The 144,179-nt window shown below is 44.1% G+C and overlaps 3 protein-coding genes and 1 long non-coding RNA gene across 13 annotated transcripts; 3 read left to right on the top strand and 1 right to left on the bottom strand.

The window, feature by feature from the left end:
- Positions 1–17,417: 17,417 nt before the first annotated feature.
- aktip (akt interacting protein) lies at positions 17,418–23,129 on the top strand. Of its 3 annotated transcripts, none has more exons than XM_037452829.2 (10): positions 17,418–17,585; positions 18,385–18,509; positions 19,284–19,495; positions 19,643–19,707; positions 19,865–19,965; positions 20,347–20,435; positions 20,793–20,891; positions 21,303–21,410; positions 21,501–21,561; positions 21,752–23,129. In XM_037452829.2, exons 2-10 carry the CDS (start codon positions 18,462–18,464, stop codon positions 21,857–21,859), a joined length of 891 nt encoding a protein of 296 aa, XP_037308726.1. In that variant the 5' UTR covers positions 17,418–17,585; positions 18,385–18,461; the 3' UTR covers positions 21,860–23,129. The 3 variants fall into 3 exon arrangements, with proteins under 3 accessions (XP_037308726.1, XP_037308734.1, XP_037308742.1); XM_037452837.2 differs by having other exon boundaries at positions 17,418–17,557; XM_037452845.2 differs by having other exon boundaries at positions 17,419–17,585; positions 19,287–19,495.
- A 583-nt stretch (positions 23,130–23,712) lies between these two features.
- chd9 (chromodomain helicase DNA binding protein 9) lies at positions 23,713–78,819 on the top strand. Of its 7 annotated transcripts, none has more exons than XM_037490312.2 (39): positions 23,714–24,031; positions 27,991–29,653; positions 43,950–44,350; positions 51,966–52,071; positions 53,613–53,759; positions 54,065–54,133; positions 54,284–54,339; positions 54,721–54,838; positions 55,120–55,206; positions 55,442–55,579; positions 56,209–56,330; positions 57,447–57,690; positions 59,450–59,626; positions 59,803–59,946; positions 60,789–61,044; positions 61,338–61,548; positions 63,084–63,279; positions 63,390–63,572; positions 64,534–64,722; positions 64,897–65,007; positions 65,172–65,371; positions 65,608–65,807; positions 65,952–66,111; positions 68,965–69,054; positions 69,550–69,653; positions 70,018–70,135; positions 70,255–70,312; positions 70,406–70,454; positions 70,635–70,890; positions 71,006–71,211; positions 71,636–72,529; positions 72,705–72,874; positions 73,083–73,313; positions 74,169–74,346; positions 74,699–74,847; positions 75,013–75,243; positions 75,381–75,530; positions 75,799–75,903; positions 76,129–78,819. In XM_037490312.2, exons 2-39 carry the CDS (start codon positions 28,094–28,096, stop codon positions 77,095–77,097), a joined length of 9,033 nt encoding a protein of 3,010 aa, XP_037346209.2. In that variant the 5' UTR covers positions 23,714–24,031; positions 27,991–28,093; the 3' UTR covers positions 77,098–78,819. The 7 variants fall into 7 exon arrangements, with proteins under 7 accessions (XP_037346268.2, XP_037346209.2, XP_037346218.2 ...); XM_037490321.2 differs by having other exon boundaries at positions 74,172–74,346; XM_037490340.2 differs by having other exon boundaries at positions 73,083–73,262.
- A 1,812-nt stretch (positions 78,820–80,631) lies between these two features.
- LOC119229720 (retinoblastoma-like protein 2) lies at positions 80,632–88,739 on the top strand. 2 transcript variants are annotated; one of them, XM_037490382.2, is made up of 15 exons: positions 80,632–80,987; positions 82,402–82,487; positions 82,763–82,818; positions 83,183–83,289; positions 83,696–83,793; positions 83,935–84,072; positions 84,270–84,434; positions 84,651–84,720; positions 84,825–84,916; positions 86,535–86,711; positions 86,946–87,017; positions 87,197–87,254; positions 87,399–87,547; positions 87,632–87,796; positions 87,900–88,739. In XM_037490382.2, exons 1-15 carry the CDS (start codon positions 80,837–80,839, stop codon positions 88,158–88,160), a joined length of 1,845 nt encoding a protein of 614 aa, XP_037346279.2. In that variant the 5' UTR covers positions 80,632–80,836; the 3' UTR covers positions 88,161–88,739. The 2 variants fall into 2 exon arrangements, with proteins under 2 accessions (XP_037346279.2, XP_037346288.2); XM_037490391.2 differs by lacking the exon at positions 82,763–82,818 and having other exon boundaries at positions 80,851–80,987.
- A 14,883-nt stretch (positions 88,740–103,622) lies between these two features.
- LOC119197334 (uncharacterized) lies at positions 103,623–105,965 on the bottom strand. Its single transcript, XR_009956032.1, has 3 exons — positions 105,626–105,965; positions 104,783–105,252; positions 103,623–103,987 (listed from the first exon to the last, which is right to left on the bottom strand). It is a non-coding gene; the product is annotated as an uncharacterized LOC119197334 (long non-coding RNA).
- Between the last annotated feature and the right edge of the window lie 38,214 nt (positions 105,966–144,179).

A 144,179-nucleotide genomic window follows, 5' to 3' on the forward strand; every position in this document is an offset into this window, starting at 1 on the left:
GAGGCAGGGAAGACGATAAAAAGGGAAGCGCAGCAAGGAGCGCTGGGCAAAGCCATGTCAATGTAGCGATGGGAAGGGAAAAGGTTTGGTTAAATTTGGCCACAGAAAAGTACATTACAGCAGGTTTTAGGAAGAGCACACACAGCACACCTGTATCAGGGAGAAGGCCCGATGTAACATTGAAGCTTAGGTGGCATACCTTGTAAAGTAAAGTTTTAATAAAGCCAATAGATGGCTTTTCCTTAGTAAATCATTGAATTATTTACTTTTACAATAGTAATGTTGAGCTTAAATCAGCAACGGTGCACTACTGAATGGCCTGGGCGATGTTAAATAATTGACAGAAAAGTAGCTCGTAACATGTTCACAGCTGATCGACGTGCACTCTGACAGTCGTTCGGTGAACTGTAATTGGACTTTTTTTTTTTCAAACACCACTAGATTGTATGCTAGAATCTGAAATAATGAGCTATGTGCATAAAATAGATCTGACTCCTGGTTTGACATCCGTAGTCTGTGGCATATAGCACAGGTCATTGCACATGGTTGGGTCTAATAGCTAGTTAGCAAGGTAGCTTGTTAGCTCCGGGATGCTGCTTGAAAAAAAACAATTACTTTGTTAGAGATCCTTCCAAAAGTGCCATCAAATTTCTACCTTCACTATTTTTGATGGTGATATCCTACAGTATGTCAGCGCAAGCTAGCACGCTAGCACCGAACAAAGCACTGCTGCAGAAGTAAGGCATAATTCTGCTTGTTTTCGGACACACTTTGAATGAAATCGTTGTTAAAGCACTGTTACAGATTTTTTGTAAGGATGTTTCCTTGCATGACCCTTTTACAATTTTAAAACCAACGTATTGGTTAGACCTGCTGTTGATAAATGCGTGTCACGTGGCCAGGAAAACTACGCGTGCGTGTGTGAACTTGCTCCCCATTGCAGGAGTTTAAATCATTGCTTTATGTCAGAAGGGACACGCTCTATGCCACCGAGCATCATTATCAGCGCCTCCCGGTGCCAAAGGGGAAGCATTAAATCCAATCCACCAACCCCGGCGATTGAGACTGTCACTGTCATTAACCTGAGGTGACGTCTGTGCAGGCCGCTCAGCCTGTTAGCCGCTATCCCCGTTGACATCTGTACACCGCTGACCTGCCAGCAACAGAGACGTATGTCTGTACGACGCTACAGCCTGAAACGCGACAATTTCCGTCTCCGCCAACCTCTCGAGCAAAACTTTACTCCCTTCCTTTAAAGCCCGACTCTAAAGTATTGTTACTGGTGAGGATCCCAGTGAGGAAGTAATGGACAGGCTCAAGTATTTCCCCGTTTGGCTCCGAAATTATTTTGAAATGGTTGTCACAGTGCTAGATAAATTAATATACCTTGTATATTTGGGAATGCATTATAACAATTTGAGATGTCTATGAATTTTCAAGTCTGACATCGAGGATTACATCTTTTATTCCAACCCAAGTCCAAGTTACTATGATAAGGCCCTCCCTGTCTTTCTTGTCGTCTAATAGTATTTTCAATGATGTTCGCTCTTTAACCTAACAGCAAGGCGCTTCAAGCTTTCAATGTTTTACTTTCCATCCCATCATGCTTGTGTCGTCCCACTGGTCTGAACAGTCTCCTCAGTCACCTTCCTTCCCTGTCATGAACACCAATTGGGGGGAAAAAAAAAAAAGACGTACCGACAGCACAGCTCTGGTTAAAGTGAGTATGGCAACACCCTGCTTAACGACGGCGTGTGTACTTTGTGCTGCAAGCGTAATACGTGATTTAGAGCACTGTTTGTTTATTTCGAGGGTTTCAACTACCTTTCCGGGTGATGATGAGGTAGCAGCACGGGGATACAGGGAGTTGGCCAATCTCTTGAGGCTTTGACCGGACATGTTTCCCGCTTTCTTTAGTCCACAATTAGAAGCGATAGTCTCCCACTCCTAGCATGGCTCCCTCTCCTCGGCAGAGATATATTTATCTGAGGATAATTGGCCATTAAATCCTCACTTGACAACTGTGAAAATGCCACCCCAAGAGTAATCTGGCTGCCAGAAAATGACAACGGTTGGCAGAGCTGTCGACTGCTGGGAGCCACATCAGGAATGGATGGATCTATTCCACGCACTCACATCCTTACACATGCACACAAACAGAGCGGGCTGTGCTAATCAAATTCTGTCCTGTTCGCAGGTTTGTGACTTTTTTTTTTCTCGTTGTGATCCTTATTAAAAGACAGGTCTCAACCGCGGGGATACGGCATCATTTTAAACCCTCTGTGTCACTGAAGAAAAATACATTTTTTGCTTTATTTAGTCGTATTAACTTTGCAAGCTCCCTGCTTTCATCACTTTCATCAGGGTACTCTACATTCAATTACGGATGTCGTACTTCTTTGAAAACCCTTATGTAAAATTGGATTCTTCTCAGCGCAGCGTCTGTCTGACTCGAGCTGATCCTTATCATACGGTTCAGAGTATCTGAGCTTACCAGCTTTTTGAGGCTGTCGAAAGGCCTGGCCAAGGCAAATGAGAAGACAAGCGTTGCGCTATAAATTTCTGTCCTTTTCATCCAAGTGCCTTGGCTGCCTCTCAAGCTGCTAACATGAATCAGACTGAGCAGCAGATACAGTAAGTGTAATTATTCTCAAAGGATGAGGAACAGACCCGATCTTTGATGGGTTTTCAAATACTGGCCATAGTTAACCCCCGGGGTGTGTGCATGTGTGCGTCTTCATTCCCTCCATTTAAGACCACTTCTTGCTTGTGAAAAATTTGTATCTCAACGATAGGAAGACAAGATTCGGCGCGGTTCGATTTGCGCTCGGCAGAAGGAGGTTAGGAGTTTTTATTGTTCCTGACTTCTTGGATCAGCGTACGGCATTTGCTTGTTTTATTGCCTGGCAGGAAACCGCTGTCCATGACAGAGCGGTTGCCATCGGAATGTGAACATTATCTCTCACAGAGTAGGTCGAGGGGGTCTCTTTCTCTTAATCTGGTAAACATATGTTGGGAATGAAAGGCTGATTGAGTTACTGTACATTGGTCCAGGAAAGTACGCGGCTGTGGCAGAGCTTTAGAAAACGGCCGAAACATTCGCGTGCAAAAAGAGCCTTTCGTTGGTCCGTGTCCGCCAGCAGTGAAGGATTCCTGTACAGTCCCGTGTATCTACCCCATCTAGGCCAGCGCGTGATTTAGCCACACACACAGCACAGCACCTGTGTTTGGAGATGTTGCTGGCTTTCAGACAAAAGGTAGCGGGGAGAATGGTGTCACCTGTGTTGCAGCTTCGTGGGCTTCCTCGAATCACAGCACCCTGCCACAGCACGTTACGGGAGGACGGCCATCTCCGACCCCCATCCAGGACGCTGAGAGCTTTCTCTGATATTACTCAGATGGCACCGGACAACAGGCCAAAAATGAAAAGTAATATTACTAATAAAACAGTCGAGCTCCCAGGAAAAAAAGGGTGGATTCCACTCTAAAAGCTCCAGACTGTGTTGTTTATTAATTCAAAACAGTGTTTCAGTTTCACAATCCATGTTATCAAAAATTCCGACATTGGCTTGAGTGCAATGTCATGTTGGAGCGATAATGGGACAGAAAGTACGGACGTGAATAGGAGGTACGCAGCATAAACTATTCACCAGAGCGCATTAGATGGGAGGGGAGGGAGTGAGAGAAAGCAGTGTTTCCGTATTTACGTGCTTCAACCCACCGGTGACAACACCCGAAACAGACGCACTCTACGTTTTAACAGTTTGTCGAAGAAGCTTTTGTTTGTTCCATTGTGTTTCTTTGCCTCTGTTGTTTTTCTTTTTTTTTTTTTTTCTTCTTCTTTTACACCCGTCCCTTCACATCAGTCCTCTACTCTGGAGGCTGCCTCTCCGCTCGCAAACAACAGCAGCATCCCAGTCGGCTCTGTTTGATGACCTACATTACATTCTCTTTGCATGGAGGTACAGCGGGCTTACATGTTGTGTGGGTGCATAAAACCACGGTGTAAATGACTCGAACCAAAAAGGGGGGGAGAGGGGGGGGGGGCGGTGGGAGCAGCCGTACGGGGATGGGAATGAAAGCGCGTAGCATTGTAGGGGACACGTTGCATCAAGAGAGCTCGGTGTAGTCTAAACACCGCCGCTGAGGGTTTGTGTCACTAATGACGGCTTGCACTGGTGCGACGTGTGTGTGTGTGTGTGTGCGTGTGTGCTCATCGTGAGTTCGTCCCTCACACATGAAACAAAGCCAACGCTCCTCTGGGACGCAGCCACTTCCCTTCCCCGGGTTTGACGAGTTATGTGCAATAACAATCCACCGCCGCGCAGTGCATCTTCTTCCCTTGGTAGGTGGTTGCGGGAAGTCTCAACCCAACGTGTATCTGGAGATGTGATGCGAGGAGGATCGGCCCAAATGAGTTTCATCTGGCCGGATGCTGAGCGGCACATTGGACGCGCTTTGATCACGAGGCAAGGCCCAGTGCTCCCACATCATGGTAAAATCATGCACTCGCTTCTATTGTATGTACAGAGAGATTGCGCCTAACAAGCCAGTGTGCGCCTCTCCTTGCGAAACCACATATGTTCGGCTTGGATGAGAAGTCAACTCCCATGATGTTCATCCAACGACAGCCCCTTTGATTACTGCCTTTCCAGCACGGGCAATTTCCCTCCTCTCTGCGAGCACCCATGGCACCGGGGCAACTGGTGTAATGTGTCATGTGGACGTCTGTTCGCTTGGATGTAGAAGCTCAGTTCTGAGAGAGCCATCATACAAATTAAGCCCTTTCGTTTCCCCTTCTCCAAAAACTAAAAGTTTTGCTGTTATCCCTCAGAGCAGCACTAAAGCAGAAAGCCAGTTAAGCTCCATTAGGAGCCTGCGCGCTGTGACGATCTCATTGGAAGTGCCGGATGAAAATTGCCCGGATTAATGTGTTAATCCACCTCTTTAAAATGCTAATGTCCATTTTATGCCCATTAAATCTCAGTGTGCGTTTTCTTTGATGCGTGCAATTTCTATCAATTAAACACAGAGGAGTGAAACAGGCAGAAGGGAGATTAGTTCCTCGCTTCAAGCATGAATTTCTCCTTTTGGTTTCATATTTATCTTGAATGGGAGGGGGGGAGCTTCGGAATGGGTTTTGTGAAGTACAGAAGGAGTAATGTGATGAAATGAAGAATCCTGGGAGCCTTGAGTGCCTTTCTCAGACCTTGTAACAACCCCTCAAAAATCCACCTTCTGTATATGAACTCATGTAAACATTGAAGGGATTTTTAAATTCAAAACTATCTTTTGGAATTCTTTTGAATCTGTTTTTCTCTCACCTGATCTTGCACAATCATTTATTTACCCTGAAGTCTTTTATCATAAATGGTTCTTTTATGTTCTCACTTGAGTAAAGAGGAATAAAGTTCCCAGTTATGCTAACTATAAAACTATAATTTATTCTAATATAAAGACTGATGCATGTATCATCTATAGCTTCAATTTACACCACTATGACATTATAATCAGTATTCTACTAATGCCCTCAGTGCAAATGGTGGAACATGCAAAATAAGCTTATATCAATCATATTCTCTAAACAAACCTTTTGGCTAACACTCAAAAGATATTTAGATAATGCTCTAGATTTCCAGAATGTTTGGGAAGCAATATCCCGAAGCACTTACAGCTTTCGGTTGTAGGTCTCTGGGTTGCTCATGCCAGTTGGTTGCTGGTTGCAATCTGTAACTTTAACGCTAAGTGCCGTCCACTCATTCACGCTACACATGAGGGAACTGCTGGCTAAATAAAAAGTCTTTGGGATAATAGATAATGGGAATAGTTATTGCAGAGGTAAAGCTCGAACCTATGCCTCGGGTGGTATACTGCACGCACTCCTAGTCATTCAGAAATGACTAGCTAAAATAATAAAGTAAAGATGTAGTGAGTCTTAATACTTATGCAATACTGTAATATACACACATTACATTAATGTAATGGCATGTAACACTGACGAATCCATCTGCACATTAGTCAGTATGAAGCTCCAGAAAGCCGTGGGTATTGATCGTGGATTTAATTACCGGGCAGAATCACGTGTCGGCAACAGCCTGCAGATAGAACAAGCAGTTTGGATAGAAACGAATTGCCTGGTGAATCCTGTGGAATTTGTCTTCCCCGCAAATGACGGGACGACTCGCGGATGCCCCCGCTGTTGTGCAAATGCTTTTAAGACCAGGAGTGACATAGCTTGTCCAATCACAGAGGCCTCTGTGGCTGACCATAAAATGGTTCCAGATTTGTCACACGCAGACACACACACACACACACACACACACACACACACAGAGACTCATTGTTCAGAGTTAAAATGCTTCCAGTAAACTTGCATTCATCATGTGAGCACTATTCTTGAGGTACGCAAGGAATGATTTACGGAGGCATTCCGAGGTTCCTCGTGCTCGCCCTCCATCATGAGCAAAATATGCTGCCGTAAAAGTAAAATACACCCCGTGCTACACGGTGAAAATGTATTAACTCATATTTTATTTACTCAAGCACTGTGTGACAAGTTGCCGTGTACCAATGGACGGGCCGCTGGCTTTTTGGGAGATGAATATAGATTATTTTGATGTGTAGGTTGTGAAGTCCGTAAAGATGACTGGAGATAAAGCTAAAGCCTAATTTACTCCTGTTTACAAGAACTCCCAAAGTCAGTGAGCAACTAGGAAGTGTCTACACACTGTATTTGGGTAGGGGGGGGGGGCCCCGAGCTAATCCCACCCTCCACCTCCTTGTGTGCCACTCATCCCCATCATTTAATACACATATTAAAACAACCAGACCCCCCACTGGCAAAACGACCCCTCCCCCAGCGTAAGCATATGTGGACTATTCAGTGGGATGGGTAATTTATTAATATCGACCTAATTTTCCGTGATATTTCAAATCTCTGCCTCGGTAATCGCAAGCCCCATTTCATTGAGCGAATTAGGTGCTCACTGCTTGGTCTGATCAGAGGCCTGGAAAATGAGAGCCGGTCTGGTATTAGAGAGTGTTCACGGCCTGCTAATGATCGGGGGGATGAAATAGATTTCCACAACATTTATTACAGTTCACCGACAATGTGGAGCAGCTAAATATAAGCACACACTCAGCACCGTCATTACAGAGGCCCGTTTAAACATACATGACGAGTAATGGCTTGTGTTATGGAGGTCCTGGTTTGGTGTGCGAGGGAGAAGATTATACTGTTATATCATTGCCATGTGATCCGAGACCGGGGTTGGGTTTGATACAATTTATTACAACCGGGAGGATAAAAAAGGGAGTTTTTCAATTTGAGGCATTAATCTCAAACGGTCAGAGACAAAAAAAAAACCTTTGTTGATTAATAATGTATCACATTCAGTATTTTGAAGGAAGCCATAGTTATCGAACAACGTTATGAGGTTAATTTAATGTGTGTATGGGCGTATATAGACTGGAAACAGTTAAAAACCTCAGATGTTAGTATGTGTATGTCATTTACTTTGAAGTAAGAAGCTCAAGCTGTTATTATGAACAGCGTCTTATTAAACAGATATGAGAATGCAACCCATCTTTGATAGCATGAACAGCCATTTAACTACTAACTTGCATGATATTTGATAATTTGGTAACATAGAAGACTTGATATTATGTGATATGGAAAGCTTTTGGGTATTTATGTTGCCATTGTTCTTTTATGGATAAGAAGTTGAAATGCTTTGGAAAAGCCACTGACTGTAAGGTTTCATTTTAAGACACCGACCGCAGAGTACAAGATGAAACTGTATCATTTGATACAAGAGCATTACTCTTTAACATTATTTCCTCTTAACCTCTAATGCAGAATGACAGTAATCCATTCCCCTCAGCTTCAGTTTGTACAATGCAAAATTGTAAATGCAAAAAGGTATGAAATGTGTTTTTTTAGGTCACAAGCTTGAAAACTGTTCACAGACCAGGATTAACTTGAAAAAAAGTACAGTTCTCTTCACATCTAGCCAAACCTCAGAGGCCATTTTTGCATGGAACCAGACAAAGTCTGGCCATTGTCATGTTGTTTGGCTTGTTTTGGGGTTGAGGCTAAATTAGTTGCTGCTGAATGTGAGGTCTCAAGACGGCACGCTCCCACAATGTTTGGGCCACCAATTGTCATTATACAATTTGTCTGTGCTTTTTACAACAAACAGGAAGTCCTTTAAAACTAGCGTAGAGCCCGGCAAGATACGTGTCTTCTCCAACAGGCTCATGGGAAAGGACTGACGGGATTAGACAGCTTTGAGATGGGGCCTTTATATCTAATGGCGTCTCCTTTTCCTTCCCAATTGGACAGGCCGCCAGCCACAATAGCGCGTGAGAGATATTTTCCCACTAAAAAACATTGTCATTCTTGTTCTGCTTATGTGTCTGTTTTTTCTTCTGCAACAAAAGCCTCCTTGCGTTCCAATAACTAAAGAAGCATTTGAGTTTTTAGATTTCCGTTACTTCCCCTCCCTGGCTTCCAGTGGTTCCAGCTGGCGTTGCTGGATTGCATGTTACAGAGTGATCCTTAGGGAAGGCATTGGTATGGAAGTTGGGTCTACTGCACTAGAATCTATTCTGACTTCATTCAACAGCCTCCTCTGTCAGCAATGTCACTACATGATGAGCCGTGACACCACCAAATCTAGCAACGCTTTGTCACCCTGATACACTTAAGTGTTGGTTACAGAGCTCGGGCTCGACAAAGACACGCTGTCAAGTAAGGACAGACCATTATCTGCAATAGACACAAAAGTACAGGGGATCCCTGCAGACACAGAGATGATTAAGGGCTAAGTGTCATCCTTACTGTCTTGGTGTACTTTAAAAAAAAGTGTCCTTTTTACTATGTACCCTATGTACTTATTGCCCTATAGGTAAGTGTGAAGATATTTGAGGAATGCGCACACAGTTATAGTCTTGGTTTTGGGGGGTTATAATTAAAGGTAGGCCTCATTGACACAGGTCTAGCCATTGGTGTCTGATTTTGGTGATTCCACGAGAATGTCACTAAAACTTGCAGTCTAGGGCTTGTCATGTGCACTGCATAAGCACTCAAAGGGTTATTTTAAATATATTTGTATGTATTTTATTGACAAGGCAAGTGTATTTTTTATCTTAAGTAGCAATGGACTTCAATTTGGATTCAGTTATTCAGATAATTAAAATGGTAAATTCCAAGAACTACAGTATTACTGCAAAAGTCAAGGCCTTGCTTGCTTGTTTTTTATTTTTAGAAATAACAAATACATTTTTTCAGCCAGCAGCTGGTAAGCTTAGCCTAGCTTAGCTTAGCCTAGCTTAGCCTAGCGTAGCGCAAAGACTGAAAATAGGGGAAAAACCACTTGCAGCGCTGTGTCCGAAGGTACCAAAAGTTCACTAACAAGAAGTGTAAAACCAATCAATTACTAGGAGTAGTATTTTCCTGGAAAAACTCTTAAGATGATGAAAGAGCCATGGCTTGCAGTGTTCCCTTAATTTATAGTCTTTGCGCAAAGCTAAGCTAACCAGCTGCTTGTGGAATTTACAAACAGAAGAGTGGTATTGATCTCTTCCTAATAATAAACCTTATGCCTCAAAATATTGACCAATTTCTTAAAGGTGGATTTGTTCAATTTGAGTAAGCGACAAATGCTTCAGGAACGAGTCCGTTTCTCCAACCTCTTGGCTAACATTAGCCCATCTAGGCGTCTGAAGAGTGGCATTATTATTCACAGAGACAGACAGACAATCAGGCTCCAGTTTTATCACTCAGCATTTGTCGGAATCAGATCTGAGACACAGCGGCAGTATCAATAAAAGATCTCGTTTCCACCCGCACGCGAAAAAACTGTGCCTCCTTCAACCTACACTGTGGGTATCAATTGTGCACTGAATAATGAAAAGCAATTATGTAGCCAAACAAAGCTGCGGCGGTAATGGGCTTTTGTTTTATTTTTATCCACAAAATGAAAATAGATTCTGCGGCTCTGTGGTTTTTCCTTTTTTTTCGAGATCCTGTGGGTCACGCTCAGGACGTGCTCTTCCTAACACCAGTCTGCCCACGGAAATATTTTAACGGAGGTCCCAATTCGGACGAATTAGACAGCAAGTTCGTATGAATTGCTGGGGAACGGCGGCAGACAATCTGGCGTGAAGCGAATGGGAAACAGAAGTCGGCTGCTTAGATTGTTTCTAGATTAATTATTCAACAACCCTATTCTCTATCCAATGACCCTGGTAAAGAAGCACAAATTATTTAGCGAGCTGCCACATCAGAGCTTGGTGTGAGGACATGAAGCCCGGGCTCTCGCCGAGGTATCATAGGAGGCATGTGAACCTCCGCTCAGGCTGTTTTCCGCGTGACACGCAGCCTCGTGGGTATTGGCGGCCGTATCAGGGTACAGAGGTAAGGTTTCCTCACCGCGGTCACCCATCCAGCGGGCGGGATCTGATAAGGGGGGGAGAACGTACGCCCTTGTCCCCAACAGAAACAATATGAAGAGTGCTCTTCCAAAATCAGATAGCTGGCATGTTTGGAAAAAAAAGTGAAGCCAGCCTCTTCAGAACAACCGGTTTTACAGGGTTTTTAACAAATGGACTTGTTACAAAAAAGGGAGTGACACAACTAGTTTATGGCCAAAATAATGCACCTTTTTAAACGGTGCGGCTAAAACTAAGCCTGACTCTGCAAGGGTGACGCTTTCAACATCAGTGAATCAGTTGTGTTCATGTATAGCAATGAAATATGTGGATGTATTTCTGCCGCAGTGTCACCAAGCAAAAAAAAAAAAAGTTCCTGAACTTAATGACATACAGTGAAATGAGACAGCCACGTCTGACAGCATGATTGTCACCCAGTTATTTTTGTTGCTCTTAAAAAAAGCTATATACTTTCCACAGCCACTCAAAATGTGTTATGATTTCGGAGCGTGCCAAACAGAGAGGGCGAGTCAATGAGGGAGAGGGAGAGAGAGAGAGGGGTTCAAGAAGGAGGGGAGGGACTGGTTGCGTACCCAGGTGCAGGTGTACGTGTGTTTGTACAGTGTGCACGTGATAGGGAGTTAGCCTTTATCTTGTTAGTGGGTGATTGGGGTCTCCGTGAGACCTCACACACTGGGCCGTGGGTGTAATTGCCCCCTGGCAGGCCGGCCTGTAACCATGTGGAAGCTTAGGGAAGAGGAACAGGGAGGCGAGTAACGGGGGGGCCTTTTGTTTTGCGGCAGCCGTCCACATGTCTGCCTGTGTGGCAGTGGGCGAGCGACCGGGTGCAAGGGGTTGGCTTTGGGGAGATGATTGTTATAGCAATAGTGTTGCCTTTTAAAAATGCCTTTTTAATGGGAATGCATTTCACAAGCAAGAGCAGCGAAGGTCTGGGAAGCCAATACACAGCGGCAGGGGTGCAGGAGTTCAGCGTGTGCTTGCGTTTCGGCAGACGGTTCATTAGTGGAAACAGCCTGCCCTCTGCTGCCGGACCCAAGAACAACACACAGGCGCTTGAAACGCTCTCCAGACTAGCGTACAGATATGCAATTTCCGCACGTGTAAAAGAGAGAAAATACACGATAGAACTTCAAATTAACCCCCCAAAAATTGCACTCAAAAATTGTGTCATGCTTGTATATGTTTTGGAGGCTATTAGATTGGATCGAGGGAACTTCACCGGCTTTTCTCGTACTTACGTCTTTCCACACACTAATTCTGTATGTAAACAAACATGATGCACATGTCATCGGTCGTGTAACAGTGGTTGTAAAGTAGCTTAATTAAAGATCCATTCAATACGTGACCTTTTTCCACTTACCTCAAGCCCTTTCAGTGCTTTTTCTTAATGAACAAATGAATTATGCAGTAACCGAGGCTCAGCCAACAAAAGGCATTTGCTGCCTAAATAGCAGTGAAGAGCAGGCCTACCTTTTAAGTGGATAAGGTACCTCCGTTCGGCTTGCGGTAAGTGTCTCGTTAAATTTAATTCAATAATCCTGATAAATGAAATAAATCCCTTTTGGGACATTCATTCCTTGAGTAGTGAGATAATACAAAATGAGATTCACAGAGAAAAAATTAGAACATTACGGTTGATTGAGCTTTTACAAAAAGCAGAAATATTAATACAGAGATCTTCTTTATGTTTATAATTTTGCAATAATGAATGAAGGCATCCATGTGGAAAACAATCAGCGCTCGAAATGGATGACAGTGATTGTGAGGCTTAGTGAAAGAATGCATTAGCATTTTCTCACACTCCCAATGCAAATTGTTTCACTTCAACTTTTTAAATACCATTTTGTGTTCTGACTTAATTTTAATAAGTTTGCAGATAAGGGGAGCATACGCATTGACTTGAAAGGCAGATGGCGAGTCTCTGCAACACACTTATTCACTTTTTGATTCATGAGAGGAAAGGGTGGAAATTGAAAAGAATGAAAGAACATGATCTTCTCTGAGAAATAATACATTTTGTGCTGATTCAAGATTATTTGAATATAATAAGAATATCCATATCAAACATTAATTTGAATTCAATATAGACGATTGTATAATTAAATGCAGCACTCTGCACAAATTAAAACGGGCCTTTCCGAAGGCTGGCGCTGCTTTTATTGAAAGTGTTTTACTCCTAGCCATTCAGTTTTGCTTGCGCTGGAATCCATTTGGTAAACATGTTTTGTGCTTTATGTGTTTATCATATTAAATGGCCAAACTAACTTTGTTTGTTAATGACTCTGCAAAATCATTTTCAGCATGACCCAAGCACATGAACATAATTTAGAGGTCTTCAGAAAGTTTGCTGTAATGACAAATATTACCGTTTTTCGTATGACGACTGCAAGGCGCAAACACATTTATCTTTTAGAAGCAATAAGTAGAACGAGCTTTGAGCTGCAGATAGTTGCAGATTTGGAAACTTCAATTCATGAACCGGTCAGATATCTCCCACTAACTAAATGAACATTCTGTTATTCTAATTGTGCTGTTCTTCTGCTTCACCTGTGTGTTACCACGGTGAACTGTTTCTATTTAACCCCTTTCCCCACACGCAGACTTATCACTTGTTTCCTTGCAACCGCAGCCTCGTGTAAGTCAAATTGAATTGTCGTCCTTGAACATCTGTTGTTCTGCCGAGCCCGCAAAGGTAATCCCGCTAATGGCCCTCTAAGCTATCCACATAAACACACACATAAATAAAAAATGTTTCCAAAGAGATTTGGTCATCGACTTGCTGCTAATCAATTCTGCAGCCGCATCTGTTGATGAAGGTTCGGGAAGTACACAGCAAAGAAATATGTAGCGATCAATGCCTGGCACGACACTGGTCGGGCCATGAGTGACAGTCACAGCTCCGCCGGGAGTCAACACTTTACACGCAGATGGAGCGGGCCCGCCGGATGTCTTGGCCAAAGGCTTACTGTGCACACGCACACAATAGTGAAAGCAACAGAACGTTGTCCATCATTACGGGGCTCGCGTGAAGCCGAGTCAGTAAAGTGGCGCGCCGTAATTTGTGCTCTGGCACAGGCTGATATGACTGCTGTTGGATGAATGCCACCACAGAAAGCTGGATTCAAGATGTGTTTTCTTTTTTTAAGAGAAAAGTGGATTCTTAATCAAGCCAGGTTCATATTCTTTTATATTTGGTCATTGGGATAACTTTTACGATGTTGGGGCTTTCTCATTGTGTCCTGGATGAACACTTTCAGCTCAACGGTTGAAAGGAAAAGATTTATTTCCCCACCTGAACAACGTGCTCAACAATGGCTGAGGTCACACATGCAGTGCGGTAAGGGGGGGCATCAACCGACCCACTTTTCATTTTCACAGCCCCGGCCTGAATTTGGACTGTTATGTTTCTGATGTGTTGCCACATGAAAAAAAAAGAAAAGATAATCGCACCATGGTTTTATATTTTTTGACCAAATGCAAATAGGCCCGAAACATATCAGCTGCCTCGAGACACTCGAAAGGAAGTGGTCGGGAAAAAAAAAAAATATCTGACAGCTCAAGCTGGGGTTTTTTGGATAACTCCTGCTGCCAAGCAATATTCATAAATTTAATTTCCAATCTGCTCTCCTTTTATTAGTTTGGGTGTTATTAAATGAGATTGCTTCATCTTAATATATTTCCAGGACCTTGCGAATGTGGCTAGAAGCTGATATTCAAATTCAATAACATGGCCTGTACTTAGTGCATGGCACTAATAAATGCCAACGTATGATGCATATGAGGACGGGGCTCAGCGTGGAAGTCGTAGCGGGCAATAATAATGCCGTGCATTTCGTCGGGAGGTGAGTTATGTGTTCTGTGCTCCGCTGCTCATATGCCTGAAGAAGCCCAGGTGACCTATATACAGAGATAGGCGGGATGGGTGTGCGGGAGAGAGGCGAGGCAGCTGTACATCTCGCCATGTATTTTATTAACTAGACTAGACAAATCCCCGAAGAACGTAGACACTAGCTCTGGCAGCGCACGTCGCATAGGGGACGTGTGTACATCACAGCTTTTGGACCGACCTTTAACCTCCCTATTGGACACTGGAAGAGACCGGGCCCGGCTAGATCCATCTTCGAACAGACCCTGTGTATTGTTGGGTGTAGGGGATACATAAGCAAACGATCGAGGAGCTACAGTATGTCGTAGCAGGGCCTGGTTGCATTGTCTCACCTCCTGGCCCTGTGTGAGGTTTAAACTTGGCGTCCCAACCTTTTTCCTATTTTATCGCCGTAACCTGACAACTGCTTTTTGCAAAGATTGCAGCTTAGGAAGCTTAGCTGCGGCAGCAAGTGACCTTTACTTTTATTATGAATATTTCTATTTCCTCATTATTATCGAGTGAAATATATGCATATGATCAGCACAATGGATTTCTTTTTCATTAGTTGTGTAAAATGCCACTCAGTGAATGGAGGGGCTGCCGGGGCGGCCCCGCCAGATTGCCCCTCTCCCCCAGTGGAGGGATTTGACAATTGGAATTAATATGCGTGGAGCTTTCGTCCTCCATTTGTTGGCTGAGGTTTTCCAGGTAACTTTATCAGGGGTAACATTATCGAGAGCTTTGCCAAGAGCTTCTTCATCATGCTCATATCCGAGCTTCCCAAACACTTGTCACTGTCAATCACAAGGTGATAACACACCGATGATTCTCTCATTTGGTTTAATAAAATCTCCGGGCTTATTTGAACTGCAGTCATTACAGCAAATAATTGCTGCATTGAGGTTTTAGCAGGCCATAGCCTCGGGGATAAGGAAAGACTATTGCTATATGAAGGATTTGGCTGATGTTTTTTCTTTTGTATACTTTACTCCCCAGTTGTTCATATTTCTAAAATGAATATTACATTTTAATCTAGATTTGGCTTTCTTTATTCAAACTAACATTGTTATTACATATTATCTGGATGTGGAATCATCTTTTCTCACTTTTTTATGTCGATGCTGTGAAGACAGGCTTCACCGGGGACTGCCAATTGTAATTTTTAACTGTCATTTAAACCCAATTGTAGACCTGAGTCCGTCGGGCCTAAAAGTCTCTGAAGAATTGGACTTACAGAAGGGAACATATTTCATGTTAAATTTGAATTCCAGCTGATGGCAAGCAGGTGGAAAAAACAATATATATAAATCTTTCAGACAGGAAAAATCAGACAATAAAATATCCCATTACATCATTGATTTACATTGCAAATATAAAAAGGGATCTGATGCTGATATTATGATACTTTTCACATGTGTGGCTCATCTGCACCATAGCCCCTGTCAACTCAGTATTTTTTATATAGTCTCTACTGCTTATATTATCACTAGTATATTCTAATCCAAATAAAGCTTAATGCCCGAGAAGGGTATATTAATTGACCTCCCCCCAAATAGCAGATGCTGAAATAGTTCCAGTATTAAGGAAATCCAACTCCAACGGGTTTCATAACGGTCACATATTCAATTAGTTAATCCAATCTCCCCACTTTAATTACATTCATTAGTGTATTTGTTTGACCAAACAAGGTCACAATAGTTGATTAGATAAAGAATCAATGGCAAAGACAAAAAAACTCATTACAAAACCAATGGTGTGAATATTTGCCCCCTTGTTTGTGTCAGACAGTTTATCTCAATGTCGATGAAGGCAAACCAGGCATAAACTTATTTGTTTTGAGGTGATCTTTGATTTGTACATGTCAAAAGAGTGATGGTGACCTTGCGTTGCCGGCTGCCCCGATGAAGCAGCAGGACACTAATTACCTTTGTCAGTGAAGTGTACTTGGAACAATACACAATCAGATAACAATAATGGAGTCAATAATTTGTATTTACTCTGAAACTTGGACAATGTCATTTCTCCCAATTAATGTAATCACCCATGCATTAAATTAGATTTTTTTTTCTCACCCAGAAAAATAATTAGGGGTAATTGTTAGGAAATCAATCAATCAGCAGAATAAACTGCCAATGAAGCATGGTCATAACTAAAGAAATGTGTGACACAGATGGCTTGAATGCGTCTTATCCTCAAGGGACTAAGACTGTGCGGTGCACTGAAACATTCAAATTAAGGCAATAGATGAATTATTTGTCAGAGGACCTGCAGCAGTGTTTCTAGGGGACACTAAACAGATGATGTCATTTAAAAAGACACACAAAAAAAAGACGTCAATATCACGATCCGGAGGAAAAATGCTATGAAAAAAAGAAATACACTTGATATTCAATGTTAAATAAAAACTCCAATAACATTTACTACTGGCAACATTACATTTAAATGTTTCACAGTATTAACTATGTTTACTCAACCTCGAATTTAGCCAAATAATTTCGGAAAATATGAAATATGAACAATCCCGAAGTAAACAGCAACGTTCATTTTGTCAAAGAAAATGGGTCAATACAATTTTTGGGAAATAAATTAACTAACTATTTAATAACGGACACAACAGACGTGAATAACATCTCCACTTTTTTCATTGCACCTTGATTGACATAGTCAACGAGCAGCTGCGCAGTTACGACTAGTAGACATTAAGGTTATATTCATAGAAGACATCTCGACATGTTGTGGTAGGAAAAGGACAGGTGTCATCATCTGCAACTACTGCAGTTAATTTAGAATTGCTAAATTATAAAGTCCCTCCCATTAGGTTATCCTGTAGTTTGTCTGATAAGTAAAATGTCTGGTGTTAAAAACGCCTTTTCATTGTGGAATAAATCGCCGTATCTTTCTTTCTTTCTCGTTCCACTAAAGAAAAACACAGCAACTGTACTTACGGTTTGATTGACAGCAAACCATTGTTCCACAAACTACTTTTCCTTGTCACGTGATGAGAAAACCAGCAAATCAAATATGAGAAGTTTATCCTGTAGACCAATACATATCCGTAGCCACACGCCGAAACGCCCCCTCGGCGTTAGATTGAACTCTGGTTTCTCTGTCTGTCAAATGATTTAGCTAGCCGATGTTAGCTAGTTAGCCGGTATGACACCTAAAGGACTGACGAACAGCTGAGCCGTTCAGCGATAAATACACTAGGACACACGTTAATACCTCTCTTAAAAGGTAATTGTAAAGCTGTCTGACAAATACGGTGAGTTACATCGCAAAGTTTTTTCCTTCGCAACAGTTTAACTTAAAATAATAACGTTAGACGTTATGTGTTGGCAACGCCAAGGTAGCATTGCAAGCTAATGCTATAACTATACATTGTTAACCTTAGATAAGTAAAGCGGGCGTGACAACGTATGTGTTTGGACATGCACGGCTCTTAGGCTTTGAGGGAGAATATGGTTAGATTTTAAGCTGAAAGTTAACGTTCTGTTAAGTCTATACGCTTTGCTAACGCGACGTTAGCACCGTTGTGGCGAATGATACATAACTCGATATCCTGTCAGGAATGCTACGGTATTAATAGCAGATTTTATTGAAATTCAGACACAGCTTTCTGGTGTTGTTACCCGACGACAAACTCCAGCGGTCAACATGCTACACAACTGATTTTCCAAACGTCGATGGCAATTTAACTCCTAGCTTACTTCATGAAAACAGCTAACGTAAGTTAGCACAAAGCTAAAGCTATCCCAAACAATCCCTCACATCCCGAGTCATTATTGCGATAGTGAACGTTTCCCATGTTGTACTCCAACTGCACTTATTGATAAGACAGATTAATACTATCAAATTGCAATGAAATATCGCTGCATTTATCCTGCTAGATGACACGAGATCCGTACGAAAATACTGGCTGTGTATGTTTACAAGTTGCCTGTGTATATTTGAACTGAACTGACGCTGCAGTCACTTGTGAACTGAACTGAAGCTGCAGTCACTTGTGAACTGAACTGAAGCTGCAGTCACTTGTGTCAAGAGTCTTTCTTTTGTCATTACAGTGTCGGATGGCCAGTACAGCTCTTGTCGTCGGATCTACATAGAAAGAGGGACACCATTCTGAACCTCTGGATGCGTAATGAACTTAAACCCCTTCTGGAGCATGTCTTCCAATTCAAGTCGTAAGGTGAAGTTTAAAAACATTGAACTATATCCATTTCTACACTGGCACAGCTTGTGAGCGCAACTGTGGGTTTTAAATCCAGTTTATTTTAACCATGTAAAGTGTCTTTGTTCTTTAGTTTTTAGTTGTTGTTTTTTTAGTTTAATTTGTTAGAGGTCTTTGCCAGTAAGCCTTACTTCTGCTGATTTCAATGAGCTAGTGCCCAACTAAATTTCCACAAAGTGAAGGGAAGGTACATTTCAGCATTCTTCTTTAACCCAAGTAAAGAATGAAGGAGGCAAATGGTGTACATTGAACATGGGTGTGGCATGAGTTCTTCTTTTGCTGCCTCCAAAGGAACAGTCCAAACATTAGGTGGTCAAGTCTGACTTCAATGAATGTAGAAGCTAAATCCGTTCCATCAGCACAATATCCACTGCAAGCATTCCTAGCATACTAGTTGTAATCATCCACATTTGTTGTGGCTTCCTGATGCTGTTTGCTCTGTGACACTGTACTCTAACTATTTTGTGTCATTGTGAACATTGTTGAGCCATCATTGTATCAGTGAGATGCAATGGGCACTCAACTCTTGACGGGCTTGTTCCCATTTAGACATTGCTTGCTAAAAGCTGCGTACTAGAGTAGATGTAGAGTAGATTTACCACATTGTAAACTGATCATCTGCATAATGGCTCAAATGATATTGTTCCCTCATTCTGCCTCCTTTTCACACCACTGGAAATATTTTTCTATACAGCAATAGAGATTCTTGTTTACAATTCTCATATCAAACAGCAGAGAACTGACGGCGAGGATCAGAGCGGACACAGTGAGCAGAGAGCCAGCCCAGCCCGGCTGCCCTTTGGCAAAAAGCAGCTTCCACCCATTCCTAAAAATGCAGCCCCAGTCACCAAGCCTGCGTCAATGGGCACGCCGGCCCAGTCGTCCAACGGCACACATGCGTCGTATGGTCCCTTTTACTTGGAGTACTCTCTACTGGCTGAGTTGTAAGTGTTGCACCACTGGATTTAAAAAAACATTTTTTGTCACATTACGTTTTTGCTGTATTCCTATTTGGCGTTCCTTTTTTGAATGTTGGTAGCACCTTTTTCTCTCGCTCTGCATTGATCTGACTTGTGCCCTGTGACCCACAGCACACTAGTGATAAAGCAGAAACTCCCTGGAATCTATGTCCAGCCATCTTACAAATCTGCACTAAGTAAGGACCTTCTTTTTGAAGTTAATGCCCCCTTCATGTTTACATTAATAACATGTGGCTACTAAAAAGGATATCACTAATTCAAAAGTAAGCATTGTCTGCAATTTTCAAGCCTGGAAGTAGAGATTCTGAAATATCGTGTGTCTCTCTGTTTTAGTGTGGTTTGGGGTCATATTCATCAGACATGGCTTGTACCAGGATGGAGTCTTCAAGTTCACTGTGTATATTCCAGATAACTATCCAGATGGAGAGTGTCCTGTAAGTATATTATACTTCATATATATATACACACACATATTATGTTTTGCCCTATGTAAAGTGTCTTTGGATATCTAGAAAAGTGCTAAAGTATTATACTTTTTTCTAAAAAAAATCCTTTCTACACCAAAAATCTATTTCTTCATCAATGATCTAGTACGTGTGACGATTTCTCCAGTAAAAAAAAAAAAACATCTCAAACTACCATTTGGAAAAGTGTTCAGTCATTTTGAAACTGTTAAACTACATAAAGCTGGAACTCTTGAGTCATAACGAGTGACAATGAAAACAACGCTTTGTGTTACAGAACATTCATTGAAAATTGACAATCCAAAAGTTAAGGCTAGCCCTCAATCATCTCTTCCTTATCTTGTATTTCAGAAATTAGTATTTGACATCCCAGTCTTCCATCCTCTTGTTGACCCAGTGTCTGGAGAGCTAGATGTCAGAAGGGCTTTCACCAAATGGAGGTATGCTCCCGGCTTTTACACATTTGCAATTAACTCTTTCTTTTTCTAACGATTATTCATATGACTAAATTTTGGGTACTAAATTCCACCAACAAACTAATCTTTTGCACCAAACAGAATAACTGAAAGATGTGTACTTTCTTTTTAAGTTAGGGAAAAACATTTGAGAGTGGTGTTCAGTTAAAGAAAATCTAAATAGGCCCCTTATTTAACTGAATGTAAGTACAATTCCATGATGGTACAGTGTTGACGTTTGAAATGGGGCGTACATTTTCTCACACTAAAGATGGGATCATAAAGCGATGTCGTGCATCCGTATTAATGCTGTGGTCAACTCCTCGTATTGTGTGCTTGCAGACGGAATCACAACCACATTTGGCAAGTCTTGATGTATGCACGTACAATTTTCTACAAGATCAATACCACGGAACCACTCAACCCAGAGGCGGCTGTGCTGTGAGTTTCCCCGCCTCCTTGCACTTGCTTTTAACCCAATTTGAGAAATCAACTTTTCTTTTTTTTTTTTACTCAATCTCAAACTGTTTCACGGAGGTTTTGATGTAACTGTACAGACATTTCAGAGACTTCAGTTTGTGACGCTGTTACACTGCGACTGTATTGTAAAGACATGTTTGTTGTTTAGCTTAGCCTTAAACCAGATAGCTCTTGAATATTGTGCACAGGCATTTGGCATGAAATAAAAACACCTCTTTCCCTAATAAAGAGGGACCAAGAACTGGAAAGTCTTCCTGTTGCAGCTCTGCACATGTCGCTCTGCTTTTTCTTGGCAGTTCATGTTGCAGAGCAAAATGTTTGGGTTAGCTATCTGCTTTGGTTATGAAGCATTACTTTCTTCTTTCATTTCAGATATGAAAAGGATGTGCAGCTGTTCAAAAGCAAAGTGTTGGACAGTGTGAAATTATGCAACAGTCATCTTTTTGACCAGCCCAAGATAGATGATGCGTACGCAATAAGGTTGGTCCATTGTCCCCATTTTTCACATTCCACAACAAGAAAAACAAACTCCAGTAAAGCTCACATTGTGACGCTTAATCCGTTTGACAGTTTTTCCCCATGGAACCCAGCCGTTCACGAGGAAGCAAAGGAGCGGATGTTCACGCACAAAGTACGTTTCTTTAAAAAAAAAAAAAATTACATTTATTTTCATTCTATATTAGCAACAGAATGCAGTCTGCTTCTCCTCGCAGAATCCGATCCCAAATGTTTTGGGTTCGGTTGCAATGCGAGCTATTTCTTTATTTGTTCGAGCAGTTCCCTTTTGTGTAGCCTCTAAACTGCCCGGTTTGTTTCCTAAGAGACGGCCCGAGGACGCCCACAAGGGACCGCAGGTGTCCGGGCTGTCCTGGGTGAAGCCCGGATCGACCCAGCCCTTCAGCAAAGACGACAGTCCTCCCCAGAGCTGAGCCTGCACCGCCGATGCAGCAGCGGCCACAGGGAGGCCCCTGCATCGGCCCTCAGCTGCTTGTTCACGTGAACTGGATCCTTGAAACAGTTGGGAGAACTTTGGGTTTAAATCTCCATGTCGTTGCTTGGCTTTAAAAGCTTTTGTAGGCATCACCTGGAACAGCTTTATAATAAGGAATCAAAGTTCATTTTTATATGTAAATCAACGATGACAAATGGATGTCCCAGCAACCTCATTTAGGCTGTGATGCAATCAAAGAGCTTTGTCAAGTTAGATTTTCAGAATCTGTCCCAAAAAGGAGCTGTAAAGAATGATTAAAGCATTCATGCGGTAAGTATAGAGGACTACACCATCTCTACCGCTTCTTGAGTTTGGCTCAGGACTGTTTTATTTGTCAGACTAGGAATGTTTTCAGTCACTTCTGTGTGAATGAATCCTCATGAACACCACCCCCACCGTGACCATTTAGATTGACATTATTGGACAATGATTTATTCTTAATCCTACTGTGTAAACTTTCTTGTGTAGTTGCAAATAAAACTCTACGAATAAATAAAAAGCCAGAGGAGGTAAGGAGGTTTTAAATGAGATGCTAAATATCTGAATTTTTATTTTATTTTCAATGTTTTCTGTACCTTTTTGGCCGTTGGTTATTAAAGGTCTGCGTTGTAAATAATGGATGCTGTGCTTAGATTTGACTTAAACTGTGTGAATTGCCGCTTAGGTTGATTTATTGTTTTTTTTCGTTTTGGCAAATGTTATTGTTTGTCACAGGTTACAGTTATTGCAGGTTTCCTGCATAAGTCAGATTGGATTTTAAATAAGGTTTAGTTTTAAGTAGTCAAAGTACCACCAAATTGCTTTTTGTCCGGTTACAATCATAAACCTTTTCCATTGGGATATATGTTGTGTTTTATGTCATGTCTTAATCTGTAAAGGGCTTAATTGTTAGTAATAATGCCCAGTCACTTTCAATATGCAAATATTTTAAAGCTAAGAGTGTGGGAATAGGATGGTATTTTTAAAGTGTGGGGGAACCCCAGGGGGGAAAGACTGTATCAGAATAGCAGATGTGGTGCTGAAACGGTTAAATCTATTTATAACTGCTGTGAATGGCCCTGAACATTTTGGTGGGACATTTGGGCTTTTTACCTCTTCAAACAGAGTTTCAATGACGGACCCATCGTCCCGCTTTGTCAGGCAGGAATGCAAAAAATGGCATGTGGTTGAAATGCTTTTCTTTGAAATCAATAAACTGATAAAATGATTGAATTTGTCTTTGCACTTTGTACACACTGCAAGTAATTTGAAATGCCCGATGGAGTGTAAACATTATACACTGAGTTCTGGGGGGGGGGGGAATTGTTTTAAAGTCACATTAGTACATGATTTACATGAGGGATGTTTCAATTCGTCCCCAATATCCAACTCCATGGAACCCAACACAAAGTATTGTAGCGATATCCACTAGAATATATCCTGTTCTGCTATTTATATATTTAAAAAAATGAATATTTTATTATTTTATTGAGCACGTGGCGTCACTGGCAACATCAAGACTTATTTCTATTAAAGGATAAAGTGTCTAATTGTATAACGTCATTACGCACACACTAACATGAACTAGTGCAACAGGCCCATGTGGAATTATTTATTATCCATGGCGGCATGTTGCCCAGTCAGCCACCAGAGGTCAACATGTCCCCACAGTGGAGCGCAGCGCTCCCACCCATGTCCTCTCCGGCCTTGCGGAGGGACTCCGCTTGCATGTGCGAAAGTGAAACCTCTCCCGATTGGCTCTGGCTCGCGCGCGGCCATCTTATGCACTCTGTCAACACGGGGACCTTACGCACGAAACCGCGATCAAACCATCCGCTTACCGGAGCCGGTTGGGTGCGGTCCCGTAACCCAAAGCGCTTGCTCCTCCGGGACCGGTTTTTTATTCCACGCGTAAAGGTGAATTCGAGGGAAACGATCGGCTCTCCAATCAGAGAAGAGCTTACTAATATGCAAATGCGGCGTTATCGGAGTCACGTCAGCAGCAGCAGCAGCAGAGCCGCTGCGCCGTGGTCGCCAGCAGGAGTGCAACTAACAACACAGTCACAAGTTCGCCCGAAAAAAACACACCGCGCGTCGACGTCTGGAGTTTCACTTTAGGCGTTCGTTCCAGGTAAGGAGTCACACTTCTTGGCGTGAGTGTGTGTTTTGTTTTATTTTATTTTTTTAAATTTCTTTCAATCTCCCTCCCGGGGATGTTTCGGGGCTCGAGAGAGAGAGAGAGAGGGTTCCGTTTCATTCAGGCAGGGAGCTGTCAAATCGCGTCCAGCCAGTGAGGCTCGCCTCAGCTGTGTGATGACACGCCACCTCGCGCGCCGCGCGTCTCTCTTCGCCGGTGGAAAACGAGAAACGCGAGGAGCCCAACTTCTTCCGCCGGTAGTTCCCCCCCCCCCCCCCGTGTGTTTGCGTTAATTTCGGCGGAAGTCGGTGTACTTCGTTTACACAGTCTAACGCGGCGTAAGGGGGGGGCAAAGTGAAACGTTTGGGCTCATGGTGGTCCTGAACTGACAGCGACCTGCCGGGCTCAGCCAGCAGCGCACTTAAACACGTACAATACATGTATACTTTATATTAACTATATTAATATGTGTTGACCCGCTACAAGTCGACATTTCTATTGGAAATTAAAACATTTAAAATAAAAAAAAAGTGGTGTAGACTGGGTGGGGGCGGGTGTGTTCCACACTTGGTTGTGTTATCACGGACACCATCCCTGTCGACCTCTTCATCCATCTCCGGTCTCCCCCCCCCCCCCCCCACCCTCCTCCGTCGCTCCGCGTTGAAGCGTCACGACACCTTTTCTTTTTTCTTTTTTTTTTTCAACCCTGGGGTTCTTGGAGCACGTGTGACCAACTCAACGGGGCTCTATCAATATCACCCCCCCCCCCCCCCCCCTCCATCCCATCAGTCCAGTTCGCTTTCGCTCGGCCGGAGCAGCATTTGTGACCCCCCCCCCTCCCCCCCCCTTCCTTTGACACATTGTCGCCTCGCCGGCTTATCAAACAAGCCGCGTTGAAGGGAGCTGGAGCCATTTGCTTGGGCTGAGGAGGGATGCTGACTGAGAGACTACCGAGGTGAGCCCCGGAGTCTTTGTTTTTGACGGAAGCGAAAGACTTCTCCGCGAAACTTCTCACCGCTTTCGGAGCACGCGTCGCCCGCCGTTAACTTTAACGTCATTGAAACATTTACCGCGCGTAGATTAGATAGATGGATTACGTCACGGCTACATTCTTACGTCAGGGGCTACTTTTGTTTCCCAACGCGTCGGTATACCTTCGGCCTATGCCTGTGTTTTTAGGTGTTTCTGCAACAGGTTGTTGTGGTGTTTTTTTGTTGTTTTTGTTGGTACTTCGACCTCGGAGAAGTTTAGTACGCGCAGTTCTTGTTGATGTTAGGCAAGAGGTGCACGTGCGTGAATGGTGTTTACGACGTCACGATTATGGAGGAAACAGCTGGAGGGCGATTTAGACGCAGGGGATTGGTTTCTGTCTCGTGGCCAGATTGGGGTTGAAGGTTAGCAGTGGCTCGGCCAGCAGGATGACGGATATATGCTCCATGAGAAAGATGATATTAGAGTGTAGTTTAACTTACCTTTAACTTCTTCTCCCAGATTTCTGTTGTATAACCTTACTTTAGATGTCTACAACAAGCTAATACACTGTGTTGGAAAAAAAATCTTTGGGACACAAACACACTTCTATTACACTACATTGTCTTGTTTTTTGGCTGAGACTCTTTTGTGTCGTCACAGATTATTAGTGCACGTTTCAAATAAGTATCTTTATCATGAGAAAACCAAATAAACAGAGAAAATAAACCTTTTGAACCTTTCAAACCTCTTAAATGAGGGTGTGCGTAACGGTGTAAGTAACTATCCCCTTTTTGTGATCACAAACTGCTGAGAAGTGGTAGTAAAGCACATTTTCCTGATTCAGTATGGTCTGAGGCAGTACTTTCACATGCCCCGTGTTTTGCTTAATGTGAGACATCGAGCATGCCATTAAGAGTTGGGCGTCCAAAGATGCTTAAAAAAAAAAAAATGAACCACTAGGAATGTTGCACATCGGGTCCATCACGTGATCTCCCCAAATTAACAGGATTGTAAACCACTGGAGTGAAATTTGAAGGTTGGGGACACAAGTCCAAAGGACAGGAATGACTTCGAGCTTATGTGGACAGATTTGAACTGGGACCTCTTGGTGTTGGGAAAGTGCTAATATTACTACCTGGTGATATGCCAATTCCCTTTTGGCATCACAGCTTTAGTCATTTGATTTACTTTAACCAAATTCTGACTGCACCACTGCAAGTAAAAATTGGTGTATCATATTTGATTAACTCAAGTAAAGGTGTGAAATCATACCTAAACCAAATCACCTTTTGTCAGCATAGTCTGGATTTTGAAAGATGGCCAATTAGCCTCGCAATTAGTGTGCATGTCGATTATGTTTTGTCAATCCCGACTATTTGTTTCAAGCAACATCGCAGGCGGTAGAACTACCTTTCTGTTTTCTGTTGCTTAGAGATATGCTTTAGGACTCACAAAGTTTAGCCACTTATTTACGAATTCGCCACTGCAGGCCCAATGTCCAACATCGCGTTGTAATATACAGATTTCTGCTTTCAGAGTCCCATTATTAGTGATTTATTTGACCCTTTTGATACATGTCATGCGTGTGGTAGTTGAGCCTTACACACCTAGGTCTTAGTTAACGGCCTGTGCATTTTAAAATAATGCAGCACTGAAAACCACATTTCATTCACCACTTTTTGAAATTTGACATCTACGTCCACAAATTAAATAAGTATCTCCACGAGTGAGACTGACCTACAGGAGACATGGCTCTGCCTGTTTGTGCGTTTTTCTGTGCCTGTCTGTGTGCATAGTCAGCATATAATGACCGACCTGGGTAAGCTTCTGTCATCTTCCGCCGGCCTGTGGTTGCAAAACACTCCAACACGCACTCACAGACACACACACACACACACACACACGCCCTAAGAACCTCATCTGCCTCTGTCCCTAGCTGTTGAAATTCTATCAGCTGTTTGTACCTCCCACACATTCTGCAGTAGCAGGACAGGCGGCTTCATTGGTTTGTGGGGGAGGGGGGTTGAGGTGTGTGTGTGTGTGTGTGTGTGTGTGATAGGTGAGGGGTTACAGGAAGAGGCACCTGGTGTTGGCTGGCAGCTTGGTTAGCACCAGCTGCTTTGCTACACACAAGATAGGCGTCCCCCCCACCTGTCTTTTTGAAAGGCTTTTTTGACACTAAGTGGGCATTCATCCAATTCTACTTGCCTCCAAGCATGTCGTAGTGATGATGAAATGGATGATAGGAGGAGATCTGGTGGTGAAAAATACGGATATTATCATGTGATCTCAGCCTGAAAAATGATTTGTGTGTGGGTGGGGGGTGGAGGGGGGGTCTGCTGGATTATTGTAAGGAGTAGCTTGTAGTTTGTTTGCAAATTGTGGTCTAATTATCTAGACTAGGGGTTTCCAACAAGTAGCTCATAAGCTACCAGTAGCTTGCTGCCCCTTTTCAGCTGTGGCACTGAGCCTGAATCAGTGAGGCTGCATGGTGATGTTAGCAAGCGCTCACTGGATTTGACAATGATTTTGAAATACTTGTGAAAAACACCGTTTTAACTTAGTTATTTTTCCCATTTGGCTTATGTTTTGTGGCTGGAAGCAGCAAAAGGAGAAAGTAAAAGAGCTGGGGAAAAAAAGCTTTACAAAAACCGTGTCTGCTTAGTAAAAGAACCCGAAATGTTGAAGGCCAATGCAGAATAAGAGGCTTGGCATAGTGGCACTTTCACAAAAAAAAACAGCAATGGAAAAGAGGTGACAGCCTTGGAGGTTGAAATGTTAATTTAGGACCATAGAAGTAAGAAAGTCAATCTTCTATTGACAACATGCGATGAGTCGCTTTCTGCCACTTTCATCGGGACAAATAAGCTCTCAGAAGGAAAAAGGTTGGAGATATATTACTTAGTAAACACACACAGTCTTCATCTTTGCATTCTAATGTTTTATTATATATATTTTTCTCTCCTCTTGTTTTTGGAAAGGCACACAATATTATGGACCTGCTTTAGCTACCAGTGAGGCTGATTTGGACCAGCTCGGATCCAGTGGAGTTCCACAGGTTCCAGTCACGCTGCGGGCTCTGCCATGGACTTCTTCAATGACCCGAACCTCTTCGTGGGAGGGCTGGATGGGCTGGACGAGGATGGCTTCCCCTCAGCACCGTCACTTGTGGATGAGCTGAACCTCACTGCTGATTTTGAGCCGCTCCAAGTGGAGCCTCTGGACCCAGGAAAGCACCCGGACATGATGCCGCCAGTTGCCACCCAACAAGACATGCCGGCATACAGTCAGCAGATGGGTCACTACATTGGCATTAAGGCGCAGACCCCTATGGGGCAGCCGTTTTCCGTTCCTGCGGGCACGGGGGGTGGAGGTGGTGGTGGCGGCATGATTGCAGATCAGCGTGGCCAATTCCATAATGCTGCCATGAGCCAAGTACCTCAATCCAACGGGCTGTTCTGTAACAGTAGCAGTCCGATGTGGGGCAACCAAGACCAGAACGGGAATAGGTACCACCCCTTAACTCAACAGCAACAAAGGCTTTGTCATCAGCAGCGGCAACTGCACAACCAGCAACTTCATGAAAGACAACAACAAGCACAACAACAGCAGCAGCAACACCACCACCCGTGTCACCAACAGCAGGAGCAGCAGCACAGAATGCGGCAGCTGCAACAACAACAACAACAACAACAACTAAGACATCAGCAACAGCTGTTAAACCAGCGCCAGCACCAACAAATTAGCACACCAACCATGTCCCTGCAGCAGCAGCAGCTTCACAGTTTCTCCTTCCACCAGGGAGGTCAGTCCCAGAGCCAACAGCAGGTTCACCATGCTCAGCAGCAGTTTCAGCACCAACTAACTGTAGGAGGACCACGGTTCCATTCAAGTAAGTCGTATTTGGATAGTCCAAATGCTACACTGGGCGGGGCTTGCTTGCAGCCACAGCCGCAGCAGGCTACCTACCGGCTGGCGAGCGCAGGTCCAGGCTTCTCCGGATCGGGCTCGGATGACCCGAACATGCCGTTCCCCATGCATTCGCCGTCTATGATTCACTCCCTGCCCACGTGCGGGGTCGGTTCTGCTGCCGCCTACCAAGTTGCTCAGTACCCCGCCTATCCCGGAGAGCCGGAGATGCCCAGTCTCGGTCAGCAGCCCATAGCCTCAGTGTCCATGCCCAACGCCACCTCTGCACCCCTCGCTTCTGCAGTGCCTGAGCTGCCCGGGGCAGTATGTCAGTTTCCATCCGCGGTAGTTATGAGGAACCCGGTGGACGAATGTGCTTTCCGGGCCCTACGTTGCTCCGGGGAAACCCAGGGAAACGAGTCGTCCGAGATGTTTGGCGAGTCAATGAACTGCTTCCCCAGCATTGCTAGCCAGCTGCCCTCTGAGCGGCCTCAGAGCTGCGGGGCCATAAACACTAATGGATACCGAGCGTTGGGCGAGAGTCTCCTGCCATCAAAGGCTCAGGTTGGAGACTTAGAGGGCCTGGAGCCTCCCGACCTCCTGCCTGACCTTTTGCCCCAGCTGGCAGCTGCCCTCAGCCAACAGGATGAATCCAACAGTTCCTGGGTCGATTCTAGCCAAGAGAGGGGACTTGAGCATGGCAGACCACCACCTGTTGAATACAAGCAAGAAAAGGTAACACAATGTCACAGACCTTAAGTATTTGACTTGACCCATTGATAGAGATAGATAGATTGAAATAGATATAGCTGTTACATGTGCACTTGTCAAACTGCAAACTTTTGCAAAAATGAGACATTTTTCCTTCACAATGCATGAGGCAGAATCCAGCCAGTGTGATGTTTAACTAACCATCCCAGATAGAACATGCGCCTGTCTTGTAGAAAAGCTGCAATCAGTGGTGGGGAAGGTTGCGAGGAGCTAGCTGGTGCCTTGTGAACATGATAATGGTCTGGCCCGGCATGGGCCGTCTATCTGCCTAGCGTGCTGACAGCAGGTCAGGCCTGATTAGGCTAAGAGTGGCAGGAGTGTCTTCAGGACTTAGCTGTAAGCATACTTAGGGCTATATCAAGATGTGGGTCAGGGCGAGTCAGAGGCACTTGCACACTGCCTCCATGGAGTGTGGGGGAGGTTGCACGCTGTTGTGGTGGCTGCCACAGTGTGTGTGTGTGTGTGTGTGTGTGTTTGTGTGCGTGTGTGTGTGTGTTTGTGAGTGCGCGCACGAGAGCGAGAGAAAGACTAGGCGGCAAGAGAGAAAAGTGTGGAGGAGAGTGGTTAGCACTTGAGGGAGGGGGAGGGGGCTTGCGAGATGGAGAGAGCACCAGCTCATGGAAAAAAGGACAGCGTAGGAAAAGAAAGAGACGAGAGAGGAAGAGCACGAGAGGGAGGAGAGAGGCGGTGGGGGAGGCTGGGAGAATGCATTAGCTGGCTGTAACAGGCTTCAGGCGGTTCCTGGACCTCAGTTGGCTAGTAACTCTTAGCAGCATCCCCGCCACCTCTTGGCCAGCGGGTGACGCATGACCAGCAGCAAAAGCAACAGCTGTTTCGTGAGGATCTGCACGGCGAAAAAAAAAAACAGTTTCAGCAACATCCTTGTATTCCTTTTTTGATCCTGTTTTTTTTTTTTGTGGATTTCGGTTATTACAAAATCATTAAATCTTAGGTCTTGTCCAGTGTAAACTAACAACACCAGTGGGGGGACATTTACAAGAGCACACGACAAAACATTTCTTCCTCGTTGCCACAGACAACACACAAAAAATGTTGTTTCGCATCATGACATCTCCTCTCATCATCTCCCCTGCCATCTCATCAGCGGCGTGCCCTTTCTGTATTTCTGCATTTCCTCTAAACGCACTGATAATGACCTTTTTTTTTTTTTTTTTTTTAATAATTTTTTTTTCTCTGACTCATTTTTTGAACCATGTCCCGTTAGTGACACCCCCACGCCCAGGACTCTTGTGTGGTTGAGTACTGCCTCTTACTATCTCCCCTCAAACACCCCCCCCGCCCCCCCCCGACAGACAACGGTTGACAAAACAAAACGGGTGGCCTGTGCGCGAGCGAGCCCTTGTTTCGGCCAGACCATTTGCCCATCTGCGGAGGCCCTTGATTAAAATGAGGCCATGAACCGCGGCCACACGCATGAGCCTCTCCCCGTCTGTGTCAACACGCAGGCCCGCGCTGATGCTCACGGGCTGACTGTGCTATTCATGTGCACCGATGTGTGAAGAGCCTGCTGATGGTGTGTTTGCTGAGCAGGCAGGGCATCGGGGGCTAGCTGCCACCGCTCTCAACCCCTCCCCCTCCCCCCCCCCCCCCCCCCCGCGCAGTCAACGGGGCTAATTAGGATTTGCAGTGGTTGTAATTGTCAGCTGCAGCTGTGTTTGGCACCTGGGGATTCGAGACGGGAGTCCCAGGTCGCCAAATTCTAAAGTTTATATAGAGTTTGAGAAAAACAAATTGCTTTCGCCCCCCCCCCCCCCTGTCGCATTGGATCTAAATCCAAATGAACAGATGTGTGTAGAACTCTAGCCTGTCCCATGAATCATTTCAACATGCACTGCAAGGGGGCTTTGTTTAAGCTGCGGGAGTCCTGCTCGTGCTGCGCCGCACAATCACAAGTTTCTGCGCCGCCGCTTGAAACGCGGTGGCCCCCGCAATCTTGTTTGCGCGATCACAGCAAATTAGCGGCACGTGGGTGTCTCCCGGGAGCCTTCCTTGTACACCTTGTGATGGCTAAATGGCTTCACACGGACCTTGAAGATGCAGAAATGATCATTCTTACTTTTGCATGCCGCATCCCTTTTAGTGAGAACCTGGGTCACCAATCAGAGACTTGGACCTCCTTTGTGGCCGTATTGGATTAACAGCACTTACACAAGTATCTTCACTATTCTAGTTGCTGTTATTTGGTTGATAACTTCAATAATAGAATTGTCAAATAAAATCATTTTTCTTCCTGGTCATTTCTGGGTGAAACAAAGCCGCAATCCGACCGAAGATGGTGTGGTTTTGTTTCTATAAGTAACCCAGAAGTCTGTAGAATTCTGGATGAATTCATGGCACATGCAAGTTCTTGGTTGTGTTATGTTATTTCCATTATTATCCACTTGATTATAAAATGTTTAGGATGTCATTGTGCTTGAGAAGCCACTGCGGGGATAAAGCCTCGTGCTCGCTATGTGCCCAGAGTGTAGGAAAGTAACAATGTGCTTGCCAAAGGCTTTTGGCAACAAAAGCCAATGTGATTCTGTCTGGGGGTTGATTGCCTGTTGCCCCACTGTGATTTCCCTGGCTAGTTGCCATGAAGTGTTTGTTCATTTTTCAGTCATTGGCTGATAGATAAAAAAAAAAAATACATACATCAACTGACAAATTTGAAAGGCTGTCGTTTGTAGAGAAACTTTGGATTAAACACAACCTTGGCCACCAGCCGCGGAATATAGATGTCAACCATAACGCTGCTAAAAATGATATATGATATATATATATATAGGAGGTATTTGTATTTATGTGTGGTGCTCCAGAAAAAGCTCAGTCACAACCAGCTACGTTACAGCTGACCAGTCTTGTGTTCAAGGGGCGGAACTTTGTGCAGGGTCATTTGAGTTGACAGATTTTGATTATCGTAGTAAAGTATTACACACAGCACAGTAGGAAGAACATCGCCTTCAATTGTTTAATTTTGTACGTGTTGGATGTCCAAATGATGCCTTTCTTAATGGGATTTCCACTTAATAATGTTCTTGATCACAATCCTAATGTGTGTTGATTTTTATTTGATGCCGGTATATACGGTTACTTTTTTAAAATAATCCCTAAAGACACATTTTTTGGGGGGGCAACAGCAGAACATTTAAATCAACATTCCCTGGGGGCCGTTCTCCACCCTGGTACCAGTCACGCTCTTTGGTACCTAAGGGACCGTAGGACGTGCACAAAGAGGACCAGTTTCCTCGCGAGAAACCAGCAAATTTTTTTGAAGGACACTGCTTATTCCAGAATGCGTCTAATATGACAGAAAAAGGCATTGGCATATTTGAAGTGAATCGTTAAATGAGAAAAAAACCTGTAAGAAGAGCCACGTGTTTCCTGTGATGTCAGCACACAGCACAGGTACATTTGGACCACTATTTCATTTTCACCATACACAGAATTTTACAGATTTTAATTTACAATTTGTTTTTCACCATGCTTTTACACTTTTAAGTTTGAATCATCAGACCCAGCCCCCCCCGAGCAGGTGCATGCTCACGGCCTGCCTGCATTGCTGATTTAGATTCATCATCTGACTGGGTCCCCCCCACGAGCAGCAACCTCAGATATGTGTGCGATTGTGAGTGGGGTTTAGCACGTTTCTGTGTGTGCAGCAGCGCTAGCTCTGCGGCTTCCTGATACCACTGAGGTTTATATAACTCGGAGCCGACCAGACTGTACAGGGAATGCCATAATCAGTCCTGAGACTTGACACCGTGCGTCACTCCGGCCCTCACCCCTCATGCGCCACACACGCGCACACACACTTTGCACACGCACACACACACACACACACACACACACACCACTGGGAAACCTGCTGCTTCTGTGGCCACATGGTGAATCGGTGATAGGCTGTGTCATTCACACACTCTCCCTGATCACCTCCCCCAACAGCCATCCACACAGAATTCTCTCTCTCTCTCTCTCTCTCTCTCTGTCTCTCTCTCTCTCTGTCTCTCTGTCTCTGTGCGTGTGTGTCTCTCGCTCGCTGTCACACCAGCATCCGGTCTCATCCGCCTGGCTGTCTGGAGGCCTGCCAGAGAAGGGCGGGGATAGAGAAGGGGCGGTGATAACCGAGGGGTCAGAGGTAAAGAGGAAGTGAGGCGCTCTTTGCGGAAGGGGAGGGGCCCAGTGGAGGAGGTGGTGGGGGAGGAGCTTGGAGCAGAGGGGAGTGGGGGGGGGGGTAGTTGTACTTAGATCGAGTGTGTCAGGAGCATGTGGGAACGTTGCCAGCCCAAACTGTCAGTAGGTCTGAATTCTTACACTACCACGATAACTAAGAAATTGGAAGAAGAATTCACCATGAAATAATTTGTGATTCAACCTCGGTGTAATGTGCAGCAGGGGAAATTAGTGAAGGCACGAAGGAGTAGTGACCCCTTTGCCCTTGTGTTTACAACTGAAACGGTGCTTGTCGTCTTGCGGGAGAAAGGGGGCGATTGTTTGAGGAAACGGTTATTAATCATTAAACGTAACGCAAAACTATTTCAAGTGGAGAGTTGGCGGGGCTGCAGTCGGTTTGTTCCACTTGATACGCGAGGGTTCTCTTTTAACACATTTATGACTTGCAGGACTTTATGTCGGTCACGTTGTTCTCAACAAGCCGTTTGCTTAACTCACAAATGAGTAACCAGGGAGCCAAACTGGTTTTTGTCAGGAAGTAGTTAGCCGGTTGCCATGGAGCCTTGTGTTGTAAGTACAGGTTTTTGTTTTACAACACTCGGAAAGCGAGTTCGCCGTCGCAACGTATGTCACAGTCTCTCATCTTTCGCCGTGTTGTGAGTCAAGCTCCTGTCCCTCTCCAAAAGGTCAACTTTAAATAACAGTTGTAGGGGTTTTAAAGGTCAATTGAAGCTTGTAGTTATACCCTCTCTAATGGTTTTTAAGACATGTTGCCGTTTTGCTCCTGTTTTTGAATGATGAGACATTAATACGTGTCATACAGCGGTCCTTTCATTGTGGAGCCCTTCTTGGTATTCATCATGTTACTCTGCATTTGTCCTTGACTTAGTGGAGAACATGTTGCTGGTCTTCCTAAACACAGCATTGATGTTTCCACATACCAACATCTACCATTTACTGATCTGTGTGTTCATATAGATCCTTCCCAAAATGATTATATGGAAATCTCACGTACAATAATCCAAAACATCCTCAAAATGTGCTTTTTGCATCGATACCCATTTTTGAAGGATATTACCCATTTTTGAAGGATATTACCTGTTAAATGTTTGTATCTGCCACTAAAAAAAAAACACTTTTTACTAATTTACTAATGTATTCATGTACTTGTTAAGGTTCTCTCAAGGCTTCTTGTTTTGTATCCTTCTGCTAATGTCAGTGGAGCGCACGTGATCCTGCTCCGTGTATTTCAGCCGCACGCCTTTGTGCAGCCCTCTGCCGTTCCTGTGGAGATTCCCTCCACGGATAGCGGCTGCCCGCTCTCTGGTCTGTTAGACCTGTGAGCAGATGTATGCAGCTGTGTGTGGGGTGTGCGTTCCTCCTGGCGCGGGCAGAGGCCCTGCTCTCTCTTTGCACTGCTTCAATAATGAAGGAGTTGTAAAGGTCTGGCTTTAGGCCCCTTCCTGGATTCTCCCTCTCTCTTTTATATATCTATATATAGATATATATATATATATGAATGTAACTCCTAAGGGACCTTCGCTGTACTCGGCTTGCATCGATGTTCCCATTAATGAGTGGCATCATCCGGCTTGCTGGTTGTGCACAGTTCAGCATCACCTCACTGCGTGGTGTCTGACCCGCCGTGCCGTCTCGCTGATTCAGAGAGCACCGCGTCATTACTCAGAGCGGCTACAGTTTAGCCCAAAAGGAAGAACGGCCTTAAAGGGGACGATTCCCAATTGAGTCGGTGACGCATCATTTAAAGTATAGAAAGGGTTTTCGACATGCAAAAGAGATTTAATTCCTCTGGGGTGACTCATGTAGCATCTGCAGACATGTCACTACTTGTGAGGCCACCTGTGCTGCTTTCAAGCCCATGTCACTGGTAATTGGGAGAAGGTGTCATTTCTAAGAATGCATTCTGAGGAGACTGCATAAGTAGTTCAAAGTTTTATTCAATTTGTTTTGCAACATCAGCCATATTAACCGTAAGTTTGAGTGTTGTTTGATTTAATTGCTGAGATCTGGGAAGCAAAAGCCCTCCATCAGTTCATGTGCTGCTTCCTTGGCTCACCTTTGACCTGCCGAATGTACTGTATGCTGAACTTTTGACTGCTTAAATTAATTGAAAAGGAGCCACTAAGGAGCCACTATGGCAGTTCTGGCATGTATAATTCTTCTTGCCAAAGCTCACGCTTTGTAGCGCGTGCACACACAGTGCTATCGGTTTTTAAAATAGAGACTTGTAGGTACAGGAACTGGCTGAAGCTCCGGTTTGAATTCCCTGCCGGCACTTCTCCCACATTGTGCCAGATGGCACAGTCGGGCCTTGGCTGTGTTCTGTATCAGACGTCAAACGTCCTCTTTCCGCACATTAAAAAAAAAAATCCATCCTTGTATTTTCCCTGACAGATTCGGAAATAAGGGGCATCAAGAGCTGATGCTAGACGTCTTCTGTCTTTGCTCAGCATTCCTCTACAATCTCCTTCCAGTCCCCCCCCCCTAGTGTTGACTTCTGTCCTAGCAGGATGAATATTTCCAACAGGCTGCACTTGAAACACTTCACACGGAACGTTTCCATTAGCCGCACAGGAATGGCTGTCTGTGCCGAACTTGATTAAATAACGGTGTCAATTAGAGGACTGCATAACCGCTAGCTAATAGGTTGTCTTTGTTAAAGCCTGTTGGATTGGAGTTGATTGGGAGCGTAGCGGGGCTGTGGTGGTGAGACGCGTCGCTTGATCGCCCGGTTAATTGTATCTAGCTGGCTAATTGCTTTATTTGCACAGAATTAACTTGTGTGTGTGCGTGTTGAAGGAATGAGGGAAGTAAACACGGTGTTTTGCATCACATCTGTCGAGGTACAAAATACAAAACGCTGCACACGACTGTGATCTTTCTAATGACGCTCCTTTTGAGCTTTGTGTGTGTGTGTGTGTTTGTCTCAGATGGACCCACACTTGCAGTGTTGTATCCTCTGAAATAATTACAGTTATCAGCCATGTGCTTTGCTTGATTCTTCTTTTTACATTTTTTGCCTTATTCTCTAATTTTGATATATCGCGCTGTATACTTGTTGAATATGAGCGTGTGTAGTTCGCAATCAATAGTCTGTTTTTTAACTTGTTTTTGTAGGAAAGAAAGTACACAACTGCATCACTGGTATGTGTTCATGTCCCCCTCATCAGTGAAGACTCATTTTCTTGCTCGGCAAGGCTCTTGTGACAGTGTAGCCAACCGGACTGTAGTGATAAAAATACTCCGTCGGACCTTCAGCAGCTTCTTTGGAGGGCACAACGCTCGTCCCAGCTACTGTTACTCTTGGACCTAAATAACGGATCATGTATGCATTGTGCTTTATTCAACTGCTTAAGGAAGCATTGCTGTGCATCACGTGTGTTTTTTCTCATCAGCCCCGCCGGTGTCTCTCTCTCACACACACACACACACACACACACACACACACACACACACGCGTGCCTGAGAAGTGGCTCGTGGCCTTCTACCTAATTACCAGGGCCTAATCGTTTTGCACGTAAACATGGCGGTGCCATCCATTTCTCATTAGCCAAGGTGTAGGTTTGAGATGTGGTGACGGGGCAGATGAGGACTTCCCAGTAAACGGGCAGCAGCACCGAGCGACGTCTTCAAGAGGGTGTGGAAAGGCAGCCAATCCAGTTTTTTTTAAATTTATATTATTTATTATGGGATTTTGTGGTAAAAATGTAGAAGAGGCCCCGGATTGGTTTGACATCCAACACGTAGTGTTCTCTAAATATCTCTGATTCTTTAAAATTCGTCTGTATAGCTGCATAAAGGCTGCATCCTGGGAGCTAAACAATATATTATGTTTCCCAGTAATAAATACTAAACTATACGCGGACACAAACCCCTTTGGGGAAGTCTCCACTCTTCTTGTCATGAAAACTGATCAGAATGACTCCCAGGATGCAGCGTTTATGTGCAATCCTCCAGACAAGGAGAATGTCTTCGCTTAATAGGCTGATACTTTGTGAGCGCTGCAGCACACTTAAGTTCTGGAAGTCAAAGCGCCATCACGCCTGTCTGATGGACGAGAGCAATCCAGAGCAACCATGCGTCACTATTGTGTTGGCCAGGACTGTTTTTGTTTCAGTTGTTAATTAATTAATTGAATTGATCGATGATCATTGTGATTTTTATACATGAAGGATTATTGGGCTTCCGTGGTGGGCCGTCAGGGCCAGCTAAGTCTTCTCGGCTGGCTTAAACAGAATCAAAAAGTTAGAGCGATTTAAAAAAAAAAAAAAAAAATAGACTATTTTCCCCATTAGCTTATTTTGTCATTATTAAGCTCCTGACTTCCTTTGTTGCTCCGCTTCAAGTGAGGCTTGTTTTAAAAGAAGCTTTTATCCAATCAGATTCTGCCCAAAGTTAGTCAGTATTGTTATTTTTATATTTGAAGGCCCTGTCATGCTTCGTTGTAAATATACGTGACGGGTTCTTGTTGGTTTGCTTTTGTCATTGAGTTAATTAAATTGATAAATTATGCATTGTCCGTTAATTACACAGCATCCTGCCATGAAGCATTTGTGTCTGCAGTTAGTGTATTTGTAGTTGTTGAGCTTCGTGTAACATTTTATTTCACTTTACACAGTGTTATGTGAATATGAAGTGTCTTCCTAAAACAAACAATAACCTGTAACTGTTGCATCATAATGAGGTTATTAGGTTATTCAACTGTAGTAAGCTGGCACAGAAGGCCCAGCTAGGCCCGCCACTGTTGGCCATAGATCAAAGACAATAAGCGACCGTTGGCGCAACTTCTGGCAGCTTTTTTTTAAATAATGTTTTGCATATGCTTAACGTGCAGATAATCGAAAATGAGAGGTGTTGGCGAGACACTCTGAGCTCATGTTATCAACGTAAAAGAAAATAATCGTAACAAGGTCAGCTCCAGAACAGTATGCGTGATTTTGTGTGGATTAGATGGCTTGCTCAAGGACACTTAGCATTATGCAAGTTGTGTCTGACAAAACCCCTTAATTGCTCCCGCTTTTATAACCGATATAAGCACCGGACCATTGCAGAAGTGGATCAAAAGGCCTTATTTGCGGTGCGCCATGGATGTTGTTTCCATTAACGACATGTTTCCAGCTGGCGACGCTTTTCAGTGTGTGTGCGTGCGCGCGTCGGTGTCGGCAGCAGCTGGCTGTAGACCCTGAGGCACCAGTGGGTGCTCGCCGTCGTGTCATCTTCAGACCGCTGCGAGCTCTGGGCCCTCATTTCCCTAATGGTGCGTTAGGTTAGTGGAGACTCTGAAGGTGGCGGGGCCCGAGAAATGAGCGACGCGGCGCACTAATACATGCTCTTTGATGAGGAAGTAATGGAGTTTTCAGAGACGCACACCTGTGCCTCGGCAGCCACCCTACCGCTCTCTCTTTATACACACGCACACTCCCCACCCCCTGCTGCCTTTCACCAGCTCAGCTGCTCCCCTTCCTCTACTCCCCCTCCTCTTCCGTCCTTCATCCGTACTAAAGTAAGCCAATCACCCTCGCGCACAGAGCTTAACTGTTTAGTGGCCGTGGAGCAGTGGCTACGTGGCTGTTGAAGCGTGTGTGGAGGGTTATTTCTCCTTTCTTTGCCGTCTTGACACACGTACACCGGCAGACCGTTTCATTAACAGCCACGTACTTTTTTCTTTTGTAAAGGTTATGTGAATCAGGCGCCACGTCCGTCATTTGTCCGCCTTTGCAGTGGAAATACAGGCCGTATGGTTGCGTAGGCAGTAGCCACAACGCAGGCCATTTGAGTTAAGGCCCATTGCACCGTCTGTGTTTGTAGTCCTCGCTAACCCCCGAGGGGCTGTACCCTGGTGAGCCTTATCCGACAGTGGATTTGTTTAGCTTGGCTGGGACACCATTGCTGAGCTTCTCGGCGCCTGCGTGCTCTTCTTTAGAGTCCAAACTCCGAAGCACGGCGGCCGGATTTGATGGCTGCTGAAAATGCTTGTAAATGACTGATGTTACGTTATGCACACTGCCGTCGAGTCTGTCTCTAAAGGAGATATAAAGCTGTAAAATGTAAAACACTGCCTCCCCCTCCTGTACCTGCGCGCGCGCACACACACACACACACACACACATCACGCATTTTGAATAAAGCTGTCCACACATTTCCAGTTGGTCAGTTGCATATGACTTTATTTAGGTTATCGGTTCAACATCCAATGTAAAGCCATATTGTAGCACACAAACGCTCGCCCCCGTAATTCACACCACTTGGATAAACTCACAAAAAAGTAGTGTGGTTTGCTATTGGCTGAGAGCATACAAACACACCCTGCATCTGTATATCAGACATTATGGCAGCTTTGACTTGATGCTCTACTGTGTTTTTTGTAACCTTAGCCTAGTCATCTTTAACAAATTAGGATTTTATTTTTGTGTTTTAACGGACGTGGTGTCAAAAGGCAGAACCCCCTGCTTGCTCCAGGTATGGGAGACATGGGGTGGGGATAGTCGCTGCATGAAAATGAACGGGGCGTTGCCTGGGAAAAGACGCCGATCGGCTTATTTTGCGCCGTAAATAAAGAAATAACAGCCGACGGGGTATCTGTCAGGAACCAACGCCTGGCCCGGTAGTGCCAGTGGAGCCTCGGGCCAGCGGCGCTATCGGGGAATTATGCCCCGATAGCATGTGCCTGCCGGTGGGCACATGGCCCCCCGAAAGGCTGTCGTGCTGATCCTAGATGTGTTCTGGCGGCTCGGGAAGCGTCGCTTGAGTTGCACACATTTTTTTGTTTTAATTCCTGCATGGGATAGGCTCGTAGCAGGGTGACCCGGCCTTGACCTAAGCCAGTGCTTGAACTCACCAGTGGAGACGCAGCAGAGCGCCGGCTGCATGGTCCTGGTCAGGTTTGGGGGACATCATGTCACAGAGCTCATTTCTCCATGATGGACATTGTGTGTGCAGTTTGTTGTTGGGAATGCATTTTTCATTCTTTTTTTGAGGATTTAGTCCTTGTGCTTGTTCATCCACATTTTACTCATTGGCAGTAACCTACGTGGGGACAAAATAAAAGACAATTTGTGTATGTAATCCAGTACTTTGGGGGTTAAGTTGTGAAAGTTAATGTAATAACTGCTAGCACCATCTGCTGGCCTACTTCCTTACAAAGAGAGAGAGAGAGAGAGAGGGGGGGACCTTGTGAGTGAGCGAGCAAGAGAGAGAGAGCGGAAAACGAGTCTGGGTTTTAACGACATCTCTAATATTCATGCTCATGCATTTCGCTGCTTTGTGCTCTCATTTTCCGCCGCTCTGCCTGCCAGACTCCCGAGCCCAGCGTACGCTCCCCGGCCAGGGAGAGGGTGAGGGCAGCGGGGGGAGAACGAGCAAAGAGACGAGCAGGAGGTGTGTGGGGGGGGAGAGAAAAAGGAGGAAAAAAACAAACAACCGCCCAAACAAGCACGCGAGCTGACACAAAAGCCCCTTTTGTGGTAAATAAAAGGAGTAACCTACCTTATCCTGGCTGCTGAAGGACACCGTAGGCGCGAGAAAAAGGGGAAACGGCACAGCGGAAAGAGCAAGAAACCGAAACGAGGGACGGCGAGCGCGTACGAGAGGCAGGCGGAAAAGAGGAATCAATGAGAGGGGAGGAGAGAGGAGCCGGGGGAAGGCAACTCTGACACACACACACACACACACACACACACACAAACACACACACGCTCCCTGGGAAAGAGAGCAAGGGAGACTCTGGTGAAGCCGGACGGCGGCGAAGCAGCACGCAGCAGCAGAATGAGAGCTTCCTGGACTGCCACGCACCTCCTCTACCGCCCACAGCGCTGCTCCCGCATCACCCTGTGAAGAGACAAACGAGGGTGAGAGGGGGGGAGAGAGAGAGCTCCCATGCGCTCCTCTTGAGCACTGCCCGCTGGAGGAGGAGGAGGAGCGGGGGGGGGACGAAGGTCTCCGGCACGCTCACACTGCCTCAGGAGGAAGAAGAGCTGACCGGGAGGAGGAGAAGGAGAAGGAGGAGGAGGGGAGGCCGACTAGGAGAGAGGTAGGGGAGGGGAGGGGGAGGACGGGGACGGGGGGGGTGGGTGGGGGGACTTGCCGCTCAAGGAAGAGTGAAAGAAAAAAAAGGACTGTTGAAAGGGGAAGGGAGAGAGCGTGTGTGTTTAGTAAGAGAAAGCGCCAGCGAGCCACGGCGAGAGTAAAGAACCCGGCGAAAGGCTTTTGTCAGCCGGTCGGAGAGGGGGAGGAAAGAGGAAGGAAAAAGAGAAACTCCACCATGTCTACAGTGAAGAGGCCTAGAGGAAGGGTAAGTGAGCTGCTGGGAGGGAGGAGGAGGGACGAGGGGGGGAGGAGGAGGAGGAGGAGGAGGAGGAGGGGGAGGGGCCCGGCAGGAACTGAGCAACCGCCTCTGCTACTGGCTCCTGCTGCACTGCCGCCATCTTGATCTCATTGCTGCTTTATTTTTCTCCCCCCCCCATGCTCATTTGCTTCACTGTGCTGGACTCGCTTCAAGGCACCCCCCACACACACACTTTCTATTCATTCCATACGTCTCTTTCCCACGCTGGTGTACAGTGTGTGTAGCGCGCGGTGTGTGTGTGTGTGTGTGTGTGTGTGTGTGTGTGTGTGTGTGTGTGTGTGTGTGTGTGTGTGTGTGTGTGTGTAGTCCGTGAGTTGAGCCTGTCACTCGTCAGAAAGCACACCACACGTGGAAACGAGGGGGGGTGAGAGTGACGGAACGCAGGGCCGAGCCCAAATGGGCTGTAAAAGGTCCCCGCCGTTTCCAGGGGACGACGTGCTGCTGCGAGAGGGGTTGAAATCACTGCAGTGCTGGCAGGCCGTAATTTTAAGTTATTTATAGATGTATTGCACAGCTGCAGTGCTCGCAGTTTTTGGTGCATTTCTATCTGTTCTCTTTCTTCCTCTCTCTGATGGAAGCCTGTTTTCCTTCCCTTCATGTGCCCTCATGTTCTTCCGCTCTTGAGCGTTACTTTCAACCCCTCCCCCCTTTTTTTTTTCTTTCTTTTTCTTAATAACATGAACTTGAATGAGAACATTCCAGCATGATCCAGTACATTTCCACCTAATAGCCTCAGCAGTGTTGCACACGTGAGAATCATAATGCAGCTTGTGTGTGTGTGTGTGTCCCCCTTCCCCAAATGGAACGGTAGTTATTCAACTCCCTCCCCCCACTTTGTTTGGCGAGGTTCAAGCTATTTCTCTTTATTTAGCTCGCAGTGAGAGGAGAGAAAAGAAAAGAAAAGCGCAACCACGCCGCGCCGGGGCCATGTAGACATCCGCACATTTTTAGATTAGGTCATCCATTTCTGGGTTTTCCTCTGCGCTGAGCTCAAGGCCCAGCAGAAGACACTTGTGTGTCAGCATAACCGCAGTCACACCATCTAATATATTTACATATTGTCATGCTTAAGCCCGGGCTGGAGGATGCGTGTCTGTGACGCTCGCCGTAGCCCCTGCCACGCTGAGCCAGTGTTTACCCGGACCTCCTTTTCGACACCACGCGGCACCTAAAAAACGATTCCACTGGTATCGGGGCTCCTGGAGTTTTCCAACTGCTCTGAAGGAATCCTCAGGCGGGAAGGTGTGCCGGTAGGACGGCAAAGGAGGCTGAGAGTTGAAGTGAGGCTCATGTAGAGCGAGGCAGGTCCACCCCACTCCCCCCCCCCCCCCCCCCCCCCAAAACACTGAGACGTGTTCCCTTTATCAGGAAAATAAATGTTTTTTGTGCCACTGTATCGCACATCATTGAATTGACTTGTTTCCTCTCATGTGTGGAGAAATGCACAATTATGTGGTTGAAGCGCCTGATTTGGTGTTTTGTTTGTGAACTTAACAAAATCTTGTTGTTGCGCGACATCAGCTTTAGTCACTCAGCCCTTCTTCAAAGGTCAGTTGCCAACTTCATAACCACTTCTTTGTGCCACTTGTTCCTTCTACAGCACATACACCTCGGCAGCTTCGGTTGTTTTCATCTAGAATAGATGACATCATGCTTGTAAATGTTTGAAAATTATTTGAAAACCCTTTTTTAAAAAACTTCTACTTCTCCCTCTTTTCTCAGCCTCGAAAGAACACAAATGGCCCCGTTAGCCAAGTTCGGGTCCTCAGCCCCCCAGTGAAGAGCACCTCCTCGTCGTCCTCTTCCTCGCCGTCCTCGTCCAGCTCCTCGTCGGAGAAAAGGACGCCGCGGAGGACGCACCATCAGATGGAGCTGGCTACGCAGGACAAGCAGGAGAAGGCTAATCGGATAATATCGGAGGCCATCGCCAAGGCCCGGCAGCGCGGGGAAAAGAACATCCCCAGGGTCATGAGTCCGGAGAGCTTCCCCAGCTCTTCGTCGCAGCACAAGCACCGCAAGCGCGAGCACAAGAGGGGAAGCGGCAAGGCCCGGCCGAAGGAAAAGGCCAGTAGGAAGGCCTGCATCGTGCCCTCCTCCAAGCCCAACCGGAAGGCAAAGATTGGGTACGTAGTCAGTGAAATGCACCGTCACTTGTTGTTTGTGTGTGTGTGTGTGTGTGTGTGTGTATGTATCAACAAAACAAGCGATTCGATATCGTACTTTGGGGAGAATAAGTCTGTTTGTTAACGGTATTCATTCAGATCCTTTTACCAAATGCAGACTGATTGTAACAAAGTACTGGCAAGACGAGCTATTAAATGCCAACACCGTGTTTTCACTTTTGGGCGAAATACTAAGAAAACAAAACCTGATCGTAAAGGCCTGAGGGGGACATTTGAGACTTTTGGTGACATAAGATGTTGGTGTTATGAAATGTTCAACCCGAGAGGACGCATTTGCTGCTGTTCATTTTCATCCGGGCGAGCTGCTGGATCTCAAGGACGTCGCTCTCTCCGCGAGATCTATATAGGGCACCATGAATACAATCTGAACTTACTATAAATACAAAATCAATCTCTTTATAGAGGACAAGTTGGGGTCTGTTGGGATTGAGCTGACGATCCAAGCATTTTTACTTCAGTAATTAAATTGCATTGTTAAGCGTGTGGCCATGTTAAACGATGCATACGTTTCACTCCGTCTAATCGCTCACATTCGCCTGCTGCCTGCACCCGTATTGGCTGTTGACTCGTTCTGCCTGCTCACGTACCGACTGGTTTCGTGCATGGTTGCCAAGATGGAAGCTCAAAGTCCAACAAAATTTACAGCACGCCATAACAATAAACCCCGGCTCCGTCAGCAGCGCAGACATGGGGGGAGCAAACAAAGGCTTGCATTTCCATGTGAGACGGCGCATGAAGAAAGTAGCGCTGATGTATAGCGTGATAGCGTGATCTGCCTCCCATCCCCCTGGTTAACCGCCATAAGCCACACCCAGCATAATCTATTGGAATATTAGCTGGTGCAGATGTGAGGGGGGAGGGCGTGCGGAGGTGTACGGGGGTGGGGGGGGTGGGGAGGGGGGCAGCAGGCTGAAGGAAAAGGGGGACTAACAGGAGACTGAAATGTCAGATTGTGCCACTGACCATGGTCTACAGTGATATCTGGCTGGCAGCGATGTTGATCAATGATTACAGGAGCTGCAGCGGAGGGAGAAGGGCTGTTTCAGGCGATGAATGTTGCTCGGTGTGTGTGTGTGTGTGTGTGCTAATGAGCAAGATGTCAGTGCTAATGTTTTTTTTTTTTTTACAAAAGACTGGGAGATGACTGAGGAAGAGATCATGGCGATGTGAGAGTACCACCAACTTTTTAGCTCAGGTTGGCCGTGCGTTTGTGGTGTCGCTGCCGGTGACTCTGACCTCCTGAGTTATTTGGGTAACCAAACGGACTGTTGATCTGCCGGCGCCACTGAGCACGCTCAGTTTTGATCATAAAATAAAGCTCTGTTTGATCATTTAAATGAACTTTGAGACGGAACGCTTTTGGAGTTCGCGTGGCTTAGCCGTGCACGCCCACGTCGTTGTTTCCCTGCCCGGCCGCCTCGCAGCCATGGCGACGGAGCGCAGCTTTTAATCCGATGCAAACTGCCTCCTGTCATTCAAAATTGTCACAGTAAATGTCCTTTTGTGTTCCAAAGTAACGAGTTGTGTGACCTGCTTTTATTCAGTGTACCCAGACTTGGCCGACATGCAGGAAAAGGCATCAGATTAGGGAGCATGTAACGTAACCTTCTTATGGAGCCAAATATTGCCTCAACCTTTTAAATAGCAATCATTACGTCATGCATTTCAGCCATTTTGAAATGTCAAATTCCTATTCTTATTTCTTGTTGTGCTCAATCAGTCCGGTCAGACGACAGACTGGCTCCATATCTTTGTTTCTAAATTTACGTTTTTAAGACACGGTTAGATTGTTTCTCTCCTGGTTTGTATTCATCCGACTGTGCTGCATTCTATCAAGCATAATAAAATCTAAAAGGGTGCAGTTTATTCATACAGTATTTAGTTTGTCCCGCTTCATGAGATCTGAATTCTCTGACGCTGTGAATCCTTTCACGGCCCTTTTTAGGATGTGGCTGCCCACGGTCTTTTTTCGGTTGTAGCGCAGAGCCTGTGTGCTTTTCCCTTTTTATCGTTTTTAATTGAGAAAAGTAATTCCGTATGTATCTCTCCTTGGTGGAAATGTGACGTGTAATTCTGTCTGAGAGGCTTGTGCGTGACTATTTTATCCGAGGTATAAAGACTTTACCGTAGCTGGTAAATACTCATAGTAAAGCTTTTGTGAGAGGCCGCACTTAATGATGTAGTTTGAAGATTCGTACGAAAAAAATCCCTGTCAATCATAACCTACGAGCAACTAGACGCGTCCGCCCCCCCTTTTTATTTTTTTTATTTCTTGGTTTGATGTACAGAGACCGGTGTTTGCACGGGTCAGGTAGGGGACGTAGGTTGGAAGGTTGGAGTCGATTAGAGAGACTGGTACTGGGAGGAGAGTCCCGATCACATGCGTTGTCTTCCTCCACCATCCGCTTGGCAAGCAGGTTGGGGAGGGGAGGGGGGGGGGGGGTCACATTGTCACATGGTAAATCAGTCTGCCTGATGAGAAAGCAGCTGAATAAAATATGGACTCACCAGCCGCCGTGGCAGGTGTACTAGCAGCATGCCACGTACCCAGGAAAAGGGGGGGGGGGGGGGGGGATTGAAGTGCTTTAATCCAGAGGGGGCCCTGATCTGAGATCTGGCGAATTACTAATCACGTGTGAAAAAAAATAAAAATGTTTATATTCGTTTCTACTTAAAAGCAGTAATTGTAGATGGTGGCACCTTTTTATATTGCAGCTTAAGGTCTTCCATGTATCATTTGACTAACTGAATGGCCTCGTTAATTTGAAGAGTTGAAATTCATCATGTTGCTCGTCTGTCTTATCTATGGTAGTTGATCACAGGGTATTCTCTGTATAACTAACGCATGGACTGAGAGGAGCGATCCATTTTTATTTGAGATATTGCTGTACATTTTTTGAATTTTAGCATTGCAGCATTTTTTTTTCATTTTTCTCAAGCAAAGCCACTGATAGATCTTCTAATGGTTAAATGCGAGTATCGAACTATTTCCCAAATCTAACCTTGGGTGAGGCGCGTGTTATCTAACAGTCCAGGGTTGACTGATCACAGCTCTGCCTGTGCTGGAATCTGCTTTTTTAGGCGGCCTACCTGCTGAAAAATAAGCTCCCATAATCATCAGATGAAAGCACTTTGTGCCGCTCATTCCCTTTTTGCTTCCTCCCTCCCTCCCCCTCCTCCTTTACCTTTTTTTTTTTTTTTTCCTTCTTTTTTTCCTTATATAAATTTGCTTCTTCCTCAGAGCCGTGCACACGGTGTTGCCTGTGAGCATGTTCCGAATATGCTGATACAACAAAGCAGCAGGATAGCAGGAAAATATCAAACAAAATGGTGCTCGTGAGATCAATTACATGATAGAAAATGGAGGTTTAAGTCTAGCGTATATGCAGCAGCGTATAGCCGTTCATATTTCACAGCCTGCCTGCAAGCCTCCTAATCTCTCTCCCCTCACTTTTTCATTAGGAAGCGTTAAAGCTGTTTTTTTTTTGTTTTTTTAATTGAGTGATTTCCCGCTTAATCCCTCGCAGGGTGCATACGTGTGCATGTTCACGTGTGCTTGTGTGGGATGTGGAGACACATTAGTGGCGTCTGTGTGGTTGGTCTTTGAGTTAGCCGTCATTAGTAAACACGTTCCGGTTGGGGTTTGTGTGTCTCTCTCTGTGTGTCTGTGTTTATGTGGGTTGCACATTTTTTTTCTGATGTTTGCAGATTAAAGCAGAAATCCCCTGTGTGTCCATGTGCACTGTGCTGATACAGTGTTTGTCTTTTGAGAGGCTTGCTGGTGCTGTTACTACTGTTTCCAGTTGTGTGCTCCAACGCACTGAGATTATAGCCCTCCATTCATAAGAAGGGAGGGATTTCCTGTAGAGGACTAGCACTACCGTCTCAATAAGCCCCTCAGGATGAGACACACACACACACACACCATACTTAACAGCAGTTTTAAAGAATTCCCTGTCAAACACCATCATAAATTCCCTGGGAGACGCTCTTAAAGGCGAGGAGGGTCCCTGAAATGCCGCCACATTGCAGTCCTGGTTCTGCACAGCGCTCTCACACTTTGGTTGTATTAAAATGAAATCCACACACACACACACACACTCTCCCAGTGGCGGTATGCCAAGTAGGGCAGGACAACACTGGGGGAGGCATGGAGGTTATTTGGCACATCAGGATGGGAGCTAAGCAAGCCTCAAACAGAAACTAGCCCATCACTCTGAGAGACAAGCTAGGGGTAGCTTAGCATCACGGATCACTCTGTGATGTCACATCGGGGGCAGCTGTAGGATAATTTCAGATGCACGATTATGTCTGGAGGACGGCCTCTCTAAATCCTGGTGGGGAGGCGAAAACTTCCCGCTCCCCTCCATCCGTAAACAAACATTAGGAGCAGCCGGCACCATCCAAGGGGAATTGCATGTTTACAAAAGGAGGTGGTGTGAATAGTGACACGAGAGGAGGTGTCCTCGCGTCCGCCTTCTCAAACAAACGCTCACCTGGTGACAAATCCATTCCTCCTTGTGTTGTCATTCGTTTGCACAAGAAACATGTCTGTTTTCACAAAGCCCCCTAATGTTTCGGTAGTTCCTCACGTGCAGGTCATGCATGCATGTGGAAAAACCGACGTGCATTCTTAGTCAAAGTACACTGCGAAACCGGTGAGGCCTTAAATGGGCTCCTCTAGAATCCGCCTCGGGTGTATGCTGTACTTAAATGTGTGGGCCTGGTTTTTCAGTGTGATTACCGTTAGGGTAAAGCTGGTCTGACAACGAGGTTTCATGTGTTCCTTTGGTTGACCACAGGTTGGGCCTGAACTCCATGGTTCGGGGCAGGTTGGCTCCTGCTTCAGGATTGTGAGAGGAGACGCCTTCCGCAAATAAACTTCAAATAACTAAAACAAACTTCTCGGAATCGGACTCTTGAGTTCATTTTCAGTGTGTCGTGCAGGCAGCATTCTGCAGGTGGTGCGAACTATTGTGAAGCAAACAGAGGTTATCGTGTCAACTTCTTATCAGTTGCATTTCTTAAGCTCGTCGGAGTGTTTTTTTCGCCTTCCAACCATGTCTTTGCGATCCCTCTCATATGATTCAAGGTCAGCCGATTCGGGTTCCTTTGCAGTGTTCACTGCCTGAGCGAAAGCTCCTTGGCTCCTCAGTTGTTGGCATTGAGACTTGACCCAGGAGAGGACAACTAAATGCTTTCACGCCTCGCTTTCTTTGTAAGGGGTTAAGTCCTCCCTGTCACTCGAGAAAATCTATTTCACCTTGTGGCGAGGCTGCCAAGGCGAAGGGAGGCTTTGCATTAGCATTGGCGCTAGTGAACTCCCGGGTGGTCTTGTGTATCAGCCACAGCGGGAGCTGAGCGGGCTGTAACCATCACTAAGATGTGACGTATGTGTAAGGAATATACACTCATTACTTATGTCTTATGTCAAAGAATATGCAACCAATGTTGCTGATAAAGGGATCTGTTTTGAGTAATGTTTCAAGAATAGTAAAAAAAAAAAAACGGATCTGATGGCAATTTGCAGCCCTAGCTTACGTACTGTACAGTATAATACAGTATTCATGAGCCACCTCACCATCGACGTGCCCGGCCTGTTCTGGCTCACTCCATGATTTCACAGCCCTCAAGAATCAAATTTCACACTCCAGGTTTTTCTATATGAGGATCAGAGAGCTGCTTATCCCTGTTAGATGCTTTCAGCTGCTTAACTGCTGCCAGTTGATGGGACACTGGTATTCTGCTTCGCCCTTATCCCAGTCAGCATTTATTGGGTGGACAAAAAGCTTGTTTTGTTTTTATTTTCTGCAATTCTTCTATTTTGCACAGCTAGTTGGTTTTTCACATTTGTGTCACTGTGACTCTGCACATATCCTGACCATTCATAGTGTCAGTGGACATGTGCTGGTGTTGTTTTTCACAGGAAGTGACATCACCATTACCATTGCCGCCCACATGGCCAAATTACTCTCAAGGGCATGTTGCATGGCAACCATAAAGTGTCATTGTCAAGAGGATTTATGAAATGTAATATCATCTAGAAGGGGCAGGGACGGCTATTCAGCAGCGTTGCTGGAAGGATCTGTTTTCTACGTTCCACACATAAGAATAGGTGTGTGTTCGTGTGTGTGTCTCTGTTCTACTTGCAGACTATGATTACATTATTTAGTAGATGGGTCTGGCACAGCTACTGCAAACTTTAAACTGCCCTGAAGTCACCCTTTCTTAAAAGAGATGTGTTTTTTTTTTCTTCTTTTTCTTTGTAGCTCATGTTGTTTGGTATTACTCAGAAGGCACTTTAGTGGATGACTGTTGTGTTATTACGGTGATTACTTTGTGGTATGAGGGAATGTAAAAGCTGTCCAGTGGAGTCTGTGATGGAGGTAAACCATGATGCTGCTGCTGCTGCTAGAAACACGACCAGACGCCCAAATTAGGAAGTCTAAACACATCTAAATACATTAATTTGATTAGAAACCAAGACAGTCTTTCGTTCAAATGGTCAACTATCTGATTTGCTGTCTTAACAGGCTGTCTCGCTGATGTCCTTTCCAGTGTCTAAAGCACCGACTCGCTGTCTAACAGAAGTAGGGGTTTGCTAACAATAGAAGATATTGGCAAGCGTGGGAATCTTTGGTTCACACTCGCTACGAGTCTCCGTGTGATCTCGCGTGAAGGAGCCCCAACGGGACGTCCTCCTCACCGGAGACGTACCCGCTCCTGCAACAGATTCTCATGTGTGGAGGACGGAGCGCCGCGTGTGCCTGCGCTGTGAGGCTTTGCGTTTTTTTTGGGTTTTTTTATGTTTATGAAAACGCGCTCGCGAGAGTGAAGATGTCCTTGCGTGCCCCCCCCCCCCCCCCGTTTGATAGCAGCGCTAACGAGCCCCGGTTCGGGCATCCTGTGGTGGCTTCCAAGAGATAATGTGTGGAGAGGCGCGCGATAGGAAGTGTGTGGATGTGTGGTGAGAATGTATACGGAAGGGTTGCGGAAATGATACGCGACTTGGTGCGAAAAGAGAGAGTTTGCACTGGCAAACAAAACAAAAAAAAAAGAAGAAAGTTGAATTGTTGTGTAATCTGCTGCAATCCGAGCTCCTGATATTATCACATCGCAGCAGTCTGTGTTGGTGCTACAATGGTGCATTAGGCCATGGTGATCATTTCAACACCCACAAGCTAGCCATGGTAGCTTAAAGGGAAACATCTTGGCCTAATTATGATGTGCAGCATATAATGGCATGAAAAAACATGTCTGTAACCCGCTGCTTATTAGTTTGACCACTGTCACTTATTTCTCTTATAGTCCATTAGAGTCAGTCTGTTGCTCAAGCAGTGGAGGCTATTTTTCACCATTGTCACATTCATTTTTTACTATTCCCTTCTACAGTCTCCATTTTCAGACATTCCTAAACCTGGAGTTGATGTCGTTACACGGTTCAAATGCCTGAAGACTGTCCGCAATACGTTGCTTTTGTCCTTACTGTGATGAATTCACTCAGCAGCTCTTGTCTCATCATTCATATTCATGGTGTGCTTCTCCCTCCCCGCAGGAAAATAGTCATCAAGATAGGGAAGAGGAAGAAGCGAAAGCCGGAGTCTTCGGAGGATTCAGACGATGCCCCCCACCCTCGACACGCCGCTAAAGATGACGACTCCGTAAGATCCGGCATTTACACGCGCGCCAACTGACACATACACCTACAATTCAAGTCGTTGTTATTCTAATTCGGGCGGTAATGCTTGGGAATACGTACAGTGTATCTCATCTCACTTAATCGTATTAGAATATTAACCCTAAACCGTGAGACAGCTCTTCGGTGAGTTTTACTTCCTTCGCCTCCTTTTTAGATGAGGTTGTGATGATGAAACGTGAAGCTTCACACCACTGGGGGGAAAAAAAGGAAAACTTTCGCACATTCTTGATCTTTGTCTGTTGACCTTATGAAACAAGGCCTTGAGCGAGGTGAGGTTCCTCCGTGAGCCAACAGGGAGGCTTCACAGATTTAGCTAAAGTCCTGTTGGACTGACTCTGTGGGTCATCCAGTGGGTGGCTGTCGCAAGTACACACACGCTTATCTGAGTTGATGACGGAGACATCGGAGACAACTCGGCATTATTTAGGTCAGAGCACCAACAGTGGTCTGCCCCGCACACACCTAAATTCAACAAGGAAATGGTTGCCACAGCAGCCAGAGAAATAAAAAATCTCCCACGTAGGGCCTACTCAGAGACGCACAACCAGTCACGCTCACGTGCACACCCATTTAGAGTCATCGCTTTACCTAATGGGCGTGTCTTTGGGGGGAGCCGGAGCACCCGGAGAAAACCCCGCTGCTATCTGCATGATGTGCAAACTCCACACAGAAGGGCAGCCTTGGATTTATCAGTTTTTTTTTACCCTTTTGGTTTCTGCTGAGTCCCAGTAGATATTTTCCACGTCTGAATGATTGGGGATGAGAAGTGACTTTGCAGTCCCCTCGGCTCCCCCTCCCCCCCCCCCCCCCCCCCCTTTTCCCTCCCATTCACTAGGCTGGTCATTGCCTTGATGGATGCAGTCCGTGAGGACTCATTTGGGACGATCCTGGGAAGTCAGAGCACCATGTCTGGCAGCTAGAAACAACAACAACAAAAAAAGGAAGCATGTCCACCTCGGGCTCAGCACTACGTCAGAGATTTGGCTGTGCTGAGCTTCTGGTCACCATCGGGTTTGGGGATCTGAGGGTATATCTCCACGGAGATATTGTACTCCATACTTAATTAACTTTGGCTCAGTGGCATTTGTTCCTAATTAACTACATTATATCATCAGAAGGGGCTTGTGTATTGTTGAAGGATACAGCAGCCCACACATATGATAATTATAAAGGCTTGACAGGAAGGAGTAGAAATAAGGCCGATATGAAAGCACTCGTGTTGCAGAAAGGGTGGGGGGGTGTTTCAGAAAAGATTTTTAAAGAAATGTTGTAAATGTATCAACAGATAGAGCTACTTGTTGAATCGAAATGATGGATTACACCAATATATGATGAGTCAGAGCGGTGTGGTGCTTCATTGGTATAATATACATGTAAAATAAGGAAATCTTATTTACTGACCATGCATAAACTTTTTTTTCCAGTATTGACGTCGAGGTATGAAGATCAACTGAATGTGTCGTAAATTTGTTTCCTCACACTTTTCCCCTCGGCCTTTCCCAGAAGAGGCGATCCAATCGCCAGGTGAAGAGAAAGAAATACGCCGAAGAGCTGGAGGCCAGGTTGTCCGATGACGAGGTCAAGGTCATCGTCAAAGCCAAGAAAACCAACGCTGCAGCCGCATCCAAGTCTGCGGTTCAACTCTTTGTAGTAAGTAGTTCTGCCTACAACTCCCACGTTGCTTAGAAGTAGCGTTTAAATGTGTCTGAGGAGACATGAGTAATGGAGCGCAGAGAGACTCACCACTTCCGTCGCTGATGAATCATTAATGTTATTTCAATAATGGTCTGTGCTTACGAAGAATCCGCGCGAAGAATATTCGTTTTCTAACAATGACGCACGTGAATATTGTCGAAAGAGGACTTGCTTTTGCGTAGTGGCGCAAATATTAGCCGCTCGAGGAAACTAGGGAGCGGCACTTGTCGTTAAATGTTTGGTGTCCGCTGCATTCGCAGGAGAATCCCAGTGAAGAGGATGCGGCCGTTGTTGACAAAATCATGTCCTCTCGCATCATTAAGAACGAGGTGGGAGCCGTTTCTATACCTGCTTTTTCTTCATTGTTTTGTTTTTAATCAAAGTTCAAAGTGTACTTAATGAAATGGCATAAAACCGCTAATAACTAGCTCAAAGATGAACTGGAAGTTGGTCTGTAATCATTTTTAAACGCTCCACAGGTCTCTCCAGGAGTGGTGGTCGAAGGGGAGGAGTTTTTCGTCAAGTACAAAAACTAGTAAGTTCACTTGCAGTTTGTTTTAAATCAGAAACTGTTGTTATGAATAACCTTATGAACCATGACGGAAGTATTCCAAAATAATAATACTCTAACACTAAGGAATAAGGCGATCTGTCATCCACCAACATAGCGTTCAGTCAGTTTTCACCCAAACGATGAAAAGGATTTTACAGACTGTCGCACAAGCTGTACCAAATGTGTGACTTTTTACACAGCGTTTCAGATAAGAATCCCTATGACCACATCTGCTGCCTCAGATCGCACCTGGGGACTTCGGCAGATTCACCAGATGCTTTTCAGAACGTGTTTTTTTTCAGGGTTTCTCACCATAGTCTGAATGTGTGTGTGTTTGTGTGTGTGTGTGTGTGTCGCTATCAGCTCCTACCTGCACTGCGAGTGGGCCACCGAGCAGCAGTTGGTGAAGGACAAGAGGATTCAGCAGAAGATCAAACGTTTCAAGTTGAAACAAGCGCAGAGGGCGCTCTTCTTTGCAGATGTAAGGCTGTGTATTTTTTCCCGTGCACGTCCTGTGTAGCGTGCACCGTCTTTATTACGCGGAACAAATGTATTTTAGCATTTGTGCGTTTGTTTAATTTACTGCCTGTGTTTGGTCTACGTGGGCAGACACATCTGCGAGCGTATATATATATATATATTTGAATACCTCGGCTCGGCTCGCTGCGGTAGTGATAGCCGTCTCGAATTCCAGATGGCGAGTGGGCAGTGAGGTTCATTCTCTCCCTTTATTTCCTGTCTTTCTTTGTGTGTCTCTCTCAGATGGAAGAGGACCCCTTTAACCCGGACTACGTGGAGGTGGACAGAGTGCTGGAGGTGTCGTATTGTGAGGACAAAGACACGGGAGAGGTAAAGCATATTCCCTCGCTATCCGTGGCGTGCGTGTGTTTTATCCGTCTACGTGGCGGCACCTGTTTTACTATGTGTTTTTTTTTTTTTTTCATTATATTTTTCACTCCAGCGATGCCTTTGTATGTCAGAAGGGCCCGAGGCCGTCCTAGCGGGCTTCCCTGCAGCCTTTGTTAATATTGTAAAAGCAGAGCTTGGCCTCGCTCTAGTCTAATTCTCGCCCTGGCTTCTGCAGGAGGTGGTTTACTACCTGGTGAAGTGGTGCTCTCTACCTTATGAGGACAGCACCTGGGAGCTGAGGGACGACGTCGAGCAGAGCAAGATCGAGGAGTTTGAGCAGCTGCAGGCAGTGAAACCAGACTTGCGCAGGACGGTAAGCCCAGGCCCACCGGCGTTCCGCGGTCATCACCGCGTTTATTTCCGTTCGATACACGTTTTTATTGTGTTGATGGGTGTTTTTGAAGTGGTAGGAAGATAAGTGTTGAAAACACTCATACAGAAGAGTGCACAAAATGGGTACTCCACAATACACTTCAAGAGCAGTGAATGATGTTTCCGCTGTAAAATAGAAAATACAAACATCACATTTGTCTTTACCAGGAAACATTCATGATTTAAGATTAGAGCTAAGAGGAAGAAAGAAACCACCTTTTTAGCCAAACCCTTTTTAGAACCAAACTTCCCCCCCATTTGTCTTGTGATTTTTGATTCTAATTCATCAGTCTCTTCAGGATTGTTATGCTGGTTATATTTACTCAAGGAGTCACCTCCTTGAAAAGGTCACACTGTTTTACCAGAATTGATACAAATGCGAACCTCGCACATACAATGAAACCCGCCTGACCTTTAGGAAACGTCAGCACTCGCTCGCCGGCTTCACCTCTCTAAACCGCCCCTGAGATCCCCCCCCTTGACTCAAAATGTAAATGTTGAAATGTTTTTTTTTGTTGTTGTTTTTTTAAATGCAGATTTTTAACTTGTCATTTGAAATCTGTCACTCAGGAGCGTCCCCCGGCCAATCTGTGGAAGAAGAGGGAACAGTCGAGGGAATACAGAAACGGCAACAGCCTCAGGGACTACCAGCTAGAAGGTGTCAACTGGCTCCTCTTCAACTGGTACAACAGGTCAGTTTCACGTACTTGCACACACCTACAAGCTGGGAGCGCTGCAAGGAATTCATGGGACTCTACTGGAACCAGGTGGAAACACGGTGATCTGCTCAGTTTGCAGAGAGAAGGAAACATTTGTTGACATATTTCAAACTGACATAATTCATTAATTTCCCATATGAATCCATTTATTTGTAATTATGTGTTAATCACTTCCAGGAGAAGATTATTTTTATTTCAACCTATTCAACCCTATTTTTTACAATGTAGAATAGAAAAATAGACTTAAATGCAACTCCATTAGCACTCAATCAAGCTATATCCCACATGTAAAAAGTCAAATTCACTTGGCTACAATCTGCTTCTGACTGCATAATTATTAATGAATCCTTCTCCTGTTTGTTGACCACGGTGTGACTGTATTCACATTCATCGGTTGGACCTGGAAGGAGAGTCAGATTTCCGGCTGCAACAGCAATTGCTTTTCTTTGCATACAACTGCAAAAGAAGTGCTGCACATTTCATCTGGAGTACGAAATGTGTGTGTGTGTGTGTGTGTCTGCATTAACCCTGGGAATTGGCTTCATGTGTGAGCATGCAGGACTGTATGCCTACGCAGAGAGATTCATCAAAAGTAGAGAGCTGCTTAAGAGGCCAGTGGGAATATCTGCAAGTTGCAATTAGCATCAAGACATAATACCCCCACCCACTGGACAGCTGAATAAATGGTTTGCTGGAGTACACCACGCAGCGGAGGCAGTTGCATTTGCCATTATTTTGGATCTTGTCTCTTCGGGTCTGTAATTATCGCTGATTATGTCGTTTTCTCCTCCATTGTTTCTTTTTATATTTTTAGTATCTTGGGATTTTTGCTTTCTTTTTTTTTTTACCCCACTTTTTTTATTTTGGAACATTCAAAGAAATTAACACACTGGGAATACAACGCATCATTCAGATTCATAGTCAGACTTAAGAATAATGCACATCCCCCACACATGCTGTAAGGAGTCCACACATGTGGTACAGTTTTCACAAAAGTGTTGATTTGTAAATGGTTCATCACCTTTTGTCACACCCCTGCCTTCGCTCTCCTTTTTCTTTGCTAACCCTTTGTCATTTCCACACCGTCAGACGGAACTGCATCCTGGCCGACGAGATGGGCCTCGGGAAGACCATCCAGTCCATCACATTCCTGGAGGAGATCCTTCGCGTGGGCATTAAAGGGCCATTCCTCATCATTGCCCCGCTCTCCACTATTGCCAACTGGGAGCGCGAGTTCCGTACTTGGACCTACGTCAATGTCATCGTCTACCACGGAAGCATGGTCAGCAGGCAGATGCTCCAACAATACGAGATGTATTTCAGGGATGCACAGGTAAACATGCTCGGATTGTACATTTTTATTATGGCCCTGTTCTTACTACATCTATATATACAATCTGAGACCCTACAAAAAGAACTTAAAAAAAACATAAACGTCTGGTTGAATACCAACTTCTTGTAGACATTACATACATTTTAGATTTACGGTTATAGGTGTTGCTGTTGTCTTAACAAAGATGAACGCTCTCGGTCATCTAGTCTGTGTGTTTTGTCAACACAGTAATTGTTTTGGGCTGAGAGAAGCGATGAGGAGCAGGGCAAGAATCCTTCGGAGATACCCAGCCTGGCATTCAGCCGGCCCTCACATACCTGACACAATTGGAATTGTGAGGATTGAAAGGCTTTTTAGTTCATCCGGACATACCTGATGGTCCTCCTTTTAAAAAAAAACAAAAAAACCCGGATGAGCAGAAAGCAGCCTCGCTGTGTTTACCTTCAGCCTGGAAAGCAGCAATTTACTTTGATTAAAATAATCGCTGTGCTGCTTTTTTAGAGAACAGCAGCACTGTGTCATCAACATGAAGTCCTGGGAGTAATCGAATAATATGTTTGAAAACAAGATGCCTGCCCTGAATACGGCGACAGGAGCTGTGTATTGAAAATCCAGGCAGAACGTGATCGCCATGTTTAACGCGGGAGGCTGAAAGCACGCAGAGAAGGCAGGAACAGAGGAGAGCGGGCAGCAAAGGAACAACAGCAAACGTCTTTTTCCGTGCCATTGTTGATTCTGCCGTTTGGTCGTGTCAAAACATTGCGAGTCTACCATCCGTTACACACGAATAGCGGCAGAGGTTTGACATCATTTTTTATGAAAGCCAGAATCTTGTGGTTCACAGTACTAACGTTGCGTATAAGAGGATTCATAGGAGCGGGCACGTGCCCAACGGTAAGTGGGCTGCTGGGTAGTTAGTGAGCCTTGGGAAGAGGCTTTCTGTGGTTGGCAGGCCATGTGATGTGTCACAACAGGCAGTTAGAGGCTCTTAGTGTTCAGACGAACCGTAGGAGGAATTAAGGCGAGCGAGAGCCGCCACCAGGCTGTCTCCGAGGCTGTGATGTCACAGCAGCCCCCCGAGGGGAGCGCGCTCTGTCAGCGCCGCTCAGGCATATCAGAGAGAGAGGCTCCTGTACAGCAGTCTGCCGGCTGTGTGTGTGTGTGGGGGGGGGGTTTATCGGATAACTCGGTGTCCCTCGAGGACTGTTGTCAAGGCGATGGATACAAATGGAGAGGCGGGGTAAAGAGAAGCCTACCCCGGGCCGAAAAACCCAACAAATAAACAAACCGCGTAAACACCTACTCGCAGGTGTCCGCATGAGGAGAAGCTGCAAAGTGCCATGTATTGTTACAATATTGTGATGACAATAAGGCCTGCGTGTGCATACTCGCTAAAAAGGACGGGTCCTTTTGTCTCAGCCAGCAGCTCCGTTTACAAAAATCTGGCAGATTTTAAGATGAATGGCTAACAAAGCTAAACTGTTAGACTACACACAGACAGCTTTTTTTTTTTTTTGCTTTGTTTTACACTGCAATGTGTTAGTGTTCTCATCACAACTATGTTGTTCATGGGTTATCGACCAAGGTTGCAAATTACTCGTTTTCTGTTACGTCCTCATTATATTCTCTCAGAAAACCTCCACAGACGTGATCTCCCATGCACAGACACAGAAATGTCGCCTGTTCTAAAATAATGAATATTTGTTTTGTACATAAACCAACGGTTTGCCTGACACCCCCTCGCCTTCCTTGTCTGAAGGGCCGTGTGCTGCGTGGGGGCTACAGGTTCCAGGCCGTTATCACCACGTTTGAGATGATCCTGGGAGGCTGTCCCGAACTCAACGCCATCGAGTGGCGCTGTGTCATCATCGATGAGGCCCACCGCCTCAAGAACAAGAACTGCAAGCTGCTCGAGGGCTTCAAGCTCATGAACCTGGTACAAAAACCATCTAATTGCGTGTAGATGAAACTAAAAACACTTCTTTTTTTTCCATGTGTGCATTGTTAAACCCTGACTTTCTAGTATAATTTAAGTGTCGAGACTCCTTCCCTACAGCGTGTTGTTACATGATCAAACTAAAACATTCTCCTCCTGTGCATGCTCCCTTCCAGGAGCATAAGGTCCTGCTGACCGGCACTCCTCTCCAGAACACGGTGGAGGAGCTCTTCAGCCTGCTACACTTCCTGGAACCAGCTCGCTTCCCCTCAGAAAACACCTTCATGCAGGAATTCGGAGACCTCAAAACCGAGGAGCAGGTGAGCCGGCGAATAGAACAAATGACAGTATTCATAGATTCGGTTTTGTCAGAAATCTCCATGTCGCAGGATCATTTCAGACAATGTTGTCAAAGCCTTTCGTGCTGTTTTGGTCACCTTAAGAATGATGTATGTAAAAATAAAAAATACATTTCTAGTATTAAATATTTTTACTTCAGAGATTCGCAATAAACATTGTTTCTTAGATGCGGTATGAAGGACTTATTGGTACAGATGAGAGGGGCTTTTTCTATCTAGGCCACAGCAACTTTTTGTAAAATACACACACACACGCAGCATATGGTGGATAACGATGACTGAGTATTATAACACTCATTGTTGGACTATGTATCGACACAGTTTCTCACAAGAAAGGGGCATTGAACCTTTCCGTTTACATGTTGCTTTTTGGCTTTTTGTTTCTAGTGATGTTCATTTCATAGTAAAAGTTTTACATATCATAACTGACGTTTAGACGAGGGACCGTATGTGTAATGTGGTAGTTTTGAGAAAGCTGTGATGCTTCATCTGGGAATTACGTTTCAGTATCATTGTTTTAAAGCTTAAATTTTAATATGAAAAAAAGATGAGGACTTGCGTGACGTGAAATTAGAAATTCACAGAGAAATATTCGTCAGATTTATGCATTGAAATCAAATGCATATTGATTGAATAAAATAGATAATTCTCAATTTGGAAAAACTCCCTGAAGCAAACATTTCCTGTAATGTGTACGGCATTGCTGTTTCGGTTTGAATCAGAACCAGCGCAAAGACAGCATGTGTAACAAGCCACAGTTACTGAATATAACTACAATAATCTTCTCATCTCTTGGCCCACAGGTACAGAAGCTTCAGGGTATCCTGAAGCCCATGATGCTGCGTCGCCTGAAGGAGGATGTGGAGAAGAAGTTGGCTCCTAAAGAGGAAACCATCATCGAGGTTGAGCTAACCAACATTCAAAAGAAATATTACCGTGCCATCCTCGAGAAGAACTTCACCTTCCTGGCTAAAGGAGCTGGCCAGGCAAATATGCCCAACCTGGTCAACACCATGATGGAGCTGAGAAAGTGCTGCAACCATCCCTACCTCATTAAAGGCAAGTTGGCGACTTTTTAAGGGTATAGTTTCATACCTCGAGTCAGACGTCAGACTCTGCATGCGGGTAATGTTTCTTTAGGACCTGAACAGATATTGCATATGCAGTGAATCTGTTTTTTTTGGTTTTTTTTGGTTCCCTGCTCCCCTGTATACTCCGAATATGATATGATACTCAAAAGACAAATAGGCATTTAGACATAGAAAAGTAATTTCTTCTGAATTTTATTTTTCCATGTACTTCAGAGAAAGCATTAAATACTCGCTGATGTAGCCATGTCTTTGCCATCGCAGGAGCAGAGGAGAAGATCCTAGAGGACTTCAGGGAGGTGTATAGCCCAACTGCAATGGACTTTCACCTGCAAGCTATGGTGCAGTCTGCCGGGAAGCTGGTCCTCATTGACAAACTGCTGCCCAAGATGAAGGCCGGAGGGCACAGGGTGCTCATCTTCTCCCAGATGGTGCGCTGCCTTGACATCTTGGAAGACTACCTCATTCAGAGAAGGTAATGGTGACGGATGAGAACAGGTTTATTGTCTTTGAGATGAAAAAAGCACTCTCGCTATCCTCTTGACCTTATTAAACTTTGACTTTGCTGCTGCTGTTCCAACTTGTAAAGTCAGACACGTGTTATAAAGCACGATCTTTCTCCTATCACTGCAAATGATTAGGGTCAGTATGCCCATGGTGGCGTGTCCCAGCACGAAATACACGACAGCCAACTGCCATTGAGAGTAGTCTGCAGCACAGGCATTAGAGACATGGAGCCTGGGATTTCAACACATCAAATGAATCAACACATCCATCCGTCCATTTCTGCATCCATTAATCCGGTCTGGGCCTGAAAGGTGCTGTAAGGTTTCATAAGCATGCACTAGACAATAGGTAGTGTAGTCGCATGCAACATGCAAACACGCATTACCCACAGGAATGAGTGTGAGTAATAAAGTCTCCACTTCACTTAACCTGTTTGTCGAGCCTGGAAATTGACTTGAGCAGTTGCTCCTATGGGGACTTTTGGAATTAGTTTTTATTTTTCTCTTTCAAAAAAATGTATGATTTGTATGTCTGTAATTAGAGTGAGTATTGCTATGATAATAAGGGGGTTCTCACTTTGCTTCCCTCTCTGCATGTCTGCTTCTGTCTGTGTCAAGAGTGTCACAAATAATCCCCAAAAGTCCCATGAGAAGCTGGAAAAAGGAGTCAGTGATCAGGAACATTTAGGACTATAATGGCCAAAGGCTAACAGCTAGCCGTGAGCGTCTGAACCTGACACCCGGCATGGTTTTCCATCGATAATATCGTTGCTCTGGTGTCCAACCCAACCCACCCCCCACCCTACCCCCACCCCCCTTCCTGTCTCCCCACAAGCAGCTGCAGTAAAACGTCAACATGTGGGGTGGTGCTCAGTACAGACCTCAGACAGGGTTCAGCAGCAGGTTACAGAAGCCCCCAGGGCGGCACTATATTTAGACCAGTTGGGTTTTCTGTGAGGTTTCTCCTGACTGGAAGTGGTTCGCCCTGGGGGGGGGGGGGGGGGGGGGGGGTCATGGGGTCGGATTGTGGGAGGGGATGGGAAGGAACACAAGGATGAAAGAGGATATCGCCACTCCTTGTAGAAACCGTTTGATCTATTAATTTGGGATACAGTTTACAGGTGGGGAAGTGGAAGCAAAATGAAAACGAGGTTTCGGGTCAATTTAAAACACACTCCATGAGACCTGTGGTAAAAATGTGTTGCTAGACGGTTAATTAACTAAATCAAACTTAAAAGGAAAACACAAACGATCAGCATTTTGATCATGTTTAGAATCAAAATCAGAACAGACGTATTGCCGTTTTCAGGCATTCGTAACAAAATGATGCATCCAAAACGATACAATAAATATTTATAATATAACTGGTTTATACAGTTTTGTGAAGAAAGTGCGAAACTATTGTCAGTGCATGTGCAAAAGTTCACAGTGCAGATGTGCCAAATAGGTATTCAATCAGTTAAATATCGCACATGCATCACGGGGTCACGTTTCTGCGTTGCAGGTACCTGTACGAGCGGATAGACGGACGTGTTCGCGGGAACATGCGCCAGGCCGCTATCGACCGCTTCAGCAAGCCTGACTCGGAACGCTTCGTATTCCTCCTGTGCACAAGAGCAGGTGGCCTGGGAATCAACCTCACGGCCGCAGACACCTGCATCATCTTCGACTCGGACTGGAACCCGCAGAACGACCTGCAGGTACGACAGAAGAGACTCTCTCGTGGGGGAAAAAAACGCCTACTAACAATTCCAATGGTGCAAATTTAAGACCGTCATTTTACATCAGTGTTTCTTGTGTTCTTTCGCAGGCCCAGGCGCGCTGCCATCGCATCGGTCAGAACAAAGCAGTGAAGGTGTACCGCCTGATCACCAGGAACTCCTACGAGCGAGAAATGTTTGATCGCGCCAGCCTCAAGCTGGGCCTGGACAAGGCCGTGCTGCAGAGCATGAGCGGCCGCGACAACAGCCTGGGTGGAGGCGCCGGGGGAGCCGTAAGTTTGAGGAATTGTCCAAATGCTGTGGAATCAAAATGGTGAATTAAATCACTTAGTAATGTCAAATTATGTTCACTTAATTTTCAGAGAGGCGCTTGTTTTTTAGATGCTGCGTGTGCTTCAGTTCAAGTGTCTCGTCATCCATTTAATACCAAAATGAGCAGGAACGGGCTGTGTGGCCCCGCTCTAGTCATGCAGCCTTTGTTCACATACTTCATTGCCATTTATTTTGTTACCTATGACATCTTCTTAATGTCTTCTACCGTACCTACTCAACTTATGTTTTATTAATTGTTTGTTTACTCTCCACAGCTTCTTCATTAAGTCTCATTCATCTCAATATCACTTTGAGATGAAATTTGGGAGTGGGTGGGTGGGTTTCTTATTACTTTCACTAACTGAGAAATGACTGTGAACCATCATGTGAGAATGAGGGCTGCAAAAAAAATGAAGGACTAATTATTTCATTATAGTCAGTCATTTCAGTCAACAATCTCTGATAGCGGTCTTGAAAGAAATCAGAGGAACACTGTAACGAATACGCACAACAAGTAGATGTGAAGCAAAGAAAATAGAAATATTCACAAACTCTGGGAGCTCATTCTTGAAATTTAGTGAGTGTAACCGATCCTATTAGAGTCTAATCTCGTCGTGAGGGAGGAAGTCAAAAGTGTTTTGAAGTGTGTAGGTGGATGTTTTGCTGGTGTGTGTGAGAATTAGCAGAAGGAATGGAAGGTTGAGACAGCAGGTCCACACATCTGGTTTGACTGAATCTATTTGCATAATAGAAATCTGCATGGGTTTGATACAAAACTGCTGATATTGAATTTATAACAATGTTTTTTTCGTTTCTATTGTAATAGAAAATGTATAATGTTCCATTCAGTCTCCATTTTATATTATTGTCCTGCATAGTTTCTCATCCCTAAATGTCTATCTCCTCCTGCGTGCCTCTCAGGCACCTCCGCAGCAGCAGCTGTCTAAGAAGGAGATCGAGGATCTGTTGCGACGTGGTGCATACGGGGCCATCATGGACGAGGAGGACGAAGGGGCCAAATTCTGCGAGGAGGACATCGATCAGATCCTGCAGCGCAGGACAAAGACCATCACCATCGAGTCTGAGGGACGAGGATCCACCTTTGCTAAGGTGAATGAAAGGGGACAACATGGCCTCGGCCATGGAATTGGGGAAGGCTACATTTAACCTTTTACAGGTCAACAGGTGCTGTTGTTTGTGCTGTTGATTCATGACCAAGAGCAGCTTTCGAAAAACACGAAAATGTCAACGTGGTCATGAGACGGTATTCGTGTCTGCTTTCAGGCCAGTTTTGTGGCGTCCGGAAACCGCACCGACATCTCTCTGGATGACCCCAACTTCTGGGACAAATGGGCCCAAAAGGCCGACATCGATGCGGATGAGGCAAACGGCAGAGTATGTACTTCGCAAAAAAATAAGAATAACTGGGATCTTTCTTACAAATATGTGTTGAATCTATCACGCACATAATGGCTGGACACCTGGTGGTGCTGCAGCCTTTCCTTCCTCCTGTTTTATAGACCTTAAAAAGCCCTTTGCTGACTTTTTTGCCGCTACAGAACAGCTTGGTGATCGACACGCCCCGCGTCAGGAAGCAGACGAGGCCGTTCAGCGCCACCAAGGACGAGCTGGCAGAGCTTTCAGAGGGCAACAGCGACAGCGATGACACCAAACCCAAGCTCAGGCGAAACCACGACCGCACCAACAGCTACGGACGCACGGAGTGCTTCAGAGTCGAGAAGAACCTGCTCGTTTATGGGTAAGACCATTTCAATACTTCAAGCAGTTATAGCAACTGTTCTGCCTTTGTTCGTTGACACCATTGAACCTTTCTGTGTTTTTTTGACCCATTGTCCTTGACTAAATGTAACTAATGCCGTTCATAAAGACAGTCAGGTTCAAATGGAACTCGTGTCCTCAGAGTAGCGTGGCGCGTCACGTGATTTTACCCCGAGCCCACCTCTTTTAACTTTTTGTCCTTCTCGTTTTCCCCAGGTGGGGTCGTTGGAAGGATATTCTCAACCACGGGCGTTTTAAGAAACAGCTGACTGAGAGGGACGTGGAGTCCATTTGCAGAGCCCTCCTGTCTTACTGCCTCGTCCACTACCGTGGAGATGACAAAATCAAAAGCTTCATGTGGGACCTGATCGCCCCTACGGAGGACGGACGCACCAAGGAGCTGCAGAATCACCTGGGTGAGTCTCAGAACTCCCATCGCTCAGCTCACCAGAACACAGTGGGGCGCGGAGATGTTGGACCGAGTGAGACTCGGGGGGGCGGGGGGGGTGGACTATTTCACAAACCCGTGTGACTGAACCGCCTCCTTTTTCCCGATCCAGGTTTGTCTGCTCCGGTCCCTCGTGGCAGAAAGGGCAAGAAGATGAAGATCCAGTCCAGCTCCTTTGACATCCACAAAGCCGAGTGGCTGAGGAAGCACAACCCGGAGCACATGCTTCAGGACGACGGCTACAAAAAACACCTCAAACATCACTGCAACAAGTAGGTGTTCGCTTAAAGATGACTGAATTTCATTGAAGTGACAGCTTTCATCGTAACAAACTAAATTGGATCGTGGCCCGACATCACTCGAGAAAGCTGAATTAGTAAGAGCAAAAGATGGACATCCTTGACCATGTACACTAGTGTCACTAGTTGGAAGAGATGGCTGAAGTCATGTATTTAGCTCATGGTGACTAATGGTCTACGGTTGCTTCATTTTGTGTCCTATGGGTTGAGGGTGGGTGTGTGTGTGTGTTGTTGCGTCTGTGGGAAAACTTTCAAGCTGTTATAGCAACCGGCAGGTGGTCATTATTCTCTTCTAGCACAGATTTGATCCGATAATTTTTTTTTTTAATATAGTAAAGCCCTTGTGTTTCAAAACACAGTTTACACATGGCTCAAATTTTAACTGGGGCACCTCAAAGCCACAGTAATTAGGAGGCAGTAAAATGTCTATTGGAGCTGACAGAAGACTGATTCATTAACGGACGAGCAGCTCAGCGCGACCAGTTGACTGATACCATCTTTAATGAGACTTCATCCCAGCTAATGGCCATCATAGATCTCTCTTATTTACAGACGTGGGGGGGAAGATGGCTGCTATCAAAACAGGGCCGCTGAGATATAGAGCCAAATAGATGGCTGCTTGGTATTTAAAGAGAGGGGGTGGGGGGCTTTGGACGCCGAGCGCTGCAGCCTCCATAGAAAGTTCTCCATTGTTTCCTTGTCCGGTTGTGCTGAATCCAGGGATTGTCTGATATGTGACAAGCCAGGCAAATGGGGACGCGCAGTCAGCAGGGTTTGCTGACTTCAGCATTTTCCCTTGGAGGACGTGGTATGCGAGTGGTGGGGGGGTTGGGGGTGTTCACTGCCTTCCTCAACGGGGCCGCGCGTATGTACGACTTAGACGCAGGAATGGCAGCGACAAGAAGCAGTCGGATTCTTGCAATCGATACGTGCGCTAGGTCATCATCGTCCGACCTAGCGCACTCGGCTCATCGCGGCGTGAATGTCTCGCTCCTCAAGCGGTTCGCTGAATGAATATGAAATATCATTAACGGCACGACGTCGCGAAACTGTGAAGATTAAATCTGCTTTCACGTGGAGGACACAGTTTTGAGAAAGCACATAAAAATGTCATGGTGTTTCTGTGTTGTTGTTTTTTTGGTGTTTTCTGTGACTCAGTAATCTACTCGTTACGCTGCTTTACGATGGATTGCTTTCCATGAACAGACCATAAGGGATTCCTTTCATGCCACTCATATCACGCACACTTGGCTTATTTGCTTCTGAAAAGACTGTGTATGACCGTGCTGAGATCCTCTGCTGCCTCTCTGAGGGAACCACATCACACACACACACACACACACAAAGACGAATGGCTTGGAAGGAGAGTGATGAAAGGGTGTGCTGACAGGCAGAGGAAGAAGAAGAAGAAGCCGCTGCTCCTGGGCGCATCCAGTCAAACAAGAGGAAGGAGGGTGGAGGAGGAGAAGGGAGGAAGTTGAAGACTTTGATTTACCAGAGCTACAAGTACAGAAGGGTCACCACAGACATCCATCACTCCGGCAGACAGACCAGCGAGCCTTTTTTTTTCTTCCTCTCGGTGTGTAAGGGAGGGATCTGTGGCTCATTCATAACGATAGTTAGCTGGATTACAGCCTAAAAAATGGTGGAATGCCTGGCACGCTGTATTTCAGAGAGGCATTCCTCACCGTGCTCTCTGGAAAAAAAAAAAAAAAAAAGAGCAGCGCATTCGGAAAGAGGCTTTGGTATGAGAAGAGGCCAACGGTTCAGATGATGTGATGGGGACTTTTTCCATTGGAGTGGCTGCAAATAAATAGTAGTATAAAATGTTAATCTAGAGACTTTACTTTCCATCTTCATATTTAGGTAATTCTCAGTGTTTTCTCGTCTCCGAGCAAGTCAGGCAACAAGTTTCTGGCTGGATGTGCCAATTTAGCTTCCCTGCTCATTAAGTAATGGCCGTGGAGAACACAGAATCCTCTGAGATGTCATTTTAGGGCAGCTAATAACACCTCATTGATGGCAATGCCCCACGGAGAATATTTCCCTCATGCCAGAAATCCTCAAACCCTCCGTGCCACTCTTTTTTTTTTTTTTTTTTTTTACCGGACGGGATATCAAATAACTTTGTGTTTGGACAAAAAAAAAAAAAAAAAAAACCATCATTACAGAGCACGCTTTCTACGCTGGGGGGAATGTCAAGGCATACGAGCCGTTAGCGCCTGGCACCCCGGCGCACCACAGTTGCCGCCACTTCACCGCGTCTTCGCTCCAAGCCCGCCGGCTCTGGTGTGTGATCGTGCATCACGGAGCTAATGTCTCCCCTGTGAGTCGGCCTGCCTCCCGCTACCTTGTCAGCCTCGACTTCCCAGCCTTCATCTGCCGCCAGAGCGCGACCACGTGACGACTGGAGAGAGGGCTGTTGTCTGTTCGCCCATTCCTCGGGGGGGGCCGAGTCGCCCATGACTCCCTACGTGGTCCCTAGACCACCGTCGACCTCAGTCGAACCGGAAAAAAAAACGGTGTGCAGAGATTCCCCGACTATTGATGAGGGGCCTATTGTGCTCGGTGTGGCTAATTATTTATCTCTTTAAAATAAAAAAATACACTGCAGTTGTATGTGGTACACAAAAAAAATTCAGTAGACTGCGTTCTGTTTGTGCGACAGGACGAGGACCGTGCCGGGGGGGGGTAATTTTAGGATTAAACTGTCGCACATTTCGCTCATTTGCATTTGTGTTGAACAGGTTGCTGCGGCTCTACTCGCTCAGCATTTGTGCGTGGCCAGGGGCTTTGTTGTGACCGCCGGGGGTTTTCTCTGTGCAGGGTGCTGCTCAGGGTCAGAATGCTCTACTATCTGAAACAAGAGGTGATAGGAAGCCAGGCCCAGAGGGTGCTGGACGGCGTGGACTCCAGGTGAGCTGCACTTAGCTCGCCGTACATTCACTTGCTGCCATATGCTTTCATCCTCGTTTGCTGAGAACTCCTTTTGAAGCCCATTCACTCTATTTAACAAACGTAATTCAGTAGATGTTACCCGACACTCCGGTGTGGGGTTTTATAACTCCAGACCTGCTCAGATAATGGAATAGTTTGGTAGGATGGATTCATGGTCATTAGGATATGGTATCAACCTGTTGAAGGAAGAAACCGCCTAACAGCTAAATGAATTAGACGGTTGCAGAGCTCCATCTGCTGGTGAAATATGGGCAGTTTTTTTGTTTGGTTTTATACAGATTTTTTTAAATGTCAAAGGAGGAACCAAGGAAATGTACATAATTGGTACATTTGATTTGTTGTTTCACAATCACTTCACGTTAGTTCTGTTTAGAGAATAAATCAGTAAATTGATGTGATCAATAAAGTTCACCCACATGATATCTGTCTAAATGGCTCTGTCTTCCTCTTTAGTGAGATTAAGATCTGGGTGCCAGACCCAGACCATTCGGAGCTGCCAGTCTTGTGGTGGGACGCCATATGTGACAAGTGTCTGCTGCTGGGTGTCTATAAGCATGGTGAGAAACTTCAGCCTCTGCTACGACTCTATTATGTTTTCCAAAAGCTAGTCCTAATTACAAATGTTAGCTCCTGAGTTAAAATGAAACTATAAAACTATTCTGGATTATAATCCTCAAAACCTATTTGGTCCCTTTACAGAAGAGGCACTTATAAAACAAGTTACCATATAACAAGCAAATGATTCTAAATAGGATTATTGTTTTTACGTTAGAATTTTGGGCTTCACTGTCCATATGTTTTCCTTTGATAGCATTTGATTGTGTGAATATCCTGCAGCTTGTGCATATTGCCTGGCAACTATCTTAAGAGTTTCCCCGTGCTAACTGGTTTGTATTTGCTTCCCGTCCTGTGCCCTCCAAGGTTATGAGAAGTACAACACGGTGCGTGCAGACCCCACCCTGTGCTTTCTAGATCGCGCGGGGCGACCGGACGAGAAGGCCATCGCCGCCGAGCAGAGGGGCAACGATTTCATGGATGGGTCAGTACAGGCTTCATGTGGACCTTTTTTGTTCTTGTGCCTGACTTGAGAGAAAGAAAGACACGTCTCAGCTTGGTTATTAATTGTAAAGCTTTATACGTGTGTGTGTGTGTGTGCAGGGATGTGGACGACCCAGAGTACAAGCCTGCTCCAGCTCTGCTGAAGGACGATATGGAGGTGAGAATAGTTGAAGGAACTATTCATCTCTGCTCATATGTGACTTATGATGAAATCTATCACTGTCTAACAAACACTTTCTTCTTGATGCAGGATGATGCCTCTTCTCCTGGAGACCTGGTTATCACGGACAACGCCGGAGGTGAGAATTAGATGCTTGTAATCCACAGTGGATTATCTTTACTGTGCTCATTTTAAATATAAGCTTCCCACAGATGGCGGAAAGCTGAAAAGTTGTACATTTAGAAGTTAGGAGGTATGAAAAACTGACATTCTTGGAGTTTGAATGTTATTTTTTTGCTGTGCATTGTTGCGATTTCAGACGCAGTTCCAGTGACAGGAGGTGAAACGTCCTATTGGCCTTCCCCCTCGGTGCTGACAGCCAGGCTGAGGCGACTGATCACGGCCTCACAGCGCTACACCAAGAGCCGGCAGATCCTCCAGATCCACCAGATCCACCAGACTCAGACTCCGTCTCCGTCGACCGCGATGCTGTCCGCGCCACTCTGCCCGCTGCCCCCCTCGCTCAACGACACCCTGAACCCCAAGATGGTGGCCAAGATCGAACGGCAGCAAAGGTCAGAACGCAGAGATGATGACGTCGGAGAGATAAAAACGCATGTTAAAGATTAAGCGCTAAAGCTCAAAGATGGAAGTTGTTTCTACCGGGTGCTTCTTCCTCATCTTCCGCAGATGGACGAGGCGAGAAGAGGCTGACTTCTACCGCGTGGTCTCCACTTTTGGCGTCGTCTTCGACCCTAACCTTGCCCGGTTCGACTGGACCAAGTTCAGGGCCATGGCTCGGCTGCACAAAAAGACCGACGAGAGCCTGCAGAAATACCTGTGCGCTTTTACCGCCATGTGCCGACGGGTGTGTCGCCTACCACCCAAAGAGGGAGGTCAGAAAGCAACTTTTTTTCAGTCTTTATCTATAAACGTTATACTACTCCACACTAAGTGAGGCAGTGTGGATCGCTGTCGTATTTCGCTTTAAGCAGTCGCCACAAATGAATAGACGAACGAAATGCAGATACGGAGCAAGGGTCGTGTGTCAGTCAACCAATAGCTGGTTGGTAAATGAGGATTTATTATATATTTGAGCAACCAACGTTGTAAATGGTCTGATTTTTGAAGAGAGAGGTCAGTAGCACCTTGATAAACAAGCTCGCTCAGCATTTTCTGAGGCAGGTAGGCTGATAAGGTTAATGATTTGCAGAAAGACAAACAGTGCAAGGGTGTTTGGCCTGTAACAGTAGAGCAGCGTATCTCTCCTCTCACTCACTCACTCGCTCGCTCGCTCGCTCGCACCTGTTTTTTCTCCAGACTCCTCGGTGGATCCATCTCTGACCATCCAGCCCATCACGGAGGAGCGAGCGTCTCGCACCCTCTACAGAGTGGAGCTGCTCCGCCAGGTGAGGGAGCAGGTCCTCTGCCACCAGTTACTCTACGAGCGCCTGCCGCTGTGCCAGATGAGCTCGGACCTGCCCGTGTGGTGGGAGGCCGGCACCCACGACCGAGACCTGCTGATCGGAGCCGCCAAGCACGGCGTCAGCCGCACAGACTACCACATCCTGAGAGACCCCGAGCTCAGCTTCATGGCTGCCCAACGCAACTACAGCCAGACCAAGGCGGCGCAGCAGCAGTCGCGCACGTCCACCCCGCTTCTACACCCTCAGTGCCCGGCCCCCAGCTCGGTGCCGACGGCCTCTCCGCTGCCGCCGCTGCCGCCACCGCCGTCGTCGTCTGCCCAGAGGGAGGCGGAGCCCAGCGGGGTTGTGCCCAAGGTGGAGCCAGCCTCGGAGGGGGAGGAGGGCAGGGAGAAGCAGGGGGAGAGCTGGAGCCCTCCTCCTCCGGCGCCGGCTACTCCCACGGGGCTGGAGGAGAAGCCGCTGACCGACGCTAGTGACAAGGAGAGGCAGATGGTGGCGGCCCGGACGAAGCCGCTCACACCCAACTCCTCTGAGAGGAAACCCAAGAAGGCCAGAAAGAGGAGCCGCAGAGAGGCCAAGCGGGGCTCGGAGTCCGACTCGGGGGGCTCCTCCTCGAGCTCCTCGTCGCGCTCCTCTTCCTCTTCGTCGTCCTCCTCTTCTTCCTCGTCGCATTCCGGGTCCAGCTCCTCCTCCTCTTCGTCGTCTTGCTCCTCTGGCTCCTCCTCGTCGTCGTCATCCTCCTCATCTTCTGACAGCGAAAGTGAGGGAGAGGAAGGGAAGAAGAAAGGTGAGTGCCTCGAACCCGAAGATATATTTCAATAATTTACTGACCACTTAAATGGTGTAAATAAAATATTCCATCTGCATAATTAACGACCAGACAGGAAGAAAATGTGTCCGCAAAAAGTCCTCTTCCTCAGCTGGCAGCGTGATTCTAATGTCCGTCTCTGTGTCGCTCCCAGTGCCTGCAGCAACCATCGTTAAGGGCTACGACGAGGACAGCGTGGCGTCTCTGAGCACCACGCAGGATGAGGCCCCAGACACCCATGTGGCCGAGAACGGCATCACCAACAGCTCCTCGCATCCTTTCCAGGGGGGAGGATACATGCTCGCTGCGTCCTACTGGCCAAAGGTGAACCTGCTGCTCGTGTTTTGTGTCCAGCCACTGTGGTGAGGCAGAGATGCAAATGCGACATGGGATCAGGTGTTTGGCTAAGAGGGGGAATATTAGTCATAAAGTCTGTGCTAAAACTGAATACGTCACGGCGTGTGTTTTAATAAGGAAGGGGGGTTTTTCACGGAGTCTCCAGCGCGCTGACTGTCTGTGCTGTCCGTCTTAGGATCGCGTGATCATCAACCGCCTGGACAGCATCTGCCAGGTAGTGCTGAAGGGCAAGTGGCCCGGAACACGTCGGGTCTACGAGCCTGGCGGCGCAGTGGCCTCCTTCTACACCACCAAGCTGCTGGACCACGCCAACAGCCTGTGCGAGGACCCCTCTGCCTCACCACAGGGGTCAAAGGTGACCAAGCATGTTGCAGAAAACAAGGAGTTCTCAGTAAAACTCAACGATGTATGTTGATTTCTCCCTTCCTCCCCTCCTCCCTCTGCTTCGCCCTAATCGTAGGACCCTACCACTCCCGCTGCCATGACCGGTGCTAGCTGCCGTGTTCAGCATGTTTTGCTGGTTTTCTTTCTTCTTTCCTTTGGGTATGATTAGTGGTTTTTGACTGCCTGGCAGGAGGAGAGATTAACTAAATGGCATCCTTCCGCTCTTTTCCCACACACTCAGTCTGAATTGGGCTCCGAGGCTGTGATTACATGAGCACAAATCGCTGTCACGAGAATATGATACGGTTCAGTTTGAAGCCTCCCTAGACTGAAGGGGTCTTGCTTATAATCTGATTGAAATGGAGACCTTGGCTGTGGGTGTTCTCTAATATTCTTCAAGGCTATTAACACTGCAGCCTTCTGACTTGCTTCCATTCATATTCCTCACTTTTCCGTTGCTTTCTGTGAAGGATTATTTCCCCAAATTATCTGTTTTGTGCCATCGCAGAATTGCCGTTGGTTACCCATTAGTCTTTAAATGCTGAGAGCAGCTATTTCTTTGGCATGGCTTCCTACTGCAGTTCAAACTGTGGATACCCTCTGTGGATACCCACTAGTCCCATTAGCCACTACCCACTGTATTTATGTTTCCCAAACCTACTCACCAGGAAATACATGGAAACATTTTCTTTAGTTGCAAGACATGTTCACTTCAATTATTACACAAATTAAAAATGTAAATACCCACCAGTAGAGAGATATAAATAAGACTAATTTACTTAATCATCCTTAAAACACTGAGCAGACGAGAGAAAACAGAAGACTGACCATCAATCTTCTGAGGTGAATCCAGCACTTTGTTTGTCTGTGTGTACAGCAGGAAGGAGGTCTGAAGTTGACCTTCCAGAAACAAGGTCTACCTCTGAAGAGGCCCCTGGAGGTGGAGGAGGGACCCCAGGCCCAGCAGCAGTACCTGGCGCGGCTACATGAGCTGCAGAGCGCCTCGGACACGGGCCTGGCTGACATCACCAAGCCTCAGTGCAGCTTCCAGACGGGTGCGTTTATTTGAAATACAGCCATTCCCATTAAGACCTGTGCATATAGCGCGTGTTGAGAGGCCTGGTCCATCCTGTTTTACTTTTTGCTACCACTAGATGGCGACAAATTCTAGTTTCTGTGACTTTGAAGGCTGCTCAGACACTCTCCATCTTCTTAAGGCCTGCAGGCTTTGAGTACAAAATTATGTTTGGTCCAAATGATATTATCTGCCTTCTTCATAACTGTATCTAGAGATGAAAGGTGCCTTATGTTTAAGGCCAATGCCTCTTAATGCTTCATCATTTCCCTAGTTTAATTAGGTTAAGCTTGACGCAGTAGCTCACGGCTAACAAGGTGCTTCCTATGCAGTGCCTCCGGGTCTTACTGGTCAGATGAGGCTGAACGGAGTGCTTGATGGTCAGCCAGCGGTGAAGAGGCGGAGGGGAAGGAGGAAGAATGTTGAGGGGATGGACCTGCTCTCCATGAACAGGAGTACAGCCCCTTCTGCTCCTGAACAGGTAAGCGGTTATCTCCGTAGCTTGTGTGCCGTTCTACAGCATGGTACCACACAGCAAAGTGATTTGCCAAATCTTGTTAAAATGCATGAATAATTATACATTCATTGTATGCCCCTGTGTGCTGTACATGTTGAACTTAAAAAAAACCCACTGTTTTGTGGTCAGGTGCCTCCGGGGTGGGGCGGTATTGGCCAGGTGGGCGCGGCCTCTGCTTCTGTGCCAGGCTTCAGCCAGAGCTCCGCTCAGGCCCCCTCGGACACCGACAGCAGGGTCCCCGTCATCAACCTCAAAGACGGCACCAGGCTCGCCGGCGATGACGCTCCCAGGAGGAAAGACCTTGAACAGTGGCTGACCGAGCACCCTGGCTTTGTGGCGGACACGGGAGCTTTCATCCCTGTGAGTTATTGTTTTCCCCCGTGGCATAGTTGTACGATATGGAAACATAAAAACGCGTTCGAAGAAGGTTAAAATGTAAGATTTCATGGAACATATGCGATTGCTCTGTTTGACATTTTCACCGTTTTTATGTCCAGGATGTAAATAAGATGCAAATGCAGTTCCACTTCCAGGACGGGCGCCCTAAGCAAAAGAGGCACCGCTGCAGGAACCCAAACAAGATTGATGTGAACAGTCTGACCGGAGAAGAAAGGGTTCAGATCATCAACCGTCGAAACGCCCGCAAGGTGTGTTATGTGTGGTTATTGTACGAGAGCGTACTGAAACAAACTAAAGCACTTGATGTCATAATCACTATGCATGTCATTAATGGCCAATAATTACATGTTACATTGCTGTAGTGGTATTTAGATGCCTTTTTTAAACTATAGTCTCTTTTTTTTTTTAAAGAAAGTGATGTTTGAGTGTTTGGTCAGGGTGCCCTTTACTAATTGTAAAACGTGTATCTGGCCTCTTGTTCACTTTGGGTCATGTTGTCTGCATTCCTGCTTGTAGGTTGGTGGAGCCTTTGCTCCTCCTCTGAAGGAACTGTGTCGGTTCCTTCAGGAGAACCCCGAGTACGGCGTCCCACCCGAATGGGCCGACGTGGTCAAACAGTCGGTGAGTCGCGGCATCAAAACGTTCACCAGAACCGTTTGCATCAAGCAACGTTTTGGCCGTTTATCAGTGACTCCTAGCCGGAGGTAACACAACTTGCACCGCAACAGCGGCTGTTTCAGGGAGGGGGATTTTGAAGTCGTGGCGTAGCTAATCACAAACCACCAGCGAATATGTGTGCGTTAACCCCACTGCTGACCATGCGTGTACCTCCCATGTTGTCTCCAGGGTTACCTTCCAGAGAGCATGTTTGACAGAATCCTGACGGGACCCATCGTTCCCGAGGAGGTGAGCCGGCGTGGGCGTCGACCTAAGAACCCGCTGGCCAAGGCCGGGACGGCTGCAGCGGCAGCCGCCGCGGCCGCTCCCAGCCAGGCGGCCTCCGCCCTCGGCCTGAACCCGCTGCTGAGCAACGGCCTCCTCTCTGGAATGGACCTGAGCAGCCTGCAGGCCTTCCAGCAGAACCTCCAGAGCTTACAGTCCCTGCAGCTCACCGCGGGCCTGATGGGGCTGCCGTCCGACGCCAGCAACCTGGCCGCCAGTAACCTGGCCGCCATGTTTCCCATGATGCTGTCCGGCATGGCCGGCTTGCCCAACCTGCTCGGCATGAGCAGCTTGCATGGGAAGCCGGCGCAGGAGGGCACGGGAAGCTCCGAGGAGAAGGCGAAGGGAACCGCCAGCGGCGCACCGGCGGAGCCGTCTGCCTCTAAGGCCCCCGCTCACACCTCAGACACCAAAGGAGAAAGGACAGAGGGGTCCAACACGACCCCTTCCTCCACTTCCAGCTCCTCTTCCTCTACCACCGCCCCACAAAGTGCTTCAGCCGCCTCCGCGGCCTCCAGTCAGCCGCTGTCCCTTAACCCCTTGTTACTCTCCAGTATGCTTTACCCAGGGATGCTTCTCACTCCAGGCCTTAACCCTCCCGCGTCCGCCGCGCGGCCACAGAGCTCAAACAGTGACCCCGACCTCGCTCCTGCACGCCCGCCTCCGCCCGCAGCCTCCCGGTCATCGACGCAGGGGATGGAGCGGCTAGCGGCAGAGAGGGAAGAGGAGGAGGAGGAGGACGACGACGACGAAGAAGAGGACTCGGTAGAACAAAAGGAGAACAGTGGTCCTGAGTGTTCGGGTAAAGCGGAGTCATCTTCATCAGAGTCTGGGGGCTCTTCTTCATCAGATGATTCAGACTCTAGTGATTAGGAGTGAACCTATAAATATATTATTATAAATTTATTTATGTATCGCCTAGAAATGTAAACATATATTCACATATATATGGATTTTCCAGCACTTATGTTACGATTTCTTTACATGTAAATACAAGAACTAACTAAAATGTTGTGTAATAAAGACTACAAAAACCTTACAAAAACAAGAAAAACTGACTAAAAAATAACTGAAATAAAATTTCAGTGTTTGTTCACAAGGTACAGTCTTGTTTTGAGACATTTTGCATGTCAGACTTTAGTAGATTTCTGAACTCTGTGAACCACGATTATGTACAATTGCAACAAAAAACGGCATTATTGTAATTATGTCAGGATTTAATTTTATTAAAAAAGTGAAACTACATCAACGTGCTCGCTGAGCTGTACTATTAATATATATATATTTTGATCGTTGGGGGCCGAGGGAGGGATTCTCTTGTAAATAGGCGGTACTTCGTACAGGTGCGTTGACACTTATGCTTTGCAGATCATACGTCGGATATGTCAGCAATAACTTGGGCAGCTAATGAATGTCACTGAAGCTGTAGATTCACTGTCTGCCGCGTTCCACGCCAGTGCACGCCGCATGCTTTGCAGATCATACGTCGGATATGTCAGCAATAACTTGGGCAGCTAATGAATGTCACTGAAGCTGTAGATTCACTGTCTGCCGCGTTCCACGCCAGTGCACGCCGCCTCCCTGACCGCGCACATCACATCTCGTCCAGGTCCTTTCTGCATCAGGAATTCTCTCTAAAGCTCCCACTTTACCACCGCTTTGATTCACGGGGAGTGTGAGTTATTTTAAATTCTTCATTGAAACACACACAAACTTAAATCCGTCAAAATGGATTTCAAAGAAGTTTTCTCCAGTTTTTTCTTTCTTTTAAAGGTTAAGTTGTTCACATCGATTTCTAAGAAAAACTCACCATAACCTTACAAACATGTCCCAACATGTCCAAGGCGCACTTTAGCTGTTCTCAGTCGCTCGTACTGCTCATCTGTTGGTTTGGACGGCATAGGAAGAAAATAACTTTTTACTGTGTGCCAAAAACTGCCCTTTGACCCTTTTTATGAGGTTCCGGACTCAGTTTTGTGGTTTCCGTGTGGACGAGTAAATTCAGGATCAGCGATGAGGTGGATATTATTTCGACAACAATATTATTAAACTGCGTCTTACCTCAAATGTTTTGGGTGGGCTGGCTTCATTGTTCAGATGTACCCGTGTATTCTGGCTGTCCATGTGTGTGTAACGTCCTCGTCTCTGCTGTCAGAAGCCTCTTTTTTTTTATTTTCACTTTACTGAGAGCTTCCACTGTGTTTTTTCTGGCTGCCCCCCCACCCCCCCCTCCTCCCCCCTCTCTGTCTCACCTGGCGTCTCCTGCTTCCATAGCATTCCAGTCTGAATGTTGTGTATTTATGAAGGGGGGAGAGGGGGGGGGGGGAGCCTTGCAAAACTATGACCAGTAGAAAGCTACTACTACCACCACCAAGTGTTGTCCACCTTCAAGCATTTCTTTGGATTCTGTGCTGCACGAGCGCCTGTCGACCAAAGTCTTACACAACACACATGGCACAAGCACAGAAATGGTTGAAACCCCTTCGCCAAGATTGTAGTCATCGTTGTATTATTACATAGTATTATGTTTTTTTTTACACAGTGCCAGGCGGGTTTGCTTCAGAAAGGGCTAAAAAAAAAAAAAAAAAAAGAAATAGCAGTCTGTGTTGCTGGGAGTTTGCAGCGTGGTTGTGTGCGTTTCGCTTTGTCTCTCGACTCTTATTCTGCTGATGAGTGGAGCTTCAGAAGTGCCCTTATCCTGTCCCTCGCGCTCTCGTCCAACCGCTGTCCCGACAGACGGAGCTTTGTGTTGTGTCGTCTCCTCTCTGGCGTCGGCTCTAACCGGGATGCACGTAAACACTGGAGTTCGCTCAAGCTGAAGTACCTTTTTTCTTTTTTCCTTCTTCTCTCCAGCTCAAACAGTGCTTGCTTTTTTAGGACTGCTTCTTCCACAGTGCGCTGTTGCACCCAGGCGGTTTTGAGACGATTGGTCTGGACCCGGTAGGACGGGGGGGCTCCCCGCTGGATGAACGCGGCGGCCCTCTTTTAGTTCAGTATCGCTTGTAGCATTGCTCTGTAGTGGCACCAGAGGCCTCGCAGTCTGACCACGAGGACTGAAGACCCTTACTGATTTCAAGCGTTGCTTTGAAGTGATTTCCTTGTACGCCTGTCGTTTATGTGTATATAGGTACGTAGATATCTATATATATCACGTCATGGGTTTTGCTTGCAATGCAATCACTTTTCTTTCTTTCTTTTTGGACCGTACGAGTATTTTTCTACGTCCGAGCAATGAACGTAAAACATGCCGTCGTTTTTGTACAGCTGCACCTGCGCTGACTTCTAACTCGTAGTGCCCTTACGCGAACTCCTGCTGTGGGGGGGGGGCGGTTTGATCCAACGACTTTCGCTACTCTTTGTTGCGGTGGTGGGGGGGACTGATGACCCCCCCCCCCCCCAACCCTGCTGAGCCTCTTTAGCACAAAAGTGGAGGGGCTGGGGTTTAACTGGTAGACATACGGCCCGGCCTCGTTGGATTTTTATTTTGCCTGTCCTGTCTTTTGGGTTTGTTTCTAGGTCGTACCGCACAAGGACTCCCAAAGCGCCGCCGGTGCTCCAGAGGCAGCGTTGCATCCGCGTTAAACACGAGTAAACAATGACCAATATGCAAGAGGAACGACAAAACACACTACTGCTGCACAGGGAGGGGGTTCTTTTCCTTTGTGTTCATACATGTAATCACCGAGATGACAAAACTAGCATCATTGGATCTGTATTTTTGATTTAAGCTTGATAATACCCTAATATCCTGGTCAGTTGTGTTTTTTTTTGTGTGTGTTTTTTTTCATTGGACAGTTGTAATATTTGAAGTTGTGGTCTGTGAAGTCAAAATAATTCTTTATGTAGTGCAGGAAAATGCGTCTTAAAAGTCATTTGTAATTTATTGGATTACTTTCTATGAAGTTCTATAGAGGAGATTTGAGGTTTAATTATTTTTTATTAAACATATTCTTCTGACTATCAATTGGGTGTGCCTTTGCCTGTTGCTTTGTCTGGGGCCTTACTCAACAAATCATCAGTGTCAGGGACTTCATCGCACTTATTATCACACGCTGTCACTGTGTTTTACTTCCATTTGCTTTCCACGCTGTTACTCGGAGGCAGATTAGGTGGAGGCGTTCAGAACAACACCTTTTCTCGTGAGCCTGGATGAAAGCACTTGTTCGATTTTCCGCGCAGACAACGCTCCGGTGACAGAAATCCAAATGGAGCTTGCTTATGTCGAGGTAGTTTAAAACGTATTTAGTATGTTTAGTTTAAATCCTCTTAGCAAAGTGCTACTCTTCCTAATCAGGAAAGCAAAAAGGAGCGCCGAGTTATCTCTGTGCCGAATATAGATAAATCCGGTTATTGCTTGATTTTTCCCAACATGACATTACATTTGGTGGTCAAATGTTTTTTTTTCCAAATTCTCTTAACCAACCCCACATGCTTTTGTTGCATCATCTTCGCTGCAGCAAAGTGTTGGCAGGACTCCCCCTGCGCAGTGAGTCCTCCTGTCCTCCTCTCGGTGGCGCTCAGCGGCCTTGAATCGGTCTCTTCTACAACCGTTCATTGCTCATCATAGCAACCAGACCCCAATGACAAGTCGAGGCAGGTCTGAGGGAAGCCAATGATCTCAACTTCCTCAAACCTCCTTTCAGCAGTAGTTTGTCTGCTGTGGACCACGCTGCGACCCACTCTTCCACCGGCAGCCGGACGCAGGAGGAGTAAAAGGGGACATTTCTACTGGCTTCAACCGGAACAACTTACAGGAGGGACTGGTAAGTGACCTTCATTGGCACGGCTGGCGCGTGGCATTGAAACTGACAAGTAATATGTAACTCATTATTACCTTCGGTAAGAGTTGTAAGTAAATACGACAGCACGGACTGACCATCTGCACTAAGTGACTACTTTTAAATATAAGATAAACTGCAGGCAGGACATAATGCACCAAGATTAAGGTTGTAATCATAATAGCAAAACGTTGTTAGCGTGTGTCTAAAGTGAAAGTAAGGCCTGTCAGTGAAGAAAACAGGAAATGGGTGTAACCCATAAAACAAGGCTACAGATTGTGCATTCCTCGGAGCGTAAATTAATTCCTATTTTATTACATAGTTCCCGGGGAAATAAAAACACCAAACGAACACAAAGTGTTGTCTGACATGATCGGGAATGCTAGTTGTTCTACATACTATAACAATCGTTAACAATAAAAAAGAATCCTACATTCAACTGCTCACAATAAGGCATGTGGATTATTTTGAGAAACCGGATTATTATTTTGAAGTGGATTTTGTAGGCCCTTTAACCAGACGTATCTACAGCCAATATCTCCCAAACTAGGCCCCTCGTAGCCAAACAATGTAGATTATTAAATAGCAGTAGAGGTGAGATCAAATTTAAATTATTAAGTTTTTTTTTAGTAAGGGTGAATCTTTTCTTTAAAACGTGATGAAGAATAGCAACAAAATGGTCCGTGTGACTTTAGAAAACAGGTATTTTCTGTGTTTGAGTTCAGTTTTATCCCAAATATTTCTTTACTAATCAGGACATCAGTAATAAGACAGGCTGTAACATTGTACTGTTGTGAGTATCTATGTGTATGAGTAGTCGTACCGCTTTCAAATGTCTTCTACATCTTTCATTTTTGCCATTCATAATCTGGTGAATGGATTGCTGAGTCGTTAGCATAAGTTAGCTTCTAGCTAGCTATCAAAAGACAGTGGATATTTTGTGTCGCTCCTGTCTCTCCCTTTACATTTACATCTCACTCGTCCCCTTTGAAGCAGGCCCATACAGAGTTAGACACATGACAAATTTTACAAAAAATTTTTTTAAACTTGTATAAAAGTCTTGCGTGAAGTGATCCTCCATTAAAAACCACATGTTGGTTAAAACAAATTAGTCACCCGAATAATAAACCGAATATGTGGGAGTGATGAGAGTCTCCGGCCGGACAGAGGATGGTAAGAAGAAAACACCGTTGAACTGCAATAGGATTGTTAAAATGAGGTCTTTTAGGAGAGGAGAAGGTTGAGTTCAATTTAAAAGTATACCAACAGGCCTAAAACACAGTCAAAGCTAAGCGGCGGTGTTGGAGATATCACCTCTGATACAGCCCAGAACAACAGTTTCCTAAACTGGATGCTGAACCAGTCAGTTCACCCTAAAATGCTCTTTTTTGCTCTCCAGACGGCTGTCACCATGGCAACCGGGCTTCAGGGTACCCGAATATCGCCACGGTTTGGCCCCAGGGAGAACCAGATTGCTATGTTCAGGTTAGCACCACAGTTCCACAGTATTACTCTCACTTGTGCTCCAATTCTAATGTTATCTGCGTTTTTTTGTTGGTATAGAGCCACTAGTTTATCAAATTAAAAACGATTTATGCTATCTTTGATCATCTAAGTTACAATACAAAATAAAAACAGACCTTAAATAATTCATCAGTGTGATTGAGGGAAAAGCTACATTTTTCTTGATGAGATGCCCATTCCTGCTCTGACTCTTACCCGGCGTATGTGCGGATGTCACCATGGCAACCGGGCCTCAGGGTAAACACAGATGGCCAAGGTTTGGCCCCAGGGAGAACCTGATTGCTATGTTCAGGTTAGCACCACAGTTTCACAGTATTACTCTCACTTGTGCTCCAATTCTAATGTTATCTGCGTTTTTATGTTGCTATAGAGCCACTAGTTTATCAAATTGAAAACGATTTATGCTATCTTTGATCATCTAAGTTACAATACAAAATAAAAACAGACCTTAAATAATTCATCAATGTGATAGAGGGAAAAGCTGTCTGTTTAATAATGCTGCAATATCACTCCACATATGTCTTAAATGCTCTATGCATGTTACCTTTTGTTACCTTTTGACAATTACCATTAATACCTGTTTTTTACATGTGTATTGGTAAAAAAATTCATCTAACATTAATCTAACCACTATGTTACTATACTATCTGATTTAGGGCCTGCTCCAGTAATCCAACCGAGGCGATCAAAAGAAGACTGGAAAGCTTGCTGCACAGATTTCTGCAACACTACAGGGACAATGCAGGAAATGCGAACCGCAAGGGTATACTAACACACTTAAGAATCCTAAAATAATGGGAGAGGGGATGTGATAGTGACTCTAAGTTTGGGTATGAATGCAAGATGAAGGCTTTCATGTTGATTTCCATAGTTTCAATTATTCTGAAGGACAGAAGATCATGGCCTCCACAGATTTTATGATGAGAAATGGCAACAGCGCCCAGTCGGAGACAAAGCATACACCATCTTAAATGTTATTTCTATCAAAAGAAGTATCTCCTTCAGCACAGCAGGGATCCACTATCAGCTCACCCACAGTATTTTAAATCCCCACACGATGAGAGCGCTGGCTGCGTTTAAATGCTAGCTATCCCATTTTGGAATTAAGCTTTTGTTGTTGTTGATACATGTCATACATCACAGATTTTTTTTTCTTCTATTCTCCACAGATTTGGCAGAAAAGTGCTGTGATCAAGCACTGGTCTGGTTTTCCAGGATCCTGAAGAAGGTCATCATGCGAGAAAGGAACAGAATCAGTGACGTCTCGGTGAGTCTACTGCCCCCTTGTGGCCTGCAGCGGGTACCCGCTGCCTGGGGAACGGGTTCAGTGCTCACAGGGGGCCACAGTCACAGAATATTTCCTTTCAGCTTTCAACGTACAAAAGCTTGTGCTTGTATTTTGTGGCAGGTCATCTGCGAGAACGAGTGCCTCCAGTCCAACCTGATGGCCTGTTGTCTGGAGATTACCACATCGTCCAACCGCCTGCCGTGTGACTTCCCTCTGCTCCTTCGGATACTGAACCTGCCACCATACAACTTCCTGAATGTGTGTTTCCACATCCATGGATATTCAATGTAAAATGCTTGTGCTCTGATCATTTCCAGGATTTGTGATTGGTGTTGTCGTGGGTTGCAAGCGGCCGTTCTTTCCAACACCACATGGTGCATAGAGAATGTTTCAAAGTATCATCTCCTCCACATAACTCTGTTTACAAATCTGTTTGGTTCCCCTTAATCTGACAGGCGATTGAGCTGGTCTTGCGGGCTGAGCCGGACCTGCCTGGTGCTCTGTTCAGACACCTCACTCAGGTGGAGGTGAAAGTTCTGGTTATATTTGCCTGGACCGGCGACTCATGGCTGTGGGGAAAAATCCAGGCCAATGGGGGCGGCCTGCCTTCCTGCCAACAGGTTGGAAATAACACGCTAAAACGTTATCCAGGGTCAAATGCTAATGCTTCTCCCAAGGTGATGCTGGGAACGAAATCTGAGTAGAATGAAATTAGAGATGAGGTTGAGACGTTTCTTTCTGCTGGTCGAACGATGGACCTTTCATCACATCCTCAGAAGCACAACAGAGGTTTCTTCTCACGTACTGTAATGAGGGGGGGGGATGTGTCATCGCAGGTGTTGCTTCCCACACAACTTGAAGATCCCAGGGGAGCCGACTTTCACCCTGACAGAACGCACCCAGGAGGTAGAGCTCCTCTTTTGTCCACGTTATTGTATTTCTGTTGCATCCAACGCATTCCTCAATTTGATTCACTTTGATGAACTTGCTACGTTGTACTCACTGTGTAGGGACATTAGAAGCCGAACCGTCAGTCAGCGGCTCGCCATCAGCTGCAAACGGGCCTCTCAGGAGCAACTCCCTCCATCGGTTTGCTCGCAAGGTCAGTTTGTCTACAACACGGTAGCATTGTCCGGGACCACGGCGACGATTACAACCGTTGTCCATCGAGAGATGAGAGTAAGATGATCTTTGTGTTTTTATTAGGGCTGTCAAATGATTAAAAATTTTAATCAAATTAATCAGAATTTTCAGTGGATTAATCATGATTAATCACCTGAATCCTAACAATTTTTTCTTTCTGAAATGCATAATAAAGATAAATAACAGGACACAGATACATAATTATCATTATTATTATCATAATTATTATTTTTTACATAAATACATGTTATTGATATTTGATTTTTTAATTCATTCCAGAAAATAATCAAATCAATGTTATTTGATAAGTTACAGACTGATTTCCCTGCATGGCTCTAGAAGGGTCTCGAGCCTCTGCAGTTTATCCCACTCTGCTGTGAGTTTGTGCTCCTGCGGGCTGCAATGACCAGACATGACCAGACATGTCAACCCTCCCGATGTTTCAAAGCCCCTCCCGAAAATCTCCCGGACCGACCTTTCTCCCGATTTCCACCCGAACAACAATATTGCTGCACCACCCGTCACTGGGTGCGCCGTTTCAGACCGAACAATAATAAAGGTTACACCTTAAAGTCAAGCGCGGCGATTAGAACGACTGGCGCTGCAAAGAAATCCGCCAGCACCCCCCATTTCAGTGTGAAATATCCCCATACCTGGGAGGAATTAGATCGCATTGGCTTCTCTTCCTCCGCATGTTTCAGAACAGTATTACGGGTCTCTCCGATGGTCTTTCCTCTATCTCAGCGCTGCTCTTTATTTATTTTTCTTAGCAAAGCTCTGCTGGGCGGAGCTTTTCTTCTTCTCTGTTCCGCTGCGCGAGAACCGGGGGGAGGGGGAGGGGGAGGGGGGGGGGGGGGGGGGGGGGGGGTTAGGGTCTCTGGCGCAAACGACTTGCTGAACCTGACGGCCTGACGTATGCCTGCAGGTGGCAGTAATGTGTTGTAAAGGATGAAGCGCATTCCCTAGAAGAAGAGGTTCTTTCCGGACCTGAATAATTTGTCACACTGCGCATGCGTGAAATGCGTCAAAAAAATTGACGTAATTAACAACAAACAGCTAATTAACGCCGTTAACGCGCTATTTTTGACAGCCCTAGTTTTTATTCATCTATTTCATTTCATGAAAAATGATTGAAAGGATGCACGAATTAGTGACGGACTGCGTCGAATCCTCTGCTGTGATCCGGATCAAATGGCCAAACTATACTTTAACACTTGGGGGGTGTCGTTAGGCCCGACGCGCAGCATTATTGAAGATGAAGTATTGCCTCAAGTACCTTATTGCTTTTATAAAACGGTTACCAGCAAAATTATGAATAGTAAGTGAATAGCTGTCTTTCAGGACAAAATAATTCCAGTAGCCTAGAGAAAAAATAGTACCTGTACGTGAACAGCATTGGGTCCCCTTGCAAGGTCTCGCACCATCTCACTCATTCCCATCGCTCATGACTCACCCACAACCAATCAGAACGCTGAATTTCATCTACCCATATTGTAATATCTATTGTAGTCCATAGAGCATATTACATTTGTCCACAGCGTAAAACAGGAATGTACGTTCACCCTTGGTTGGTTTAGGTCTACAGTTTGATGGGCAAGCGCCTCAGAGAGCTGTGTTCCCCACTGAACATTTCTGATGAGCTGCGGGTGAAGATCTGGACCGTTTTCGAGCACTCTCTGACCCACTGGGTGACCCTAATGGTGGACCGTCACCTGGACCAGCTTCTCATGTGTGCCATCTACATCACAGCTAAGGTGGGCTTTGATTGTCCCAGCACTCTGAATGAAAATGTGGTAATTTGATAAACAAGGATGTCTTTGTCAAGGGGATATTAATATTTAGTCAAGGAATTAACATTTCTAAGTGCTGCTTTTACACTTTAAATGTGTCTGTCGTCATCCTCTATCATCTCGCTATCAAGTCTGCATTTTTTGTTTCCAGGAAACGCACTTTCAATCCATTATTAAGTTATGGCATTGCTTTTACAGGTTACCAAAATGGAAATAACCTTCAAACTCATAATGAGGTGCTACAAGTCGCAGCCACTTGTCGACAAAAGTGTAAGTAAATAAATGTGGTTAAATACTTGGTTCTGAAATCACAGTCTCTGTTATCTCAGGAAGCATAAAATCAAAGACGTGTAACTCAACATGTTACTGAATATCAAACCTGTGTCTCAAAATGATCAGATTACACAGGCATCAATTAGGTTATGAAAAAATATATTTTCTGTTCTCAGGTCTGCAATAACGTGCTGATTTCCAGAAGAGACGAAGATTATCTTACTGGAACAAACAGTAAGAAACTATTCATCAAACATGTATGTGAAATGTGTAAGATCCACTCGACACACGGGGAGGATTGAGTGGGAATGGTTGATATGGGATTGATTGATGAAGTGTACCGTGGAACACGCTGTTTATGACATTGTTGATTTACAGATCAAGGGGACAACAACGTCGGTCTGCCGACACCCGACTCCCCATCGGCACATCATCCCCAAGAGAGGGGAAATCTCATCGACTTTTACAACCAAATCTACTCGACAGCGATGGAGCAGTTTGCCAAACAGTTTGCCCCAACATCTGGAGTAAGTCAACCATTTCAACTCCCTTCATGTTAACCCCCTTTTCCTTTTTTCTTTTCTAACACGCGCCGTGTAACCCTGGTACAGGAGGACACGCCTCCTTTGTCCCCGTTCCCCCGACCGCCACAGGCCTCTCCTCGCAGACGCCGGCTGTCCAGCAACCCCCAGATCTACGTCTCGCTGCTCGCCACCGACACCGCTTCCCCCGGCACACCCGGACTCTGCTACTTTTTCAACTCGAGCCCCCCAGAGGTCTGTGGACATAATGATTGACAGCTTTTTTTTTAATGCTGAAATTACTCAAAAAAACGATTCAGTTCAAATATTGCTTCAAATAGTCTTTCTGCTTCCGCAGTGTCTGCGTGAGATCAACAACATGTTGAGGACGGGCCGCTCGCCCAGCAGGCGGGGCTACAGGGTGTCTTTGGATAGAGAGGAGGAAGAGGAAGAGGAAGATGGTCCTTCCGCGAAGAGGCTCCGCTTGGATGGCCAGTCGGCCTGGCAGAGGCGGCTAAGGAATGTGGTGAATGATCGCGTGTCCAGAAGGGACCGAGACCGGGACCAGGACCAGGACCAGGACCAGTCATCTCCAGTAACCAGGCCTGTCTTGCACTAGAGCGGAGGCCAGAGGAATTCTTAATTTAATTCTTCGATTCTGATTGAGTGAGAGGCGGTACGGAGAGATCGGTGCACGGCACTTTAAAGAAATTTGTAATTTTCTAGATTTTATTCAAACCCCCCCCCCCCCCCCCTTTTTTTTTAAAAACACATTTAAGTAAGATAAGCTACATTGAGATTGTTGAAAACATGCTTTTTTAAATTATTGCAATGAAGTAAAGTGACAACATGAAGCTTTTATCGGTACATGAATTGAGGAGACCGGTTGTAGAAAACCAACACCATGAATATTAATAATGCTTTAATTAACTACATTGCTGATTACAACATTAATATCATGAATAATAGCATTTCATCAAAACCTGACCCACACTTTAACTTATTGTGATACCAACCAAATATTTGGCCTTTGCCGTGAAGGATGTCACCCAAATTAAACTTGTTCAGGATTTTTGTCCCACCAGAACTAGTTTGTCAGGAGATCGTATTTTACCAGCACAAGTATGATGAAGGAAACAGAGTAAAGTATTAGACATCTGCCAAGCTGTCAGACAAATAAAGTTTAAATGATGTCTCATATTTGCTCCTCTTCATAACATTGTTCCTCTTCAAATGAATCCTTCTCTATATTCTTTGATAACATTATCACAGACATTAACAGATTATGTATTTACACACTCTGCGTAATGACCTCACTGATGTGCTTTCTATATAGTGATAGTGAATAGTGATACTTAATGACGAAAATAGCAAGGGGCTCACTAACTAGTACTCTACTACTAATCTCACACTCCACCTTCCTATAAAGCCACGCATTGGGTAAACTGAAGCTCTATAGTAAAGTCTAAGTGAATAAGACCACTAAGGACCAGTAGATAACCTGTAAATAAAGATTAGCAGTCTGGTGATGAACTAAATTTATAAATACCTCTGACTGAATTCAGAATCTCCATTACACATCCGTTGACGGTAACCATGGTTACCCAGCCTATATGACACGCGTCCCCTTCAGTGTTTATGTGTTACCATGTCATTTCACGCTACAGAGTTAAATCTCAACCAGCGTTGCTTAGGAGGTTACAACAAAAAGCAGACAACGGCTCAGCCAATAAAAACCAGCACACAGGTGCCCCAAACCCAAAAGGAAGTCTCGACACAGCACTCACACAGGTCTCACGCTTATGACCGGTGTTTTAATACCCTCTGAACCCCCGGACTCCTCAGCTGAAGAGCTCACGGTAGACGCTCGGGTCGTTGCCAAATCATGGGTTGCAACACGAGCCGGGGCGGCGCGGCGATTGACCCTCCTGTAGAGCCGGAGGAGAGGGACGCGGACACCAAGGAGGCTCCGACAGAGGAACCCAACGGGAGAACTGACAAAGTAGAGGAGGAAAATCCTCATAGAAACTCAACTTGAGCTCTTCTCAAAGTAAGAAATATGCTAAATCCTCTGATAGTGTTCTTTCCCCCACTGCTTCCCTTTTGTAAAAATCCCATTTTCTTATCTGCTGACTATGACCTTTCATTGTTTTCTCAATTTTATCAATGGAACAAGATAATAGCACCTCACCATCAAGCCAGCGATTTACGACCATCGCAATCGGGGTCACTTTGATACAATCACCTCTATAACTTGACCGCTGTGTCTCTCTGAGGCCATTTGACATGACAAATGGCCAGTGTGGTGACTGAGATGGGCCTCTGTGTGTCTGTGACGCAGTGTGTGCAGATTGGCCTGTCCGGGGGTGAAGGAGGGCTTGGCGGCTGGAGGAGGAGGAGGCGGCGACGATGCACCTTCCATCAACCCGTGTGTCGTCTGGGCCTGTCTCACACACACACACACACACACAAACGCAGCCTTCAGAAAAGATGCAGCTCTAATGTTCCCATTCCAGAAACCTTATTTGTGATAAAAAAAATACTCATTCAAATACAGCGTTGTGTTGTTGAGTACCTGTGTTGCCTTTATGTTCTTTCCCGGCCTTTGTTTAGATCTTTTTTTTTTTTTAGAGGCCCCCACTGTGGCTTAGTCCCTATATGTTCATTCTCCTCTCCTCCTCCAATGCAGGGCTCACACACCTCTGGTCAGGGCTGATAGTTACAACGCACTCTTATAAACGCTTCCAATTGCGCTGCAGGCTAAAGCAGGAGCCCTTTAAGATTGTCAGCTTAGGTTTCAGCTGCGGATACCTGGCAGCTCCCCCCCCCCGACCAGATAGTACGCTGTGCATATCAGAGGCACAGAGTGCTTTGCACAGCAAAATAATGAAACGCTGCCAAGAGTTGGGGGTAAACAAAATGTTCAAGTGCCTCTCGGGTCCACCAGGGGGCACGGGCGAACAACGATGCAGTTCCCTCGGCCGCCACCAGGGAGCAGAAGCGATCTTTCCGTATCGCTAGGAGACGAGGACATTTAATCTGAAATATAGGTTGTAAGTTTATTACCAGCTAGTGAATGGAGCTGGAATGGAATAGCCATTTTACAAAGCCATATCAAAAATACCAATCTCAGAGGCAGCGGGAAATTACATGAAAATATTACCATTATACAAATGGAAAGTATGATTGAATAATGTGCTGCAGAAGATAAATGAAAAGCACTTCGTTCAAAAAAAATGTGGTGCTAAATAGGTTTTTAATTCCAGTGGAGGGATAAAAGAAGCACATTTTTACCCCATTTCATTGCCAATTGATTAGTGGTTCCACATCTGCAAATATAGAGGGGGCCTTATCGACTCATTATCAGTTAATTAATATGCATGCACACGTACCAATTATCTTTCCTCTGCCATTTATCAGAAATGAGACATTGATGTTTTAATGGTGCCGGAATGGATAACTCCTGTTTTACTTCAAAGACCAGGCCGGCCACATTGATTGACATAGCTGGGAAACGTTAGAAGGGACAATTGAATTAAGAGCAACCTGAAACACTTGATTATTATATTAATGTTTGGTTGGACCCTCTACAAAAAGGTATTGGTGATGTTGTGCAGTTCTATCTATTGATCTATCTTTATATGTGTGTTTGCATAATCCTTTATGGAAACATTTCATTTGAAGGACATGCAGAATAGCAAGCTGTTACATTTTCCCACTGTGTGACTATTAAAAAGAACCCAAGGCCACGCCAAGCGAAGCAAACCTAAGATGAAAGGTATATTAATCATTATTCGGTTTTACTGTGTGCACTGAATTTATGTTTATGAGTCACAGGCCAGTGTTTTGTGCCAGTGAAATAAACAATATTACAGAAGGAGGCACTACTGACATTTTTCATGTCTGCATAAATGCTCATGGCTGCACATTATGCCGAAGGCTGTTTTTCTTTTATCAGTGCTTTGAGTTCAAATATTGCGATGTTGTTGAGGTTGATTATTGGTAATAAGAAAAGGAAAGTGCTCTTCTTGGCTTTAACCAAACGTAGGATCCATGATGTTTGCAAACACAAGGCATCACGGATGACAAACTGGTGGCAGCTGCTCACAGGACTGTGCCAAAAAAAAAGGAGAGCAAACAGAAAATGAGCAGGGTAACTAAAAAAAACTCTCTGGGGTGTAATCTCCTTACTTAGTAATGGACCCTTTATATGATATCTATAATGGCCTGCCACAAATATTCACAAGCACTGGTCTTATTTCCTGCCAGCCTTCTTTAAAGATGTGTTCTTCACAGGGTATCTTTTGTGAATTTATGATCAGAGGCGCGACAGCGCCGGTCTTTAATCTTACACTGGCCTTGAAGAATGTCACTGATTCCACCCACCCCACCCTCCTCCTCCTCCTCATCCACTACCCCCACAACTGCAGGCTACAGACCCCATGCTATTCACGCTGCGGTGCAGAAACACATCTCTGACTGTTAAGAGGGGAATGGGTTTCTTTTATTTTGAGTTAAAAAAAACAACAACATTAGCGTGTCATAGAGCGCTGTCGTCTGAGGCTGCAGAGCCACTGAGGGCCTCCGAAGGGCCGCTTCACCAGCGGTTGATTGAACACAAATAGCGGAGGTTCTTCTCAGCGAGCTACCAGCTTTGAAATGTTGTGTTATGGTGACCTCTCTGCGTCTGCTGTTCAATATCTGGGCAATTTGTGCATAGACATCTCTGTTGATCACAATGATGATCTGCAGGCTGAGTGATGTTGTTGTTGTAGTAGCCGAATAATATGATTTTGGTTTCCTCGATGTCGGGAACGGAATCATTTTGCATGACATACATTTGTTGACCTTTCGATTCTCCGTTCTCTGCAGGATTAATTATGCTCTTCAGCCAAGAAACAAGGTAAGGCTTATCAGAGCCTTAACGGATCCACATACAATCATGTTCACCAAGAAATGATGCAAGACGTTTATTTAAAAAGGAAATGAATGTAGACAAAACCCTGAGGTCATCCCAATTTACCTCAAGTGTTATCATTATTGTTGCTTATTATTTTTCACATTCTCACATTGTCCATTCAATTAACTGCTGTACATTATTTGTAGTTTTAATTGGATGTGGAAACACATTTGAATATAATGCATTCTGGTAATACAGACGTGCATTTTAATCCACAACTAAAGAAATCCTAAACATGATAGGCATCACAAAGAGACACCTTATGACAGAACTCTTGTATTCACACTGTACACATCCTACGGCTTTCCCTTAAGATAGCAATTATCGATCATACACTCGACCAAGAGTTGACGTGTGTGGGTGGGACCCACCTATAGGCTATATGCACACTCTCTATCCACTCGGGTTTTTGATGGTCCACTGGTAAACTACTCTGTGGAACCTCCAATGCATTCAACCCCATCGGTGTGTTACGTAGTCTATTAGACTCTCTTTTTGGTGGACTGTAAACAAAAGCAACTCGACAAAGTTTAGTGAGTACTTGTCTGTTTTGATGGGCTGGATTTAATGGAGGACACATCCAAGTAGGTAATCTTCTTGAACTATGGGGGGAAATGTTCCTGGAGCCAAACTGCCCACAATCCATCCACCCCTTGCTTTCCCGAAATGATTCACTCAAAGCCACCGGCAAATGAATAGCGGGACTAAAATATATTACCATTACGTTTTTTTGTCAAATGTCACAGCAATAAAAATTCTGTATAACACTGCAAATAGACTATGAATAAGTGGGAAACTCTATAAAGTCCAGAAGGCAAATAAGATTTAGCTGAAGACAAAGGTCAGGGTGCAGGAGGAGAGATACAGGGAGGCATGTGGACAAGGATGACTTAATTATCCTGGAAGGGAGCACAAAGAGACGTGTCCTTTTGCAACAGGGTTAGAAGAAATGTCATCCTCTAATAACAGAGGCTAAAGGGCCTGTTGTAAATGGTCGAAAAGTGAAAAGTCATAAATGATGCTGTGTTTGAGCGGCACTCCTATGGAAACATACTCACCTTAAAGAAATGTCTCTTTAAAGTACAGATGCACAGCTGAGGAGTCAATCCAGTTTGCCAAAGAGAAATGAGTCATTACTGTGTGTAGAACTCATTGCAGTAAAACGCAAGAGCTTAATGACTGCTGAAAGCCTTCAGTTGGAGTGTGTGTGTGTGTGTGCGCGTGCTTGTGTGTGTGTGTTAATGTGCGTGGGTGTGTGCTTGCGTACATGTAGAGTAACCTGTTTCAAAGAAAATGGGGAAAAAATAGAAAATTGTACTCTAAATGTCATTCATTCAGCTCAGATGTCGGGGTGACCTTCAGCAGAATCATCTCCTCCTATTGTGAACGTGGCCGAGTGGGCTCTGGGAAATATCAAATTTGATAAGAAAAATAGTTTTTGTGCGAGCAAACGTGTGATGGTGGCACCGTATGGTCAGTTAGGGTCCAGATCCGACTGTTATTGACATGGAATCTTACTGTTGTGAATTATAGCTGTGTATTTCTTTAGATAACCTTTGTGTCCACATCTCATTTTTAAATGTGCTCTTTAAATAGATTAACCTGATATTGCTATGAATTTTGATTGATTTTGCTGCCATTGTCATAATTGCCGTAGCCCGATGGGCATAAAAAGAGTGACTAACGGGGGGGTTGAAGCTTTGCGAACGGGTCACATGGTTCCTGTTAATTGTTTTGGAGACACACCGAATGTCCTTCAACTATAGAGCCCTCATCTCCGGGGCTCATGTTTGTCTACTGAAATGTCTTTGAGCAGCAGTAATTCCATCAATATTTCTAGGATCTTTGAGGATACACAAAGAATAATATCCAGTACGTTATGTGTGGCGGACATAAAATATGAACATGAATGCACTTGTGATTATGGTTTTGTTTTTTTAAATTGTTGTGCTCAGCTCTGGGGAAAAAAAAAGTAATAATTTAAATGAGAAAGCCTTATTATCACAACAATTTCCCCCAACCAAGGCTTTGTGTTCACCATGACGACAGGCCTAATACCCCTGAACATTACCGAGCCATCTGTACAAGGGTTGCTTAACGCACATCAAATAACAATAATAGTCTGCTAATGGCATTATTGCCCGCTGTGTCATCACGCCACAGTCATGCGTGCCTCAAGGGAAAACAGACAATTCTGTTTCTATTGTTCCAAGTTAAAACTCCCAAGGCAGAAAATATCATGGATGTTTTAAAAAAAAAAAAAATTACATTTATTCACCTTTACTGTGTTTCTACGTTTGTTAGTTTGAACGTGACCCTTGTGACTGAACGGCTGCCTTCTAGCCAGCATGTTTGTTTGTCTGCAGATTGTTGATAGCAAGCGCTCCCCAATCAATTATTGGCCCATGAGGAATGTGACCTCATTCCTTGGGGAAAAAAGAAAAAAAAAAAACCCCAAACAAACAAACAATTATCCCCGAAAGCCTTCGGTCCGTCAGAAGCAACTGTGCACAAAGACGGTCCTCTGTTGGGGACGCTAGCTCTGCCTTGTTATTTCCATCTCGGCTCTGGTTAAACAATCTGATGCAGGTGCTAAATACCGCAGAGCCAGGTTCGTGGCACGTGAAAGGAAATGTGTGTGTCGTTGCTGCAGGGAGGATATCCGTGTCCAACCATGAATAAATACGACAAGCTGTTGTGCGACACGTCGCGCGCAGAATAAAAACTAAGGTCAGGAGAACGTTTGCTTTAAATTTCCAATGCTATTATAGATGGCTACACGAGCAAAGACATCCATCATTAAACCGCAGATATCATTAATGGGTAATGATGAGATACGTGCCGCTGATGTTTTTCATCTAGTGCCATTATGTCACATAATTGCTGCCTGCGCTGTGGCTCCTTTAGGCCTATTTTAGTTATTAAATATTTACATGAAAACAAACCCTTGCGGAAAACAGCCTATTACTAAAAAAAAAAATCAAAAAATCTTTGATGTGTTTGTGCAGTGGAACAATTTGCTAAATAGGACATGCTTTCTGTCACGACAAATGATTGGCACACAGAAAGGGCACATTTGATGTTTGCCTGCTTTCATCTTGCTCTCGTTCCACGATGAGATATATACATCTCTTGGCCTTTTTTTTTTCTTCTCTTTTTTTTTCTCTCCAGAGAAGCCAAATGAATCTAAATGGTCATTTGGAAGCTAGGTTAGTCTTTTAATTAGCTGGAAAGCCGTTAGCCAAACTACTCTCATCCTTTAACCATCCTCCAATCTCCACACGCAGGCACATCCTGCTGTAAATGGTCTGACTGGCAAGGTTCTCACATCCATCCTCTGTGGTGCCGCCACACCGAAGTACATTGCACTCTACGCCAGTATAGCTACAGATAAGATCATCTTTTTTTTCATCCGCGTTAACACCTTTATGTATGGAAGCACTTGTATGTCAACATTTGTGCTCCTAACACACGCAGCGGTGACTGTTATAATTAGTTTAATGTCCAATGAGCAGTTTAACGATCTAATCGGGCCTTTGGGCAGACTCGGGCCTCTGTATGGATTCGCTCAGGTTTCTGGATGCACACCAATCGTTCTCTCCACATACAAAGTCTTTGTGTGTTTTGCAGCCATTGATGTGGCCCCCGTGCGCGTGTGCATGTACGGTCCCTCTCTGCGTGCACGTGTGTGTATATGCAGCATCTGCTCAGCGTCGGCTCAACGGCGCGGTGTGTCAGCGCTCAGGTGCAGCCGCTCTTGTCTCCTGTTGCTGTGATCTTTGAGCTGAGAGGCATTATTAGCAGCCCGCAGCTCTCGTAGCATTTTCCACTCTAATTACATACCCGTCATTAAAATGCTAATTCGTACTGTTAAAGGGGGCAATTAGGAGGGTAATTAAAAAGGCTTTGTTCCACCAGTCTACCTGCGCGAACAGTCTGACCATTGCTGGTCCTCTTCTGATCTTCACTATTTCCATAATGCCTGAGGTCTAATCCTCTTATCCAGGTTCAACTGGGTGTCACTGGCTACTGGTGCAGGCTAACAGATTACAATGTGAAGGACTCAAAATCCAAAGCATTTGATCTGAAGAGTTACTGAAATAAGAAAAGAGCATCGACTGACTGCACACTCAATGACATTTATGTACAGACTAAAATACACAAAATGCCAGTACATACTATCTTCTAATCTCAATCATGTCTGAGTCAATTATTTCAAGCCAGATTTAGAGTAACCTTTCCCATTCTCAGAGGTAAATAAATGGACGACCAGCATCATATACCATCTTTACATTTTTTAAATTCTTTCTCTCTTTTTTGATCACATTTCTACAACTAAACTAAACCTGAAATATAAATATCAAACCAAAAACTATTTTTTGGATCATGTTATGAAGAGCAACAAATCATTTCTGGGACGTGGGCTTATTGAAAGAAAAAAAAAAAAAAGTAAATCATTTCATCCATCTGTGCCATTCAGTGCCAAAAATATCTGATTTCAAACTGGAGCACAAACATTTTGGACAGAGTTTTTTTTTTTTTGTTTCTGGCGAGAGAGAGTGAAACTAACTGTCACACACCAATGTAAATAAATACCGCTGCGTTGTATACAAAGAAATCACACAACGATAGCTTTAAACCCACACGGGATCACACACACACACACACACTGTGTACGTTGTCGTGTGATATCAAACAAAGGACCCCGGTGAATAAGTGCTCCCGTGTTTATCTGTCACCAAGCAGTTCAGTGCAGCCGGTACAGCCAGCGTTAATGGAAGCCAGCGCAGATGGAATCCTCTAAAAATGAGAGATGATGGATTCGCTCCAGCTTGCTGATGCTGCGAGCTCTATTTGCTTTCAGGGCCGGCGAAGTGTCAGTGGTTTAATTTTATAGTGCGTAGTTTTCCCTGATTTCCCTCCGGGAGCAGAGCGCTGCCGGAGAAAGCGAAACATCTGCCGCCACTCAGAAAGCGATATGTATAAAAAAAAAACCCATCATTTCTATCAGTACTAGTTGCAACTGAGTCATGAAAGGGAGCCAAGCGCGCATTAGACTAGCTGCCTTTTACTCCTGTCTCATGTTGGCTCCTGGGGATTGGCAGTCAGAAACCTATTAAAGGATCCTGTGTTTCTGCAGGATTTGTAGCATTTCAAATATGAGCCCTGTGGCAAAAGGTACGATATCAAACCCCACCAAGAATGCCTGCAGACTGTAGCACGATGCTACCATTACAGATAAAGCGGTGCTTTTATCTCACGTCAATGTTTTATTGCATTGAAATAGCCCCCCCGTCTTAGTGGGAGCTTTCAATTGTTTAAATATTATATGACATGGTTAACATTGTTAAATTTAACCTCCTCAAGATGACAAGAGTCAAAACTATATCCGTAGCCTAGAAAAATAAACCCCTCATAGATTGTTGATTCTTATTGTGTAATATAATGTGATGGTTAAATGCAAGAGGTCTGAAATGTTGAATACTTCCACGGTTGATTTGAATCCAATTCAATAAAAAACAATCGTGTAGGACGAGCCCCCGTTATGCATCGCGTCTTCACATTTGCTTTGACCATGCTCTGTCTTAAGTTACCACCGTTGTTTGGATCAGCTTCAGTCAGTTTGTTTCCTCTTGAAGTCAAACTGAGGGGAAAAAATAAGCAGTAGACGTCGTTCAATATGAAGGTCAAACATTCATTTTTTGGAGATAAAATTGCGCAGAGAAAAACTCATCTACGGTCCTCGAAGAAACGTAGCAACCGCTTCCACCTTGATTCCATAAACATCTCAAATCATGTATCTCCTCCTGCTCTGCAGCGTGATTGTGTTTCTCAAAGAGGCCCGTGTGCTTCACCCGTCACCTTTCTGCTGTCTTTCACCCAGGGTTTGCGCGCCGGAGCAGAACTCAAATCACTTAGTCTGTCACGTCTGCCGTCACTTCAGCCAAATCGGACGGAGGGGCCTGCGAGTCATTAGATGGGAATGAAGCAATAGACTGTGAAATGTAATGTGTACAGAGAGCCAGCAAACCAGCGGAGGACCTTCACAGTCAGAACGGAACGGAAAAGGACTGTGTGGAACACGTTTAGTGGTAAACACGTCATGATGAGCCACGTATCATATTGTGTGGTGGCTGTACTCCTGCTTCTGCTTTTCTTCAGCTTCAAGCACTTGAGGGAATACACTTTAAAAGGCACTCGTTTTAAAAAAGCAGGATGATAATCACAGGACTAGTAATCGTCGCTCTCATCCCGGCAACCAGGTGTTTTCCGTCTAAATCGAGCGACCCGACGGCAGAAAGCGCCGTAATAGTAACCGCGGGTGAGTACGTGTTTGAAGTGGCTTAAAGGCTTTCGATGTTCTGTTTGTGTTTCTAACAGAGTCACCGGTGGACTGAATGAACCGTAACACCAGAGGCGAATTGCACCCGCTCGCCGACGCCATTGCTCAGGCTGCTTTTGGCAAGCCCTTTGGTTCCTGAGGCCCCGCCGCGGCCCGACAACTGACAAACCAGGTGTGCACACGTCCACGCGTCATCGTTAGTCTGTCCTTTTAATGGACGATGGCATGTCTTGGTTAATAACAAACCAATGTAAACTAGATTAAAGCTGCAGAACAATAAACGCAGTGCGTAAAAACCCCTCGTGCTCCTTTTTTTTGCCCCGAGAGCAGCTGCTTCTGGGAAATGTTTGCATAAATAATACTCCCATCTCAAGTCTGTCAGGCTCCTCTTTCATTTTCTTGTTTTCCTCTGCACTGTACGGTTTCTTTTTAGTTTTTTTAGTAACCTTTATATCTCCCTTCGAGCATGCCCATGAGCTTGTCTGTTTGTCTCATCATCAATTTCAGGGTCTGTTGTTTGGCTCGTTGTGCAGCTGGACCTCATGACTGACTCGTACCTTGCCAAACCTTGTGCCCTGTGGCATCATGGGGTATTTGAGACAAGGTTGCCATACTTGATAGTGACCCCCGCCTCTCCCCCCTTCTCTCTCTCTGGCTCTTGATTCTGGATGAATGTTATCTGGACCAAATCTTTCCCGCTTGTTAAAAAAAAAAAAATCGCCTCTATTGGAGAATCCAAGAGATGCTGTTTATTTTTTATTTTTTTGTTGCAGATCTCAAGTCGGTCACGGCTCAGATTGGGAGAGGCAAAGATGAAACAAATAAGACAGCTGGTTCCAATTATGGTTTTACTAGGCGCTGATGGGCCAGTAATTACAGGATTAGAAACGTGTAACTGCACACAGCTTTGGGTGCTGCTCTCCAAGTCCAAGAGAGAGAGAGAGAATAGTGCGGGCCGGAGCCAGAACCACTCAAACTGTAATGTTTGCACATTACAGCAGCGGAGGCCTCGCTGGCCAGAGATCTGCGGCTGTGACATTTTGAGAGTTTTGGGCTGTGGTCGTAGGACTCAAAGTCTTCCCCATTCGTGGGCCGATGCAGCGGAAAACCCTTGAAGCTGCTTTCGGGATTTGGACCTGGATTTCTTAAAGCTAGAAACATCAGGACTCCGGTGGAAATCGAATGAATGGATGGTTATCGAGTTGTTCATGAAAAAATGATTCGAATCAACGGCACTACGAATAATAATACATCGGAGGGCCGACTCCTTCACACTATGGATGTGAATTGATGAATTTCAGTAAATCAGAATTTACATATTGAACACTTACATATATAAACTCTGGGTCAGGTTTAAAATTAAGATAATGGCTAATTAATGTCCTATTGTACAAATGTGTATAGCCACTGAGTTAACACTGTACATCACATACTGTATGTGACAAGGAGGAATTACTTTAACATCTGAGAGGCAGTAATAGGCATTGCTTAAATGTATTTCCCTTTGAGCAAAAACCTGCAGGCTGCACAGTAAACAGACATCAGTGGTAACAATCCTCCCAAACTCTCAGCCAAAACTGTATATTTGTATATCTGATGATGTTTGAAGTATTCTTAGTGAACCTAAATAGTGTGACCCTTTATCCTCCGTTTCCCCCCACCTTTCTCTCCATCACCTCCTTTACTTTACTTTACCGCTGCGTGATAAAGACGGAAAACACACAACATGACGATTGCGTAAATAAACAAAAAAACAAACAAAATGGCATTAGATCCAAGAAAGCCAAATCAGAGCGGTGGCGACAGGGAGGACATCATAATGCAGACTGGGAGCTCTAAACCTGACACAGGTTTTCCCCGAGGTCCTAATGGAGAAGAGGAATGGCTGCAGGGGTGGACGAATCAGCCTGACGTCTCTTAATACGTTGTAGACATAAGGGCTGGATGTCTGTGGGGCTCTTTTCTTAAAATGGGGGGCTGCGGACGCTGGTCTGTATTAACGTTGTTTTTTCCTGCCCAGTGTCTTTGGGTTTTGATTTACAGGTTTAACAGTATATGTCAGCTCAATCGATAATAGAAATGGTCATTATTTGCACGCAGGTGCAGAAAAACGTGCATGAGTGCTTGTCTATGTGTGGCGGTAAGCATTTTTCTAACATGCTCGCGTGTGCCTTTGCATTACGCTTGTGTCGTGTGTAGGTATGAAAATCACAATTCAGTTATACATTTCATTACGTGCACACCGGAGCGCATTTTTGTCCAAACGTGCGGCGCAGTTGTGTATGTGTGGTGCAGTCCGTCTCCCTGCTCACACGGGCCGTGAGCAGACACGACACCGCGAGTGAAGACACAAACGGACCTCCGTCCTTCCCGAAAGCCCAAGGCCGATGTCCGCGGCCCCCCCGGGATCCTTCTCCATGTTGTCCCCATGCATCACGTCAGTGAAAGTCCTTCCTCTTCGCCACAGCTCAGCCTCCCTCCGAATAAAGAGCTGCTGGGGAGCATATGTTGTACATGTGACACGTGGTCGGCACTGACACACTTGCGCATGGCCATGCATTCATGCAAACAGAAAGCCCTTTCCTCCATAACCACACACACACACACACACCTTTTCCTCTCTGGCAATCACTACCTGGAAATAACTGCACACACTCGAATAGACCTGAGAAAAGCTATCTAGATCTCAAGTTTAACAAATCACGGTTTCCCCAGAGGCGCATATGATCCCAGCCACCCTCCAGCGCAGAGGCAACAACACCATAGCAACCGGTTGGACTGCATCCAGCATAACATGCATTAGATTCGATGGAGTCAAAGCGCTGGCCACAATCTAATTAAATCTAATGTGTTTGTGTTGTGCGCAGCTGATCAGAGTCTCGGTGGACCGGAGGGAGGGCCGACGCCGAAGGCCAGCGTTTTTTTTGGCCGCTCAGGCGCTCCCTGTAATTGAGGCCGATGAGTTAGCGCGCTCTGACTGGTTGGCTTTCGGTTCTTCTCCAGAAAAAAAAAAAACAGATGTACAAACACAAAGGACAGTGTCCAGCAGGCGTGTTTTGGATCGGGTCTTTTCGACGGTGCATATGTCGGAGCCCGACACGGGGTCATTTTGTGCAGCTGCTCTGTGTGTCCACCGAGCGCGGATGTGGCGTGACAGCCAGACTGGAGCCTCGCGGGCGATCCGTGGTTCTTTCGTCCGGTTCTTGTTCAGCTCTTCTCTGGGTACACATGTGACTGCTGTGTGCGTTAAAGTATGTACAGTAAATATTGACCTGGACGAACGTTTTATGGTCATTGGCGTGGGCAATTGACAGATCAATGATCACTTATGCAAATACAGTCATTTCTTTTTTCTCTCTCTTTCACTCTCTGCTAAACTGCATTGTTGTGGCCTATCAGAAAATAAACGATAAGCCTGATGCCATGTTTTAATTCATAGTAATAATATCAATGTTTATAATGGTTCCGTCAGGTTGAGGCTAGTCTGTTATCACGTGCTCTTTCCTTAGCGTAACCCTTTCAGCAGAGAACTTCAGTTTAATCGTGAGATTACAGTTTCAGCATCTCAAATACTACATTGACAAGGCGGTCTGGACAAAATGACAAGTTGTTTCATATCTTGGTGAATAAAAATATATATCGCACAATATTGCAGGTTTACTGGCAAGACAATAAACAAATGTATATGAAATATCCATAAGCTTTTGTATACTGTTGGGTTGTCATTTAATTAATGAACCAATTATAGATTAAAATTGGGCTGAATATGCTCAGTGACTTTAGACTTTGATGACAGTACTAATATTTCAAAATGAACTTTCATAGCGGGGAAATTGGGATGTTTCTGACATTTTTTGAGTAATATGAATCCATTGAGAAAACAATTTGCATATCATCAGGATTGTCCTTCAGCAGCCACAAATTAATTCATAGAGAGATCTAATCGATGTATTATTTGCATTGTGTCCTGATTGAAGCCAATAACTGAATACAATTATTTGTTTTATGGATGACTTATGAATATGTATGTATCATATATATATATATATATATATATATATTTATAGAACCATTTATATGTGTGTTTGAAGACATACTCCAATTAATTTTTTTGAAAAATGTGCATCCCCACACGGTGAATCACGTCCACCGTGTAAACATGACAACTCATGCTGTGACACTGAGCTTTTCATGCCATGATGAAGCAGAGCCAATCTGCAGCAGAGTGCAGTATTGGACAGAGTGACACACTCCTCTCAGCCTTGTAAAGTACGCAGTGGCTCTCGCAAGGTAACCCGTCTTTCTTGGCCGTCCGTCTCATTCACTTGTAAAACATAGCTATACTTTATAGGCTTGTTACTGCCACAGGGTTACTCTTTTATTTATTAGCCTGTCCACAGCGAATGGATGTGTTTCTGTCTGCGATGTGAACCTCTCGGAGTGAGCCTGACTGCTGTGTTGCTTCCATCAGGGTTGGACAGGAATGCTAATGCTATCAGACAATCAGAACCCTGCCTGTGGCTGGAGGAAACCTGTCTGTTTCTCTGTGTGTGTGTGTGTGTGTGTGTTTCTTTACAATGTAAAAGGAATTTGATTAGGACCATCTCTGACATGTAAATTGTTCCCTTATGCATTCTTGCCTTCAGTAGTCACTTAACAGAAAAGAAAGCACAGGTTACAGATGATATTCCATCTTTACACTTAACAGTTCCAACTGATTGAACTATTTTAATATTGAGGCTGTATCCTTCCAGAGGGCGTTTTGTTTTGGAGGGGGGGGGGGGGGGGCGTACGGGCCACTGCCTGCCACGTATGTTGACTTGATGCATCTTGGCCCGCTCTGAAATAAATGGTAAAAGGGGGGAGCTAATCTTCAACGGCACGCCATCAAAGCTCATTTCCATGGCAGCGCCTCTCTCTCTCTCTCTCTCTCTCTCATATATTGTGCCAGGATCAAACCTGTGCTGGCACAGAACAGTTGCTTCCATTTGACATGCCCCCCCTCTGCTCACCGCAGCGCAATGGCCGCACTGCACTGAGGATTCAGTGCTTTTTTTTTTTCTTCCCCCCCCCCTCCCGACGGTGAGTCCGCAGACCGCTCTGTTCCTGCAGTCGGGTCCATCTCCATTCGGACAGGGAGGCACTGGAGGTGGAGGGAAGAAGGAAAAAGGGGAGAGATTTTAGTGCACTCTCTGTTCTCCGCGATAATGAATGCTTTGTCAGGGAGAATCCATCAACGGTCACTGTGAGGGGAGGAAATGTCAGGGAAAGTTATGGTTTGTTGCCTTTTAACCCACGTGGCTCAGCCCCGCAAAGTAATTGAAGTACAGAAAATGTCATGTTGTTGCACTTCATCTATTTGTGTAGCTGTCTCACAAGATAAATAGAAATATGGCTGTGGCAACACCACAAACAACAAGCGCAGCGTCTGTTGGGAGCCGCGAAGGGTGGGTGGAAGGGTTGGTGTACCGCACAACACAACACAACACAACACACCACAGCGCACATCCCCAATGGTGCAAAGAGAGAATCTCTTCTCTTCTGCTTTTACTGTGCAGTTGCTTTTCATCCTTGCGCCTCTAAATAGCTTATTCGTATTTAGACCCGAGTGAAGATTCGGGGCTTAATGGCTGCAGTGGTTTTGAACGCAGTTGGTTTCTGTGTGATACGGACAGGAAGGGGATGAGGTAAAGAACGGGGAGAAATCTGTGTACGCCGTGAGCGCACACCCTCTCCGAGCTGTTCCCCTGTGACAAAGGATCGACGTGATGCTCGAAAAGAGTTGCAATTACTCGATTTCAGAAACACTGTCCGAACCGAGTGCTATTTTTAAGCATCTTTTGAAACAGCCACATATAAATAAACCACCAAGCATTTAACTCCTAGTAAAATAGCTATAAGACTATTAAACTAAATTTACCCGTTTAAATACACTCACCTTCATCTTCGCCCAACAGTGTACCCGTTCGTGTCGGACCGAGAGGCCGGTGGAAGATGGCGCGGACGCATTGCAGCCAGTTATAATTGGAGAGGGCCTGTCCGTCTCTGTTGTTTAGTGATCCATGGATGGACCCTCTCCTCCAGTTGGAGGTAGCAGGGCTTGAATGACACCTCCACGTTAGTGAAAGCTGCACAGCCTCAGACTGATCAGCCTCTTTAACTGCTGAAGCCTTCCCTTCTTCCAGCCCGCCTCATTCCAGATCCAGAGCCAGAAATAGCTGTCGGTGTCGACCCAACTAGGCTCCTGGAATCCATCGTCGGGGGAGCAGGGGGGGTCGACATTCTTTCTGTGAGTAATGGGAGAATGTGTGTGGCTTCATCTCCCATCCATCCCGGGTATTGTTTGACTAGCTTGCCTCAACAACGTAAACGCTCCGAGTCAGAGTTCACCGAGGTCATGTTCGGTGTCTGTTGACGCGGAGAAAAGAGGGAAAAAAAATATTATTTTAGTGGTTTTCAAATTGATGAAGACTGAATCAAACAAGTGCTGTTCCTCCCGAGGAATGGGGCATCATCACATGATCACAGCTGTGAGCAACCGATGTGTTTTGATTCTGGCACTGGGTTTTAAGCAACGCACAATGATTTGACTCAAATGTTATGATTGGAAGGATGAAAAAAAAAAAAAAAAAAAGAAATCTGCAATCATCAGTAATTGTTACCCGGAATGAAATTGATTCACACTCATCCGAGCATGAAATAACATTGGCAGATGACACTGCCGTTACTGTGCCTGAAACACAACACAATTTGTGCAGAGCAGAGACACGTGCATTCATACCTCCGGATGATTAGTCGATGCAAACTGTCAAACCAGGTGAGGCTGTTCAAATATGAATTATCCCCAAATGGAGCTGAAAGAAAAATGTATAATCTCTACCACAGCTTTTCTCAAGGGTGAGTAAGACTTTGAGGGCTCTCATCGGTATATACATATAGTATATTTTTATTATGACAAAGCTATTGTATATAGACAGCGTTGTCAAATACACAACAATAGTATTATAACACCTTAGAATTCCAAAATGGTCACAATGGATAAGACTCAAATCTTCTAAAAGAAACATAACTTTATATATTTAAAAGCAAAACATCGTAAGACAATATTTACACACCCATATGTAGTGGGAACTGTTATTGGTTGCTGCTGTTGTCATTTCCCCATTTCCATAGGGGCTCTAAAGACATGATGAGAAAATCTTCAATCCTTGTTTTGAGCAAAAAGGCATTCTAAAGTTCAACTGGAGATACTATTCGGCTTCAGCAATCTCATTTAGCCAGATCAAGTGGGTTTCTTATGAAGTTACAGTCTTTTTATTACCCAATTCCCAATGTGTCTCCCTTGCTAACCCAAAGAAAGATAGTGGGAATTGTGTAATAAAAACTGCAATATTGGAAAATACCCTGTCGATTTGGCCAACTCGGACCATCTAAGACTCATATTAGCTTTGGCTGAAGTGTAAAACGACTTTGAGGATGAGTGAACGAGGACTTTCTCCCCCCATTTCAAATGAATCCAGTTAGACAGGGAACCCTTCATGGTCAGGATGGAAAGTAGGAACAACAGCAGATGAATAGTCTACATACAGTATATATCCGTGAGTATCCTTTTAAAGCTTAAAACAATTGACTGAATCATCGTCACATTGTGTGACACTTGATGTGTGTTTTACGTGTAATTGATGTGAGCAGCAGCCAGGCCGTCCACACGCAACGTCTTCCTGCGTTCGTACTGAACAATGTGCCAGTAATGTGAACAAACTTGTTCAGACAATGAATGAATGGATGGATGGGGTGGTATTTTAAAGCCTACGCCCCGAAGCAAGGAGAAAGACTCGCAGCGTGAACACTTTTATCGACGCATATGAACTTTTTCCGATACGTGGCCCGCTGCATGGAGAAATGGCGCTGCGGCGGAGGGTTGTTGGGTGCCTGCAGGACATGAGTTCTAGCCCTCTCAGCCCAGTGGCTCTCTGGTGTCAACAGACTGACCTGATTCTGACGTCCTGCCTCCAGCCATCCAGTCTAGAATCATTGAGCACAGCTCCTCTCATGTACAGGCGGGAATTGCGCAGACTTTGAACTTCGCTGGCCACTCCCCCCTCCGTTTTCTCTTGAGCCAGGCATTAAACAGGCAGACCCACAGAAACCCATTCGACTACATGGTTTTGTTCTGATTAACCAAAGGGAAGGTGCACCCTTTCAGTATTCATTGGACATTGGAGAATGACAGTGAGAAGAGAGTTGATGATCTACAACAAATATATGAGCGGGAATCCAACAGCAAAATAAGTACAATAAATGTAACTCATTAAATACTTAAATAGGGACTGTGGTAAAGGGAAATCAGGACCCTCTTCCACTGAAACAAAGAGACTCCACTTAAGCAGAGAGTTTCAAATGACAAGACAAATTCAAAATGACATATCTTTGAGATTTTACTTGATAGAATTAATAAAAATAATAATACATTTTATTTATATAGCGCTTTTCAAAATACTCACAGACGAGTTGTATGAACAGTTGACTATTTACTATATGTTTACAGCAGGAACTTATATAGTGACAACAAAATAGGCCATTTATCAGTGTCTCCATATCAATATCTATTAGGACCTCTACAAACTCAATGTTACTGCCCTGCTGTTGGAAACTGTGGCATAAAAACATTTACATGAGTGTTACCATCTCTGTCGTTATAAGGGAGAGAGCAGGGTACGTTTCAGATGATTAGACACCCTTGCATGAGGGTACAAAGAAATTGCAAGTGGGAAAAGATGATGCCATCTTCGTGACATCAATCATTCAGACAAAAGTCAGCAGCAACGAGTCAGTGAGATATAAGAAGCCATCATCGCTGTTAGCTCTCTCCACTAAATGTGGAGCTCAGCGTGGAGGCAATCACTCATTCATTGATTTGTTCACATTGTGTTAGGCAGTTTTGAATAAACCAATTACACAACATGCATTACAACCAAAATGAACAAAGGGGCTTCCAACTGTTTGGTTTTAGCTGCCTTCAACTACTCAGAATACGTTAAAAAAGCAGAAGTAGTTAATTTAGACTATTTAAAGGCTGGCAGTGGGTGTAACCCCCGAGAATAATGTAACTGAAGCTTTTCCTGTCATTTCTATTCTTGCCCTTCATGGTTATTGAAACTAAAGAGAGCGTTCTGGTAGGAGACGGGACGTAATGCCACAGATTAACAATGTCATGCTACTTCAAGTGGGTAAAGCAGTTTTTACATTTTTACCAACATTGAATGTGTTCAAGTGCAGTCTCCATACAGCACACACTAAGACTGCAGTAGTAGTAATCTTGTGACAGGATATTGTAATAAATACCCTAAATCCAGATATTAATGAACCGATTACCGATTAATCTTCAGAGTCAAATGATGCACTCGCATTCAGTCAAATTAATAATTCAAAGATCTCCTCCATTTGAATGGTATTGACTTGGTTAATGTGTACACGGTGAGATACACCGTATCTCGATCACCCTGTCAACAGAATGGGCTCAATCCCACGAGTCTCCATTGTCTCTCCTGGAAATTAGTGGGGGAGGGAATTAAAGTACAAGGTTAATTAAGAGAGAGCTTAAATCACAGCTGCTAATCACTGCAACTCACATACTGAGAGCTGCGCTATCTCAAGTCTTTTTTTTTTTTTTTTTGTTGGGAGCGAGGATCGTAGATGTGGATCCACAGAGCAGTGCTGGCAACAATAGGTGAGAGGCTCATTAAACTGCTGACATTACATTAATTCGCTCTCTATAAACACGACGCAGCGGCAATGAAGTCAGGGAGACGTTTCCCACTCAAAGTTACTCTTCATAGTTAAATTAGAGGTCACAATGTGGGATAATTATGCATCGGCACTGGTGAGTTGAGCAGGATGTGTGTGTGTAATGGATTTAGCCGTTATACGAGTTCAAGTGCGTGGAAGGATTTCACTGTCCGTAAATACCCGTGTTTGTGCTACTTTTTGTTTTTGTTTTTTTTGTGAAAACTCCCTGACCTCTTGTTAGGAGGGAAAACATTAATGGATTTGGTATGTCGTGTTTACAGTGAGGCCAAATGACCTTTGCAGGCACAATGAAAGCAAGTCACATGAGATAAAACATGTGACTTGCAAGTGGTTAAATGCCACCCATTACATTTCTCCTCAGAATATAAAACACTAATAGTTATCTTAACTAAATCCGCTTATGTTACTAGTCCACGATTGATGTCTACTCGCGCTTAGTGTGTTTGTGCAAGACACCTGACTTTCTCTCTGGCTGAGCAACTCTCGCCTCATCTGGATCTCGTTGTTGCCAGGTTTTTCTAAAAGTTGTTGCCATGTGCAGGTGGGAAACATGAAATACCAGGGAAACAAAACCTGACGCTTCATTCCCCTCCCGTTCATGGGGGCCGGTCGGGGTTGCGCCGCACCAGCTGCTCGAGGAGCCCCCAGTGTGGGAAAGTCTGTCCTCGGCTAATGGAAGACAAACACCTCGGAGAGCGGTAGAGATAGCATGAAAACGATTAAAGCGTGACCCAGATTCTGTTGTGTCTCTGGCCTTTCACTGCAGTTGACATACAGGAGGGGACCTTGCTTATGGAAACACTGAAGAAACAGCGGATGCTAATGAAGACAAACAACCTCGTCCCAAGGTGCAGCTGGCTCAGGCTTGACATGATGGGAGAAGGAAAGTGCTCCTCAATAGACCCATTGTTTTTTTTCCAATAAAAAGCAATCCCAAAAACTCTTTAAAAAGTCCTCTTATATACTGAACCGAACATGCAGCCTGAAAGATGCCTTTTTTCTATTATGAATGCGATGGGTGGGAAGCCCATGACAACATTATACAGTTCAATTTCTTTAAAAGGCTTTTATGGAACTTCTGTGTATGCATTAGTCTCTTAAAATGACACGGCCTCTAATAGGACACACTCCAGATACCAGAACCGTATTTAATTGTGTGTTTTAACCTATTTGCCACACTGCTTTGTTGGCGGAATCTGATCCTATTTATGTCTTCAGCAATTACAGCACCGTGCCTGCAGAGCTCTTTTTGTCTCTGTCAGTATCCATTGGTCTTTTGGAGGGATACATAGCTAAAAAATATATATATACATATATATATTTTTAACTCTCTGATCACCAAGCGTTTACTCCAGCTGAGCTCTCAGCAGTTGAAATCTGCCAATTGACATTTAGTTTAGTACAAATAGACCAATCAGGTAGTGCTCATTGTATTTTGTGCACCCTTTTGCATCTCAGATTTTCACTGTTGAGAGAGGTGAAATGGAGAGAGAGAGAGAGAGAGAGAGAGAGAGAGAGAGAGAGAGAGAGAGAGAGAGAGAGAGAGAGAGAGAGAGAGAGAGAGAGAGAGAGAGAGAGAGAGAGAGAGAGAGAGAGAGAGAGAGAGAGAGAGAGAGAGAGAGAGAGAGAGAGAGAGAGAGAGAGAGAGAGAGAGAGAGATTTTGATTTTGAAAAAACCTTTATTTTTACATTAACTAATAACAATATGTATACAAATTAGACAGGTATATAATATAAAATTTATCTAGTAATCAGTTTGGACGATCTGGACTCCGCCGCACTCCTCCAGCATCTATTTGTCCGCGGGTCGCCCCGCACACGATCCTCCTCAGCCAGGCTGACGCCTCACTCTGTCCCGGTTGTGCTCCCCCCTTCTCTGTTGAGCTTGAGGAGGAGCTTCCTCAGCCTGAAGACCTCCTGTTGGGTGAAGTCTCCTGCGCCTTTCTTCGTACTGCCGTGTCGGGCGGAGCGAGCAAACTTTTCCAGATCGGAGAAGTACTCCTCCAGCTTCACTCCCCTCTCGTTCTTGGTGAGATGCAGGAACTCCTTCACCTGCCCCACCCCGTACCTCCTGGAGACCGTCCCACCTGAGGAGACACTGATGGAGGAGCCCCACCCCGAAGAGGAGTCGGACTCCCCACCCCCCGCCTCCCCTCTGCTCGACACCCCTCCCCTCTTTGCCTGAGAGCCTCCTCTACTGGCCCTCGTCTTTCTCTTCAGGTGGGGGACCTTAAAGCCCACCCCCCCTTCTTCCATCTCCTCCTCGCTGTCGGAGACCCCCCTCTCACGAACGGGCGACCCCCGAACTCCTTCACCATGGTTCTCCCGACTCACCCCACTCATCCCCTCTTTCATACGGTCACACACGAGACTCGCCCACTGGGCTGCATTCACCTCCCCATTCACACCTACATTCACCCCCTCCCTCCCGTGATCGATCAGCTGGGCTTCGCCCATCCCCTCCCCCACCTGACTGACCGGTTGGGCCCCACTCACCCCTTCACCTGACTCCCCGCCGGCCTTCTGAGCCCCACTCACCCCTTCACCTGACTCCCCACCGACCTTCTGAGTCCCACTCACCCCTTCACCTGACTCCCCACCGACCTTCTGAGCCCCACTCACCCCTTCACCTGACTCCCCACCGACCTTCTGAGTCCCACTCACCTCTTCACCTGACTCCCCGCCGGCCTTCTGAGCCCCACTCACCCCTTCACCTGACTCCCCGCCGGCCTTCTGAGCCCCACTCACCCCTTCACCTGACTCCCCACCGACCTGCTGGGCCTCACCAGCCCCCCCTTCCTCCCTAGCACCCCCGGCACCCTCCCGGTTCTGGTTCTGAGAGGAGGGAGTCTTCACTGGGCAAGACCTCGCCAGGTGTCCCTCTCCACCACACCGGAAACACCTCCCATCGTCCGATGTGGCGAACATGACATAGTCGAACCCGTCGATCCTCACCTTGATCACCAGGTTGAGAGCCTGGGTCTTGGTGAGGACCATGTGGAGCTGTCTCCTGTGAGACACCACATGTCTCAGCAGAGGAGACCTACACCCTGAGGACACCTTCCTCATTTGGGACACCACCGTCCCGTGCTTCACCAACTCGCCGAGCAGCGCATCGTCCGGTACGAACGGCGGAACGTTCGACACCGTGACTCTGACCGCCGGCTCGGCGAGAGGCAGCACGGGAACGAGGGTGCCGCGCACCACCACGCCGCTCGCCACCACCTTACGCGCCTTCTCCACGCTGTCCACGAAAATAACCACCGCGTGGTTCATCCGTGCAGCGGACTTCACGCTACCGTGACCCACCAACCCCCCCACGGCCAAGCCACAGTCCTCCACGGAACACGCGAAGCACGGCGCGAGCTTCACGCCGTGCTTCCGCGTTAGCCCCGCGAGGTTCATCTGTGCGTGCTGCACGCCGACCGGCCACAAGCACGCACAAACTAAGACCGACAGAAAACAAAAATCACACACACACAATCACACCATAAAAACTCGTAAATAAACGAAATTCCAGCTCAAACGGTCACAATCAAACAATTCACCTCACGCTCCGCTCACTCCGCACTCCTTCCACTCAGAGAGAGAGAGAGAGAGAGAGAGAGAAGGAGAGTAAAACATAAAAAGAGCAGAAGCCCCTTGATGTTTGCTAGTGTTGTAGCAGTGTGTGATGGGAGTCTAGGGAGAGACGCTCACATCCCAGCGGGGGTTCAACCCCCGCCTTTAGTCGCAAACCTGCCCCGGTACTCTGGTGGGTTGACATCAATAAAAGGCATGGATGATACACGGCTGATCAGGCTTTCTGCTGAATGGACGCTTGAGCCTTAAGCCCTGCTGCTAACAGCATACAATGTAGCATGTAGCATTTAGCATCAAAACAGAGATAAGGAGTACTTACCCCTTTATTGTTATCCCTATGCAATCCTCCTCCTCTGGAACATATTCCTCTGTGGGGGGGGGCTGTCTTTTAAAAAAATACTCATCTCTCCAAAGATGTCAATCCCTCCCCTTTGATTCATATCTCGGCCATAACTGCTACTTCTATTTGATTTCATTTTTTCAACCCTTTCTGTTTTGCAGGGTCATAGAAATACTACAAAAGCCTTTTGGCTTTGCGAAAGAACATTTGATACATGCAAATGCATGTGATGCTTGATTCATTTTAAGTTCCTCTAGAAAACTTTGTAATCTAAATATTGATAATGCAGAGGTTAGTGAGCCTCATTTGCATACACAAGCAGTACACTGCCAGAGTAATCCTTGTTACAAGGAATTTAATTAGCAAATATTCCAGCAAGAATATAGAATCCCATTCCAAAGAGTTTCTAGCAGCAAGTGATGCCATACGTGCCTGGAATGAACAATAGTGTATTTCTGCGGATTGCCAGTAGGGGGCACTGATATAATACAGGAGCCTGCAAATCTGTTATGCCTGGCTGGCCCACAGAGATGTTTGCAGTAATTTAGTTCCACTGCCAATATATAAATAGGAATTCTGCTGTTAGCACAAAGGAGCTGGGGGGGAAACATACTGCAGAATAAATGCGAATTGCTCCCCTGCTCCCATTTCAACATCAAAGTAATCAAGGAAAACAAGCTTTTTTAATCGAAAGTATGCAATTAGAATAAAGCAGAACTGTCCTGGCTGTGCACATTGCCAGAATGAAGAGATTAAATGGGTGAAGAGAGAGGGGAAGTACAATCAGTGTAGCGGCAGCCTTCGGACTGCAGTCGGAACAGATAATGTAACACCTTTCATTTGTGTCCCGTACTGCCACGCCAAAGACCAGGTCGATTCTGAAAGATCCGAGCGCAGAGAAAATGGCAATCATTAGACAGCAGAGTGAACACTTTGTAGAAAAAGGCCACCGATAGAAGGATGCTTTTTTCATACTTGGTTACGGCACTGTGATACCTGAGATTTTAAAAAGACCTCATTGTCCTGCCTGCTTACTGAGTGACCAATGCACTTCTACTCCTTCCCCAAGAGGAATTGCACAGAATAAATAACAATGTGTGTTTCAAGGAATTGTCAAGAGAGCATGGAAAATTGTCGGTTAGTATATATATATATATATATATATAGCACAAATTTGTTTCTGGTGCATTTTGCCATGTACAACCTGCCCCCACCTTCCCCCCCTCTCAACCTCACACAAACTCAACGTAGCTATCTATAGGCACACCCCATGCTGTCCTATCCTATGCAGTGGCAAAACAATGATAAACATTTGGCTGCTATAGAAGGTCTCTGGAAACCAGCCAAGCTGAATGGGCTGTTTTGTCTCACTGAACAATAGCTCTGCTAAAAGTCCTTAACAGCTGTGCTATGCTCTGGGTTCCCCGCGGAGCAAAAACAACATACTGGGAAGTGTATCTTTGTGCAGTTGTTCATTTCTTATTCATCTGGGTGCTGCAGCGTGATCGAAGACTTTTAAAATGTAGTCATCTGTTTGGTTTTTTTTCTCCTTAACGAAGAGGGAAAAACAATTCATTTCAAGTCTGTGCTGGATCTTTTGTGACAAGACTATCAAGTAGCATTTGCAATTACTACCACTTTGTACGACGTCTGCTGGTGGAACAGTCGCAGTAATACCTGTGTCGGCTTGAATAGTATTTAGGAATCAAGTCCTTTTTTTTTTTTTTTTTTCCCGGTGCTTGATAATCTCAGAACTAGATCTTTCCATCTCAGCCAGGATGTGATGGCTTTGCACACCAAGAGAATTGTTTCACTTTGGATCTCCGTTCCTGTGTCTCTACCTGTTAGCATTATCTTAGAACTCCATCTGTTTTTATCTCTGTCTCTCTGTCAGGATATGCATCCCACCCAGGAAAATGGAATTATATAGAATGCAGAATAAAAGTAAAAGTAACAATGAAGTTGGCGTTGGGTGGTCTTGCTAACGTCACAGCTTAGCTTGCGCCTTTTAATTGAAATAAATGTAATACCGGGTACCGACAGAAATACAAATAAATAGCAAACTTGATTTGCAATACTAGCCCTGTGAGTTGCATGGACATAAATACAATGAATAGAGCATACGCGTCGACGTTGCATTGGTTTACACCTGCCTTCTGTCCTCACGCTGCACGTTGACGTCAGGTGGACCGGTCACCGAGGCCTCGCTGTGTACAGGTCAACTTTCGCTCTTCACGGGCGTGGACCTACCGGCTGTCATCTCACATCGATTTCTCCCCGAAGCCCAGTGTAATAAACACTTGAGAGAGTCTCAGGTTTGGTGATGTGTGAGTGTAATGAGGCTCCGTCGCATGACTGACAAGTAACGCCCCGGCCTCTTCTCCTGTGATTCAGATGATCCCTGTGGAAACCACGTCCGTCTTCTGGTCCGCTATGGCAGTCATTACTGTGAGAGTCCGCTCTCGATGCAGCCAAAAAAGCGCGTCCCTCTCGGAATGAAAAAGTATTATTGCATTTCATGAGGCAATACCAGGGTTTTCTATTTTTACCTCATCTAATGCAATTCATATTGTGTCCAGAAGTAGTAGATAGGTCTCCGCTTACTTGGGAACTGCCCATTAAACATCTTTTTATTTTAAGTGTCTATTTTTGGGGTTATGTGTCTTTTTCGTCGTCTTTTCTTTGTGGCTGAGTTTTTGTGTTTTCATCTCGGCGGGCACATTATTTTATGCTGTGTTAACTGTCAATCACCACGGGGGAAAAAAATGGAAGTCTGTGCCAGAAAATAATAACTCAAACAAAAACAATAATACAACTTCAACATGTCACCTTGCAAACTTGTCACTTCCGTGTCTTCTTATTTAGACCGTTATGTTCAGCGAGACAGCACTTAATTTCCAGCTATGGTTTCACAGAGTACAGTTTGTCTTTAAAAGTACTTCAAAAAAATAACAAATGGGCGGTGCATTGCAAAATGGGAACTACATAAAGGCAACTTAGCAAATAGAACTAGAATAGAACTATATATTACTACTGTTAAATATACCTTAAAAGTGAAAGTATAGCAAAGACAATGCTTGGAGCTGTATGTCATCATGTCATTTGTTTACACATATTTTGCGTATCTGGATCTGGGGCCTGTTTCAGAAAGGAGGTTAAGTGAAAACTCTGAGTATGTTAACCCTGAAATGAGGGAAACTCTGAGTTTTCTGTTTCAGAATGGGAGGTATGTTAAACCTGAGAAAGCAGAGTAAGTCAAGCCTGTTTCAGAAAGAGAGGTAACTTATACTCAGAGTCAGTTACCATGGCAACTTACTCTGTGAACCTAACCTGGTCGGGAGCAGGTTTTCTTCGGGAAACCCAGAGTTTATTTCGTCTCCTCCCCTTTTTTAAAGAGGAAGTGGTATTTAATCACCTCATTCATTCTTTCGGTATTCATTCATTGCGCACATTTCAGTCACGCAGAGCGCATCAAATCAAGTGAATGAAATGGCATGTCCTTTTATGGACGATCCTGTGGATGAAGAGGCTGCATTAATCCGTAGGGAGTTGCATTTACGTCGGGAGAGGATTTTGAGACCCAGAGTGGATTTTTTGTCATATCCATATTCATTTTTATTTGAGCGGTACCGTTTTTCTTTACAGTCAATAAGATACATCCATAATCTCATCCATCCTTACATCAGAAACATCAGCCATCGCGGCCGTGCTCTAACATCCGAGCAGATGCTTTGCGTTGCATTACGTTTCTTTGCAAATGGTAGTTTTCTGTATAACATTGGGGATGCAGAACATATCAGTAAGGCTACTGTTTGCAGAGTTGTAAGGAAAGTGTGCCTCGCTCTTAAGCGCTTTCTCCGAATTTTTGTGCTGTTTCCTGGGCACAAAGCCGTGAAAGCCATCAAAGAGGAGTTTCACAGGATTGCAGGTCAGTGATGTATAAATCGGTTTAAATGAGGCTAACCTGATAAATGACGTTCAGTTAAGAGCATATTGCTGCGACCCCTGGAAGTAAACTAATAATAGAATTCCTTTTAGGATTTCCGAATGTGGTTGGATGCATTGATGGCACACATATTCCCATCATTGCACCTTCCGAAAATGAAGCGGACTATGTCAACAGGAGGTCCATCCACAGTATTAATGTGCAGGATTGCACCTACATGAAAATTAAAATTAGGTTGAATAACACACTGTTCTTCCAGTTTCACTTCTGATATTATAACAGTTGGGCAAGTCACTTATATTACTAACTACAACTGGCTTCTTCAACAGTGTAATTAGATTAATGTAATAATGACTATCTCTAGAAAGTATTGGTCTACTTATTACTAATTACTTTCTAAATCCCATATCAACTTCAACCACTTGAACAATACAAGGAGAGACAAGAAACTGCACTTTTAATGCTTTCAAATAAACATTATACAATTGCATGAACTATTCTTGAAAAAATATATCTTTTAAATTTGATGTTAAATCCACTATTGTTTTATACAGAATTGCTTTATAGTTTATGCAGCATTAAATGCAATTACATCAGATTTTACTTTAAATTACGGAATTAAATTAGTTTTTAGATTACATAGAAATTAATTACACACAACACTGTATAACAGTAATTCAAATGTAAACTTACGCATTGACTCGAGCAGCTATTTTCTCCCAAGCTAACTCTCTGTCCTTCGCCGCTGCAGCCGTGTTGCTTTTTTTTAAAAATATATGTTCGTACTCTCCATATGCTTGCATAAGCACATCCAGTTCTGCTGGTGAAAAATATGAAGACCTCTTTTTGTCTGGCGCTGTTGCCATGGTGACTCGTAATATCTGCGCTCCATTGATAATGGCTTTTTATAGTTGTGGTGCACGCGCTTAACTCAGAGTAGGTCAACTCAGAGTTGATTGAACTAACTCATTTCAGCTGTTCTGTAACCGAAAACTCAGAGTTTCCCATCTCAGGGTAAGTCAACTCAGAGTTCAAGTTTTAACTCAGAGTTGGTTGAACCTCCTTATTGAAACAGGCCCCTGGTCCAGGACTTTTTCGCCCTCCTTGCTATTGTAAAAACCCTCCCATCCCCACATTTAGAGATCTTAGACAAGAATCGACACTATTGTAAGTCATTTGACTGGATCAATGAGCTGTAGAGCTCTGTCTACGTAAAACACTACTTTACCTCGCGTGTTGTTTCCGTTGATTAACAACTTGTAATTTGAAGGTCAAATATACTGACTATCTTCTACACTGGACACCTGCATGTGATTTAGACACATGCATTCATTATTTTGTTGCACTTGAAAGAAATACAAAGTGCTGACAAAGCTGTTGTGGAGCAGTAAGAGGAACGTTTTGAATTAAGCTGTTGCTCTTAACGGGAGAAACTGTGGCTCTGATTAGTGTCTTTAAGCTGGAATTACTACCATTTTTTGAATGCTTGAAGTGTAAGTCAATTTCGACAGATCTGCTCATCGGCTACATTTTGCTAGCTTTATGGTCATTAAATGCTTTCAACACAGTTTATTTGAAATCTAAACTTGAATATGTGCAGTATTCAATCTGGATCACTATACTCGTATTAGACTGGTCCCCTGCAATAGCTGGTTGAAAGCAGGTTGAAGGCTTTGCTGTTTAGTAGAAGGACCCATGATGTAAATTCACCCATTTTCATCAGTACCTGAGGTCAAACGTTGGGACGATTTATGTCTTACAAATATGTTTTTAATGGATCCCTCTTGTCCCTGTGCATCTACTCATGTGTTGTTTATGTTTTGGATACAACACGACTGATCGAAGTGGCGTGATGCATTCCTTTTAAACGTTTTCCCTGCTCCTATTGTACCACATTTCATGCAAACTCGAATCCGGGCCCCTTTTTGCTGTGATTCAACAGTGCTGGCAACCGCACCACCCCCGCCTTTAAACAACCCCTTTTGACGTCATTTAAATATGGAGAAATGATATGGAGTCGGTCCCTGGGCCCAGGTGCATGATGATCTTTGGTTTATGGTAATGTAAATGTTTATTACACTTCTTAATATGCACATTATCGCGAGGTTCTCTGTTGACGTGCGGTGCTGCAGTCCGTGTGTAGAACTTTACCGGTGTGCATGCGCATGAAAAACAGCACGCAGGTGCAGTCACAACAAAGAAATAATAAAAACAACTCAGTCGACCCAATTATTCTTTTTTTCTACACAACAATCATTTTAGAGTTGAACTTTTTTATTCCCTCAATGCCCGAGCTCACTGGTAAGCAGCTGAAACACAGCGGCCACACACGGCACTGCGCGCGCCCTGCAGCCTCGGCCCCCTGCTCCCCCCCCTTTATCATATGCACCAATCGTACCTTTCACTCCCAGAGCGAGGGGACCTCATTAAGGCAGGTTAAGACAAGCCACTAATGGTTCCTCTCAGCGCTAATAACACGGGGTCACCAAATATTACACACTGCTTTGTTCCATCCATCCAGCTATTTATCATGTATTATTACCGGCGAGGTATCGTGATACCACTGCTATAGTCCATAACGATGTACCCATGGAAAAAAACGGCGCGTTAGCAGGTGACTTATTACGGGATGGGATCCCACCACCTGATGAATATTTCACTGAAAACTGAGTTACGTGGAGTAGCAAATCAGTGTCAAGCTGTGTTGGGATTTTTGCTTCTGAATTAAACATATTATCGTGTATGTTACAAGAAAAGGGATGCAGCAGTGATCACCTTCACGAATAATTGTATGAATACCTTTGATGATAATTGTACACTAAATATATCCACATAATATTAATCCAGTTAATAAGTGGGGCCTCCACTATTTGCTTTGAAGCCAGTTTATGTCTTTCATTGTTATTTTCCAAACCATGTGTGCTATCTTTATTTCATTAAAGCAAAGGTCTGTTTCCGAAATGCGCAAAATTCAGGGTTTTCATATTAATCAGTGTTCCTAATATTCAGAGGCAAAGGGCCAATACTCAGTAGCTTTTCAACATCTGCTTGGAATTTGAAGCTTGTTGTGATATCACATGCAGACCTTCTCCAAACTTCGGAATGTTTGCCTCAATAATGCCTCGTCCACGTTGCATCGCCAAGCAGGCAGGCCGATGTGATTTAGCATAATTTGAATAATGCCATTCATGGAAATGTGCACGTGTGATGAAAAATGTAATGGATCCGGATAACAACTGGTCTTCAATTACAACAGCTACCTCCACGACTCTGAGGCCTCAATCGTGACATGGCTAAAATCATTACTGTACTAACGTTTTTATTGGACTGAATGAATTACTATGGATATATCTATTGTGGGCTACGTTTCCCCTCATTGAGACCAAGTTCTTCCAACTCAAAATGGTTGCTGACATGGAACGAGGGATGTCTAATTTGACAATATTTACGGTGGCTTATTTAACATCAGAGTTTGATCATGACATTTTTTAAGAGAATACATTGAAATTGCATATTGAGGCATCCTTCCATTGGTCACTGAAGGATGCTTTGTCTTATACTGCAGTTTGTCAAACCTGGAAAGAATCTGGTGGTGTTGTGCTGATATAAGAAATGTAGAAATCATTCCTACAAGGATTCAGGCCAGGCCCACAAGAGCCAGGGCACTTCAAAAAAGCTGCTCTAAATTTACCATCAATCTCAGTTTTCTCATGAATGTGGCAACAAATTACATAACGTTTTCAAAATTACAAGCTCTCAAATCCCCCGAGCTGAAAACGGGCTGATCCATTTACAAAAAAATATTCCACCATCAACCATGTTTAAGAAATGTATGACTTTGTATAGAAGTGATTTTCTTGCAGGCTGCGCCTGCACCACTTATTGCAGATGTGGGATTAGAGTTGATTTACATAACTTTCAGCCAGCGGTGCAGTTGATACCCATAAAGCAGGACAAGCCGTTCTTTATTATAATGTATGTTGTTGAAACCGGGGAACTCGTCAATAATGTTTTCATATTTTTGCTTTTTCAGATGTTATGGGTGTGTGTGTGGGCGGGGGGGGGGGGGGGGGGGTAGTAATGCAAACTGATAGCTCTTTAAAAGTTCTCCTTATCTATCAAAGCAGTGCATTTACACTGACACCGCATTCCAGTTTAGAGTTTAAACTGCAGTCTCACTCGTTATTAGCGTAGGTCCTCTCCCCAACAACTATGAACACCAGAAGCCTTTGGTTGATTCAGGGCTCACATGTCCTATTTGACTCCTGCAATCCCCTTCACATCATCTGTAGCTCTCCAACCTTGCCTCTGGGTGTGTGCCAGTGAACGTGTGATAAATGTTTGGTGTTTCGCCCCAAAAATAATTTAACCCGATCATATGTCCAATCAAGCATTGCAGGCCGAGGAGTCTCGTTTTTCCCTTTGCCCTCACGTCCTTGGAGATTACAAGACCAATTAGACTGCTGTTTCCTGACATTCTCCCATCAAAGCTGCGAAGCGATTGATTTTATTTTTCACATCAAAAGGATATTATTTTTCTTGTTTCTCCTTTCAAATCAACATCTCCACTGAGGGTGTGTGAGTTTTTTCTCTTTCATTTTGCTTTTCATACCCAGAGTCAAAATCTTCTTTGAATCCAGCCATAATGGAAATGGCAAAGCAGACCAAAGACAACAAGGAGAGTAGCACTCCAGAGATAGCAAATTGTTTCTTTCTATCATCTTTTTTCCTTTTGCGTGTCATTGCTTATTATTTCAACACAATGTGTGAGAAAAGCAAAACCTGAAGGCAGCACCTAGTATTTTTTTATGGGGGGCACCTCGCTACACAACACCAGTAGAGGCGAGTAGAGGTTTAAAAAATGTAGGATCCGTGTGCATTATAGATAATAATGTTTTAAATATAAGATCTCCGTTACTCCTTTGAGACTTCTGTCGGTCTGGTTCTGATTTATCAGAAGTGATTGATCTCAGCCGGATTCGGAATTTTAAAAAAAAAAGGGGGAGAGATTAATCCCAGGTTGACATAAACAAGACAGCTGTGATGAGTATACGCACACTGCTGAATTATACAACTGTATGTCAATATATTCTGAAAATAACAGAACACTATGGCAAAGAAGGATCTATTTGTGTAGGATATTAAAAAGAATTCTGCCACAGCTGGGAACTGTAAAGCTCCTCCGGCTATTTTAATTTGATTTGATACAAAATGTAACAAGTATCTCTTTAGAACCAAGCCGTTTTTAATGCCCCTGCTCGAAAATAGCACACCCATGATGAAAAAGGTTATATCTCTGCAACCACATGGTCTATTTGAATAATATGGGTGTCATAATAAAGGGAACACTTGGGTATACACGTGTTTATCCACATTTGTAAATATCAGTCTATGTGTTGCAGTTTAAAAACAACTCAAGATGGCACACTGCACAAATGATACTGTTTCAGGTTTTCCATAGATAAAAAGCACTTTCAGGATGATTTTATCTTTGGAATTAAGACTCCAGACCTCTACCAGAACAATATATCAACATTTCCTGTTGTGTGTTTGTGTATGTATTTCACCATTATAAAGAAATGATTAACAGATCAAACATAGACAAAATGGACTAGTCAGTATTAGTCAGGTCGGTTTATCGGCTAAGGATTGGCCTGCTAAGGTAAGGGACATTTTACAACTATCTTGTATGGTGATGTGCAATATCACTATATTCTTTCGTTATTAAAGACACTGTTAACTTTAAACATTTTTCAGAGGGCTAAAGAGGCTTATCCTGTTGTATGTGTGTAGGCGTGTGCGAACATGAATGTGTGTGTATCTCATGCATATCATATGCACATATATATGTGATTCAATGGAACTCAAAGTACTCTATTTGTCTATTTGGATGTAAAAAGCTTTTCACCTGTGTTGTCACTTTGTTACTCTGTCTTGTTGTTAAACTGTGGCCATAGTGGTGTTTCTGCCTCCTGAAATCTCTTAAATGGATTCAGTGACAAAAATGCCTTAATATTAAGAAAGAATGACAGCTAAGAGTACATAAACAAGACTCAGGTTGATTAAAATACATTTCCCAGTAGTACAAAGTTTTGAAAGGGCCAATTGCCTTTTGAAGCTGCCTTTGAGTCAATCTAATTAAGTATTGGAAAACTTTTTTTTTTAAATGGTAGGTTACAAACAGTGTTGAAGCAATTACCCTGAGTCCTTTTCAAAGTGCTCAATTATGACATGGATGAAACTTCTAGTTTTCACACTGATTATTCCCAACAAAGCAGATCCCTCTGTTCACAAAATATCATGTTTTAAAGCTGTAAAATGGTAAGTCATTGCCATAGTGTATTTATCAAAGGCTCAACCACAACATGATGACATGATTCTTAAAATAACCAAAACCAACATGGAGGCAATTTCACTGCTAACGGATGCTTTGAATTTTCATCCATCAACGTCACCTTTCAAAGAATGTCGCATCATCATAATTTTCAGATGTTTAAACAAACCAGGGTAAAATATTCATTTTACTGGGTTCTTAGTGATATAATTCCATTTTCAGCCCAACTCGACAGTATCTGTAAGATAGATCCAACATGCTTCATCCCATTGACCCAACATGGGAAGTAAAAGTAAAACTAGGCTAAATGAAGAGGCTGGCCGGGCTGTATCATCCATCCTTGACACCCAACTAGTAGAGGGCGTCACTGTTGACGGCTCCCATACAACATGACAGAATGACGAGCCAGTGGTGCAGAGGGGAAAAACTGAGTAGAGCGAGCGCTGTGCTGCTATATGACCTTGGGGACGAAAAGACTGCATCACCCTGAAAATGATTTCTTTCTTTGTATCAGCTACATGTCTGTACTGTAAATGTAAGTACACAAAACAACAATCTGAAATGTAGTTTGAATGTTGCTTATACTTTAATGGAAATATATCAGCTTGAGGTTCTGCTGGTTTGAATCGCTATTTTTGCAAGTGCAAAGAGCGGCTTATATTTTCTAGTTTTCTTGTGCATCCTGTCCCTGAACAATCAATCAGGCAACAATCTACTATCTATTTAAAAATATGCAAGTTGGCGGAAGCAAAGGTTATTACAAGCATTATATCAGTGGCCAGAACCTGAACAGGGGCCAACATGCACAAATGACCCCACAATGGCTGATTTTAAAGTTACACCCCATGACTCACACTCAACCAATCAGAATACTGGATTTCATCTACCTGTATTATAATGAAAAATAAATTACAGAATAGAAATAATCTTAAAATAAAAGTACTTTATTTTGCAACTGAATTGCCCTGTAGCTTTAATTTCAACTAATTCAGCTGTTGTAATTTCACCTAAGAAAACCATAATATTGTATTTCCATCAACTTCTAATGTTAATTTCTAGGGCAGGGAATTTACTTGTGGTTAATGAAACAACTTGTTTGTTCCTCGTCTCTTAGTAGCACTTTATATTCTCACTTTTAATAATAGCTGCCCGTAGAAGACGCATTGGTTTTAAACTGCCCGTGGGAAGAGTTACAATTACAGGCTCTGGTCTCGCTGTCCACTTTTGTCTTTTTAGAAAACAACTTTGTGAAAGAACTTCTCTAACTTTTAACGAAACAATTAACTAAAACATGCAGGTCTCTGAAAATAGAGTATATTATATTACTTTTTCAACAAATACAAATACATATAAATAGAAATCGGATTCAAAATCACATTTCTAAAGAAACGTTAAGAGTGCCTAAGTTGATTTGTTATGAAAGTGGACATTTTTGACCTTTTGAACATTTTTCCCTCAATCAAACTGTAAATTGATAATCATTCTCTCATTTTCTGAGTCTTGAAATAAAAAAGAAAGTGCTCCTTGAAATAAATTACATGCTGCTCCAAAAAATTCCAATAAGCAAATCATTCAGTCAACCCTTGTGCCCTGAAGCATCTGTTTTCATTCAACTTATTAACTGAGGTTTTTGCCTTCTGTATGCATTTCAGGGTAAGTTGGTCATGTGTCATCATGTCAGGGTTTTGTATGATTTTTTACATTTTATCAAGAGTAAACCATTATTCCAGCAGCTGAGGCTGACTTTCAGTTATCTTCCTTCATTCCAAAATATCTATTTTTGGGGGAAATTATACCTTCAAATTACATTACAGCTGTTTCCTGCTGCTTTGGCAATTATTGCAAAGTGGATCTCTAAATCTATGGGATTTAACAATTCCTATTGACATATTGGCACTTTATCAGAGATTGTTTTTTCAATGAGAAGCTGATTTTCTTTGAAAGACAAAAACATTTTATGAAAGCAAATGATATCAATAATGAACAAAATGCTGATTTTGTCTTCTTTACCATAAAAGTTCAAAGGACTGCGATATCTATGGTGCGCAGGGTTTCCGATTATACATCCAACTAGATTGCATCATTAACAATGATGATAACCGTTGCTGCAGCTCTATAAAATGATGTCGATTTTTTTTTCCCACTGCTCAACCAATTAGTCAGTAGTTAGTAGCATTCAACTGGAAATACTTCCGCCGCTATCAGTTGTGAAAAAAAGGGACGCTCCGGGGATGTTTGGCACACAGTGGAGGGCTTGAGTCCTTCTCCCTGCTAAAAGAAAGTCTCCCTTGTTAAGTAAATGGAAAGGTCCTGGGTCCCTCTCCCTAATGGTATGGCGTCGCTACTGGGAGCAGCAGAGCTGCACCCTGAATACCAATGCGAGGCTTCTGGGTCCTTGAAGGAAACACAACTAGCGGCAGACAAACACTGCCAATTAGCAGAGGGCCCCTACTCATCAGCCATGTGTTCACATCTGATTAACAGAACGCATTCACTGCACCGGTCCAGGCAAACACAAAACATTTCCCCTGGGCACTTGGTTTTCTCCTCATATCCTTATTTATGTCCAATAAAAAGGCTTTATTAAGATGCTAACGGTGAGACCACTCAGAGGAGTGTTGTGGACAGGGGGAAGAGAAAAGGAGCAAACCGGTTACTGTATTGCCCCTTTGTTTCCCTCAATAAAAGATCTCTACCAAAGGCCTGGACAAAAATGGTTTTGCCTTCTTGAACACATTCTGAAGAAGGCAGGAACTGACAATCAACCCGGTTTTAACGGGTGCATACTTTTTTTTCTTTTTTTTTTTTGCATGTCTTGAGTGGCTTGTGTAAAGTGCGTGGATGAATAAAAGACTCTTGTCCTCCCCAAAGGTGCGGCATTGTACTCCTGGCGGTGCAGCTGCCTCTCAAAACTCAGGAAAAATCACCTGGCAAGCGGGTTTGTGACACACAATCCTTCTTCAACCTCCTCTTTCAAATATAATTCATGTAATATAAAACTAGTTTAATTCAGATCATGCTCCTGTAGATCTGTCTGTATATATATATGTATATGTCTGAACACCTCTCTATCTCTCTATGTCGTGAATATGTCTCTCTCTCTCTCCCTCTCTCTCTCTCTTCTGACCCCACCCCTAAGCGACTCATAATCATATAAAAGCCATATTTCTAAATATCAAACATACACGTCATTTATGACCATTGCGGGTGTTTCTCAATGTCAAGGACAGATCCCTTGACGGCTTATTTTCAAGAATGCTAAGTCATCGAAATCAACCAAAGGACTATTCTGAACCGCCAACCGAATCCTTCGTTCAGCAGATTTTGATTGACGCCGTCCCACAATCCTGTTATTTTTTCACTGTCCTGACTCTCAGACCCAGAAGCCTGAATAAAGTATATATGAGAGCAAACATTTTCTCTTCAAATACATAACTGGTTGAAACATTATGGCTGTTTTTACATACGTTACGGGGTTTCAAACAACAAAAGGAAGATCCACTTGATGGCAGGACAGTAATACCAGATCAGCTGGACTTTCTCAGAGTTCACACTTGAATGCACCATGAGCATGAAGCACGGATCTGTAAAGGAAATGCTTGTTGTTTACTCAATTCACAAGGTGGAATATTGCCATAGAGGTGACTTCCCCCAGGATTTTCCAGGTTTGTTGTTTTTCCATCATCTCTTACTCCGTCAGTGGCCACGGCGTCTCCAAAAGGGTACAACTTGGCTTTTTTTCCCCAAGGGGACTGCCTAAATTATTGTAGTAGCTTCAATTACTAAACGATTTTAAAAAGAGAGGAGCTGAGTACTCATCGTACTTTATTAATTAAACTCATGTACCTGACAGAAGGCGAAGCTGTCCATGCTAAGCAAGGACCTTCTATACCTATAGGAGACATATTTTCAGCATGTTTGAATTTGCACAAGTTACTATTTTTCATTATGCGGGTTTCTCCTTTTTCTCCTGTTTTATTTTCCTCTCGTGTCGGTGGGTTAACTTCACTTCCCTCTCCGAGGTCTTTTTCCCCTCCCTTGTAATTGTCTGCCTTGTCTCTAATTGTTCCCACCTGTGTCCAATCAGCTGCACCTTTCCAGTGCATCTAAGTTGAGTGTGTCCCTTGTCCCTTTGTGTGATCCTCCGTGATACCCTGTTCCTGCTATGCCCTGTGCTCGTCTGTGTACCTGTGATTCCCTGTGAGATTTTTAACCTGCCGTTGTCTCTGTTAAATTTGTTTCATTTAAACGTTGGTTCTGCCCCTACTTCTGCTAAACAAAAACCTGACAGCAACTATGTGTTGTTGTGTGTTTCAATTTATGATGTATTTACATATACAAATGCTACTCTGGAAAAAAAAGATTTTTAAAATACATTATTAAAACATATTACAGCAAAGCACTGGCATGTTTCGTGATTATGCTTCTTAATATCATCCTTGCCATAGTAAATCAATTCTTAAACCATTTAGCTGTGGTCATAATTATCCATTTGTGTGGAAGTAAGAGATGATGTTGTGGGAGCGGGGTGAGGGTGGTACTCAAAGACTGTTGCATTTTATAAAGAGCAATTAGCCCATTCTGACTTGGTAATTAACGAAGAAGAATGATGACAAGAGAGAAAAACACGAGGATATTCTATATGGTGGTGTGAAGATACATGCAGTATGAAAGCATTTAATTAATATACTGTTATGAAGCCATTGTGCAAGTGCATGATGTGTTTGTTGTTGTTAATTCTTGAAAGGAGCAAAATGCAACATTAGATTATTCATTTAGCAGCAAAAGGCTATTTGCTATTCAGCAGCGTGAGTGTGAACGCCCACCCTCCAACACTTCAGCACTTTTGCTGTTGGCATCCTTAGCACAGAATCCCCATTTTTAGAGCTGGTGAGTCACTAGAGAGGCCCCCAATTATTATTCATCTTTAAATCAATATTAATAACCATGGCTGTCAAAATCAACCTATGCGCAACTTTGTTCCCTTCCGGTCTTAAACAAAGTGCCCCCATAATTTCTTGTAATAATAATAATAATGATAACTTGGATAACTTGTCAAAAACATCGTAGCCTTTGTGACCCGGTCCAGTTGCCGTAGAATGTTTTTGTTTCTCGCCTTGACGTTGCGTCTGAAGGAATCGAACGTTCAAAAAAAATAAAAAAGAGCGCTTCTTAATCAGACCTGTGAGTGCGCGGTGACCACGTGAGGTTCAAAAGAAAACATCCCCGCACCCATTGACCATCGAAAAATGGAAGGTACCTTAGAGTGGAGGAAGACAACAAGAGAACCACCTGCATCTTTTTTGACAACAAATGGCCAACGTCGTTGTCAACCGATTTTTTTTTTATCAAGAGGAGAAAAAACATTTAGAAAATACGCGTCCTTTCGTCACCAGGCAACCGAACAACATACCATCACCTAGGTGAGTTATGACTAAGTTTAGTATTAATTATTTTTTTATTATTATCATTTAACGGTAGTTAGCTAACGTTGGCTCGCTCTGACTAGCTGTTGGCTACCGGCTTGCTAGCTGGCTAACGTTAGCTAACGTTAGCTAACAGAGTGCAGACAGTGAGAGATGTTTCCCCTTTGCTCATAAGTCACTGCCATCTTGTGGCTAACAGCCAATCCACTATTTGGGTAAAATACAATTAGCTGAGACTGCAGTAGACTGGGGGTTTGAAAGTTTACGTTAAATGTTTTGTTTTTTAGAGAAGCATGGAGTAATCAGCTCAAGAGAAAGACGTGGATTTATCTCACGCAGCATATTGATATATCACTTTTCTACATGTTCACGTGTTAATGCGGGTTGAACAATGTATTATTGCCCTCATGATAAAGCACGTAGGTGCTGAAGTGGTCTTCCACTGAGTCACTTAAGTTGGCCTTTCTGATCTACACATTACTGTTTGAGTTCATGCAGTAGGATGAGCTCAGCTTCCAAAGTACCAATGATGTCAGAGATTATCAATACTAGATATCTAATAATTTAGCTCAAATGCCAGTTTGATAACAGGTTTCAGAACCCAGTCAGATCTGATAGCAGTGTGTGTATATTTATTTAAAAAAAAAAAAAACTAATTGTTAGGGTACAATTCCCTTCCATCAATTTTGTTTTGCTAATAAAAAAAGATTACATTTCAGGAAATCATATAACGTTCTAATTGACCGTACCCTGATACAAATTTGATCAGAAAAGATCTCAAACTCATCAGAATGTAACAGTGTTACTTCGGTACATTAGCTTTAGCTCCATTTAGCCCAGCAGGAATGTGCTTCTACCTGCTGGCACACCTGCAGTGAGTTTTCAGATTTCCTTTTTCAGAAATCAACTCAAAATTGTTGTTTATAATGCAGCAATATCAGGGAAAAGAACAAGAAAAGTGCACGAGAATGTGCTGGTTGGCACTTGTGCAGTAATAATAAGGTAGGATATACAGATTAGGTGGCAAGTATCAGGACAATTAGCTGATTAATGCTTAATGTTTAATACGTTAGTGTGCATTTCAGCCCGTATTGGGGTATTCATTTTAAACGTTATACTCAAAAGAACTCTAGTACTACATTTTCTTCCATGGCCGCCTCTACTCTACATCCAATATAAACTGTTAATTACCAACGAGTCTTTTTCATTACAGGATCACGGCACAGTTGTGGTTACATAGTGGTAATATCTCCTTATCAGTTTGATTATGTTTTCCTCTTGTGTTCTGAGATGTTACATACAGGGATCACTGGCAGTCTTATTTTTAATGATCTTGATGCCTGCAGCACATGATGCAAATCTGTTGTCACATAATGAGCTTTGTGGCTCACTTGACCCCAGCGTTGGGTATTAAAAGATGTTCTGGCTGCATTGGACTATTTTGACAAAATGTGTTTAATAGTATTTGTACCTTTTTACAAAGATAGTGGCTTTATTGCAGGCAAAGCCAACAGACGGCATGGCATACGATTGCTGACAAGAATATTAAGTGAGGCTGGCTGAGCAATATAGAATATAAATGAGGTTATTTTACACTGCAGAGCTCTGCAAACCGACGCACAGACCTCTCTCTTTGTAATAAATCATTCCCATTCAGACAGCCTCTACTCTTAGGGCATTGTTTAATACTATCTGCAACAGAGAGGAAAAATAAATTGGTTTACATTGCAAAAAAAAAGGTGCTGCGCTTGGAATGCATGATATGATGATGAAAGATAGAATATACTTGACTTATTGATGATAATGAACTTGCAGATAGGAGAATATTGCATGCATGGTGCCGTGTGGGAGTAATATTAAGAGGGGGAACTGGAGAGAAATCCCAAGTAAGCAGTAAATGTAGCAGAGAAAGATTTTCTGAAATAGCATTTTAGTCCCTACCCACTCCTTTCAATAGAATAACATAAAAATGCAATTTACGTCTATACCCCAGCCTCTCCTTGTGCTACGGTGAGATAAATATTTTGTCAGAGATACGGAGGGCTAAAGATGAAGTGACAATTATTCCCCTCAAGAAACACTTCTCACTTCTCACTGTTTTTTCCAGTAGGTCACTTTTTCTCTGATGAAAAGGGACAGTTGTTGTCTTATATACATTGGCTTTTACACAAAGTCTTCTGCATACTTTGCTTATATTGAAAAGAGTAAATCCTCTGTGGTCTGGCTCAACAACTAAAGGATGTTGAGACATCCTTTACTACTGAACACTAGATGTTTGCCCTGCTGCCTGCGCTCGTCACAGACAGACTCCACAACCTGATAATTATATCTCCACGTCAAATATGTTGCAGCAATCCCAAAATGAGAGCCACATGCCAAAGCTATTCTCCGAAGAACGGTTACATAATGAAGGGAGACATCCATTAAGCACAAATATGCAAACGCTTACACACATAAATTTAAGAACGGTTCATTTGTATGGCATTACTCATACATCAGTGGTTTGATGAATAGAGCTCTGTGCACCCTCCACTTACTTTCACAACTGTAATGATACTGTGAATAGCTGAACATGCAACATTTGGATTATGAGAGATGAGACTAAAAAAAGCATATGTGGCTTATCACATTTCATCCAACAATAGGTAATTAGATGAGACATTATTCCCTGCCGTCTTAAAGTGGGACACATTACCTCCTGTATTGTAAAAGCACCTATAATATATATAAGGTGCTATTACCTGCAGAGTTTTGATTGACATCATTGAAGAGTGTGGTACATGTAATTATTTTAGAAGATCAGAATCACACCACTGCATAGTGGGAAATGAGGGTTGGCTTCAAGTGAGCCTCTTGCCTTTTGAATTGGAGCCAACATCATTAGGATTTACAAAACTCCAGCATCAGGCTTTGGTGGCTCATTATTCTCTTGTTGTTGCCTCTGCCCCGTATCTCTGCCTGCACAGCGTTGGCCTCCAACACCTCTCTGTTCGGAGATAGGAATACCCTGCAGGCCTCTCTGATCAGATACATCAGGATGCTCGGTTAGAGATTGGACTGTATGAGACACTGTAGTTACTCAGTGGATGAAATATACATTTTGGAGGCTGGCTGATTCTAGCTTGGTTTATAACATCATCATCTGTCTGGTGATGCTTTAGTATTTGTCATGTAGTGAATAGCATAAGAAAATGATAAGATACACCTTTGTGAGCATAGTTGTAAAATATATTGTAATGATGACATAGTGTTTTAAAGAATGTGTTATGCAGTAGAACAGAAGTAATTTGACATTGAGGTTGGTGATTTGAGGAGAGCAGACTTTTATGACCTGGATATTCTGAAATTCACACATTCATTTTTTTGGGATAATTATCCAAGTAAATCCCAAAAGTGTGTGTGTCTGTGTGTGCACATTTACTATAATTTCTTTAAAATTATAACAACCAATGTTGTTTTCTGCCCCAAAGATGTGTTTACAGCGGGCATGGATTTTTGGTTCCAACTGAAAATCTGTACTGATAATTTGATTCATCCAATATATGTGGAGGTGGGTACTAAAAATAGTTTATTGTATCACTGCAATTTGCACTGGCTGTCAACCAGCTGGGAGGGCAACGTTTTGAGCGTTTGTTTAATCCCTTCTGTGATGTGCACTCTCCCTATGAGTTATAATTCAATGTCACATGTAATGTACTACAGCTATTACTAATGGACTACTTATTGCTCTACATTTTGAAAGTCTGATCCTTGCTATTATCACAATTCTGAGCAATTAAAAAGGGGCAGCTAATGCTTGTCTCACCCTCTTTCTTTAACGTATTACCCATATCAACAAGTGAGTGGGGAGCTGTTAATGACACGCCAGGTGTTGAAATAACGTGAATGAAAAGTAAGTCTGGCAGGATTCAGTGCCACTCCTAAAACTAATAAGCATCCAACTATAATTAGGCTAGAGGAATATGAACGGATGGGTCCTTCCAAAGGTTAAAAGACGGGTACATGAACAAACGCTATACATGCCCCGTTGGAAAAAGGGTGAAAAAAAAAAACTGTGGCATCAATGTTAGTGCTATAGCGTGTTGCCGTGCTCCAGTCAGTAAGTCTCAGAGCATGGAAAAAAGCCCTTTAGTCTAGAAGCAGCAACAATATAACAACTTATATTTATTTATATAATAGGGGGGGATTTTAATCTCGGGATTGATTTCAAAAGCATTGCACAAGGCACATTTCTAAATACAGTACAGTGTCAGCTTTTTTATTTTCATGATTGCAATTTATGAACAAAATGTATATGCTGACTTGCCAGCATGTGAGGAAAAATTAGAAGGCAATTGCACAATTTTCAATAAGGATAGGAACAATGACCTTCTACATTGTGAAATATAATTCTTTACCACATGAAAGATACATCTTTAAAGCCTTCCTTTTGAGGGATGTTTCTCAATCATAAATTTCCATATAATCAATATCTAATTGCTCCATTTCTCATGACAGACAAAGCTTTGTTACAATATATTGCAATATTTTTTGTTAAGGGAGTAAAATCCCTAATTTAGTCTGCAATAAAGCGGCTTAGAGAAACTGATTCTTTCCAGAACATTAATCATAAAAATGTTATGGATATCAAATATTTAATACAGTAGACTGTACAACCTGTATTACTATGGCACTCTCTAAATCGATCATGTAGAGGAAAATCCATAATTAAAATTATGCCACCAATGGCAAATCATTAAAATTTCTACTCGCCTTCATGATTCACAAAAATGAAATATACACCCTGTCAGTGATGCATAGGCTATTAGAGGTAGAAATAAATTACTACTGTTGCTTATAAAAATGGGTGCTAGATTATATTAGAAAAATAGAAGTATGTGATAATTCTTGTGTAACTATATCTCAGATAAAGCCTTTGTTACCACAAAAATGGATAATAAACTACATTTAAAAAGTTAAATGTCCAGACCAGTGGTGTTAAATAGCACAGTTTGATCAGTAACCTCATTCATTTTGTATCAATCAAGTCGGACAAAGCTGCTCTGCTTCATTGAATTGTGAGGCAGAGGATTGGGACGTGAAGCCTTTAAGAATGAAGCGTAATTCAAACTATCTTTTAGAAACAATAGACGGCAAACTTTTGTTTGTTGTCTTGTTTTTATATTTTATTTCTCGGCTATTTGACTTTGAGATGGTGGTGATTATTCAATTGACATTTTAATTGAACTGCTCAATTACAGTACATATAATATACTTCTGCACAATACTTGTTTTCCATTAACGTAACGGCCGTAGTGCAGTAATTCATTCAACATCCGTAAACATTTTACCATTTAATATTACCATTTGACAACCTACATATGTGTGTTTGGGGCGATAATAAACATATGTACGTTTATTGTCACAATATAATAACGGCTCTGATAGTCTGACTGCTCAGAATATCTGCACCAACGTCAGTCAGCACCAATTTCTTTGTATCTCCCCCCCGTGGCAGGGTGGTACGGACTATGGCCATTCCTCCATTCAATCTCACACACACACACACACACCTCCCCCACTATCTTAGCAGCTCTGGTTATTCTTATGTTCTCTTGAAAGGCTGAAACACTTCAAACAGAGAGGGCCGTGAGATGAGTGTGACTTTCATGCAAGCAGCTTTTTTACATTTTTCATTTTTGCCGCCCTCTCGTCGATTTGGTAAAAGTGATCGATACGCTTAAATAATGTATCGTATCTCATTCCTCTGTTTTGGGATCGGAGCATCGGTTGATGATTTGAGAGAAGTGGAGCTTTTTACTCTAATGAGTGTTGACAGTCCTCTCAGAATATATGATACAGTATGGAAGGTATGAATTATGGATTCTGAGTTCAAAGCATTCTAATAGAAAGCATCTGATCGGATTATAAAACATTTACCATCCGATGCACGGAGGCCATTATAACTCCGAAAGTCGTTCTACACCGAATGGTTTGCAAAGTACAGGTCAATTTCAAGATAATCTTCTGCATTAGTTCAAGCTTCATCCTGTCAAAACGCAAACTGGAACCAAACAGAACTTGATAACGATTCCCTCATCTGATCCGCCAGATCATGATGGTCATCCGTACTGAACCGACTAAAAGAACTGTCTGCCAGCATGTAAACAATTCCAATATGGTTTTGTTGGTTTTATTTTGTTTTCACAGCTGTGATCTGATAAACCTGGTTACATAATCAAAATCCCCGGGGTTCTAGTTCAAAACTATAACGTATGATCGGCCTAAGTTATTGATGAGAGAAGGAAAACTAACTGGGAGAAAGTGACTGCCAAACAAAAACTGTACTGGGATACCAAAAACAACAACAACAACACGGCAGGATACTCATTCACAACAGCTTGCATGTATCAGGGCTTTTCAACTGATTAACTTAATTTACAGCAATATGAAGGCAGCAGGAACAGTATGTGTTCCATCTGGACTCTCAAACCACAATTACTCACAAATCATCTGTGGTTAAGCTGATTAAACGTGCACAATTAGCACCAGACAACTGAAAACAATCCACAAGAAGTCCACAACAAATCCAGTCACAAACTATTTAATATCAAGTTAGTAGAGCGATGATAGATGTATGAATCACATTGAAAAGGAAGTAGTCACTGATTGATAATCAACTACATGTGATGGATCACAGTGCAGTAATCTGGGATATATGAAACTCTGTTACCACTGTAACTGGGTCAGAACGCATGTGCACACTTTTTCTAATCAGGGCGATGTGTTTCAATTATGACCACAAAGCAATAGAGGGGATGCCAAAATGAAATAGCAGGGAAATATGAAAAGAAATCCACAAAAAAAGCGTAATTTGTTTCATGTTATTATTTTTGGCTGTAAGTAATGCCCTGCTCCAATGGGAAAATCTTTCTAATTGTTATTTATTTCTTTCTCACACTGCAGTATAGTAAAATACCCCTCTGCCATGAACTAGTTTCCCTGCCATATTAACACAGATGGACGCAGGCAGTCTGACATAGAGAGATGCTCACTGAGGTTGCTTTAAAGACCCCCTGAAGTGCAAAACAGAGCTCACATCATAAGCTGTGGTTGAGATAAAAAAAGGAAATTAGAGAGCAACCTTTCTGGAGGTGGCAATAAAAACAAACACAGTGCTGAAATATAGTCCTATTGAATTACTTCTTTTCAAACTATTAAACTCATATACCACAATTATTGCCATATACTAATATTGAGCCTGGGACATATGTAGCTTGTGTATATAAACCTTTTAGAGGAGATTACAAGAGGCCTTCTGTTAAAAGCTTTAGTTACATAAAGTAATTTATATTTATATTATCTTTTTGATGTTGCACTTAGGCATTCTGGGATTTTCATCTTTTGGTCACAGGCTATTAGATATACATCCTTTTCAAGCATTGTGGTGGCAGCAATGACTATTCTAAATTTGAGAAATATATATATATATATATATATATATATATATACACAAACTGATATTAAAACATGAAAAATAACATTTGATTGTGCAGAAAAAGCATACCAACATAAGTGGCATTGCAGCTGTTGTTTCCACCTACTTCTGGCCTTTACAACATGTGTAAACTCAAAGTTATTATTGTCTAATTTAAAAGTCATATTTAATGCCAAACCACCCGTTTTTATACTGCACATCATTCGCCAACCCCAGGGAAATGTTGCTCCCCATCTCCCTGGCTTCCACAGGAGATGTACAGGATAATCCTCAGGTCCAGCACCATGCGCGTGCATAGTCATTTATCAAAGGATTCACTATTTGACAAACCACCTATCTGTGGTCCCGATAAACATCGCGATTGAACGTGACAAAGTGACGATGATGGAGTGCCGCCCAGTCTAACAAATGAGCAATTGCTGCAGCTGTGATTTAGTACGAAGGACCTGCAACAGCATGACCACATGTAAAATAGTGTGCTTCCACATACATTTACATTTTATTTCATAATATGTTGTGCCAGTAAGTGTAAGGTGCAGCAACCATATGTCAGTCAACTAGACTCGATGACACCGTACCACAGGTATCTTGTATGTGCAAGAGCCCAGTGAACTGACCGTACCAGATGAATAGAACTTGTGTTTAAACAAATAACGTCGGCACTTTCATGTTGTTCCTATGACATACAGTATGTCTGCATTTCTAACTTTTTTTTTCAAAAAATGTGTCCAAATACGCATTGTGCATACACCTTGCAATAATGCATCTGAAAATATGTAATTGGATTAGCTCTTCCGTAGAGCTGCAGCCACAGAACCTGAGCCGAATGTCTACTCATTTATTGACGTTTATGTGATATAAATAGAACCGTGCAAATCAAAACAAACCCCAAATGTAAAATCGTTCCTCAGACTGAGTATTACCGATTTCATGAATTAAACATTTTAGATAAGCTACCAACAGAAATTCCTACACCTCAACGTCGATGGCCACATAAATATGTTTTTACCGGCTAATGTGAAGAATCAATATGACCATAAAGCCCTACTCTTGACATATTTTTTTCTTTCCAATAGGCTATTCATTCCCGAATGTTGCACAGTCAGATCACATAAGTAATAGAGTGTAGAACCAGAATATATTTCCTCTCAATCAGCCAGTTACCAGACCTCTTTCCACGTACCTTCCAGCCGTCCAACCTTCTTTGGAAAATGTCCTCATCGGCACTCGGCTCAAGAGTATCGCTGCCTTTCAGCCAAATGTAGAACAAGTGAAGTCTCTGTACTGGCTGCCTGCCAATTATCAGCTTGCTATTAGCCATCATCACCAAGCACACCTTCACAGTGATAGCGACACATTTTCACAGCATCACAGTGTTAAGAGATTATAATAGCGGGTGGCAAAGATTATACAGGTAAATTTGGCAATGAGACACCTTTTTTTGATACCAACAGGGTGAGAAGCAAAAGGTCTACTGAAGTGTGTTAGAATTTACAGAAGTGTAATATTCCCTCCATTGTGCAGAATGGTGGCAAAATAATGATGAAGTGTAAAAGCGGCCACAGAACAGCTGGCAGCTCCACGGTGCAGCTGCACTGCTTTACCGACTTACCCTGTACTGTTCAATCATTCATACATGTTTATCCAGTACTGTACACAGCAAATGTGCTCCAGCACTTCCGTTTAGACGCCTAAGATCGGCTGAGGCAGATCTGGGCTTCTATGGTAACGTGAGTTCAAACTTCAGTGCTGCATCAATAATGGAGCGCTACAAACAGGAGGTTAAGGACCTCCTGATGCATGGGCAGTGAACTGGGTCCATCTCTGAGTGCTTCATAAAGATTGCTACATGTCACCCCACCCCCATCCCCTTTCTGTCTGTTCGGCCTCTTCTACAACCTTTGGACACGGCAACAAACATTTTAGGGCACCGGAATCATGAGCAGTGCAATGATCACTCACAGGTGACATGCCTAATAGTCCCTTTAGTCTACCACTTCAACCTGACATGTTCAATAAATTCCCATGCGGGCTAGGTACTGATGATGGATATGATTTCAAAATTACAGACATGTACTGACACGCACGCCTTTGTGTGCAGGTGTTTTAAAGTACACTGTATGCACTACTATAAGAAAAAGGACTTTAGACAAATGGAAATGGGCTACCTGCAGTTGGATTTCACCAGTGACCAGATTCCATCTCCTTAAAATGAGCCATTAACTCCCAGTGACAGAGAAATGAATTTGGTCTGTGGTGAGAACAGCTTCTCATCTACAATCATTAGTTTAGCACTCCATAATCACCCCTTAGCGCTGTGTGTTCATCAGGCCTGCCTGCTCTGCCGGTGCTATCAGAGACTAAGGTTACTATCATCAAGGGCAGGATGTGAAAATTGCACCATAAACCAAAAGTAATACCCAATAAAATAGGAAAGCAACTGGCACTTACGACATAAAACTGAAAGATTGCCATGGTAGTACAAGGTAAACACGTTGTTATTCCCCAAATGTAATCCAAATTGCAGCCTTGTGGTGGTGCTTTACCTTAAGACTTAGAGGTCTCATCTGTATATTAAGGTGAGGAATGGGGCTCATTGATGAAATGCTTTTCAATAAAGCACATTTTCCTGTTAAGGGTCCATGATAGCAGTAGGGGAATAATTCAAAAACGACTCTCAGATTAGAGAAAGAGCCATGTGGCGTTTGGGGCTTTTAAAGGTTTCTGCGAGAAAAGGAACAATCTGTCTTCATTGCAGCTCTGACTTGATGAGGCAACCTGAAAGGTAATTAAGTTTGATGTTACTTGTGCTCCTCGGCCCACGCTTTGAGAGAGTAACAAGGTCCAACGGCAAAAAGCAATATTTAAGTTATAGCCTGTCATCTCACATTTTCTGTCCCTCGTGATTTTTTACTGTGACAGGTTGCAATTTATGAATCCTGTTTGAACCGAAAATAACATTAGGGCTACTTTCCACCCCCATGTGATTTGTTTTAAATCTAGGAGTTCTACAATAAGCATAAACCCATATTGTGCCTAAGCAATGTGATTGATTATGAATTTGTGAATGGCAACCATTAAAGAAAACATTCAACGGAATAAAGTCATACGTCAGAAAAAAAAAAAAACTTTCTTCCAGAAAGTTTACATTGTGTATATTTTTGGGGTAAAATATGTTTAGATATAAATATAATAATAATTTAGACATATATGCATAATATTGACACACAAACTTTGGGGATTTCATACTTCTGAGTTAATACCAATGTACAATGCTGGAGTTCATTGTACATTGGAAGCTGTCACATGTGAATGTGCGAAAAAACCACAGGTGTAAATGATCAAATTAACGATGGCTGAATCCCATTTAACTGCTTCGGTGCCATTGTAAATGTATTGTATTCATTAACTTTCTCACGTGCCGACTGGGACACTTGAAAAGAACCGAGCCATCGTTAACATTATTCGTGACACCTGTGCCTTTCCTACTCTTTTTTTTTTTTTTGGGTCATGATGAAGCCCTCATTAAAGCATTGACTTGAAACAATTTTGCGGTGAAGCCATAGCTCTTCATTAAAAACGACACAATGCGCACCAATACATTGTGTAATTCCACAAAACGAATACATTTTAAGTTTGTAGTTCTCTTGCATGGTGGTGGAATACAAAAAACATGTATCACTCTATGGAAACGCAGCTGAACACTGTGGCACGACGGGGACACGGGGGGGCTGAAAGTCGGCATTAAAACATCAAGACTATTTTGTCGCCCACACATCTGCAGCCACACACATTGCACTGGGTTTGCTGGGAAGGTGCCCATTGGCTTCCAGCTGTTTGTTTTTTAAACAGGGGTCTACACCCACACACAAGGTGTTCATCTCCTGCTGATAAAACTCCTGTCTCCAAAGAGGAAATAAACCGACCTGAGCAATTTAGCCTTACAGGAACTGGAGTGCCCTAATTAGCGACTTCTCTTTATTTTGTTGATAAATAATCCAGTGAAACTTAGAGGGGTCTTATCCTATGCAAACATATCCTCATTCAATGGTTTGTATGATGTCATTCTAAAAGTATTGTGCGTTTTCCTATGAATGCCACATGTGTCTGTTTCGGCTTGTTGAATGCACTATATATATAATATTTATGGCTATTGATGCTGGATGAGACTAGTTTATGTTTGTTTATGTTGACTATAGCGATCATGGTTTGCTTCCAAAACATCCTGTTTTAAGGGCTTTGCATGAAATACCTTTGTGTGTGCGACACGAATGAGGTTGAATTACAATCTATTCAAAAACCTTTGCTGCACTATCCCCAGAATTGAGTTAGCTTCCTGCAATTGCTGTCCGTTCAATGGCTTAGAAATTGAGTTTCAAGCCTGAAGTGCTGCCAACATCCCAGTGAGTGAGAGAGAGAGAGAGAGAGATTACTAAAAATAAATTAATATATCCCCACCCTCCAGTGCTCACATTGCAATCAGGGAACATATATTTATTTAAAATGTGACAATCAAGAAAAGTTTTGGACAAACCCAGAGGTTCTTCATCTGTCCATTACTGGCTTGCAGTCACTAGGGAAAACCATCATAACCAAAGGCTTACGCAACCCATCCTTCCTTTATATGCAAAGCAGTGATTACTGGACAGGTTATAAATTGTGTTATTTTCTCCATCTCACCAAGAACTGCCCATTCGTGGAAAGGTGATTTGAGTGGCCCACAATTACATTGCTTGAAAAAGAAAATTGCGCTCTTGACTCTGCCAGAGTCCAATTGGTTTCAACTTCTAGATGATGGGCAATCAAGGCTGTACTTATTCGGTCATGTTTGGGTGCAGGACTTGATGGAATTTTGGTATCAATCCCTATCACTATTTAATTGCATAAACAAAGTATTTTGATGTGTGCTTGTGTTGTTTATTTGCCTCGTTCGGAGTGGCGCGCATGACAAGCCTCCCTACTGTATGGCACTGCACCCCATTGTGATTGTTCTGTCCCTTTGATCAGCCGGAGTCAATCTTCTATGCTTTCGCTGCCAGACATCACAGATTGGCTAGACTATGTGACACGGATCCAAATTCAGAGCCCGTCTCTGGTTTTGAAGCAAATACACTCCGAAATGACCCTGGATTTGGTTGTGTTGTCATTATGTCTGGAATGAAGACCATATGGGTCCATATGGCACTGCTTGTCTGAAGCACCATATGTTATCAGCACAAGCAGGCTGTGGTACTCATTTAAATAATATTGGTGTCTCAAACCAGACCTCATGTTGCTGAATTCCATCACGCTGCTTAAAAATAAAAGGGCCATTTTCAGGAATTGGAGCAAGTAACCAAGCTTAAGTATCTCAGAATCACCCTCAGAATCAACATGTATTACACGTTGTGTTTAAAACCGTGTTGTTTCCAACTTTAACTGATTGGTTTATAGGTTGGTTTTGTCCCTGCATTTGTTCAGACAAAGAATGTATTGCAATTCCTCCATATGCTTTTATAGAATGCTTCAAAAGAAAGCACCTCCCCTCTTCTCCTTTCACATTGTTTATTTGACTGAAAGGACACACATGTTCTGTTTAAGTAGTACCGGTTGATGAAAATTGCTTACAGGCCTGGCTTCTCCTAGGATGAAACCCAACCATCCTATCCCTCCTCTGTCTGTTAGGGTTAAGGATCGCCACCAGCAGCTCCCCAGCCTTCTATCAGAATACACAAATCAACCCACCAGGATGCTTTTAACTCCCTCAAGGCAATAAAGGCACACAAAGTGCATCCTATACAGAGGTTGCAAGGTTGCACTTCATTACCGTGTGGACAGGTAGATGCCAATGGTGTGTCTGCAGTATACTTGGCTGTGCAGAGCCTCTGAGATGGTAATAATAAAAAAAGGAATGTGACCACGATGTTTGATTCAAAGCTTGTAAATTCTGTTTTCAGTACTTTGAGAAAACATTTCCCCCATAGGTGCACGTAGCGTCACATCCGACAAAAGATGCCATATACAGTAAATGTACTGGTATTTGTATGACCCATCCCAGTTCCTTGACTCTGTGGCAAATGTTGGTGCAAGGGTCAGCTGGCAAGCTCACCTCCCTGATCCAAACTGAGGTATCTCAACTTTTGGATGAGATCACAATTACAGGTGAAACTTGACAAATTAAAATATATATATATATATATATTAGGGCTGTCAAAAATAGCGCGTTAACGGCGTTAATTAGCTGTTTGTTGTTAATTACGTCAATTTTTTTGACGCATTTCACGCATGCGCAGTGTGACAAATTATTCAGGTCCGGAAAGAACCTCTTCTTCTAGGGAATGCACTTCATCCTATACAACACATTACTGCCACCTGCAGGCATATGTCAGGCCGTCAGGTTCAGCAAGTTGTTTGCGCCAGAGACCCGCTCCCCCCCCCCCCCCCCCCACCCCCGTTCTCGCGCAGCAGAACAGAGAAGAAGAAAAGCTCCGCCCAGCAGAGCAAGAGCAGCGCTGTTCTGAAACATGCGGAGGAAGAGAAACCAATGCGATCTAAATCCTCCCAGGTATGGGAATATTTCACACTGAAATGGGGGTGGTAGCGGATTTCTTTGCAGCGCCAGTCGTTCTAATCGCCGCGCTCGACTTCAAGGTGTAACCTTTATTATTGTTCGGTCTGAAACGGCGCGCCCAGTGACGGGTGGTGCAGCAATATTGTTGTTCGGGTGGAAATCGGGAGAAAGGTCGGTCCGGGAGATTTTCGGGGGGGGCTTTGAAACATCGGGAGGGTTGACATGTCTGGTCATGTCTGGTCATCGCAGGAGCACAAACTCGCAGCAGAGTGGGATAAACTGCAGAGGCTCGAGACCCTTCTAGAGCCATGCAGGGAAATCAGTCTGTAACTTATCAAATAACATTGGTTTGATTATTTTCTGGAATGAATTAAAAAATCAAATATCAATAACATATATTTATGTAAAAAATAATAATTATGATAATAATAATGATAATTATGTATCTGTGTCCTGTTATTTATCTTTAGTATGCATTTCAGAAAGAAAAAATGGTTAGGATTCAGGTGTGATTAATCATGATTAATCCACTGAAAATTCTGATTAATTTGATTAAAATTTTTAATCATTTGACACCCCTAATATATATATATTAGCCTTTTAAGTTGAATTACTGAAAGTAATGAGCTTTTGCACGATTTTCAAATTTTTCACTTGTGACAGGGGGGCCTGTATCGACCACGCCCCCGGCTACTATCTGAAGCCCGGCCACTAATTGAATCCCGGTCTTTATTTGAGGATTTACGGTACATAGAATGTGCTAAGTAAGTAGACACTTGATGCAATGTGATTATATGATGCAAGTAATGGGCGGGGTTGGAGTCAATTGAAAAAGGAATAAATACAGTAGTATACTGTAACTTTAAACAGTAGTATTCTTCCAAGACGTCAACCTTTGCTATATTTTACAGTATTCAACTGTATTGATGAATGAATGAATGAACAGTATTACTGTTGAGAAGTTATTGTAATTATACAGTCATTTGTTAGGGTGTATGTTAAAGTGACTGAAGTGGAGATTTAAAAAAATAAATTGAAAAATACCATCCATTTTTCAATACCAATTAATAGTGCACAAAAACAGGTTGATGTCACCATGAAAATTCTCCAGTTAATTTGTTACATTGAGGAAAAAACATTTTTTGTATTACAAGATGCAAACTTTTGGGGATTTTAGGAGAAGTGTGGTAAAATAGACATTACTTTTTCACCAGTCTGAATAAAGATACAAAACACACAGAATCAATGTGGACCAATGTGCATACACATTTGACAAATGATGAAAGGGAACACATTTAACATGCTTTTTTGTGTTCTTGTATTTTGGGTGGTTATTTTGTCAAATATCTCTTCGAAACCTTTGAGCAAAACACACGCGTATTTGTCTGCCAGCACAGTTGTGCTGATGATTATAGACAAAATGTAAAGAAACAAAAACCAAAAACATTTCATATTGACGAAGTTCAAAGTCACCTTTTATACAGATACTTTGCCTTTGTCAGAGAAACCAATGACATTTTTTTCAAAGTTGTCAAAGGTCAAGTTGTATTTTTAATGGGTACAGAGGCAGACTCACACTAGAGGTGAAATTAAAGGGCGAACCAGTGGAGCAGTAAAGAAGAGCTGTGAAAAACCAAACTTGAAGTATTTCTTTACAGCTGTCATGTGACGGGACATACAGTACACTCTCAGCCTCCTTCATACGGGGCTGCTGGAGGTAAATAATTCAGAATGCACGGCCAGGTAGACTTTGCTAAGAGTTTTGCACTCTCTGACTCCCCCACAATGTACCTTCTACCTGCCTTGTCTCAAATAATATATGACAAAACAAAGAAGGAAAAGTGTAAGAAGCAGAAGCATTGATGTAAAA

Source organism: Pungitius pungitius, chromosome 4 (genome assembly GCF_949316345.1).
Source record: "Pungitius pungitius chromosome 4, fPunPun2.1, whole genome shotgun sequence".
NCBI lineage: Eukaryota > Metazoa > Chordata > Actinopteri > Perciformes > Gasterosteidae > Pungitius > Pungitius pungitius.

Excerpts from the sequence above, each read along its gene's own strand:
- aktip (XM_037452829.2), top strand. The coding sequence starts at position 18,462 with ATGAACTTAAACCCCTTCTGGAGCATGTCTTCCAATTCAAGTCGTAAG. Across the intron at positions 19,708-19,864 it reads ATCTTACAAATCTGCACTAA|TGTGGTTTGGGGTCATATTC; the intron begins GTAAGGACCTTC and ends TCTCTGTTTTAG. Across the intron at positions 19,966-20,346 it reads ATCCAGATGGAGAGTGTCCT|AAATTAGTATTTGACATCCC; the intron begins GTAAGTATATTA and ends CTTGTATTTCAG.
- LOC119229720 (XM_037490382.2), top strand. The coding sequence starts at position 80,837 with ATGATCTCAACTTCCTCAAACCTCCTTTCAGCAGTAGTTTGTCTGCTG. Across the intron at positions 82,488-82,762 it reads AACCAGATTGCTATGTTCAG|GGTAAACACAGATGGCCAAG; the intron begins GTTAGCACCACA and ends ACCGGGCCTCAG. Across the intron at positions 83,290-83,695 it reads AGGAAATGCGAACCGCAAGG|ATTTGGCAGAAAAGTGCTGT; the intron begins GTATACTAACAC and ends TATTCTCCACAG.
- chd9 (XM_037490312.2), top strand. The coding sequence starts at position 28,094 with ATGGACTTCTTCAATGACCCGAACCTCTTCGTGGGAGGGCTGGATGGG. Across the intron at positions 52,072-53,612 it reads CCGCTAAAGATGACGACTCC|AAGAGGCGATCCAATCGCCA; the intron begins GTAAGATCCGGC and ends GGCCTTTCCCAG. Across the intron at positions 74,347-74,698 it reads TCAGTGCAGCTTCCAGACGG|TGCCTCCGGGTCTTACTGGT; the intron begins GTGCGTTTATTT and ends CTTCCTATGCAG.